The following is a 144179-nucleotide window of genomic DNA, read 5'->3' on the forward strand; positions in this document are numbered from 1 at the left end:
ATGGTGAGACTGTAGACTATTTATAAATGTAGAATAATGCCACCCAGATGATAATATTTCAAATACTCCCTGCATTCTTTTTAATTAATAAACCCCGAAGCCATCTTTTGAAGAAATAACTGCCTTAAGCTTAAAAAAAAATTTCAAATTGAAAGTAGCGAAGTTCAATATTTTAAAATGGGCTGTTTTATTATAAATTCCTGTAGTGACAGGAAACATTGGAAAAGTGACCCATGGAGGCAATTCAAAACATCCTGAAGGGATCATCCCTTCTTAAACTTTTATAAATACTAAAGATTCATATTTTCCCTCCCTGCTCTGTTATTTTACTAAAGGCCTTCGTTATTATTTTGATTATCTAAAATTACCATTAAATTTATTTCTGTGGAGATAAATGAATGCAAACCAAACAAGAAAAGCAAAGTCTATTTAGAACTAGCTATAACAAGGGAGTCGGCCACCATCACTTACATTTCGGCTAAGACTCAAAGGCAGGCCAGGTGTGGGAAAACTTTATAGTAGAAAAAGGGAAGGCATCTAGTATCCCCAAATGTAGGCAGCTGGCATGAGGAAGCTCCCGGAGGCCCAACTACCTGCTGAACATCCTGTTGCATATTTGGCTTTCTCTGATTGGTTTTAAATTGGAAACGGGGACAAAAATTAGGAAAGCTGTTAGTTATTAATCATGTCCTGGCCATTTTAGACCAATCATTACAGAAGTTATTATAACTTTCTCAACTGTTGCCAGAGAGAGCAGTCTGACTTCCTACAAGCCTGACTTACAGCAGTGAGTGAAAGTGTTGTCCCGAGACCAGCAGCATCAGCTTCCTGAGCTGTTTGTTGCATATAAGGATTGGATTTCTGGGTACTATTTTTATATACGGTTGGGCCATTGTCTACTCCAGTGATTTTCAAACGCTGTGCCACGGCACACTGGTGTGGTGTGAGAGGATCTTAGTTGCGCTGTACAAATGTTTAAAGATCATTAATTAAATTATTTTCAAAAGAAGTTCAAAGCACAATAAGTATATTCGTTTTTTACTTTTTTTTCTATCAACATAATTCAAGAATGCCATTGAAGTTTAACTATAGATTCAAGCCATGAGATTAAAAAAAATAAATAAAAAGATTGAAAACCACTGGTCCATTTATATATTTAGCCAATCATTTCCAAATCAATTATAATTTAATGTGCAGCTAAAATATTGATATAATTCAGCTCTAGAATAGAGAGCCTGCCTCTATGGAAATTAGGCCCAACAACAAAAGGAGGCCTCATATAATTCCATATGGACTTATATATGTGGTAACAAGCTGAGAGAACCAGTTAGGAAAGAAATTGGAGCTGATAGCTGCTGGACATACTAGGTCTGAAAATTAAGTTCACAAACTCAACCTAGAAAAAGTGCTATATACCTCATTGCTGAATATCAGTACAGTCACCATAGATGCATTTCCCTTGAGAAGCTATGCACCAATACCAGCTATGCAGCTTTCAAAGCAATTTTGGAACTCTTTTTCTGGAATGGCCATCAGAGCTGTCATCACACAGCACACAAAACCATGCAACAACAATAATGAATGCCACTTAGCAAGACACCACCACACATCAACACAAACACAACAATGAGACACTGATATAGCGATGTTATGAAACCTTACCAAGTTGTTTGTACAGTGCCACCAACATAAAAGCACAGTGACAAGTTCATGAACTTAACTGTCAGACCTCAGACAACTGCAGCTCTGATGACCATTCCAGAAAAACAGTCCCAAAATTGCTTTGAAGGGTAGACTAGGCACTGGTGTCAGTGTATGGCTTCCCAAGGGGAGGACTTCAAGGTGACCATATTGATATTCAGCAATGAGGTATATAGCACCCTTTCTATGGTGAGTTCACAAATTTATTGTCAGACCTCATAGATCAGACCATAAAGAAAGCTTTCAGAACAGCCTGACATAAGCAGATGCTTTTTAGAAACTCAGGGTAACCTAAATGAACAAAGCCAGTCAGCTCGAGGACAAGAGAGGGGAGGGGATACTGGAAATTAGAAAGCCATACTTAGCCTGAAAGCATTCAAACACTGTATTTCAAAATCACTCTGTGCACCAAACAAAATTAATCCTTTGACAATGTGGCCCAGAGGCCTGCCTGTTTGAGCCCCCGCCCAATCTGCTATTCAGGCAATGGGCAATGGTTTGTCCATACTGATTGGTCCATTATTATTATAATCAGGTACCCAAACTAAACTCATCTTTCTATATGTATTTTGAATATTACCCTACACTAAAGTGAAAGAGTAAATGATGTGGGGTATAGTTGTGCAGTTACACCAATATCTGCTTCCTCTTCCTCGCTAAGCACTGAATAACTTTTGTCAAGCTTTATCTGAGCTGGGAAATCAGAACTTGAAGAAGGAATCCAAGAAGTACCCCCAATGAGAACAGGAGACTCTTCCCTTGATAGAGGAGAACCACAAGGGAGGTACAAATCTCAAAATCACACACCCATGTTAGTCACTTCAGCAGAATGGAGGGAGAATCATTGGGGCCTTTAGCCACAAAAGGGATTATGTCAATGTAGGATCGGAGCTACTCAGGGAGCATCAAGTAAAGGGGCTTGCAGTGCAGAAGATGGAGAAGGAAAGAGCATTGATTGGCACAGGGGCTCACATTTGGAATCCCAGCACTGGGCAGGAGGATCACTGGAGGCCAGGACTTGGGAACCAGCATGAGCAACGTGAGACCCTGTCTCTGCAAAAATAATAAATAAATAAATACTTTTTAAATTAGCTGAGCATGATGGAGTGTGCCTATAATCCCAGTGTTTGGGGAGGTCTCTTGAGTTCAAGGTAACAGTGAGTTATGATCACACCACTTTACTCTAGCCCGGGCAACACAGCAAGATGAAAGAAAGACAGAAAGAGAAAATGAGAGAAATGGTACTCTGTTAGAACAGGACAAACTAACCAGGACACTTGGAAAAGACTGATGAGGAAAAGGCAGTCTGAATAACAGTCAAAAGGATCTTGCAAGAGCCCCACCAGGCTCCCTGCATCAGTGAAGACACAAGTGTCTTTTGATCTTCCTGTACCAAGATCCACCAAAAAAATCCACTTTACATTGTGACCCTAGACTAGACACATGTACGTGCAAACTGACTAAAGTTTCATGAAATAATATTTACTCACTATGTGTAATGCACACTGATGTTTTGTATTCAGTTTCATTTCTTTAATGCTGGTCACAATTCATATAAATTGATTCCGGGACCCTAATAGCTTATAGCCAACAGTGTGACAGTTCTCATTAGCGAGAAATGGCCCTGGAGAGGTAGGGGAAGTGTGTGCAGCACACGCATGGAGCATGGTCTTTCTTCCCTCTGAGCTATGCCTCCCACATCCACAGCCCCTTCTTTCCCATCAGACTGTAATCCTAAATTCCCACTTACCTACTTTTCAGGTGAGTTATTCCTCTGGAGTTGGCACCTCTCTACGGTTCTCTTACCCAGCCATTCTCAACGCCTTTCTGGCTCAACTCATCATATATGTGGATTGGACTCCTCAAAGCTATGCCAGTTAATTAAGTACTTTCCACCCTTCTCTACCCAGCATGCACAAATTGTCCCCAGGGCCTTATTAGCAAGCATGTCTGAATAATAACAAGTAACATGTATCTAAATATGAGGCTGTGTCAGTCAGTGCCATCAGCTCTAGCTGTATCTCTCTATCTGGAATCCTTATAATCATCCAACAAATCAGAGCACAGACGCCCCTAAAGGTGAACTGAGGTCACATAGCCAATAAGTGGTAGACTTGAGCTTTGAATACAGGTGTTCCTGGAAAACTTGCAGTTCATCAAGAAGCACAGACACAAAGGAAAAGTTTGATTTTCTAATGGTGGGAACACAGGGTGGTATGAGATACCGAGCATTGGTAGGTCTTCTTCAAAGCCTCTTTAGAATTTTACACCTCAGGTAGAATCATCTCTCCCTAGACCAAAGAGTTCAAATCAGGAGACTTCCTGCTTTCTCACAAAGATGCACATCCATCTATTGAGACCTTGGGATTCTCATGGACCCCAAGGAATGACTGACCTTTGGAAGGCTCTTGTTTCTAGGCATAAAAAGCTGGGAAGAGACTGGGAAGCACTGGGCATTCCTGGCTGGCCTTTTCTGTAGGAGAGAGGGATTAGTTATTAAAGGTTTCAGTCCAAAGGTTTCAGTTACAATTCCTATTTTGTAAGCCAAAGTTTGAATTCACTTCATCCTACAAAACTGAGAGGGAAGATACATATGGTGATAGGGTGTGGATTTGTTAACCCACCTTCTACCATTTTCACTTGTTTAAAGAATTTAAAGACTAGGCTCTGTTGGGATATTGCCAAGGAAAACCTTTCCCAAGGGCAGATATTTATCAAGGGCAGGACTCTCAGAGATCATTTTCTCAGTGGTTCCAGGATCTGATCCTCGGGTTTGCTATTTTTAAGGCACCTGGGGTTGCTGGAGGCCCCCACCAGGGGGCATCATTCACACAGAAATCAGTATCAGTGACCTCCACACGACAACCACACAAAGATGTGGTTTTGAAAAACATATTTGAGACCATCCCATACACCTGACATATCAAATACCTAAGAAAACTAATGAATCTCTCTCTCTCTCTGAGAAAGAGGGAGGGGGTGAGGGTAAGGAAAAGAAAAAAAAGATAAAAGAAAATACTAATTCTTACATAAATAGATTCAATTTTGACTAAAGTACATCACTTAAACATTAATTTTTACTTCAACTTCCTAATATGTTGTTTAGGATACAGGATACTGCATCCTCATTTATAAGTGAATTATTTTTGCAATTTCCCCTTTATAATATATTTTTTCCAATTTTAATATCAGGTGTATCCAGATTAAGTAAAATGATTTTGAAGTATTTCTTCTTTTTCTATTGTCTATAAGATTTGGCATGATCTGTTTTTTGAAATTATCTTTTGTTTTTATTTATAAATATTAGTTGTCTATTCTTTGATACTTTGGGAAAAAATAATAAGAAGTTAATTGGTGATTCCATAATGAACCTCAAAGTCAAAGCATTCTATAATAGACATACTCTTACTTGACAATGTGAATGTTACTTTCTTTGCATTTACTATTATTATTATTATTGCTTAATACTTCATTGCAGCAATCATCTGATTTCTTTTCTGAATGTATTTGTCTTTGTTCATTCTTTGCGAGGTTTTTGTTTCTGGTCCCTATCTTAAACATTGTTGTTAAATTTTGAGCCTTTTTAATTTTGTGAAGGCAAAAAGTGGAAGCCTAATAAACACATGTATATGTGAAAATAAAAAAGAAAAGAAAAGAAAACTAATGAATTAAATAAATCAAGTTAATGCTCATAGGGTTGCTCGGTATCCAGGAAATTAAAAGGAAATGTAGAAACTGACCCTTACGTCATTTCTTCCGTCTTGACAGATCATGTCACCTACATTTTCTGCCCAATTATTTAATGTTTCTATCTGACTGTCCACCTATGATTGGACATGTTCTTTTGATATGTGTCAGTTTTATTATTAGTCAGAACTGATTCTCAATCAATCTGTGTTAGGTGACTCTGCAGGTATCTGATCTCACCCCCATTAATGTAGATTTTCACATCAAATTCAGCTCTCGGATTTCCCCTCAATGCAGCGATGATTCTCACACTGTATTTCCCAGGTGCCAGCATCAGCATGACTTGGGGACTTGTTAGAAATAAAAAGTCTTGGGCCTCGACCCAGACCTACTTGGTCAGAAACTCTAGGTGTGAGACCAGCCATCTGTCCATCTGTGTTTTTTACAAGCCCTACTTGTAAAGTACAGGTGACTCTAATGCATGTTGAAGTTTGAGAACCACCACCACAATGTAGTTTCTCATCCAGCTGATGGTAGAAACAACCATGGAACTTTAAATATATATATGGGTGCCCTGGTTTCTCCCAGAGTCATTGGGATAGTGGCAAAAAGTTAGAATTCCACAGATTTGGGTTTGGATTCTAGTTTTGTCTCTGACCAGCTGTGCCCCTTGTTGAGATTGCACACTCTCACCTGTAAAGTGAAAGTGTTAGGACCTGCCATACAGGAATGTGTTGGAAGGAAGGGGCAACAAATGCTTCATGCAGGATGCGGACACATAGTGAGTCCTCTTCCCTGGCCCCCCTCACAACTGGAACCTCATTCGCCCAACCTGTGACAGTACAGTTCTCACCTTACCCCAGAATCACAAGATGAGAATGAGATGCTAGATAGAACCTGTGCTCTGAAATGTCACAAATAGATGAGCATTTTCTTGGCAGTTGTTGAGGTTTTGCCATGAATCAGTGGGAACCTCACAACCCTGAGATCTGACAGCTATTTCAAACTCCAGACTCAAGAGTAGGGGAGTTCCTAGGAAGCAATGTTTACCAACTAAGAGTATGATCATTGTTAAAATAGCTATTGGGAGCCAGATCAGATCCTTCTGATAAAGGGGAAGAAAAGAATGTAAGCGGTTGCCTAGAAAATTAAAAGCAATATCCAAGTTCCCTGACACCTAAAGGTTTGTTTTTCCTTAATTATCTAGGGAATTGCTTTGGTTCCTTTATGCTTGCCTTTACTAGGGACACCTGGCCAGAAGAATGAAGAATTTATTAAAGTATTTGTAGAGCTGCCTGCTGAGGGAAGCTTCAGGCCACCCACCCCATTCTTCTGGCCCCTCCACTGTTAGTGGGCCATTCCTGCCAATGCCCCCTCCATCAGAAACTAATGAGGCTCTCTGATTAATCTGCTCTTGTAGCACCTGGGGGGATTGTTTATGAAATTAAATTGTCAGCCTAAAGTCAAATTTTTTAATTTAAAATCATAATACTCAGATCAGCCTCCTAATATAAAAATTAGAAGAATAGTTAAGATTAGAGACTTTCAGGTTTTGCCAACCATGGAATTGTTTTCTCAAATGCAATTTTAACAAATACGTACATCAGACCAAAGTTCATCAGACACACTTTCTGGGTACAATGCTCATAGGTAGCTACTACTAGAGTCCCTGAACATTCTGGGGGAAATTAGAGGCAAAAGTTGAGATGGGGGGTTAGTTAAAAAGTTAAAATGTGTGCCATTTACATGGTGGAAAACATATCTGAGAGGAGTACAGATATACTGATTGCCATCAATATAAAAGCCTTAAGCAAGCCCAAGCCCAAGAGTAACCCAAAGGCTCACCGGTCTTCAGATCACACAAAGCTTCTTCCTGCAGGATGGCAATGGGAAATTCAGTCCTCCATGTTCTGCTTCCTTTGTGTCTGTGAAAAATTCCCTTGTATAAATCAGGGTAGGCCAGATTATGCTGCAGTAACAAATAACCCCAATGTTCCCATAGCTTACAACCACTAAAGTTTACTTTTTTCTCACTGTATCAGTCAGGGATTCCCAGAAAAACAGAATCAAGAGGTGGTGGAAGGAGGGAGGGAGAGAGAGAGAGACAGAGAGAGAGAGAGAGATTTATTATAAGGCATTAGCTTACTTGATTACAGAGGCTGAGAAGTCCCATTATCTGCTCTGGGAGAAGCTATTGGTGTCCTGAGAGCAGGAAGAGACTGATGTCCCAGCTCAAACAGGCAGGCAAAGGGGTGAATTCTACTTCCTCCACCTTCCATTCTATTTCAGGCTGTTAATGGATAATAGCCATCCATTCAGGGGAGGACAATTTAATTGATTGAGTCTGCTGATTCAAAGGCAAATCTCACCTGGAAACACCCTCATAGACACACAGAAATAAAACTTAGCCAAATACCTGGACACTCCACTATTCAGTCAACACACAAAATTAACCAACACACCTACAACACATGTCAAATGAGAGTTGGCTATGGCTTGGATGCCCCCTTCCCACCAGCAACCTTCATCCCAGGACCCAGGATGGAAGAGCTTCCAGCTAGAATATTACCATTCTGCAGGTAGGGGAGGTCACGGAGAACAATGCACCAGTTCCCCAAAATGGCACATTTCTCCTGCCCATATTTTATTGGCCATAGCAAGTCAAATGGCCTCTCTTGAGATTAGCAGACTAGGAGAGTAAAATCCTTCCATAGCAAAAGGTGAAAGAAAAATAAAATATTCTGCAAAAAGAATACAGTCTACCATACCAATGGGATTCTTATGTAGTTCACAACACCAATCTAGACCACTGATCCAGAGATTTCTGCTCTGCTCACAACTCCACATTTTCTTAGTACCTTTCCATGCAAGCCAGGCTCTTGCTTTACCCAAAGAGAGTGGCAAGTTTCCCCCTTAGTTCCCAAAATTACAGTAAATATCTGGAGGAGCATTTAAGACAATTTACTGAAGGCTTGAGAATAACAAGGAGAATTATAATGGAGAAAAAATATATAGCCCTGGATATAAACATCACTGCTCCTGGAGTGGAGTACATCAGCCATGCCCCTCCACTGGCTCTCTCTCCACTGGGTCTTCCCTGGTCCACCTGATACCATGAGCCTCCTATCCCTAGGGTATCCTCTTCAATCCTCCTTTTCTTTACTGATTAAAAAAAAAAAAAAAAAAAAAACATTATTCACCACATCGTCTTCCACAGGCATCATCCTCATAATCCTACAGCCTTTGATAATTTTATTCAAAGTTGTTTAGCTTCTGATAATTTTATCCAAAGATATGGTACCAGCTTCTTGATTCTAGAATAGGATTTTGGGTTTGCATTTTCAAAGGGCCCATTGAAGAGTAATTTTACTCTCAGATGAAGAGTGTCTCCTGTCTGAACAAGAGAAAATTACAGGTAGATTTAAATATCATTTTTTTTCTATTGCACACCAAAGAAAAGGTTGCAAAGGTTTGTGTGTGTTGTGAGTGTTTGTGTATGTAAGATGGGTATCTACAGCAAATGAGCATACATACCTAGTTTGGGTATTAGTTTGGGTATTTATGTAAGTACTGTTTTGTTTTCTGTTTTTTCACTTACTATGTCATGAACATATTTCAATGTTTTATGTCATTTTCTTACTTAACATTATTAAAGACTAATATTCTCTCCTGATAAACTGACATCATTTATTAAAGCATTCTCTTCATTGAGAGAGTTCCCTTTATTTAATATTATAAATGAGATTGTCATAAACCATTTCATGCATGTGGTTGTTTCTACTAGATTATTTCATTGAGGTTAATTCCCAAGGATAAAACTATTTTTATATGTTTTCCCCAATTTACACTGATTATAACTTTTACTGAAAATTTGGTAACATTTTTATTTGAAACTTATATGGTCCAGTTTAATTTAATAAAATTATAATCTGTGAAATACAGATGATTTTTCTAATATGAAAAGATTTTTTCCTCAAAATGTAAACTTAAAAATCTTTGCATTAGGAGAGGAAAAACATCTCTTGATGGAAAGGCTCTCCGATCTAAGAAAATAGTATCATATATGTGGATAATAACCCTTTGATTGTAAGTAACAAAAATGTAGTTTATACCAATTTATGGAAGAAAAGCGAGGTTTGGAGAGGTTATGGAGTAGTCTACCTCATAATAAAGAAAGATGACCAAACAAACCTCACAAGTGCAGCCATCTGAACACAGCCAAAGACGCTAGTAGAAATGAAATACGTGTATTATCAGGCTCTCTCCCAACCTCCCTTCCATCTGCTTCTCTGTACCTTGGCTTTGTCTTCCAGTGTAGACAAACGCGTGCATGTGGAACTCATGCCTAACAGCTGCACACCCAAAGAGGAAAGGGGCTGTGGTATATGGGAGGATTGGTCCAATTCTCCACCCTTCCATGTATCCACACCCTTGCAGTGCTTGCCTCATGGTGAACACTCCCTCCTTGGTTTTGGGCTTGTCTAGGTGACTCGTTTTGGCCTATGGCGTGTGAATAGAAGTCACAAAATGACACTTCACAGTCCTGGATTATGTGACCTTGCATGAGCACGTGTTTCCCGACTAGTCTGCAGGAAAGTCAGAGACTGTCTTAGTCCATTTTTGTGATGAAATAAAGGAATACCCGAGGCTGGGTAATTTATAAGGAAAAGAGATTTATTTGGCTCCAAGATCTGCAGGTCCAAGAAACATGGTGCCAGGATCTAATTCTGTGAGAGCCCCAGGCTGCTGCTATTCGTGGCAGAAGGCGAACGGGAGGCAGTGTGTACAGATCATGTAATGAGAGAGTAAAGGGCCTCAAGGGTACCAGGCTCTTTTTAAAAACCAGTTCCCATGGGAACTGTGAATGAGAACTCAGTCCCATAAGAACAGCACCAGGCCATTCATAAAGAATTGATGCCCCCACAGAACAAATACCCCCAACCAGGCCCCATCTGCAACATTGGGGATAAAATTTCAAATGAGATTTAGAAGGGTGAAATATCCAAACAATGGAAGAGACATATGCATAATTATGCAAACATGCAGCTGCAGGTATCCCAGCTGCTAAGTTAATCAACCTGCTGCCACACACATGAGGAAGGCTGCTGAAATCAGCTGAGCCACCCACCTGACCTACAGGTGTAAGAGCTAAATGAATGCTCACTGTTTTAATGACATTGATTCTATGGTTCTTTGTTATGCAGCACTAGCTGACTAATGCAACAGGTTTCTCTCTTTCAGCTCTAGTTTGAAAAGTCTCAGAATGCTCTAGCCGAGCTTCTGTCAAAGCCCTCTATCTCCAGTCAGATACCTTAAGAACAGAAAAAAATTGTACTGGGTATCAGAAAAAAAAAATAGCTTGTTACTCTGCAAAGCCCCTTCCCCCTTTGTAAGACAACTTTAAAATATTCCAGGCATCCATTATTTTTCACTAACATAAAAAGTGAGTTTTGGTAATATAGTTAATAATAAAACAACATGTAATTTAAATCTACAGTAAGAAAGTCAAGAGAAAGGATAGGAAGAAAACTAATGAAAAGCAATATTTGCCCAAGCTCTGAGAAGCAGTAATATTTCTTTAGATTCAAAAAAAAAATTAATCTATTTGCTAATAAACACATTTTAACATCTGTTCAAGTAAGAAATAAATAGAATTTTTGAAAATATCATTTTATGCCAAATGAGAAAAACACCAACTGCTTTCCCAGTGAAGTAAAGAGTATTGTCTTTCAATTCACAGGTACAAATGTTGCCTTTAATATCTTCTTATTGCCATCTGGTTACCATCATCAGCTTCCAGGCAAGGGATTAGAATAAACTACCATTTGGTGCCAAATACAGAGGATTCAGTCAAACTGAGCTAGCAGAAGATATAGAAGGAAACGAGCTAGAAATGTGAGACAAAGGAGAAAAAAACCAAGGGGCTCAGAATAAGGTTCCAAAAACCATGGCCAGAGAAAACACAAACAGGAGAGTGTCACAACTATTCTGAGTGTCTTAGAACAACTGCAGGGGGTCATCTTCAAGGGTGAGAGAGGAATACAATGGAGCAGAAAATCAGGGGCTATCCTGATGGCACGTATGATGTTTGCTCCATAGGAATCTAGCCAAAATCAATGCAGGAAGAATAAGAACAGGATCCACAAGAATGGAGTCTGCAGGGGGGAAGGAGATACCAACTCCTGCCTTGGGAAAAGGCACAACAGCAAAACCCAAGCCCCCAAGAGAAGCAGGCAAAAAGAGACTGGGTAGGTAGCCTGGCTTCTCTGGGGCGGACATTCTGGAGACTATGGCTCTCATTAGGAAGCAGCTGAAATCTATTTCCAAACTTAATTCTTTGGCAAAAAATGGTTCCATTGATACAGTGTCCCAGTAGCCTCTCCTTAGTTCCAGGATGAATTGCAAACAGACTGCAGATGATTCAGTGTTTAGTAGGAACAGCTGGGATGGGGCTAGAGCAACGCAAAGGCTAAAATTTAGGGACCCTTTAGGATTCCACCATTAAAGATTTTACAAATGATGTTACATCTTCATAAACTGTGGGCTTACATTAATTCAACTTTTGATATTTGCAGGAGGAAGTTGGGTTAAATGCTAAAGGTCTCCTCCCTTGCCTTACACCTTTTGAAGTATTTATGACATCCATAAAATTGTTTTTCCTCTTACCATGACTTCACAAGAATAATGAGCAAGTGTTATAAGGCAAGTTCCAATTTATAAATAGGTAGTACACCAAAAGTATATTTTTAGGTATGTTGAACTCAAAAAGCATTTTTTATTTTTTTTATTAAATCATAGCTGTGTACATTGATATAATCATGGGGCATCATTCACTAGCTTCACAGAGCATTTTTTATTTTAAAAATGAAGATAAGCATTGTAAAATGAGCTTTCAGGTTAGATCACAAACATCTAATTAAAAGCCATACAATGGTAGAAATAATTTAGGTTTTTAATACTAGCTGGTATATGTCAGATAATTGCAAATGTACAGTATTTTCACTCTACACTTATGAACCTAAGAACATTTTATAAGTTAGCCAAGATAGCCTACCATCCTTTGACCTATTTTTCATTAGAAAAAGAAATCTGTAGAAAAACTGAGGCAAGAAGATTGCTAGAGCCCAGGAGTTTGAGGTTGCTGTGAGTTGTAATGCCACAGCACTCTACCCAGGGTGAGAGAGTGAGACTCTGTCTCAAAAAATAAATAAAATAAACAGAAAATGAAATCCAAATTTCTATGAAAATTGCTAGAGTGTCTTAAAGAAGTTTGTTTTTGCTTTTGTTTGGCTTTGCATTATAGATGAGAAAAACATTTCTGTTCCCTTTCCTTTGCTCCCATCTCCTATGTAGCAGTTAAAATTCTTCAGGTAGCAAGGGATAGAAAACCCAACTCCAACCATCTCTACAAACCAAATGTAACTGAGTACACAGGTCCTTGAGCCAAGGCTTGATCTAGAGGCTTAAGCATAAACCCTTGCCTGCACAGATAGCTGTTTTCTTTATCCTCAAGCTCCACCTAGCGATTTCTCAAAAGGTGCTGGTACTTCTCTAATAAACACAGCTGTAAACCTCAAATCCTTGTATCACACTCAGAGTGCTCCCTCTCAGTAGGCCCCACAGAGATGGGAGAACATTTTGTCTCTCAGGGACCTTTGAAACTCTCCACGTCTCTAACCCTGAGGAGTTTAAATGCCCATTCTGTACTTGCCCATTCCGACTATGGCCAGAGAGATGGGATCGTCCTTGTGATTTAACTGTGCAGGACCAGAGCTATTATGTACAACTGTACGGGTTGTAAATGCACAACTCCAAGTTCACTATTCACATTCACTACAGTGAGGCTGGTACCCCTTGGAGTTATCTGATATAGTGGCCCTATGGGGGGGCCCATTTCTTGACATGTTTTTGAATGGAGAAGGAGGGTGTTTCTGCCCTAACTGAAGAAGGTATAAAACATGCGGGGAGGTAACAAATAGAAGCCCAGTACCGTCAAATGGCAAGAAAGCAGCAGGGCCCCACCGCCTTTCACGCATTCCCTGCTATGAAGTGGGGACCCCAGGCTATTACAGAAAGAAGAAACCAAAGTAATGTTGAGAAGACTCCGTTCCACATTTGAGTGCAAATAAAAGACACAACAGACTCATTCTCATCTATGCCATGGTTTATGGTTTCCAAAGCACCCTCCTGGTCAGCCCTTGTCCTCCACAACAACAGCTCTAGGCAGACAATCCCACCCGCAAGTCAGCTCCTCCCTGCTCAGACTGAACCCAGCTTCCCTTATCTCAGAGGAAGCTCCCTGCTGGCCTGCACAGCGGAGAGGCAGCGACCTGTGAGGGGGGCGGGAAAGCTGAGTGTCAGAGACTCCAGAGGAGAAAGCACAGGAAAGGGAAACGACAGAATCATGCAACAAAGAGGCTACTGCCGACCAAAGGGTCTAGAGTAGTTTACTAGGGTTGCTATTATTACAAAGGACCACAGGATGGGTGACTTGAACAGCAGAAACCTACTTACTGTCTCACAATTCTGGAGGCTGGCTGTCCAAATGCAGGCGTCAGCAGGCTCAGCTCCCTCGGAGGCTGTGAGAGAAGTCCGTTTCTGCCTCTTCTGCAGTTTCTGGGGGTTCGCTGCCAATCGTTGGCCATCCTTGGTGTTGCAGAGGTTTCATTCCAGCCTCCGCTTTCCCCTCCCCATACCTTCTTCTTGTGTGTGAGTCCATCTTCAGATTTCCCTGTTTTATCAGGACATTGGTCATATCGGGTTAGGGTCCATCTTAAAAATGACCTTGCTGAAGGTCACATTTTAGGGTACTGGAGGTTACAATTTCCACATATGAATATGGAGGGGACACAACTCACCTCACAATAGGTAAGTCCTTAGAGCTGAGAAGGACAGTGTACAGTGGTCATGGCCACATATGGCTATTGAGCAGTTAAAATTGTGGCTAATTTAAATTGAGATGTGAGATCAGTGTAAAATACCCACCCGATTTCCACAAAAATAATGTAAAATATCTCAATAATTTTTATGTGAATTACCTGCTAAAAATATTTTGGATGTATAAGGTTAAATAAAATATACCACAGTATTCATATTAATTACATTTCTTTTTTACTTTTTAAAATGTGGTTTGCAGACAATTTTAAGTTTCATATGCAACTCACATTTGTGGCTTGCCTTATATTTCTATTGGACAACACTTATCTAGAGCCAGAAATTCACCTGGTCACATCATGAGACGAGTTTCTGAACTTTTCATTGTTCTCTAACACTGGTGGCAAAGTAAGCATTCAATTCACCTGAAATGTGCCATTTAGTACAGGGTAAATATGTAACTGTGCACCCTTATCAAACTGTTAAATAAGTTCTCATCTAACCTAACTGACAGATATACTTCATCAATAAGGATCACCCTTCCTTTTTATTACTAAGAACTCAATTTGGAACAAGCTGCCCAATATCATCTTGTAAGAGTGGCTTTTGTTTAAGGTACTCACCTTTTCATTTACCTTATGTGAAAAAAATAAGGCTCCATATAAAAAAGTGACTTTATTAATAATTACACCAGAATGACACTGGTCCTTATTAAAGATGGTGTATCAGTGAGATGTTGGCATATGGTTTGGGCAGATAAATCAAGAGTTCCGCAGTGAAGTTATGTAAATGTAGATGGGTTTTGCCTTACGCAATGCACTGGGATATAAATACTCTGACCTTGTTGATAAAGGAAGCCGGTTTGTTCCCTTAATGAAGACATTAATTTGCCATTCAGCTTGGACTGATTACTTATTAAAGCTGCTCTTTCCTGACCAACAGCTCTGACTTACAAACTCAGACTGTTTATCTGATCTTAGATAGTGGTATGCTGCCATCTAGCTGGAAAAGGAAAAAATCCTGTGCAAGGAAAGTTCTGACAAAGCAGCAACTATTGAAAAGACAGCCAATAAATAGAAAATTTTTGCATAAGGTAGGAAAAAATTACATTTCAAGGTATACAACTATGGCTTCCCCCCACATGCAATTATTGCAAGACATTGATTAATTTACGAGCAAAACAAAACCTAGATAAAACAAGCTGTATACTATCCCCGCTGCAAGGCCTTGACCCAATTATTCTTGCTAGAACAGGTGCAAAAAGACCCACACTACTCATAACTTAAAATGGTACAAGATCTACTATCATCATTTTCCAAGCCAGTAACTGCTTTTATTTCCCCTGAATTCATTTTAGGATTTTTTTTTTTTTCACTCTTTGGTCTTTATACCCCATAGTAGGACTCCACCATCAGGAACATCCAACAAACCTTTTTGGAGACCTTTCTGCATTCCAGGACATTGTCATAGGTACTAGAGATGCAGCAAGGACTGAACAAGTCTTCAGGCTTTGAGACGCTTCTCTTCCAGTGCAGAAAGACAGATAGTGAACACTAGACAAAACGAACGAGCCCATTCCACAGAATGTTGGATGGTGGCAGGTGTCATGGAGAGAGAAAAAACAGGATAGGGGGGTTCAAAGGAGGATGGTGGGAAGGAGGAAGGATGCAGACTTCACTAGAGCAGTTGGGGGACCTCACTGGGAAGGCGACAGATGGGCAAATGTCACCTGGCAGGAGCCAAGGAGTCTCTGCAAAGAGCGTCTTGAAAGGAGAGACCACTCAGCCAAGGCTGCAGGGAATGATGGAACCCGGAGCACTGAGAAGGAAAAGGCCTGGAAGGTGGGGGCCCAAGAGAGGCAGAGGGCTTCCAGAGAGAGGGCAGCTCTTTATGGAGACCTCAGGGGGGTCGATATACTGGCTTTCAGCTGAATGAAAAGTAACTTCTTGCTTTCACATGCCTAGCTGATGGACCCTAAATTTTTCTCATTTTTTTTTTCTTTTTAAAAAACATGCTTGATAGTTTTATCACTGTAGGAATGGTTATTGTCTCAAGACTCATGACTACTTAGGAAAGCAAATTTTAATAAATAACTACTGTTTCCTTTTTATGGACTTTTTTTCTTTTTTTTAATGTCAGATCAATGTGATGGTATAAATGTTTAGGTTACATTGTTTTCGTTTCTAAGGTAAAGTTCAAATTGTAAATAAGCCCTTCATCGGGGGGTGTGCTGAACACCCTCACACTGTGCACATTAGGGGAGATCCCACCAATCACCTTCCCTCCTACCCTCCCCTCACTAGAATATACTCGTGTTTTTCTTTTGTGTGGGCATATAGTTATTTATATATTGGTTTCATATTAGCATTGAGTACATTGGATGCTTTTTTAAAATCAACCTAAGTACCCAGTAAGCCCATCAGCCCATGAATGGATTAACAAACTGTGGTATATGTATACCATGGAGCACTATTCAGCCATAAGAAAAGATGGAGACTTTATATCTTTGACGTTTACCTGGATGGAGCTGAAACACAATCTTCTTAGTAAAGTATCCACAAAATGGACTTCTTTTCAATACTTTCTCATTCACAGAGAGACTTTAACATGCCTGATACATAATCACCCTGGATATGTCAGTCCATGAGCTTTTATTGTAGGCATTTCTCAGGAGTGTTTTTCATGTTATTCCATTTTGCCATAAACATTTTGTTAGCTGAAAAACTTCTAAAGGGGGACAAAAATAGAACCAAACTTTTGAGGTTATGATGAGGATTAAGTGGACAAAATTCCTGAGAAGAGCCAAGGATGGTGTCTGACACTTAATAAGCCATCAGCAAATCTTGGCTTTGAGTAGACAACACAGTGTAGTGATTTGCTTTTTTTGTTTTTTCATTTCTAAAAGTTTATTTTTCAACTTTTACTATGACAAGTGATGCTAGGATGAACATCTAGACACAAAAATAATTTTTTAAGATTGTTTTTCAGCATAGATTCCTAGGAATACAATTATTAGGGTCATGGCTGGTTAAGGGGATATTAATTAAAATAATAAATTGCTTTCCCAAAGCATGAAAACTATTCTAAGTACTACTTTCCCTGTGTGAGACTGCCTATCTGACTACACCTCATTTTTTTTACATTTTTTTACATTTTTTTTCTAATTTTATATATTTTCTAATTGTTTTTCTATTTAATTCTTTATTGCATTTCTAATGAGAAAATAATAATACTCATGTATCACTTAAATCGTGTACATGTCAGGGATAGTCTAGGAACTTCACATTTATAAACTCATTTTTTTACTTACTCATGGAAATTAGGTGCTATCATTATTGCTATTATTATTCCCATTTTATAGATGAAGAAACTGAAATACAAGGAAATTAATTAGCTTGCCCAGAGATATGTATGTAACGAATGGAGGAGCATTTTTAACTCATGCAATCTGCCTCCAAATTCGTTGAGTCTACGCTTGTTTTTCTTTTGTATTCTGTGAGTCTCTGTTATTTCTTCGTCTTTGATAGTTTGCTGTTTTTTCTTCTTCAGTGTTGTCAAATATTTAAATATTAAAGATACTAGGCCTTTAGCTGTTGCTTGGACGACATGGTAAATCTTTTTTTTTTTTTAATTTCAAGTTAATATGAAGGTACATCTGATTAGGTTGCATTGCTTGCATTTGTCTGAGTTGTAGTTGAGTCCTTCGTGCAGGAGGTGTGCCCCTACATTGTATCTGTTAGATCTGTTAGTGGGAACTTATCAAGCCCCTCCCTTCTCTCCTTCCATCTCTCTTGAATTTGTTTTTCTCTCCTATAGGACTGTAGTTGTTGATCTACTAATGTCAGCTTAGTACTGAGTACACGGGATGCTTGCTTTTCTAGTCTCGAGATACTTTACTTAGGAAAATGTTCTGCAAATCCATCCAGGTAAATATAAAAGATGCAAAGTTTCCATCTTTCTATGGATTCATAGTATGCCGTAGTATACATAACTATAGTTTATTAATCCGTGCACGGGTTGATGGAAACTTGGGTTATCTAGTCACATGGAAAAGACTGAAACTGGACCCGTACCTCTTGCCACTTACAAAAATGAACTCAAGTTGGATAAAAGATTTAAATCTGAAATACAAAGGAATAAAAACCTTAGAGGCAAGTATGGGAAAAACTCTTTTAACAATATTGGCCCTGGAGAAGAATGTAAAAAGAAGATCCCATTGGCAATTACAGCAACAACAAAAATAAATAGGACCTGATTGAGTTAAAAAGTTTCTGCACAACTAAGGACATAATCTACAAAGCAAATGGACAACCTTTAGAGTGGGAGAAGATATTCACTTGTTATGAATTGGGCAAAAGGTTAATAACTAGAATCTACAAAGAACTCAAGCAAATCAACAAGAAAAGAGCAAATAACGCCATTAATCACTGGGCAAGAGACATAAACATAATCTTTTCCCAAGAAGACAGATAAATGAATGGCCAACAAACACTGAAAAAATGCTCATCATCCTAATCACCAGAGAAATGCAAATCAAGACTGTTTTAAATCTTGAGGGCAAATTAGTTTTTATTTTTACTCTTAATTGCTAACATCCAAAGCTCCCTTTCTACCTCCACCCACCAAAAAAAGGGCAGAGGAAAAGACTTGGCCCCAGGGGCCCTACTTCTACCCTGTATCCATAATAGATCATCACCCATCTCCCTGGATCAGTCACACCAGCAGAGAAGCATAAGGAAGGAGAAAAAGAAGACTCTGGGCCACAGTGTCTAATTGTAAGGCCTACAGGGGGCTATGGAAGTGAGAGGAGGAGAAGGGGCCAAGAGACTCCATAGGGAACAGGACAATTCTTGGGAAACTAATCTCACACCCTGCTATGGTCTGAATGTTTATGTCTCTCCAGAATTCATATGTTCAAATTCTCAACCCCAAAGTGAAGGTATTTGGGGGTAGGGCCTTTGAGAGTTGATTATGTCATGAAGGTGGAACCCCCATCAACAGGATTAGTATTGTTATAAAAGGTTCCAGAGAGACCCTCTGCCCCTTCTACTATATGGGGTCTGTGCATCATAAAGTAGGTCCCCAGCAGACACTGAATCTGCTGCACCTTGATCTTGGACTTCCCAGCCTCCAGAACTGTGAGAAATAAATTTATGTTGTTTATAAGTCACCTAGTTTATGGTATTTTTTTACAGCAGCTTGAATGAACTAAATTACACCCCACCCCATGTTCTTCTCTCCCTAGCCCAGTGTAACACAATTTCCATGAGACATGGGGATCCTCATGATAGTTTCTAGGAGAAAACACCATATGGGATTAGACTATTTAAAGAACAAATTCCACATCCATGCTCACACACTGCACCCTACTTAACCAAACTCTCTCTCACACTCTCTCAAACACACAGGGCATAGCAGACAGTATTACACATGCAAACACATACACTAAAATACAGAGGCATGCCCTTGAATTTTATCTGTATGTATTTTATGTAATTCAGAAAGAGAAAAAGGAAGCAATTACATAGTATTAAGACAATAGAAAGGGAGCCCTGAATATAAACCAACATGTTTTCCCATATGTTACTATGGCTGTTTGATTATTTTTGATTTCTCTTCTTTAAATATGCAAAATTGTTTTACTTTTATCTACTAAAATATTTCATATAATTTTATTTCCATTATTTGTACATTTAAAAAGTACTGGTATCTTCAAAGGCTTGATAAAGATTTACTTATGCTTTATCTTTTTGTAATTTGACTTTTTACCACTTAATTATAATTTGAAAATTTTTTGATAGTAATGTGAGTGAATGCCCTGTCCGTCACAAAAGTATCGTATTAAAATCTCACACTGATCTTAGTCAAAAGATTGAAAAGTGATCTTTTTTGAATTTTAATTGGAAATTTCTTTTCTCTCTCTCTCTCTCTCTGTTTTAATTAAATCATAGATGTGTACATTAATGCAATCGTGGGGTACAATGTGCTGGTTTTATAAACAATTTGAAATATTTTCATCAAACAGATTAACATAGCCTTCATGCCATTTTCTTTGTTATTGTTTTAATACATTTGTATTCTACATTTAGTAAATTTCACATGTACCCTTGTATGGAAATTTCTTTATTTGGCTAGAGCTGATATCTTCATGGTGTCCCTTTCTTGTGGACTGAATTATGCTCCCTCTAAAACTGATAATGTTAAAGGCTTAAGCCCAATGTGACTATTAGGAGATAGGCATTTCAGGGAGGTAATTAAGGTTAAATGAGGGTCAAAAGCATGGGGTCCTGATCCCATTGCACCGGTGTCTTTATAAGAAGAAAAAAAATACCAGCGAATTCTCCCTCACCTCACAAGTACAAAAGAAAGGCCATATGAGGACATAGCAAGAAGGCAGCCACCTGCAAGCCAGGAAGAGAGCCCTCACCAGATGCTAAATCTGCCAGTGCCCTTGAATTTGGCCTTCTCAGCCCCCAGACTGTGAGAAATAAATGTTATTTATTAGCTGTTCAGTCTATGGTATTTTGTTATAGCCACCTGAACAGAGTAAGATAAGTTGACTTAAACAACAGAAATTTATTTTTCACTGTTCTGGAGGCTGGAAAGTCCAAGATAGGGCATTGACAAATTTAGTGTCTAGTGGAGACTAGACTTCCTCACAGACAGCAAGGTCTCACTGATCTTCATGTGGTGGAAGGGAAGGCAGCTGTCTGAGTTCTCTTTTATAAGAGTGTTAATTCCATTCATAGGGGCTCCACCTTCAAGACCTTATCAACTCCTAATGGCCCCACCTCCAAATACCATCACCTTGGGTGTGAGGATTTCAACATATGAACTGGGGGCGGGGGGAACATAAGCATTAAGACCATAGCACCCCAATCTGTGGTATTTTGTCATGGCTACCAGAGCAGAATAATCCACCCTTCTTTGTGCTCAGGAATATGGTGTTATTCTCTATATTTTATATCTCTCAAAAATAGTTTTTCAATTTATTTTAGTAAGTTCCAGCCATTTTTCTACAGCAGTATTTCCAGAAATGGTAGTTTCATTCTTATCATTATATACGAGAAATCTTTATCAAGATATTTTATAATAAATTGCTGACAAATAGAAAAATTGCTCTTTTTTTTATTTTTAAATCTAGCCACTTGATGGAACTATTACATGTGATGAATTAATGTGAATGCTACAGAGGAACTTGAAAATAAAATAAACCCAGAAATAATTTTAAAGCACATTGGCCTATAATGTCCTATGTAGATAGAAGTGGTCCTCAAATCTTCTCCGTGATTCCAAGCAAAGAAAAAAAAAAAAAGAGAGAGAGACAGAGAGGAAACATAATCAGTTCCAAGTTAACTATGAGTAGTTTAGCTGCTGCAGTATTTGGTCTTCCTACTTCTGAAGTCTTTCTTACTACTGAAACAATTTTTCTCATACAGAAGCATAAAAAGGACACAGATGCTTCACAAAAGACTAGTGTGTTCTTGAATAGCTCATAACGTAAACATGTTGGCCCCTCCAAACAAAGTCTGTTTCCAAAGCTTCCAGGCATCTTGGAACTCCTGGCAAAAAGAGAGAGATTCAGAATCTTAGCCCAAAAGAAAGTCAGGCAAGATACACACATTACATGATTTTTCTTCAAGGCAGCTCTGTAACTTGCACTCACAAATATTGAACTTAGCCTCTAGAGAGGGATGATTCTAGGAATTTCAGCTAATTCCTGTGTCAGAGCAATGTATCCATATTTAATTTGCTTGCTTCTGGGATGATGAAGTTGGTGAACATCCCCCAAATGGAAAGTCCAGCCCAATGCACGTCGTGCCCATCAGCTGGAATCATTCAGCCATCTTCCTCCTTCCTCATTATTTCATTATGAGCAACATTTCCATGGACGTGCGGAGCACAGCACCCTTCCTCCAGAGACTTCTCTAGGTTTGCTTCAGCTGTGGTCCCTAAAAATGGACATAAACCCCTTTCCTGACAGAATGCCCCTCTTCTGTGCTATCTTACTGTTTCGCTTCCTGCAGACCTCAAAGCCTCTAGACCAGGGGTCCTCAAACTATGGCCCGTGGGCCACATCAGGTGGTATGATTGTATTTGTTCCCGTTTTGTTTTTTTACTTCAAAATAAGATATGTGCAGTGTGCATAGGAATTTGTTCATAGTTTTTTCTTTTTAAACTATAGTCCGGCCCTCCAATGGTCTGAGGGACAGTGAACTGGCCCCTGTTTAAAAAATTTGAGAACCTCTGCTCCGGACTCATGAGGTCCACATAATTCCTCTCCACATTCTTTGCTCAGCTTCCTACATTCTGGAGCTGGAAGAAGATCCTCCCTTAGCCTGTTTGCTCAGCTGGTCCCTGGACAACTGCAATGCCCTGGTTGATTGATAAATTTGGGAAGCGTAACTGGCTATTCCTGCCCAGCATGGTCATTCTTTCTCTTGGGATAGAATGAGGAGTTACTGTAAATACAGATGAAGCTTCACTCCCTGGCCCTTGCTCACCTCCTACTGTGGAGCTCAGTTCTTAACAGGCCACAGACTGGTAGGAGCCCATGGCCTGGGGATTCGGGATCAACTGCAGCTAAGCAACTCCTTTATGAGCAACTGAGGTTATATTTTGGTTTTCCATCTACCATTCCTTTGTTTTGTGTCTCGAATTGTTCAAACTCAGGAAATGAATATGAAATGCTCTTTTGGAAACTTAACATTTGGGGAGCATTGTTCAGAGACACTGAAAAATCATAAGGAGAAGAATATAATTTGGACCATAATAATATATACGTATGATTAGGAATCCCAGGAGCCATGGTGTACCATGGAGGCTGGGACATTTTAACGTTATGTGTGGAGGCTTCTACCTGGCCAGGCAGGTTTTCACAATAGTGAAGTTGGTCTAGGCGAGCAGTTATAAAGCAGTCTGTGTGCATTTAAAATGTGGACAGTCACTGTGGCTTATGGTATTTTGCCCCCAGAGTGTGAGTTTCTGTGGAGTTCAAATTGCCATACGAGGCCTTTGAAAAGGTTGAGTGAGCATCTAGAGCAAAAAGCACTAGGACTTCAGCAGAGGCAAAGTCACCTCTCACTGGGACAGTGACACACCAGGAGCTCAGCAGAGTCTCAGGTCAGCTCTCACGGGGACAGTGACACACCAGGACCACAGCAGAGGTGCAGGTCACCTCTCACAGGGACAGTGGCACACCAGGACCTCAGAGAGGTGCAGGTTACCTCTCACAGGATAGTGACACACCAGGACCTCAGCAGAGGCGCAGGTCACCTCTCACAGGATAGTGACACACCAGGACCTCAGCAGAGGTGCAGGTCACCTCTCACAGGGACAGTGACACACCAGGACCTCAGAGAGGCACAGGTCACCTCTCACGGGGACAGTGACACACCAGGACCTCAGCAGAGGTGCAGGTCACCTCTCACGGGGACAGTGACACACCAGAACCTCAGCAGAGGCGCAGGTCACCTCTCACAGTGACAGTGACACACCAGGACCTCAGCAGAGGCGCAGGTCACCTCTCGCAGTGACAGTGACACACCAGGACCTCAGCAGAGGCGCAGGTCACCTCTCGCAGTGACAGTGACACACCAGGACCTCAGCAGAGGCGCAGGTCACCTCTCACGGGGACAGTGACACACCAGGACCTCAGCAGAGGCGCAGGTCACCTCTCGCAGTGAGTGACACACCAGGACCTCAGCAGAGGCGCAGGTCACTTCTCGCAGTGACAGTGACACACCAGGACCTCAGCAGAGGTGCAGGTCACCTCTCACAGGACAGTGACACACCAGGACCTCAGCAGAGGCGCAGGTCACCTCTCACAGGACAGTGACACACCAGGACCTCAGCGGAGGCGCAGGTCACCTCTTGCAGGAACAGTGATGTTCTTTCAGATGCTCAGAAGTTGAACTGGTTCAATGCCAAGTGTCTAATGTGACTCCGCATTAATAACAAGATGCACTTGAGTTTATCGTGGCATCTGTGCCACCTGTTTTGAAAACAAGCCAATCACCAGCCATGAGAGCAGTCATCCCAGGAGAAGTTAAACTCCCAGACTGCAGCACCTGGTGTGCCCTAAGGCCATGGAGGACACTCAGTGGCATCTGGGGCAAGGAAAGTGGTGAATATCCCTGCCTCAGCTTCCCTGATGCCTGCCTGTCAATGCCACTTTCTAGAATCTGTGATCTGCCACACAGCTAGCAGAAATCCCGGCCCTTCGTCCTCTGACACACTCACCCTGGGGACTGTAATAGGATGTGGAAAGTGGCGCAATGTGGCATAAATTAAACTGTGGGCAGCGGGCCCACAGGATTTCTCTCCAACATCAGTAGCACAGACCAGTGGCAACAGACCCGAGGCAGAGGCGGGTGGCCACAACTGCTGTGGTTTCCAGGGGAAAAGGAAACTTCCCAGGCACTTAAGTGTAGCTGGGAAGAATAATATGTGCTGCTTTTCAACTACTTTCAATACAGCTGGTGAGGTCCACCTTTTAAGTGGTAGAGCCAGGCTAGTGTAGCCCATGCCACACCGGCTGCTCCAAGTTCTGTTCTGCATTCAGGCCCAAGGAGTGAACAGTGGAGCAACCAAGTCCTGGACTCACGTGGCTCATCTATAGTTGAGTCTGGATTGCTTACATCTATTAAAAAAAACCCAAAAACATTTTTTATGTGTTTGTTAGCCATTCGTCTGTCATCTTTAGAGAAAGTTCTATTCCTGTCTCTTGCCCATTGATATATGGGATTGTTGGCTTTTTTCATGTGGATTAAAATGTTCATCATCTCTATATATTAGAGAAATGCAAATCAAAACAACCCTGAGATATCATCTAACCCCAGTGAGAATGGCCCACATCACAAAATCTCAAAACTGCAGATGCTGGCGTGGATGTGGAGAGAAGGGAACACTTTTACACTGCTGGTGGGACTGCAAACTAGTACAACCTTTCTGGAAGGAAGTATGGAGAAACCTCAAAGCACTCAAGCTAGACCTCCCATTTGATCCTGCAATCCCATTACTGGGCATCTACCCAGAAGGAAAGAAATCCTTTTATCATAAGGACACTTGTACTAGACTGTTTATTGCAGCTCAATTTACAATCGCCAAAATGTAAAATGAAAACATTTTCATTTTGCCAAATGAAACAGCCTAAATGCCCACCAACCCAGGAATGGATTAACAAGCTGTGGTATATGTATACCATGGAATACTATTCAGCCATTAAAACAAAATGGAGACTTTACATCCTTCGTATTAACCTGGATGGAAGTGGAAGACATTATTCTTAGTAAAGCATCACAAGAATGGAGAAGCATGAATCCTATGTACTCAATTTTGATATGAGGACAATTAATGACAATTAAGGTTATGGGGGGGAAGCAGAAAGAGGGATGGAGGGAGGGGGGTGGGGCCTTAGTGTGTGTCACACTTTCTGGGGGCAAGACATGATTACAAGAGGGACTTTACCTAACAATTGCAATCAGTGTAACTGGCTTATTGTACCCTCAATGAATCCCCAACAATAAAAAAAAAAAAAAAATCCCTAGGAGGTAACATTCATAGGCCTAAACTAAAAGTACCTGTATGCAGGAATATGGGCTCCAGCCCCCAGAGGGAGCCCTCATTCAGTCAGTCTCAGGTGCCAGAAACCAACTGTACAAAGCAGGCAGCACGCAAAGGCTAAATCCCTCCCCCAGAAATGACCAATGCACAAAACCAAATTAAGCGCTCTCTGGGAGTCCTCCCAATAGAGATGAAATCACAGGTTGTGAGCTCAGCATCACCGGGAAGATTTCGGCCTTTTTGGATACCATTGAGTTTGTACTATGGTCTTTGGCAGAACTAGGTATTGAGTGTGGGGGACAAATTTTGTCTGGGAGAACCACTTTAGTCCCTGGGAATTGGCTTATTTTGCAACAAGTGTGGTTGTAGGGTCAAGAGTATGATAATCTTGTGGTCGTTCTTCAGACTCTAAAGGGAGCACATGAGAGACAGCCTTGCACCAGCCTTGACCCAGGCTCCTGCTGGGGCCGCACAGGAACTGCCCCATCAGTACACCCACCAGCTACAACCCCACTGCACCCAGGCATCAACCATACCTCTGGCTAAGTCCAATCCAAAGGAGAAATCTGGCAAGATAGCTTGTGGATTTTATTTTTCATCAAGTTTTCATTCTTTGAACTCAGTTGTGAGATAATTTGATTATTTAAGTCCTTTAGACTTTGATGTCTTTGGATTTTTTAAACCCAAAGGGCTTTAAACTTTGAATTATTTTTCCCCAAGTTGAGTAATAAGCTATCTCTATTCAAATCTGGAATATCATTACATTGCTAGCATTTTATTATTGGACTAATCTCGCATCCATTTTCATATAGGAATCCATGTTGGGATTTGATCTCAACACAGAGCCTCTGATGTTAGTGTATGGGGCAAGAAGGCAGGAATGAATTGGGGATGGGAAATAGAATAGGAAGTTATTTTTTAGTCATTGTTAAAGAGGAGCCTTTGAATTTATTTACTTATTAGTATACTGTTGGATTCATTTCCGAGCCTTCTGAGCCAAGTATCTACCATCCACTAATAAAGTAAAAGCTCTCCTCTGAGAGCAGATCTACCTTCTTGAAATGCTGTCACCTCCTCCAGGCCGTTAGCCACAAAGCCCTGGCTGTGCAGTGGGCCAGTGTGTCATGAGAAATTAGAGCTGGGGAGTGTAAAAGAGGAAGACCCTTCCCTAATCCACATCTCTGGGGAAAGAAAGGACTTCACCTACGCATCCTCCTGGCTTGATTCTAGTAAGTAAATTTGAAGAGTAACTAAGTCCTCTTGGTTCAGCCCATCTCAGTCTTAAATTTTCCCCCCTTTAAAGGTTTGGATTTTCCTGTTCCTCCAGGGGCTCCACCCCTTTGGAGGCAGGCTGCGGTGACCACATGGATGGGTAAATTTACCTAATCCCTGAAATAACTTCTAGCAAATTCACTGAACTAAATAGCCAGGAATCCCTGGCCTCTACCTGTCTCATGGACTTAACCACCACGTTTTTATCAAACAGCTCAAAATTCTGGCCAGGTAGAGGATGCTATTTACTAGTCTCAAACGCCTAACACCTGCCACCTTTACTTCTGCTGTTCTTACAGCCCTCACAGTCTGACCTCAGGCCTTGGTAACACAGCCGACAGGGCTGTACAGGGCAATATGCAAGAGACTGGGACAGAGCAGAGCCTGTCCAAGCTCCTCTCCCTCCCCCCACTGTGAAACCACCTCCTCTGTCCCCTAACACAGCAGACTCATTTGTGCCAGTGGCCTTCTCTCCCCAGAGACCATTCTTCTTCCAATTCAGATTTAAGTATTTCACACCTTGGTAAAATTCCACACGTAGCCACCACATGGCCCCACACACCTGAGACTTTTTTTGTATAGTCATCTTGATGCCATGGCTGGGCTAGTCAGGCCTTCTCGTGACTGCACATTCCACCGGGTAATTCTTTGTTATGGGATCTGCCCTGTGCACTATAAGGAGTTTGGCAGCGGCAGGAATCCCTGGCCTCTGTCCGCTGGATGCCATAGACTATATATTTGTGTCTTTGGAATTGTCAGATGTCACTGAGGTGGCAAAATCTTCCCAGTTGAATGTCACTATTACCAGAAGTCCACACCCTGGACGGCCAACAGCACTGACGCTCGATTACGGCACCTGGTTAGAATATAATACGGTGGAGTGAACTCACCTGACAAGTTTCTAAAATTAAGAAGTGATACCCCTTAACAGCCTCTATATATATCTCTAAAGATTAAAATTAAGCAAATCAGAAGCAAGGCTAAAATTCTGTGCTTCCTAAAAATAATGCTGGGATTTTTTTTTTTTTAAGGCATTATAATCAGCCAAGAAAACATTCCTTCCTGAAAATCAATCATACCAATTATTTACCAAAAGACAAAGTGGTATATCCGAGAGAGGTAGGAAAATGAAAATGGAACGTACAACTCTATTCAATTAGAAACAATCGTAGAGAATTTTATTTAACTGTCAATTTATCACCAACATCTAACATTTGTAGTTTTGCTCCATTTGGGTAGGCACATTAGGAAGAAAATGTACATTAAATACTACGAAAGTATACTTTTAATGAAACGTGGTTTTAATAGGACATGGATATCTAAGTTTAGTGGTTTTATTGCGTTGTTAGAAAATCATTATGAAAGATACAAAAAACAGTATTATTTCTGTTTATTTTACAATCAGTATGCCATTTTTTACTGCTATGGCTTTAAATTTTCATCCTATTCAACAAGTTTCAAAGAATAGTTCGTTACATGCCTTAATAAAACATTTAAAATATTTACAAAGTCAAAATAGATGTTTTATAACTGAAAAAAAGTTCACCTGAGAATTCACTATACCATTGCCATTTCTTTTTTTCCCAAGTTGCCAACGTGGCTGAGCATCTACGTGCAACCTGTATCGTCTACTGCATCAAATATATTGAATTCTTTATTTTAAATTGGTTAAGCGTTAAGCTGCAGTAAATTGCTATAAAACTTACAGACGGAGAACCAAGATTGTATCCACATTTGTTCTGAATGCAACAATTTAAAAAATGATTTGCTGCTGTTACAGAATTCAAATAAAAAAATTAAGGTAATGTTATTTTATTGAATTAGTTATAACAGCTTTTTAAAAATCACCATTGAGAAGACCAGTTCATAAAATAAGGAGCAATGATCATGTAAATATGCAATGTACAAACTGAAAACACCATTTTCAAGACTCTGCATGAAGGAAAAGGCATACACTGTATACACATAATCCTGTCACTTGTCTTCGGCAGCCTCAAAAAAATATATATTGCTTTGAAACAAACTTTCTTGTAAAAAACTTCCTTAGAAGTTAAGGTTAAAATAAGCGTAAATGTATAATGCTATGCAATATGTAGAAAATGTCCCCACCTATGGCCAAAAGACAAAAATAATATTTTATCTGTCCATCTGTATTACGGCTTGAAAATCATGTGGATATGAGGTAGTGTAGTTACTTGTATTACATGCTGGTTGTTAAAGGTAATGCTAAATTTTGAGAAATATTACACTTGACCAATAATCAAATATCATTAAAATAAACGCTTAATGCTAAACTGTTTACAGGTCGAGAGAAATTTTAACCAAGTGCCTTAAAAATTATATTTAAGCTCTAAATACAACTAGGTTTTATTAAAAACTAGTAACATTTCAAAGCAAGTATTTACAGTGGCAATTAAAGCAAAATATTATTTGACATTTGCATATACACAAACTGGTATGACAAACAGTTGAGTGTACACTGAGGTAGGAAACCAAGGATTCCATTGGCCTGTATAAGATACACACTTTGTAAACCAGAAAAGTTTTTATATTATTTTATATTGTGAAGTTGAAATTTAAAATTATAAGTATCAAGGAAATAATTCCGTGGGGAGATACATGTACACACACACACGATTCTTTTGCAGTATGGGACGCATTATTGTAGGATTATCATCCCCCCTGACAAATTGAGTATACTTATGAAAACCACTAGAAAATAAACAAGCTCAATTATTTTTCTCTTACAGCTAAGTCAAGAACCAAGATAACATACGAAGCAGTGGAAATATACTAGTAATATCCTCCCCCTCCACGCTGTGATCAAAAGGGTAACCCATCTGACAAACCTGAGACATGAACACTGTCCCTGACAGACACTCATGGCCAAGGCCAGATCTCTACAGACTCAGCCATACACAGTGGGTGGTCACTGCCCACATTAGCCAGACAAGCCCTTCACTAGGCTTAGGTTGTAGTCCACAGAAATCTCTCTCTCAGGTGTCTGATCTTGGTGAAAAGTACTTTTTATTCCAAACACTATTAACAACTTCTCTGTCCCCCTTAAAGCTAGGTTCTGCAAACGTTTATGTGAATGTGAATATATGTATATTTTTTTATTGCTGAAAGTCCATAGCTTTCATTTGACTTCCAAACAAGCCTAACATTCCAGAATGCTAAAAACCACTCCAAAATGTTATGGAATAGGAACTCAAATTATATATCTGTTTTGTAACAAGATCAACTGAACACAAAGACTGATTTGTAAATGCCAAGTCAAAATGACTTGTGTGCCGTGCCATACAATACCACATTTGGGGAAGAGAGAAAGGATTAAACCTGGTTTCCAAATGCAAACCCACAACAGAACAAGATTGAGTTTTATCCTATTTCACAAACCTGCAGAGTTGTTGTAGATACATTTTTATCTATAATAATGGTTTTTACAAGTAAACCATAGGACTTCAAGAACAGAATGAAAAATGAGCTACTCTCCTGGCACATGGCAAGTTTCCTTCCCTCTGAAGCCTGGCTTTCTCGTACTGCTGACCTACACAGGAGAGTGAAGTGAACAGCCTTGTGTCCTCCCCTGGATTCGAGGGAGCCTAAGACAGGGCTGCCAGTGCATTCACTCACACCACTCTTTCCTAAGTCCTATCTCTTCTTCCAAAAGGACAAGAACATCAGGAAGTAAGTTCATGATGGGCCCGAATATGATAGGACTGAAGAGAGAAAAAGAGAGGGAAAATGACTCTTATCTACCATTCATGCAGCTAGAATTTCTAGACTCCATACTGAGGAGAAGCCCCCATCTTAGGCCAACCACCTGTCCATTTACTCAACCCCCCAATACAGTTCCGGAGTTACCACAGTTACTGGTTTTAGTAGGAGCCAAATGGCAAAGCTCTAGGATTCTGGCAGATGACCTATTTCTCACTTGAAGCTCTACACAAATATTTCCAGTAGCTGACATCCTATTTCTTTGTAGAAAATAACTCTATGAGCAATGCTTGGAAAGTAATTTTCTTTTAAAGAAGTATATTGCAAAAGAGGCTAGATTATTAAACTTCTGCAGGCCAGTTCTTTAGTAAGAACGACCTGCTGACATTTTACACTGATAGACTGCAGTTTTCATTTTCCTATTTTAAATATTGCGAAGTAATTACTATAAGTTCTTTAAAATATGAATTTTAAAACATTTACTACATTTTCACATCTGATTTTTTTGGGGGGAAGGGTATCTAGGAGGCAAGTGATTTCTGTGTCTGTTGTGGAAATCAAGGAGAAATGAGGTTGGCTTAAGAGACATTCCCTTACGGCAAACTATTAGGGCAAAAAAACAAAATTGTTGAATGAAAGATGAAAACGTTAGCTTTCAAGACTATGCCAAAATTTCAGTAGAAAATTAGATGGTCTAAAGGAAGAGTCTGAAAGTTTACTCATCAGTAGTACACTTATCGGTCATCTGCTGACAGAAATCTGAGATGCAGCCACTCTGACGGCACAGTTGCACAAGCCCAGTTTGCTCAGAGGTGGCTGAAGGTGGCTGCTGGGGCTCCTGCCTCTGAACACAGCGGGACTCACCTTCTCCTCTGGCACTCGGGGGCAGCACAGCTGGAGGCCCATTAGACAAAGTAAAAATTGATGGTAAAGCAAGTTCACCACGAGGAGTACTTTTTTCTTTTTCAGAAATTAAAAATGAAAGTGGGCAATCTGAGGCTGAGTACTTGGCGAGTATCTGGATTTGTTCTTGACTTAGAGCCGCTTCTTTACAGACTTGCTGGCAAAGCCCAGTTAGGTTCTGCTTCGTCTCACCCAGAGTCGACAAAATGTGATCTCTTTCCTTCAACAAGCTCTCCTTCTCATTTTGCTGTAAAGGAAGGAAAGAGATCAAGATGAGGTTATAGCTCAATCAGCACTTCTGAAATGATCAAACACTCAGTGTCTACTCTGTCTTCTCATTAAATAAGATCATATGAAATGTATCCCTTCAACTCAGTATAATTCTACCTTAGATACCCCAAGTCCATAACCTCCCTTCCAAAACTCTTGGGGCAGGTATCTTTTGGAATTCAGAATTTCTTCAATTTTGTAAAGATAATATGGGTCCACACCACATAATCCTCTAAGAGGTCTGTGACAGAACCTCACTATGAAATATCTTTGGCATTCTAATAATACATAAAAATAGCAAAGAATGCACAAAGTATAGCTAAGATTCCATGAAACCTAATGTCCATTTGGGTCAGTTATTTTGTTTAAAGAGTTTGGGACAAACTTTCAAGGTCTTCACAGTGTTTTAGATTTGCAGACTACATATGAACAGGAGTGGATTTGGCATTTTGAATGGAAAGAACAAAAAAAGTATAAGTACAATGAACACTGACAGCTTAACTACTGAGACTCAAAACAATGCAAAGAGTTCACTAATGACTAACATCTTTTTAGCAGGTACTCAGGACCAGATATGGTGCTAAATGTTTTCAAATTCACTATCTCCACTATGTAATCCACCCAATGACTCTGTTGATTTAAGTGATGTTAAGTCCATTTAATAGGTAGAAATGAATGTAACATGCTCAAAGTTAGTGGGTTTGTTTCTATAGTGCAAAGAATTACGGGGGCACTTTCATGTTGGTGACTTACTTTTGGTGTTCTTATTTATTTATTTATTTTTTTGCAGTTTTGGCTGGGGCCAGGCTTGAACCCACCACCCCCAGTATATAGGGCTGGCGCCCTGCTCCTTGAGCCACAGGCGCCATCCTGTTGTTATAATTTTAAAATGTGAACCTTACGTAAGAAACCTTGTCATGAAGTTTGTTCAAAGGTTTTCCTGGTCCCTGCCCTCCCCTCCAGGTCCCCTGTTGCTGCTGACAGCACATCTCGTACTGTCATTGTCCCGCCTCATCCTTCCTGTTCTGCTATTTCTGGCTTCTAATCTGTTATGAGCTGGGAAACCAAATAAGGTGTTTACAAGGTAAGGCCAATAAACACTGATAAAAAGTCAAAGGTTTCTCTTGTGACATTTATGACAACACTTAGCAAATCACTTCTGCTTGCTTCCTGCTCCTTGGCCGGTTCTAGAGAGTTGAAGTTACCAGTTAACACTGAGATGGATTATTTCATAGTGCTAATGTACAAGTGCCAACTTTTAAATTCTTTTCTGAGACAAAAATAGCTAAAAAGAACATTGCTTTATATACAGAAGTACTGTTATGGTTTTATATAAGTATTTCTACAAAATTATGTTTGAATACAATTCTTGGTAATTTTAAAATATTCTAAGACCATCTAATATTTTGAGAAGACGTGCGATAAATAGAAAGAACTAAATTTTTATATTGAAAAGTGTTTTCCAATTTGTTCATATTTTTATACATTGTTTTAAATAGATGTATCAAGAATCAGAAAGTGGGAGTGTGTGAGTGTGAGTAAGAGTGTAAGTAGGTAACCAAGATCAAGGTTCAGCAAACACATTTTCTCTTCTGCAAAGTTTGTCAGTTATCTTATTCTGATAGAAGAAGGCTGCAGGTGTCCACAGGGCAAAAACAGTACCTACTCCCAGCCCAGAAAAGGAACACATTCTTTTTATGGGGTCTCGGAAGTCAATAAAATGAGGATGGAAAAAAAGAAAAGTGGGGAATATCTTTCTTCAGTCACAGCACTATTCAGCCATGGATTCCTCTATCAAAGTTGGGATGAAATCTGTACTAAACAGCAATAGATAAAATTCCAACTGCTGGTTGGTTTTTAAATTAAATGTGGTTAAACAAAATAGTAACTATTTGTGCTTCCTTCCAGAAATAAGAACCACCACTTAACCTATAGATACTATGTACTATGAAGATTACAGCAATTTTATATATTCTGCATCTTTATATATTCATATGAGCTTTAAATATTCTCATCCCTCCATCCCATTAATTAAGGATGACATCATTCTTTAAGTACATCCCATAAAAGATGGCTTGCTAAAACCAACAGGTACATCCCTGAAATCTACCATAATTATTTCTATAAATTAAATGGACTCATCTGTTTCTCTGTACTCTAACTCCTATACAGCTAATCTTCTAGGCAATTAGCTAACGTTTCCATTTCACTCTAATTTTAAAACCAATCGACTACAATAGCAGTCAGCTCAGTAACTGATAGTAAAATAAAATTCAACTGTAATCACTTCATAACATCATTATGAAAGGCACCTCCCATATATACTCATCACCAGAGTCCTGCTACCTACTTCTAAAATATACTTTATTTAGTTTTCGTACAAAGGCAAATGTATAAATTGTAGATTTGAAGCACTGTGTCTTTAATCACAGATATATAAAATACAGAATAAAACTGGTATTCTGGTGCCACTCCGTATTTACTCAAACGAAATAACTTTATATCTAAATCAATATTTTCAATAACTAGTATACAATATTTAAACAGAAAATGTTTTTTTCAGAAGATTCTAAATATAATTCACCCAATTAAAGAGAAGAAAAATTAGGCACAAAAAAAGCCAGATAACAGTGACAATTTATTTTAAGGTAAAGAGTATTTACTGCTCGAAAATGTTACTAACAGTTCCTTACTAAATAAAACCTTTGAAGAGACAGTCAGAGAAACCTACAAATGGGTTTCTGAATGAAAAAAATGAAAATTAACGTAAGTGCTCAATTTCACTCAGAAGAGGAATAAAAAAAACTACCAAGAGGTACCAATTCTCACTGTCAGACTGGAAAAACCTCAATGGGAGACAACAACTGTTTTTTGCTAAGATTGAACAGACGCATGTGTACAACCTCTGTGGAAGGCCAAAAGTTACAACCACTGTGGAGGGGAATGCGTTCATATCTAATGGAGTTATGTATGTAACTTTATATCTAATAACTTATGTAAACCTTGATCCAACAACCACTTCTAGGCATCTATCCTAAAGATACATCTCTGTAAACATGAAAAAACAGCACGTGTTAGTCACTGCAGCATCTCAAATATCCATCCATAGGGGCTGGTGTGATCTGTACTACACACAGCCACAAACAAGTACGATGGAGCTCAAAAGAAGGATGAGCTCTCTGAACCAAGAAAAATATTTCTAGAAACTAACTCTTAAGTTGAAAGAGTAAAATACAGAACAGTATATATAAAATATTCCTATTGGCAGAAAGGGTTATAAGAATACATATAAAATATAATATTTTCTAGAAATAACATGTTTCTAGAAAGGAAAAAAGGGGGGAAATCCAGAAACTAATAAAAATGGCTACCTATAGGAAAAAGCTATGAAAAGGGCACGATGAAAATTTTGGACTATATCATTTTTAAACATAGTTTTAACTTTTGAACCCTATAAATGTTTTCCTTATTCAAAATTTAAACAAACAATGTAAAGGGTAAATCCCAGCAATGTAAATAGAAACAAATTAATTATATATCAAATTGGTAATGTAAACAAAGAATTACTTCAAATAATTTTAAACTTCTACACTCTGGAATATATTTAAGGACAAAAAAGGCAAATAAATCTCATTTTTTTACTCAATCTGTTTACTGTTAATAGTAATACTGATTGTAATTTTGCAACTCTTTTATATATAGTGATTCCTCATTCAACATCATCAGTATGTTCTTTAAAACCACACTTTTAAATGAAATGACAAAAACAAAATCATTTTTTCCTCAACTTTATAACTAATGACACTAAACAAAACAATGTTGGCAGAAAACCTGGTATATATCATTTTGCTTAAAGTTGCAGTTTCCAAGAACCCACTAACAATGTTAACTGAGGACTTAACTGCATTTCTTAGGATAAAGCGAATAGTAAATATACTAACATAATGGAAATTATGCCCTGTAAGTGATGAGAGAGAAAACATAAATGTGTAAAAGAAGCAAAGACAAAAGCTCTCTAGTACTAAATTTGAACTGGGAGTATCTACGTAAACTCCTGGTTTCTAAGGTATGTCTCCCATACACCCTGAATGAATCATGATTATACACACACCTTTCCCAGTCTGTCCACTGAGAGGGCCTGGAAGGAGTAACACTCCAGCAGCAGGTATGCCTTCCAAAGTCCACTATCTGCTAAAGAAACCAGGGAGTTTGGAGAAGGGGCTGATTACAAGTCTTGGGACAGGCAAGAGAGGTAAAAGATGAGTCTCCCACAGGTGCTAAATGGCACAGAAGCACGACTCTGGGGCTTTTATCCACAGGACCGTAGTTGGCTTGAAGGGGCTCCACCCAGGCAAATTTGAAAAAACATCTACACCAAAAAGACTAATCACTATTATTGATTCTAACAAATTGAATCTGAAAAGTTAACAGGGCAGTAGGAGGAAGGAAAAAGAAAAAATGTTCCTTTTTTTTTTTTCCCTGGAGACCAAGTTTTGCTCTGTTGCCCTACCTAAAATATTGTGGTGTCATCATAGCTTACTACAAACTCAAACTCCTGGGCTCAAATGATCCTCCTTACTTAGCCTCCCAAGTAGCTACAACTACAGGCATGCCTGGCTAATTTTCTACCTTTAGTAGAGACAGGTCTCTCTCTTGCTCAGACTGGTCTCGAATTTCTGATGTCCAGTGATCCTCCTGCTTTCAGCCTAACAGAATCTAGGATTACAGGCATGAGCACTATACCTGGCTGAAGAATCTTTTTCAAAGAGGGATACGAACTAATAAATGTAAACGGAATGAAAGGATCATAAAAATCACCATGTTGTAATTCCTGATGCAACGACCACTAACATTTACTAAAAGCCAGAGGATGTATATGGGAGTACTGGGGAACAGCTGTGTCACAAAGTGGCTAAGTTACACTTCACAGGGCACTGAGCAAATGCAAGGGTAAAAAAATACAGGTTTGAAAATGAAGAAATCCAGCAATTTGCAGCAACCTACATGGGACCACCCGGACTGTGTGTGCCCCCCCAGATGACACTATATGAAGGACAGCACGAGCACGCATGAAGATTTCATCTTAACCTAAACAACTCAAACCTTTCCAGTTTACGTGTAATAAAGGGATAGAGAAATGAGCTAAATAAAGCATGGGGAAAAATATTAAAAGTGCAACATTTTCTGAAAATCTGGCATGGACTCCTTTCAAAAGTTATTGTCATTAAAAAAATGAAAGGACATACTCTAGATTTAAGAGACTGAAAAGGCTTAGTCAAATATACTATATGATGATTAAAAAAAAAACTTATGAAAAATATTTTGCAAAACATCAGGGAAATTTAAATAAGAGCCAGACATAATATCTAGGATGTACTAATTTTCTCATGCACATTTAAGTACTTGGGATGAAGTTTCATAACGGTGGCTTTCAAATGATTAAGAGAACAAAAGCAGAGCAAGAGAACCAGAGAGAAAAAGATAGCAAAATATCAGGACAGGATGGGACAGTGAGACAAGTGGTAAGAGATGAAGATCCACCTAGTGGGGGTCAAGAAAAGAGCAAAGCCAAGTGATGGAAGCAGAGATGAACCAGCAAGCCCAGAGACAGATGGAGGAAGGGAGACACAGACATGGCCAGACAGGGGCAAGAAAGAGACCAAGACAGTGAAACACAGCAAATGTGGCAAAATGTCAATAATCGCTGAATCTTCACAGAGAAAAGTATATTGATATTTACGCACATTATCATCCAGTCAACTTTTCTGACAGCTTGAAATTTTCAGAATGGGTCAGAGGGATGTAAAACAAAGCACCACACACTTAAACCAGGCTCCCTAGGAGACTGTAATTAAAGACTATATCACAGTTATTTTTGATTTCCTGGTAATGAGCACAGCATTTAACATGTAATGACCAGAGGACACCTATAACAACAACAGAGAATCATTTTTACTTAAAATACAACTGGTATTTATTGAACCCTGAACGTGTGCTAGGCAGTACAAAAAGATTTCTACTCCTGATCTCATTTGATCTTTACATCAGCCCCAAGGTAGGAATTATTCTCATCCCCATATTCTCATTCCCCAGTGGGGGAATGTAGATACTGGATTGTAAGGAATTTCCCCAGGCCACAGAGCTACCCAGTGGCCATGCAGGCTTTCCAGCCATTCATCTCCAAAGCTTCTGTCTGACCTCCTCTGTGCTCTAGAGAACAGTGAGTTCTCAGAATTTAATGTGCATAACATCTACTTTGGAAACTCCAAAGTTTCCAGGGGCTTTGGAGGGGCTCCAAAGGGGCTCCAGGGCCCCTTCCACAAGTCTGGATGGGACTAAGGAACATCCATCTTTAAGGTGCATCCCTGGATAACTGATGCCCTTGGTACACAGACCATGTTTCAGGAGATGCCACAGAGAATGGCAGAGGGCAGGTTCCACAAAGGCCATCAGAGTTTGTGTTGGGAGAGCAGTCAATAAAATGTGACTGGCTGTGAACAGAATATGTTTATTTTTAATAAAATACAATGTTCACCACAAAATGCAAACCACTAAGGACAGATGAGGTCATTTTGCTGCTCTCCCATCGTAATGGACAAAGATGATGAAACAAAATGGTGTTTGGACACCTCAACTTTAAAAGAGCTTTGTGAATATTCTGATCACTTATAAGTTGATATTAATAAAAATATTTAATACTAAGATAAATACATTTTAGTAATTTAATTTTTTTTCTTTAAAAGTAAGGCTCCAATGCAGGGCACAGTGGCTCACACTTGTAATCTTAGCACTATGGGAGGCTGAAGCAGGTGGATTGCTTGAGCTCAGGAGTTCGAGACCAGCCTGAACAAGAAAGAGCAAGATCCCAACTCTAAAAAATAGCCAGGTGTTGTGGCAGGTGCCTATGGTCCCAGCTACTTGGGAAAGCATCACTTGAACCCAAGTGTTTGAGGTTGCTGTGAGCTATGGTGCCATAGCACTCCACCAAGGGTGAAAAAGTGAGACTCTCAAAAAAAAAAAAAAGTAAGTTTCCCTTCATTTCCGGATTACCTTTAAGGCTAAAATGGTTATCAGAGACCCATACATTTTCTAACTTAACAATTAATTTTCCAGAAAAGAATAACTTACACCTTGTAAAAAAGGCTAAATAGACAAGAGCTTCAAAGGCCAAACACATTAACAGAAGTTGAATCATTCTTCAACTATGTTCAAAGACCTTGCATTTATTAGTTTAAAAAGTATTAGGTGGTATATTTTGCATATTTAATCCTTATGGTAAAAGCAATGCTGAACTAATGCCTAACCTCTAACATACTATAAAATTCAAAATAAGTGTCAAAGTCAATAGCACCAAGTAAACATACACCTCTTCTTCAAAGCTTCCATTAGATCCTGACAGAATCTCTTGATGAGAAATACAACTTGTTTACTGAACACAAACTAACATCTAACATCTCCCTATGACTTTGCCAGCACACTGAGACTGTAAGTGTCCTTTACACCTGATTGTAATACTGACTCACCTTGCTAGCACTTTAGAAGGATTACTTCAGTGTAATCACAACTTTTTCCATGTGCTGATCCATCCACGGTCTATTATGATATTACTCTTAGGATTAGGTGCAAAAAGATTTAAGAGTTCTCTCTAGGAAAACAAGTAGCCAACAACCAAAAACTAAGCTTCCTAAAATATGGGCCCTCTGAATGAACATTACCCTACCTAGACAATAAATACTGTAAATTTATACAATATGTTAAATTCAATTAGTCATTCACAATATGCAAATAGATGTTTAATTATGAAATTTTCCTTCTATAAGTTTACTAAGACCACAAAGACCGGCAACACTGCTCATACTATCTACTGTCCACGTTTCTAAAAAGTAACATCTTGATGATATATATGATCACATTTCTGTGTACCTTCAACTTTTTTTTTTTTTAAACAGTTACGATTTAATGAAAAAAAGAATAAAGCGGATCTGTAGCTAATTACAGCAGACAATCTAATGAAGCAAATATTATTCAACTGCCATCATAATAATTTCCAGAATGTTACATGATATAAGATTTTGCTAAAGCACAGAAGTATATTTCTAAATAGGCAGAAAAGCATTGTAACTCTTAACTTTGGCAGTAAAATGTTGAGTAAATCCATTGATTGCATCTTGCGATGGAGTCTGTGATTGGCCAGTAAATCCCTGGTGTCTGTGGAATACTTGAGGGATCCTGGTTAGAGCCATCCTAACACTGAGGAAGATTGGAGATTTCTTTTCTTCTACTGAGTTTAGGCTTAGATTGTTCTTCTTTTTCCAATTCCATAAGATCTCTTGTGAGATTGTTGATGTGCTCTCTTTCTGTTTTTCGAATGTAGGCATCTAAAGCGATGAATTTTCCTCTCAAAACTGCTTTTGCAGTATCCCACAGGTTTTGGTAGCTTGTGTCTTCATCGTTGTTATGCTCAAGGAAGTTAATGATTTCTTGTTTTATTTCTTCCTGCACCCATCTGTTATTCAACAGAAGATTGTTTAATTTCCATGCCTTTGGGTGGGGTCGAGCATTTTTGTTAGAGTTGAGTTCCACCTTTAGTGCCTTATGGTCTGAGAAGATACAAGGTAAAATTTCAATTCTTTTGATTCTGTTGATATTTGTTTTGTGTCCCAGGATATGATCAATTTTGGAGAATGTTCCATGGGGTGATGAGAAGAATGTATACTCTTTATCTTTGAGGTGGAGTGTTCTACATGCGTCTATCAAGCACAGTTGTTCTAGGGTCTCATTTAAATCTCTTATATCTGTGTTTAATTTCTGTTTAGAGGATCTGTCCAGCTCTGTAAGAGGAGTGTTAAGGTCCCCTGTTATTATGGTATTATCAGATATCATATTGCTCAGACTGAGTAAGGTCTGTTTCAAGAATCTGGGAGCATTTAAATTGGGTGCATAAATATTTAGAATTGAAATGTCTTCTTGTTGTATTTTTCCCTTGACCAATATAAAGTGACCATCTTTGTCTTTTTTGACTTTAGTTGCTTTAAATCCACATGTATCTGAAAATAAGATCGCAACTCCTCTTTTCTTCTGAATTCCATTTGCCTAAAAAATTGTCTTCCAACCCTTGACTCGGAGCTTTAATTTGTCTTTTGAAGCCAGGTGTGTTTCTTGCAGACAGCAAATGGATGGCTTGTGTTTTTTAATCCAGTCAACCAATCTATGTCTCTTCAGTGGGGAATTCAAGCCATTAACATTTATGGAGATAATTGGTAAGTGTGGTAGTATTCTATTCATCTTATTTTGTGAGATTCCATTGCTTAGTTTTGTCTTTTGCATCAGTGTGGAAGTTAGGTTCTGTCCTTTAATTTCTGAGTTCTTACTTTGCTGCTGATCCATTGTGGTGGTCAGTGTGCAGAACAGGTTGAAGTATTTCCTGTAGAGCTGGTCTTGTTGTGGCGAATTTCCTCAATGTTTGTATATCCGTAAATGATTTGATTTCTCCATCAATTTTGAAGCTTAGCTTAGCAGGGTACAGAATTCTGGGCTGAAAATTGTTCTGTTTAAGTAGATTAAAGGTAGATGACCATTGTCTTCTTGCTTGGAAAGTTTCATTAGAGAAGTCTGCGGTCACTCTGATGGATTTGCCCCTGTAGGTCAACTGGCGCTTACTCCTGGCAGCTTGCAGAATCTTTTCTTTTGTCTTGACTTTGGACAGGTTCATCACAATGTGTCTTGGAGAAGCTCGGTTACAGTTGAGGCGACCTGGGGTCCGATAGCCCTCTGAAAGCAGTGTGTCAGAATCTTTGGTGATGTTTGGGAAATTTTCTTTTATAATATTCTCTAGTATGGCTTCCATTCCTCTGGGGCATTCTTCTTCCCCTTCTGGAATTCCTATAACTCGTATGTTGGAACACTTCATAAAGTCCCATAATTCTGACAGTGAACGTTCTGCTTTCTCTCTCTTCTTTTCTGCCTCTTTTACTATCTGAGTTATCTCAAAAACTTTGTCTTCTACCTCTGAAATTCTTTCTTCTGCATGGTCTAACCTGTTGCTGATACTTTCCATTGCATCTTTAAGTTCCCTAATTGACTGTTTCAGTTCCTTCAGCTCTGCTATATCCTTTTTATATTCTTCACATCGTTCATCTCTTATTTGATTCTGTTTTTGATTTCCTATTGGTTATTTTCCACTTTATTAGCAGTTTCCTTCATTGTTTCCATCATTTCTTTCATTGTTTGCAACATATGTATTCTAAATTCCCTTTCTGTCATTCCTAACATTTCTGTATAGGTGGAATCCTCTGCAGTAGCTACCTCATGGTCCCTTGGCAGGGTTGTTCTGGACTGGTTCTTCATGTTGCCTGGAGTTTTCTGCTGATTCTTCCTCATGAGTGATTTCTTTTATCTGTTTCCTTGCCCTAATTTTCCTTTCACTTCCTCTTGCTCTTTAAGTTCTCATGCCTGTGGACTAAGGGTTACAGGACCAGAAGGGTGAGAAGGTTGAAGAGCAAAAAAGGGATGAAAGAAAGGAGGACCGAGTGATAAGAAAAAAAAAGAAAAATAGAGAAAGGAGAGGGGGTGGGTAAAAGGAATATTGACAAAAAGAAAAGAGGCACAGAAAGAGGGAGACGGAGAAATATAGGTGTACAGTAGGGTACTTTGATACAACCTTAAAAAAAAAACTGCCTTCTGGGGGTGCCCAGTTGGGTGGTTCCCTTGAGGTCAGCAGCTCTTTGCTAACCTGATCAGACACAGTACCCCACCTCCACCAAGTAGAGAGGAAAGATAAAAATGGTATAAATCAAACCAAAACAAGCAAACAGAAAACTTTACGGGATAAAATTGGGTGGAAAACCAAATAATAGCGGTAGAAACACTAACAAAAATGAAGTTCTAATTATTGAAATAGGCAGCAATGGGAAATTATAATTAAACTAGAAAAATTGAGAAAGAAAAAGGATCTGTATGGAAAAGGTTGAACTTAAAAAACAAAACAACAATCTACAACATCAAAATAAACAAAAAAAACAAACAAACAAACAAAAAAAAAAACCACAACCAAAAACAAAGCAGTATGTATATGTTATTGAATATTGTCTGGGCAACACGTGGTCTTCTGGGGTATGAGATGTTAATCACAGTTCTGATACGACTGGAGGCTGCTAGTTTCTCAAACCCCAGCAGGTAGACACCCTAAATCTCTCTTCAGCCCACTTAAAAGGCTCTTTGAACTTGTTCACTTGCTGAGGAGAAGCTTTCCCAGGGAAGTGCTTGTTGCTGGAATCACTGCTGAAGTGGCTATCCACTTACCCTGTGTGCCAAAACTGGTCTCCCTCTGCCCCCGAGGGTTAGGGCTGCAAGGCGGCTCAGACCCCGCCCTTAGGCTACTTGGTCGCTGGGTTACCAGCTCCCACCCAATTCTAGCTCTGCGACCCTGAGGGCGGAGCTTGCCGGGGCAGATCGCTCACAATGGCTGCCTGTGACCCAGAGCCAAACACTATTAGCTCCTTCTGGCTCAGCGGCTCAGACTGGGGCCCTAGACAACGGCCAAAGTTCTCCGCACTCCCGCTCAGGCTCTCCCCAGGGCAGTTCAGCTGAGTGCCAAGTCCAAAGACACCAAAACAGTTCACAGGTAAGGCCTTTCTGGTTTGCAGTCTCGCTGCTACTGAACTTACAGTTGCGGGCGGGTTTAGACGGATTGAACACACGCGACCACTTGCCGGTTTTCCACTGTTTTAGTCCTCCTCTTGGGGTCCAGAAGTCTCTCGCTGACTCCCTGTATCCTCTCAGGGGTGATGATAGGCAGATCCCAGCAGCCAGAGATGCCTGGAGTCCTATCTCCCCAGACTCACGGTGCCCAGATGCAAGGAAGCTGTTACTCGGCTGCCATCTTGCTCCGCCCCCATGGTGACACTATCCTCAACTTTCTATGATACTAAATACAAACATGTGACTATAAGTGCTCTTAGTTTTCTTTTACAAAGGACAAGATCCATAACATCACCCAATAAATAGAGTCTAAGTATACTTAACATAATAAATACCTTAAACATCAAATTCTTTTACTTCTAGGAAAAGGGTCAGCTTTCTTATTAGCTAATAAGTAGCACATTTCCTACTTATTTTCCCTGAGAAAGACATTTGTGGCGGAACATAGATCTACAATGTGCCCCTCACACTCTGCGTCTGGAGTCTGCCTGTATAAACCACTGGAACTCAGTGTAAGCAGTGTGAAGGACAAAGTCAGGAGTTCAAGGAGGCTGAAACACAGAGCAAATCACTCGGACACAAAAACTCCACCCTGACTTCTTTGAGGTTGTTTTGGAAGAAGTCAGAGAGTGGACGAAGCTCAGACTGGCCCCCATCTGGGTGCAGCAGACCTCTGTCAGCTGTCTGCTCTGCCTGCTCAGACAAGAGGACTCAGCTCTTCCACTATTTTGTCCCTGCTTTCTAGTCACAGAAGATGACACCCAACTCTAATCAGGCAAATAAGATGCTCTCCCTCCTTGCAAATTCAGAACTGACTAAAATCACCGTCTCTATCTAGACTAGTCCCTGAAGGAGAGTGAGACTATTCAGGAGTTTGCAGCAGCCCTTTTCCCATGTGCACTTGGTAGCACACAAAGCCATTCTGTGGGGGAGCGTAGGACAGGAGCAGAGATGAGCTACAAGTTCCTAGCAGTCTTGCACTTCTTTGCCCCCTGTTATTTATGGAGTCTGGCTCCATTCTTCAGCTTCTAAATGAAACACATCTATCTTCTTACAATAAATTCATTCATTCAAGGGTCTATTTCTTGGGGCCAGAGTCCAAATTAATTCAATAGTAAACAGGGTACTAACCACTCTGATTTTTTGGTTTCATTAAAAAATGCTGAAAAACCAAAAATTACTTTGTATTGAAAATTAACCAGTACTTATTCCACTGACCAAATGAAAGAAATCTTACTACATTATAAAAGTAAAATCCAAACCCAGACTTTATAGTTCGGGTGGAAGCATTAGGAAGGAAGCCAATTGAGAAAGAGAAAACTGGAAACTGATAATAATCATCTAGAAATAATAATAAACATACAATATTTATTGAGTACTGACCTGTCCCAGGCACTAAGTTCCTAGGTATACTGACTCACTTAATCCTCAAAATGAACACCTACTCCATAAAGTAGGAACTAGTATTATCCCATTTTTCAGATAAGAAACCTAAGTCACAAAGAAATTAAATAGCCTGCTTGTAGTTACCAAGTGTCTGGTGCAGAAGCCCAGAGTTTTACACTGTTTCTCCCACTCGTCTCTTATAATGCAAAGGCAGAGGGGTCAGAGAGCCTCCAAAAAGTTTTGTTTCATTTCTATTTTCGTTTATTTTTAGCACAGTAAGAAAATTGGATAAACTCTGACAGCTACAACTAGTTGAGAGGAAGGACTGAGAACTATCAGAAACAGAACTAAGAACTTGAGTAGTACAATTTCCTGTAGATTTCAAAGAGCTTCACATAACAACCCCACAGTAGAAAAAGCATCTCTGTACAGAACAATAAAGCTCAAAATGCGATACTCTGTCTAAAGGTAGCTGTTTACTTCAAAATTGGATAATAATAAAGACCACCGGTGCCTAAAGGTATGACTGATACTCCAAGAGAAATGAGTAAATACTATGGAATTCCTAACTTTTCCTTGTTGGTTCTAACAGATTTAATTATTCACCAATATTACATAGGTTCTTTTTTTTTTCTTTTAATAGCTCTCATGCCAGATGTTGAGGCAAAATGGCAGACCAGAAGGAACATTCAGTTGAGCTCTCCTAGAATGACTGAAGGAAAAGAGAAAAACCAGCCATACCTGGCGTGGGGACCTTACCCACAGTCATAGCTCAGGGAGGAAGTGCTGAGCTGGATATAGTGTATGATCTGGAGTGGTGGAAATCTGATTAATTAGGCAAGTGATGGCAACCAGCTGGGATCAGCTGTCCCCCAACAGAGATCTTGGACTGGAGGAAGTCTTTCTGGAGTTTTCAGTTGTTGGGGGAAGCTGCACCTTGAATGGAAAGCTTGGAAGAGTGGGTGGACTCAAACAGTACACAGCAACCAGACTTGACTGCACACTGGACTGAACTTGCCATAGATTTGGTGGCTGGCAAGGCAGCCATACTGAGAAGATCTCAGCAGCCAGGGGGCTGCCATTGTGGCAAGGTCGTGAGAAGGTCCTAGCAGGGACCTAAAGCACAGCCTTCTTAATTCCACCTGCTGGGATCAGAATTCCACTCGTGGGACAGACTGAGGGACTCCTGCATCCCTTGGGAAATGGAGTCAGGGGGCACTGTGAGACCTGCCCCCTCAGGATTCTTGTGAGGTTTAAGATCCTAACCCAGCAGGGTTTGAATGCTGAGGAAACAATCAGGTGATCACCAAAGGCAACTAAGTTTGGAGTAAGGATCATAGAGGTTGCTGGCTGTGTTCTCTGTCTCCTATAAAAACACAGCGCCGCCTGGTGTCCCAGCAACTGCAAAATATTGTCATCAAGAGCAAGGACTTCTGTTTTAAACAAAGGAGGTAGTGAAAAGTAAAAAGGAGGACAAGGAAGTGAACAAGAGGAAAGAACATGTGAGGAGGAACCAACAGAAAAATTCAAGCAACATGAAAAATCAAAACAGAACTACTCTTCCAAGGGGCCACGAGGCAGCTATTGCAGAAGACTCCACCTATAAAGAATGGATTTAACAAAACAATTCAAAATATAGATGATAAAGACAATAAAAGGAATGGATGAGAAAATAGAACCAAAAGTCAGATGACAGATACACAGAATATACAAAGGATATAGCAGAGCTTAAAAGAAATGAAGGGGACAATCAGGGAATGTAAAGATGCAGTAGAAAGTATCAAATATAGGGTCAGACCATGGAGAAGAAAGAACCTAAGAGCTAGAGGATAAAGTTTTCTAGTTAATCCAGGTAGTTAAAGAGGCAGAAAAGAAGAGAGAGAAAGCAGAACAAACACTTAGACAACTACAAGACACTACAAAATATTCAAACATATGAATAATAGGGGTTCCTGAAGGGGAAGAAGATTGTCGCAAAGGAATGGAAGCCCTACTGGAGACTATGCATAAATGAAAACTTCCCAAGTTTTACTAAAGACCCCGACACACTCCTTTCACATCGATATTGAACCCCAGGTCATCTCAACTCAAACAGAACCTCTCCAACACACATTGTAATGAACTGTCCAAAGTCAAGATGAAAGAAAAAATTCCACAAGCAGCCAGGAGTAAGCACCAAATGACCTACAGAGGCAGAGCCATTAGGATGAAAGCAGATTTTTCAACTTAAACCTTCCAAGCCAGAAGAACATGGTCATCCAACCTTAACAAAAAACAATTTTTAGCCCAGAATTCTATATCCTGCTAAATTAAGCTTCAAAACTGATGGAGAAATCAAATCTTTTGTGGATACACAAGCACTGAGGAAATTCACCGAAACAAGACCACTTCTAAGGAAATACTTAAACCTCTTCTCAACACTGACCACCACAATCGACCAACAGCAAATTAATACCCAGAGCTAAACTTAGATTCCACAGTGACGAAAAGGATGAAACTATACAATGGATTTTCACAAAATAAGATGAATAGAACTCCACTACACGTATCAATTCTTTCAGTAAATATCAATGGATTGAATTCACCACTGAAGAGGCACAGGCTGGCTGACTGGATAAAAAAAGCACAAGCCATCCATATGCTGTCTACAGAAGACACACCTAGTCTTGAAGGACAAATCAAGACTGAGGGTTAACAGATGAAAAACAGTATTTAAAGCAAATGGAAATCAGAAGAAAGAAGGGGTTGCAATGTTATTTTCAGATACAAGTAGATTCAAAGAAACTAAAGTTAAGAAAGACAAAGATGGACACTACATACTGGTCACAGAAACAATATAACGAGAAGACATTTCAATTTTAAATATTTATGTACCCAACTTAAATGCGCCCAGATTTATGAAACAGATCTTGATGGGTCTGAGCAATATGATATCCCATACCATCATAATAGTCAGGGACTTTAACACCCCTCTGACAGAACCAGACAGATCCTCTAAACAGAAACTAAACAAAGATACAAAGGACTTAAATGTGAACCTAGAACAAATGGGATTAATAGACATATACAGAACACACTATTATAAAGCTAAGGAATATACATTCTTTCTCGTCAGCCCATTGTACATATGCCAAAATGGACAACATCCTAGGACACAAATCAAACCTCAGAAAAAGTAAAAGAATAGAAATTATACCTTGTATCTTCTAGGACCACAAGGCAATAAAGATGGAACTCAACTCAAGCAAAAACATTCATCCCCACACAAAGACTTGGAAATTAAACAACCTTATCCTGAATGATAGTTGAGTTCAGGAAGAGATAAAAGAGGAAATCAAATTCCTCAAACATAACAACAATAAAGACACAAGTTACCAAAACCTATGGGATACAGCAAAAGCAGTCTCAAGAGGGGAAGTGATGGCATTCAATGCCTACATTCATAAAAACTTTCAAAGAGACTGCATCAACAAACTCATGAATCATCTTATGAAATTGGAAAAAGAACAATTCCAAAACCAGCAGAAGAACAGAAATAACCAAAATTAAATCAGAGATTAATGAAACTGAAAACAAAGGAATCATTCAGAAAATTAACAAAACAAAAAGCTGGTTTTTCAAAAAAATAAATAAATAAAAACAATAAACCTTTGGCCAGATTAATTAGAAACAGAAAAGTAAAATCTCTATTAACCTCAATCAGAAAACATAAAAGGGAAATATCAACAGATGTCACAGAGATACAACAGATCATCTCTGAGTACTACAAGAAACTCTAGGCCCAGAAATGTGATAATGCGGAGGAAATGGATCAATACATGGAATCAAACCCTCTCCCTAGACTTAATTAAGAAGAAATAGGTCTCTTGAACAGACCAATTTCAAGGGCTGAAATCGAAGAAACAAAATCTCCCAACAAAAAAGTGCCCTGCTCCAGATGGCTTCATGACAGAATTCTATCAAACTTTCAAAGAAGAGCTTATACCCATATTGCAGAAAGTTTTTCAAAAAATTGAGAAGGAAAAAATCTTCCCCAACATGTTCTATGAAGCAAACATCACCTTAATACAAAAACCGGGAAAAGACCCAACTAAAAAGGAGAATTTCAGACCAATTTCACTAATTAATAGAAGATGCAAAAATTCTCAATAAAACCCTAGCCAACAGATCACTGCTACACATTTAAAAAAAAAAAAAAAAAACATTCATTACAATCAAGTAGGTTTCATCTCAGGGATGCAAGGCTGGTTTAATACACGCAAGTCCATAAATGTAATTCACCATATCAACAGAAGCAAAAACAAAGACCATATAATCCTCTCAATAGATGCAGAAAAAGCATTCCAAAAAATTAAGCATCCTTTTCTACTTTTTCTCTTAATTTTTTTATTAAATCATAACTGTGTACATGAATGCATTTATGGGGTACAATGTACTGATTTTATATACAATTTGGAATGCTTACATCAAACTGTTTAACAAAGCCTCCACCTTACTTGTTAAGACATTTGCACTCTGCTCTTATTAGGTTTGACATGTACCCTTGCAATATGCACCATACATGAGGTCCCACCGATTACCCTCACACCACCTGGCCTCCCATCTCCCCTCACCTCATCCTCCTCTTCCCTCTTTCATCCTGGGCTATAGTTGTGTTTTATCTTTCGTATGAAAGTATAGGTGATTACATATTGTTTTCATAATAGTACTGAGTACATTGGATACTTTTTCTTCTATTCTTGAAATGCTTTACTAAGAAGAATGTGTTCCAGCTCCATCCTCTTTTATATAAAAGAGGTAAAGTCTCTTGTCTTTTTTAAGGCTGCATAATACTCCATGGTATACATACCCCATAGTTTATTAACCCATTCATGGGTCAAAGGGTACTTGGACTTCTTCCATGACTTGGAAATGATGAATTGGGCTGCAATAAACATTCTGGTGCAATTATCTTTGTTGTACACTTAGGGAACTAAAAGTAGACCTGCCGTTCGATCCTGCAATTCCTCTACTATGTATATATCCAGAAGACCAAAAATCATTTTACAACAAAGATCAGCATCCTTTTCTAATTAGAACACTTAAGAATATAGGCATAGGTGGCCCATTTCTGAATCTGATCGAAGCCATTTACAACAAACCCACAGCTAATATTATACCGAATGGGGTAAAACTGAAAGCTTTTCCACTTAGAACTGGAACCAGACAACATTGTCCCCTATTGTCACTAGTATTCTGCATAGTGCTGGATGTTCTAGTCAATACAATCAGGCAAGAAAAGGAAATAAAGGGCATCTAAATGGGTGCAGAGGAGGTCAAACTCTCCCTCTTTGCCGACGATAAGACCTTATACTTAGAGAACCCCAAAGACTCAATCACAAGAATCCTGGAAGTAGTCAGAAAACACAGCAATGTCTCAGGATATAAAATCAATGTCCACAAAGCAGTAGCCTTTGTATAAGCCAATAACAGCTAAGATGAGAAGCTAGTCAAGGACACAAATTCCTTCAAAAAAATGAAGCTTCAAAAAAAAAAAAAGAAAGAAATACCTAGGAATATACATAACAAAAGAGATAAAGGACCTCTATACAGAAAATTATGAAACCCTAAGAAAAGAAATAGCAGAAGATACTAACAAATGGAAGAACATACTATGCTCATGGCTAGGAAGAATCAACATTGTTAAACTGTCTCTACTACCCAAAGCAATCTACAGATTCAACACAATCCCCATTAAAATACCATCATCATACTTTCAAGATTTGGAAAAAAGAACTTCATTTTGTATGGAATGAAAAGAAACCATGCATAGCCAAGGCAATTCTTAGTAATAAAAGCAAAGCCAGGGGTATCACCCTACCAAACTTTTGGCTACACTACAAGACCGTAGCGATCAAAACAGCATGATATTGGTACAAAAATAGAGACATTGATATTTGGAACTGAATAGAAAGTGAGATAAAACAAACCTCTTTCAGCTACCTGATCTATAAACCAACCAAAAACACACACTGGGGAAAAGAATCCCTATTCAGTAAATGGTGCTGGGAGAACTGGATAACCACATGTAAAAGACTGAAACTGGACCCATACCTCTCCCCACTTACAAAAGTTTTGATTCAAGATGGATAAAAGATTTAAATCTAAGATATAAAACAATAAAAATCCTTGAAGAAAGTGTGGGAAAAACACTTGAAAGATACTGGCCTGGGGAAAGATTTTATGAAGAGGACATCCATGGCAATTGCAACAACAACAAAAATAAATAAATGGGAATTAAACTGAAAAGCTCTGTACAACTAGAAAAAGAACAACCAAAGCAAACAGATAACCTTCAGAATGGGAAAAGATACTGCTATACTATCAATCGGACAAAAGCTTGATAACTAGGATCTATAGAGAACTCATTTTAATTAACAAAAAAAAAAAAGACCCAACAATCCCATATCTCACTGGGCAACATTAATAGAATCTTTCCTAGAGAAGATAGAGGAATGGCTAACAAACATATGAAAAAATGCTCACTGTCCCTAATCATCAGAGAAATTCAAATCAAAAATACCCTGGGCTATCACCTAACCCCAGTGAAATTGGCCCACATCACGAAGTCTCAAAACTGCAGATGCTGGTATGGATGTGGAGAGAAGAGAACACTTTTACACTGCTGGTGGGACTGCAAACAAATACAACCTTTTTGGAGGAAAGTATGGAGACTCCTCAAAGAACTCCTCAAAGAACTAGACCTCCCATTTGATCTTGAAATCCCATTACTAAGCATCTACCCAGAAGAAATAAAATTCTTTTGTCATAAGGACATTTGCACTAGATTGTTTATCACAGCTCAATTTAGAATCGCCAAAATGTGGAAATAGCCTAAATGCCCACCAACCCAGGAATGGATTAACAAGCTGTTGTGTACATTTACCATGGAATACTATTCAGTCACTAAAAAAGACAGAGATTTTACATCTTTTGTATTAACCTGGGTGGGGGTGGAACACATTCTTCTTAGTAAAGCATCACAAGAATGGAGAAGCAACAATCCAATGTACTGTATTCTAATATGAAGGCAGTAGGTGAGCTAATGCAAGGGGGCGGCAAGTATAGGGGAATGAACAAGTGGGGAGAGGGGAGGAAAGAAGGGGATGGGAGTCACAGTGTATGACACAACTCTTGGGGGCAGTACACAATTATAAGAGGGACTTTATCTAACAAATTCAATCAGTGCAACCTAATTCTTTGTACCCTCAATGAATCCCAAACAATAAAAAAATAATAAATAACTCTCATGCCTCCATTTGTAAACCACTTGGTTTCTCCTTTATATTGTTATACAGTTATGCTCTTTTTATAGCTACACTTTATCTTTTTACATAAAGTATATGCCCATTATATAAATAATATAATTTTTATTTTTTAACCTTTTTTGAAAGCTTGTTTGGAGGTTCTAGCAGGGGAGCGCAGCTACTCGTATACCCTTGACTGAAGAATAGTCCTCCTCTATTGGGGAAGGTCATCCTCTTCAACTGAGTGGGAGGGACGCACATGGAGCAATGAGGAAGGGGACACCCGCCTAGCCAGCCAAATCAGCTGAGTCAACCCTGACAATCAATGGGGTGACAGATGTCACAGCCAGATTGCCCTCACATCCTGATTTTTTAACCTTTCTTGAAGGCATAAAAAGGCAAAAGTTCTTAATAGTTGCTGTTTGCCATTCATAGCTAGAGTGTTCATGCTTGAAAACTTGCTACAATCACAACTTTAATCTCTCATCGATAATTAACAAAGACATAAAACTGAATATTCAAGGAACACTATTACCACTTACTAGGTAGCCACTCTGCTGTCTTTAAGCACATTCTACCTTCAGGATCCATACCTGGTCTGCACTATCACAGCTGTCCTCTTTCATCAATGCCTCCTTCTACTAACCAGCAGGAAAAAGAGAAACACAGGCACAAGTTAATCCATTTTTCACTTAATTTGTATTTGTTTGCTGGGATTAGAAAATAAGATTCAATAAGCAAGCATAATTCTCACTTAGGATCTCAGTAGATATTAAAATTCTCAGGTTTTATCACCCTATCTTGTCAGAATTCTTTTCCTGTAGATGACAGCTCCTCATTGACCTGCCTGTTCTTTGATCTGTCTGTTCCGGTATCAGCCAAAAGAAGTTACTCAAGTCTTTACTGCATTTAAACTAACATCTGGAATATTAGCAAGTATAGACATCAAAAATATCACACAGAAATTAAAGTGATTTATAATTTCTTTAATCTTTACTCAATCACTAGGGATTCGGTAGACAGTAAAAATATGCTTAATTTGAAAATGACTTTTGAAAAGTACCTAGAAATAGTGCTTATATATCTATCATAGTATGTCGTGCTAAAAAACATAGAATATTTATGTAAATAAAATATATCTATGAAAGTCCTACTTTTTTATTCCCAATCTTTCTGAAAATGTGATATAATTTTCCTAAAATGATCACTAATACAGATTAAAATTAATATGTAACGGAGCATTATATCTGACCCAAGAATTTAAGTAGTTATTTCTTCTACAAAACAAAAAAGTAGTAAGTAATAAGAAAGTCTACTTACCAGCTTTTCAATTTCTGATTCAAGGTTTTGTATGCAGTCAAGTTTTCTCTTGCGACAGCGCTGCGCAGCAATTCTGTTTTTACTTCTCCTTCGAATATCATGGATACAATCCAGTTGTTCTGGAGTCAGCTTGTGCATTTTTAACAAGGACTGAAAATCATTTCGAGAGAGTGATATTATCCGTTGTGCATTGAACGGCAGTTTTACCTAGAAGGTAAAATAAACCTTAGTAATTATTGGGGTATTTCGTAATTATACTTAAATCTAAGAAGGTGAAGACGTACATCAAGGGTGGCTTCTCAGAGAACTTCAGATTTGAAAAAAATATAAGACTCTATTCCCAATCTCTATGCAATCCACTATAATGAATATTAATACCATTGATATTTCTAGTCTACTTCAGAGGAAAATTAAGAAGCAGATATTTTTAGCAGATCAAACATATTTCACAGATTTTAACATATTTAAAAGGAAGGACAGAATGTAAGTTACTTTACTATTACATGTTAATACCCCACAGATTTTTACTCAACATAAAAATGAAATCTATTTGTTATTTGAATGGCATTACTATGCAGCACTAACTTAACAGTGGTGTAATTATGCTAGTAATTTCTAAAGCATTTACAAAAATTTTTCTGTAAATGAAAATGGCAGCCATATATAACTCATTCCGAAAGCCACACATTTCACTTGCCAATGCAGAAAGGGTTTAGAAAAGTCTTATGAATATTTTAATGTCATTTTGAACATATTTAAATTTTGAAAAAGATAAATGTCTAAAAAATAATAAAATTGTGGAAGTTTAAATGTACTAATTGTCAAAAATGCAAAGGAAACATAGGTCAGTTATTCTGGCAACCTATTAGCTTGCTTTCAAGCTTACAGGAATTAGTGACATGTTTTAAATGTTTAAAATGTTTTATTTTTAGCATTCTTTTCATAGTAATTCCAAATGGTACATTTATAAATGTCATAAAAATCTATAGATACAAACATATACACATATTAGTTCTTAAATTAAATTCAATACACCCTCTTCCAAAGCTGAGGGTGGAAAAGGCCTCTTCCAAACCTGTCATCTAACAGCTACAAAACCAAAGAAAATGCTAAAGAACAGGATGTGTAGAAAATGGATCCCTGGTATAATGGCTCTGGGAAAATAGTACAGCTGCAATGGAAAATAGTATGGAGGTTCCTCAAAAAAATCAAAAATGCGACCACCATATCCACCATATCAGCAATCTCACTCCTGAGTATAACTAAAATCAGGATCTCGAAGGGATGTCTGTACTCCTCTATTCACTGCTACACTGCTCACAAAAGCCGAGATGTGGAAACAACCTAATGTCCACAGGATGAATGGCCAGATAAAGAAAACTTGGCAGACAGACGAACAAATACTACTCAGTCTTATAAACAGGAAGTCCTGACATTTGCTACAATACAATAGAGATGAACTTGAAGGGCATTATGCTAAGTGAAATAAACCACACACAGGACAGCTAATCCTACATGATCCCACTTAGACGAAGCATCTAAAATAGTCATACACAGAGAAACAGACAGCGGAACGGGAGTTGCCAGAGGCCGGGCAGAGGGGAAAAGGCACAATTGCTGTTCAGTGGGTAAAGTTTCAATGACTCGAGATGAGTAAGTTCCAGAGCTCTGCTGCACAACACTGTGCCCATAGTTAACAACACTGTATTGTGCATTTAAAAGTCTATTAGGAGGCTAGATGTCTTAGTAAGTATTCTTATACAATAAAAAATAAATAAATCCTAAAAGGCAAAAATGCAATGTGTAAAACAGACAAGTAATTTATTTAAAAGTACAAACTGCAACTCTAAAAAGAAAATTGAACTTTGAAATAAAATCATATTAAGAAAAGAATTGTTAGTAGTATTTTTTAAAAGAACAGAACCCTATTATTATGGGATTTATAGTAATATTTTATAAACAGTGACTATCAAATTAAACTTTTATACAAAGAGTACACAGATCAAACCTGGTATGACTAATATTATGCCAGCTACATGTAACTCATGCTAAATTATTAAGCCAATCCTTAAACTAATGACTGAAATGGCTAAGGGGGGCAGGGAGGGAATCAATGGTCAAGAAAATACTAAGTCCAAAAAATTTCATGAGAAGCCACGTTCCTATAACTAGTCACTGCTAAACCACTGCTCAGTGACTAGCTCCAAGTCCGGAGATCCTTGTGGCAATGAATAAGACTGAATGAATAAATGCTGTATTTTTCATGGCACTGTCATGTAATAACCACAGAATCATTCTTTTTTCTCTTGGGATATGGCATTTGATTTAAACAGTTACATGGCCCAGGGGTGAACCTACTCTATAGTTAATATAAATATGCTTACTTGAAATGCATGAAGAGATAAGTCCCTCAAATTTCATCTCTTTTAGGATTTATCAGTCTTGTAGTTAACTGCCTATGAGTTCCCTCCTCCCTCCCTGGGCCTGCCCATAGCCCTAGTGACACGATGGGAGCTGACCCAGAGCAAATCTCAATTAATGTCTGATAAACAATGAAGAAAGAACATCTCACCTCACATTCTTGTTCTCTGGCTGAACAGGACTCACTGTCCCCTTCTGTGTCCGTCTCAGAGTCATCTCCCAAGCTAATTACACAAGCATACGGACAAGGTTCCTGCTGGGGTTCTGAAACGTAATCATCGTTTCCAATTTCCAAATTGCTTGAACAGCCTTCAGTACTCAGAGTACTTATAAAAGGGCAGTTGACAGAACTCAGCGTTGTGAAAGTCCTCTGACCTGGTTCTGGGCTCTCGCTGATCCTGATCCCTAACCAGGGACACTCCGACCGCTTCTGGGAGTAGCTCTGTTCTGAGCCATCCTTGGCCACAGCAGGTGATAACTGAGCTTGGCAGGGAGACTCCGTGCTACAAAGGTCACTCCAGAAGCCCTTCGCTAGGTGTTCTGCCACTTCTCGCTCCACACTGCTCCGGTCGCCAGAGGCAAGGCTACTATCTTCCCTAGGACCTGAGTCAGATTTCAGGTGTAAATCTTGACTTTCACCAAACGTTTTCTCTTCTTGAATGTCTGTACCTGACAAAGGCTTTTCTGTTATCGCAGCTGTGTTCTGCATACCGGCAAAATTCAAGTCACCATAGTGGTCATATGTGTGTAAAAGAGACAGAGAATAGAGCCCGTGAGGGTCTGTGGAAGAACCGTAGGGGAAAGGAGTCTCTTCTGTTTTTTCAGTTGGGCATTGAGAAACAAGATCTTCCTTCTTTGTTTCTTCAGGGTCCATTGCCAATTTATTTTCTCCACATTTTAAAACCACCTGCAAATCCACACACTCAGGGGCCCCTCCTGGGCACTCACTTTCGGGTGTCTCATTTGGCTGCAGAGAAGCACGAGCGTCTTTGACACTGGATTCCACAGTGCGGACTCTGTCAGTTCCAAATGCTTTTTGGAATTTTCTGTATTTGGGGCATAAAGATGGCAAAGTTAGAGCAGAGTCCTTTTCGAAGCACATGGACTCGCAGGTTTGACTGGCACTGTCTTGTAGAGGAGGTGATACTTTTGTGTTTCCTGGAGAAATGCAGAGTTTATATCGAGGGGTCTGAACATTTTTATTTTCCAGAAATTCCTTCACTTCATCAATTTCTAGATCCCTCTTCTCCAAAAGTGAAAATTTATAGTCTGTCTTTGGACAATGTGATGGAAAGCACTTTTTTCTCGACCATTCTGGCTGGTTTGCAGTGGACTCCAAAAACTTAAATTTGAGAAACTGAAAGCAGGATTCCTCAATATCATGTACACTTAAAAACTCCACACACTTGCACACTTCATCCACATTGTCTTTACTCAAAATCAGTTTAGCAGTGTATGCAAACTGAATTAAAGGTTCAAATCCTTTAACGGTCACCTGTTAATATAAAAAATAAAAACAAATACATCATTTAAAAGCTGTCTAGTAGGTAAAAAGAAGAGAAGTAGAAAAGAAAGATGTAAAACTTATTTGTGATAATTACAAAATAGGAATTTTAATTTGATAAGAAAATATTCTTCCAGACATTGTAAAGCAAAGGGAGACTGGATAGCTTGCTTATCACACCCTGTTCAATGAAACCTTCCACTCATCAATTCCACTTTTAATACCACATGGATTATGGTTTGCTCACATGAAGTAAAGACATGAGACATTTCCACAATCTTCCCATGTCAGCAGAAATTAATCATCTATGGAATAGAGCAGGACGGTCACCACTTGCCACATACACAGTGAGCACCAGGAGTCTGTTACCAGCCCAGCTCAACAACACCGACTGCTACAAAGTACAGGAGTACACTTTTTAAGTATTAAAAGACAACACACATAAAGAACTTACAAAGAAGTCGTGACCCATGGTGAACGCGTAGCAAATGGCAACTATCACAACTTTTGCTTATGCCAAAGATTTCTAAAAAGAAAATATTAAACTACAGGTTTTAAAAAGTGATCTAAGTGAAGCTTCAAAAATCATGCCTCGCCAGCAGTCTCTGTAACGCGGTGACCTGCAGGTACTGGGAGACCTGTAGGGAGGACACCGGGACATCTCTGAAGCTGGGAAATATCAAGAAACTGATGTTCAGGCCCGGACCTCCTTAAGAGCTGTGCAGGATCAGCTACCAGTGCCCAGACCTCCATAAGAGCTGCGCACGATCAGCTATTGGTGCCCGGACCTCCGTAAGAGCTGTGCCGCTATCAGCCATCTGCCCCCGTCTAGACCCTGGTCAGAGCTGCGCCCGCTGGGCCTCTGCACGCCCTGGCCAGGAACTCCAGGAGCCGCGCAACCCCAAATCCTCCCTCCTGTACCCTCCCTGCCTCCACACTGGCCTGCTCACTGGCCATGAACTCTGGTAGCCGCATGCCCTCTGGCGCCCTCCTGCCTCTGTGCAGAGCCCTTCTCCTGGCCAGATTGCTGGAGCCTTGGGCTCTCTGAGCCAAAGTCACTAGACACCAGGCACTCCTAGAACCGTGTGCATCCCCTCCCCCACCCTGTAGCTGGATCCGGGTGAGTCACACTCCGGAGCTGCTCCCACAACCAGAACTCTCTGGTTGGGGCAGCCCCAGAGGAGCTACACAGGGTCACTCCCTACAAAGATCCAGCAACAAAAGAGTGACCCCGCTGGGGTCTAATCTTGGAGAAGCACCTCCCCAACTGAGGACAGCTAGAGGCAACGGTGAAAAAACAATCATGAGGCAAAATCAACGGACAAACTCTGGCAATATGAATAATCAGAGTAGATCAACTCCCCCAAGGATCAATGGGGAAGACACAGCACATGATCCCATGCACAAACAAATAGCTGAGATGTCAGAAATTGAATTCAGAATCTGGATAGCAAATAAGATCGAACTAGAATTCCAAGCAGTAACCCAAAAGATATCTCAAGAATTCAACAAATTCAAAGACCAAATGACCAAAGATTTTGACACATTGAGACAAGAAGTTGCAGCCCTCAAAGATCAGAGAAACACAGTAGAATACCTCAGTAACAGAATGGAGCAAGTACAAAAAAGGATTTCAGACACTGGAGACGAAGCTTTCGAACGCTCCCAAACTGTCAAAGAGGAAGAGAAATGGAGGGCAAAAACAGATCACTGTCTCGGAGAGCTCTGGGATAATTCGAAGAAAATCAATATTCGTCTTATAGGGATCCCTGAAAACAACGAAGTGGCTTCACAAGGCACAGAGTCTCTTCTCCATGAGATTATGAAGGAGAACTTTCCAGACATGCCAAGAGATTCTGAAATTCAGAAAGAAAACAGTTTGAGAACTCCAGCACAGCTCAACCCCTTATTGACACACCATAATCAATAAAACATCCCCCAGACACACCATAATCAATTTCACTAAAGTTAATATGAAGTAGAAAATTCTGAAAGCAGCCAGATGAAAGAAAACTATCACCTACAAGGGCAATAATATTAGAATAACTGCAGATCTCTCTGCTGAAACCTTTCAAGCTACAAGAGGATGGTCATCAACTTTGAATCTCCTAAAACAAAATAACTTTCAACCCAGGATCCTGCATCCAGCTAAACTGAGTTTCATTTATGCTGGCAAAATTAAATACTTTAACAACATTCACATGTTGAAGAAATCTGCCATAACTAAACCAGCTCTCCAGGATATTCTCAGACTTATCCTCCATAAAGACCAGTGTAATCTTCCACCACAAAAGTAAACCCACCCAGAAAATTTTGATCAAATTCCAACTTCCACAGTCGCAAAAGGATTAAAAATGTACACCGGACTCTGGAAAGGCTTATCAATATTCTCAATTAATGTGAATGGTTTAAATTGTCCCCTAAAGAGGCACAGGTTGGCTGACTGGATACAAAAACTGAAGCACAATATCTTTTGCATACAAGAATCACATCTTACATTAAAAGACAAATATAGACTCAAGGTGAAGGGATGGTCATCTATACTCCAGGCAAATGGAAAGCAGGAAAAAGCAGGCGTTGCAATCCTATTCGCAGACACAATAGGCTTTAAAACAACCGAAATAAGGAAGGATAGGGATGGACACTTCATATTTGTTAAAGGTAATACTCAATATGATGAGATTTCAATTATTAATATTTATGCACCCAACCAGAATGCACCTCAATTTATAAGAGAAACTCTAACAGACATGAGCAACTTGATTTCCTCCAGTTCCATAGTAGTTTGAGATTTTGATACCCCTTTAGCAGTGCCGGATAGATCCTCTAAAAAGAAGCTAACCAAAGACATTTTAGATTTAAACTTAACCATCCAACATCTGGACTTAACAGACATCTACAGAACATTTCATCCCAACAAAACTGAATTCACATTCTTCTCATCAGCCCACGGAACATACTCCATAATCGACCACAAACTAGCCATAAATCTAACCTCAGCAAATTAAAAAAAATAGAAATTATTCCTTGCATCTTCTCAGACCATCATGGAATAAAAGTTAAACTCAATAACAACAGAAACCTGCATACCATACAAAAACATGGAAGTTAAACAACCTTATGCTGAAGGATTGATGGTTATAGAAGAGATTAAGAAGGAAATCACCAAGTTTTTGGAACAAAACAACAATCAACACACATGAATTACCAGAATCTCTGGGATACTGCAAAGGCAGTCCTAAGAGGGAAATTTATAGCACTGCAAGCCTTCCTCAAGAAAGCGGAAAGAGAGGAAGTTAATAACTTAATGGGAAATCTCAAGCAAGTGAAGAAGGAAGAACACTCCAACCCCAAACCCAGCACAATTAATTAAATAAATAACCAAATAATAACCAAATAAATAACCTTCAGAGCAGAATTGAATGAAATTGAAAACAAAAGAATTATACAACAGATCAATAAATCCAAAAGTTGGTTTTTTGAAAAGATCAATAAAATAGATAAACCTTTGGCCAACCTAACCAGTAAAAAAAAAGAGTAAAATCTCTAATTTCATCAATCAGAAATGGTAATGATGAAATAAAAACAGACCCCTCAGAAATTCAAAAACTGTTAACAAATACTACAAGAAACTCTACTCTCAGAAATATGAAAATCTGAAAGAAATCGATCAATACCTGGAAGTACATCACCTACCAAGACTTAGCCAGAATGAAGTGGAAATGTTGAACAGGCCTATATCAAGTTCCGAAATAGCATCGACTATACAAAATCTCCCTAAAAAAAAAAAATCCCAGGACCAGAATTACGTCAGAATTCTACCAAACCTTTAAAGAAGAACTAGTACCTATATTACTAAACCTCTTCCAAAATACAGAAAAAGAAGGAATACTACCCAACACATTCTACGAAGCTAACATCACCTTGATCCCAAAACCAGGGAAAGACCCAACAAGAAAAGAAAATTATAGACCAATATCATTAATGAATATTGATGCAAAAATACTCAATAAGATCCTAACAAACAGAATCCAACAACATATCAAAAAAATTATACACCACAACCAAGTGGGATTTATCCCAGGGTCTCAAGGCTGGTTCAACATATGTAAATCTATAAATGTAATTCAATACATAAACAAACTAAAAAATAAAGACCATATGATTCTCTCAATTGATGCAGAAAAAGCTTTTGATAATATCCAGCATCCCTTCATGATCAGAACACTTAAGAAAATTGGTGTAGAAAGGACATTTCTCAAACTAATAGAGGCCATCTACACCAACCCAGAGCCAATATCGTATTGAACAGAGTTAAATTGAAATCATTTCCACTAGATCAGAAACCATGCAAGGTTGCCCATTGTCTCCATTGCTCTTTAACATTGTAATGGAAGTTTTAGCCATTGCAATTAGGGAAGAAAAGGCGATCAAGGGTATCCACATAGGGTCAGAAGAGATTAAACTTTCACTCTTCACAGATAATATGATCATATATCAGGAAAACACTAGGGATTCTACTACAAAACTTTTAGAAGTGATCAAGGAATACAGCAATGTCTCAGGCTACAAAATCAACACCCATAAATCTGTAGCCTTTATATATACCAACAATAACCAAGCTGAAAAAACAGTCAACGACTCTATTTCTTTCACAGTAGTGCCAAAGATGATGAAATATTTGGGAGTATACCTAACAAAGGATGTGAAAGATCTCTATAAAGAGAACTATGAAACTTTAAGAAAAGAAATAGCTAAAAATGTTAACAAATGGAAAAACATACCATGCTCAGGGCTGGGAAGAATCAACATTGCTAAAATGTCTATACTACCCAAAGCAATATATAATTTTAATGCAATTCCTATTTAAAGCTCCATTGTCATATTTTAATTTCCTTAAAAAAATACTTCCTTTAAATGGAATCAGAAAAAAACCTCAAATAGCCAAAACATTACTCAGCAATAAAAACAAAGCAGGAGGACTCACGCTACCAGACCTGAGACTGTATTATAAATCGATAATGATCAAAACAGCATGGTACTGGCACAAAAACAGAGTAGATGTCTGGAACAGAATAGAGAACCAGGAGATGAATCCAGCCACTTAACATTATTTGATCTTTGACAAGCCAATTAAAAACATTCAGTGGGGAAAAGTTTCTTTATTTAACAAATGGTGCTGGGTGAACAGGCTGGCGATCTGTAAAAGACTGAAACTGGACCCACACCTTTCACCATTAACTAAGATAGACTGTCACTGGATAAAAGATTTAAACTAAAGACATGAAACTATAAAAGTACTTGAAGAAAGTGCAGGGAAAACTCTGAAGGAATCGGCCTGGGTGAATATTTTATGAGGAGGCCTCCCCAGGCAATGGAAGCAGCATAAAAAATACACTACTGGGATCTGATCAAACTAAAAAGCTTCTGCACAGCCAAGAACATAGTAAGTAAAGCAAGCAGACAGCCCTCAGAATGGGAGAAAATATTTGCAGGTTATACCTCCAATAAAGGTTTGATAACTAGAATCCACAAAGAACTCAAACATATTAGCAAGAAAAGAACAAGTGATCCCATCTCAGGGTGGGCAAAGGACTTGAAGAGAAACTTCTCTAAAGAAGACAGATGCACGATCTACAAACACATGAAAAAAAGCTCATCATCCTTAATCATAAGAGAAATGCAAATCAAAACTACTTTGCGATATCACCTAACCCCAGTAAGAGTACCCACATAACAAAATCCCAAAACCAGAGATGTTGGCGTGGATGTGGAGAAAAGGACACGCTTCTACACTGTTGGTGGGAATGCACACTAATACGTTCCTTTTGGAAGGATGTTCGGAGAATACTTAGAGATCTAAAAATAGACCTGCCATTCGATCCTATAATTCCTCCTCTAGGTATATACCCAGAAGACCAAAAATCACAATATAACAAAGACATCTGTACCAGAATGTTTATTGCAGCCCAATTCATAATCGCTAAGTCATGGAAGAAGCCCAAGTGCCCATCGACCCATGAATGGACATGCAAATTGTGGTACATATATACCATGGAATATTATGCAGCCTTAAAGAAAGATGGAGACTTTACCTCCTTAATGTTTACATGGATGGAGCTGGAACATATTCTTCTTAGCAAAGTATCTCAGGAATGGAAGAAAAAGTATCCAATATACTCAGCCCTACTATGAAGCTAAATTATAGATTTCACATGAAGGCTATCACCCAACTATAGCACAAGAATATGGGGAAAGGGTCAAGGGAGGGGAAGGGAGCAAGGAGGTTAGGGTAGCGGGAAGGTAGTAGGTTGGACCACACGTATGGTGCATCTTAGAATGGGTACAGGCGAAACTTACTAAATGCAGAATACAAATGTCTACATAAAATTACTAAGAAAATGCCATGAAGGCTACATTGAATAGTTTGATGACATTATTGCAGATTGTATATGAAACCAGCACATTGTACCCCTTGATTGCACTAATTTACCTAGCTATGATTTAACAATAAAAAAAAAATAAAAGAAAAAAGAAACTGATGTTCCTATCACTAGAGCCACTCCTCTGCTCTCCCTGAAATTCAGGGCCTCTGTTTTCTTCTCCTATATCTCTCTTAAAAATGGAAGGTAAAATTTAAGTCCCTGTGCTCCCTGAAAAAAAAAAAAAAAAAAAAAAAATCATGCCTTGGTACTGTTTCAGCAAATATTCATGGACTCTAGGTAACAAAACCTTTAAGCAGAAATTTGCACGTTTACACTAAACCTCCTTCTGTAGGCTGAGGGACAGATGGAGCCGTCAGAAGCCTCAGAGAGGGTTAAATCACAAAACCCGTTTAGTGAATTCCCATATGACTGATCAAGATATTAGCATAATGACCTTAAAAACATGCTCAGCTGTGAGTATTTAACTTAAATGGCTGAAATGAAAAAATAGTGACACCACCAACTACTGGTGAGTACACAGATTAGCTGATCACTCCCATGTTGGCAGTGAGAACACAGACTAGCACGGCCAGATTGAAAAACAGTTTGGTCGTTTCTTATAAAACTAAGCAGACAGGCTACATTTGACTCAGCAATTGCTCTCTTGGTCCTTAGTACAAGAAAAACAAAACACAGGGTGGCGCCTATGGCTCAGTGGGTAGTGCACCGACCCCATATACCGAGGTTGGCGGGTTCGAACCTGGCCTGGGCCAAACTGCAACAACAAAAAAGTAACCAGGCGTTGTGGCAGGCGCCTGTAGTCCCAGCTACTCAGGAGGCTGAGGCAAGAGAATCGCCTAAGCCCAAGAGCTGTGAGCTGTGATGCCACAGCCCTCACTACCAAGAGCAACAACATGAGAAAAAAAAGAAAGAAAAACAAAAACAAAACACTTACATTTACACAAAAACCTGCAGACAAATGTGCACAGCAACTGTATTTGTAATAGCCCAAAATGAAACTTAGCCTGATTTTCTTCAATAGGTGAAAAGTTCTTTTTAAAAACCAACTGATACTCTGAAATATACTCAGAAATAAGTAGAAACAAACTATTAATACAACTTGGATAATCTCATCAAAGTAGAAAAAAGTCAATCCCAGAAGGTCACATACTATATGATTCCACTTATATAATATTTTTTGAAATGACAAAACTTTACGGAGGAGGACAGATTAAGGGCTGCCAGAGGTTAGAGAGAAGCGTGAGGGGCTGAGGGGCTGAAGAGTGGGAGGGATGGTTGTAACAGGTAAGAGTGGGTGTCGGAACTATTCAGTAGCTTCACTGCTGACAGATACACAGACCTTCACAGGAAACGGGATGCAATTTATACATACTGAGATTAGTACAGGAATTTTCAACCGCTGTGCAGCCATACTCGTGTGCTTATGAGAGGTTCTTAGGAAAGCCATGAAAATTTTTAAAGATCATTAATTAAATTATTTTTGAAAGAAGTTCAAAGCACAATAAGTAATTTTTTTTTTATTTACTCTTTTCTTTGATCAACATAATTTAAATGTGCTGCGGAAGGTTCTAGTGTGCCTTGAGATAAAACAGGTTGAAAACACTAGATTAGTACAAGTAAAACTGGAGCAACTGAATACAATGAGTGGATCCTATCAACGTCAATACCCTGGTTGTAATATTATGCTATGATTTTGCAAAATGTTACTCCTATTGACACTGGGCAAAGTACAAAAGGGAACTTTCCACATTATTTCTTATAGCTGTATATGAATTTACAATTATCTCAAATTCTGCTTTACTTAGAAAGTCTTGTGAAATAATTTGAAAATATGCACGATAAATGTATTTCCATTATGATGCACGTTTTTCCTTCTTTAAAACAATGCTATGGTATAGGTTGGTCTTTTTGTCCTAGTTTCTTACTAATGCACCCTTCACTCTGACTTCTGCCACAGAAATGACAATCTATCTGTTCTCAAAACCACAGCTATAATTTCATAGTAATTTGCATAGCCAGCAACAAGCTAAACTACAAACAGTTTACCTGTATCCAACAGAGAACATCCTATACAGACCAATCATCACACACAGAGAAGTTCTAGATACTCCACATTCCTCTTACCAACTTCTGTGTCCCAGCACCAAACGCTGGACACTCTGCTACCACTGACTAAAGGCAACAAGCCGTCTTACTGAGAGTCAGGTGACCACCAGGCCTCCACCCTAGGGAGAAGTCTCTTTGAGGCAGGACGTTAACAAAGACAAACGTTTATGAGCTTGACTCTACAACATGCTGGGGAAAAGTACATAAAACTAAGTCTCTATAAGTAAGATACAAACCATTTCTTTTTTTCTACCAATACATAAAGACAATCTCAAGAAAAAAGAAAGGGGAAAGACAGAATACTTAGGGAGCATCTTCTTTTCATGGGAACCATCTTGGGGAACTGGACGTTTTATAGAGCCCTGGATATAGTTGGTGAATACAGGAAAAGGTCCACAGGGAGAGAATGTGACACTGCATGGCCTCTCCAAGCTGTGACTCGTCCACATGTCTGTAATTCACTGTGTGTGCCCTGATTTGACCATTTTATGAAAACTAACGTAAGTGGGTTAAGTTATTCAATTGTTCAATAAACACTGTTAACTAACATCTCAAGTTAATGATTTTACATGAAAAAAAAAGCTAAAGAAATGGGTTGCTGCAGAACCTGAAAAATTTCTTGACCTCTTGACAAGGACATGGTACTTTATTTTTAACTTTATAATCCATAAGAAATTTAAGAAAATTAAATTAAAATCACCAGGAGCACGCTCTCTCACCTCTTCTGGCAGGGTGATGTTGAGCTCCGCATCAGCCTGGCCCACGATTCTCGAGTGGAAGTAGCTGCTGCATGCTGCCAGCACTGAACGGTGTGCGCGGAACCGCTGACCCTCCACGAAGACGGTCACGTCGCACAGCACGTCCTTCTTCCTCTGATCGTTGAGGCTGAGCAAGACATTGGTGCTGTGCATGGAAGACTCGTAGGCAAAAACCGAGTTCTCACTCACAGACATTCTGTGTAAGAAATGGTGTCCAGGGAAGTTCAGCGGAAAGCATGCTTCTAGTTGTCATCAACCTGCAAACACACAAACAATACGTCACTTAAATGAAAACATGTTCTGAAATGTTTTTAAAAATGCCAGATTGTGAAACATAAATTAAAATACATACTCACTGCTGAAACAGAAATGAAAATTAAAACCTCCAGAAAACAACCTAGAAATGTTTATTCACTTTACCATACCTAATAGGCTCCGGACAGCCGTATTTCTAATTTTAGGGAAAGTTTCTTGGAGTGAGGGAGGGAAGAACTTTCTGACCCCAGGATTTCATGGCTCTGTGAAAGTGAGACATCGCACAGTGAGAGAACACCTACTGTGAGCAAACTGACATCTGGGAGCATCTAAACCCTGCTGCTTTGAGACAGTGTAGGGGGAGCGGGGCGCAGAGTGGTAGGAGGGGAGGGCCCCAGAGGTCACGTGAGGATGAGACTGAACAGCAGGACAGGCATGTGGAGTCCACATTCTCTCAGTCCATCCCTCAGCGTCTGACAATGGGTGAGTTTAGTGCTTTATAACAAAGGGCACCATCTACAAAAGGTCAAGTTCCTCCAAAGAAGAAAACGACTCAAATTTGTCAGGCCAGATCTTGACAATTAGTCTTTTTATTTTATACATTATCTTACTTTACTACAAACACAGGCAATAAGTAAACTACCTCCTCCCTAGAAACTTCTGGTTTTCCCAATATGTTAAAGTATAAGAGACAGTTGTTAAAAGTTCACATTTTTAAAAACAAATACTAATATGTCCCCAAACCTTGTTTGACCACATACGCACTATTGGCAACAAAAGAAAAATAAAATAGGGTGGTGCCTGTGGCTCAAAGGAGTAGGGCTCCAGCCCCATATACCGGAGCCAAAAACTGCAAAAATAAAATAAAATAAAATAAAATGGTACACCAAAATATGTACACTATCCACATTCTTCAGGTATGTATAACTATTCTGATGTGTTATGTTCTGAAACACAGAGAAGTAGATGTAGTAAGTTAAAAAAGAAGTTCTATTGCTAATAGTTTCTTGCAGCCCTAGGGGTGTGGATTGGCTGCGAGGACCACACTGAAGGAGGAGGATGAGCTCCTGGGGCATCATCTCTGCACATTCGCTTCTGGTCTTCTGACACCTTACTTGCTGCACGAACCATGGGAGGCCTTCAAACTTCAGCAAGAGAATAAGCATTATTATTTTCAGATTCACTACCCCTCAGACAAAAATGAAAAGAGAAACAGGGACTACTGAAGCTCAGGTGAATTCCAACTCCAAGACAGGCTTCGTTTCAAATCCATGAAATGCATCCAAAAATTCTCTGCTATTTAGTGTTTATTATTAAAGTCCTCAACATAACTAAAATACTAAGAAATAGTCAACGAAGATAAAATCTCTCATCATGTGGTTAAAATTTAACTGAGGTTAAGTACACAATTAATCATTTACTGATTCAGCATACCAAATGAAATCACTGGTGACTTCAAAATTAAAACTATAACTAATTCAACTTGTGGGCTATGCCCATACAAGAGTAATTTAACAATTGTATGAGTATTTTAGTTACCAAAACAAAGAATTCATGTTAGGGATATTAGGGAAAGCCGTCATTCAAAGAAATATGTATCTTCTAAAGATGTTACCATGCAAACTGCCCTCTTCTTGTCCAGAGCACACTGGACTCCCTGGCCAAGCCAGACTCCACAGCTGACCATCTGCCCTCCTATGTATCTGTACCTAAGACTCCAGCCTTCCTATTCTTTCCTGGTATCTGGCTTGTAAACCCCTGAAACTATCCCATTCTTATTTATATCTCATCATTTTGCAGAACACAGCACACCAAGCAAAACAAAAAACTGAAAAGGTGTGCAGACTAGCATCACTATCAACTTACAGTGCCAATCTCAGGATCTCAGCACTGTTTATTGATTCTTTTGTACATCCCTGCCTCCTGCTCTCTGTAAGTTTTCCAACTTGCCACCTTTCTCCTCAATCAGCATCTCTCCCAACAGACCACCATAATTGTGGACCAACCTCAAAAAAAAAAAAAAAACCGTCCTCCTGCCTCCACCAGGTTCTCTCTCTGTCAGAACAATCCACAATGTCTTCTCTTGATCCCCCACCATCCTCGCTTCTCGCTTTCTCTCATATATACTCAGCTTCTCCCTCCAGACCGGCTCCTTCCCATAGTTTCTGTTCATAAATAGGTTTAATTCTCTCCACAGTCTGTCTTAAAAAAAAAAAAAAATCAACCACATCACTTCTCGGCCTTTTTGCTAAGCTTAAGTGTCTAAAAAAAAAAAAAATCAACCACTAACAGTAAATAATTATTAAGCTCTAATTCTGCCCAGGTACTGAGCTAACTGCTAGATAAAGTTTATCTCACTTACTCCTCACAAAACCCTATGATGTTCTATCCACCCAATTGAACAGATGAGGAAATCAAGGCTCAATGAGAAGTATCTTGGCCAACAACAAAAGACCAATAAGACCAAGAAGGGGAATTCTTATTGAGTATTTGTAACTACTTCACTGTCTGTCTCCAGTTAGCACTAGCTGAATGCACCATATAAGACCCACAGCAGTAATGGAGAAGCCAGCTATTACTAAAAGGTTATGCTTAAGAATGAGAAAATGAACCTCACAGAAAGTCAGAAACAAAAGATTTGGCCTGAGCTTCACAAAGATTAGTACTCTGGGCCTTGGACACTGGGGCTTAAAGGTTCTGTGGATCCTCAAAGTGAGTCTGGCATAAACAACTTTCACACCTTCACTCCAGAGCTGCTGGTAGCCCACCTCTGTGTATCTGTGGCCTGCTGCTTCTCATCCTGCCACGGGTTGACCCATTACTCACCTCAAAGTGCAGAGAGAGCCTTTTTTTTTTTGCTGAATATCCATTTAGGCAGTTTTCAGTAACATCACCTCATGGGTGATGGCCAGCTTACAGAGTTGCTGCCTTTGGGCAAGATGCCAACCCCAGTCTTATCAGCTGCAGCTGGCAGAAGCTAGAGAATCAGGTGGTAAAACAGAGAAGAGCCAGTCCAAAGTGGACCAAGTGTATAAATTATGCTCTCTGGGGGTCACTCCTGACACCTTGATCGGCGAGCTCCCACTTTCTCTCAGAATCCGGCTGCCTCTGTCTCTCAATGGTGAGGTCCTCTCCTCTTTGTGTGCCTGGCATAATTCAAATCCAAGCCGTCATCAGCTCCTGCCTGGGCAAACGCTGTTTAACCTTTTGCAATGGTTCACAAGGTCACTAAAGTACAAATACAGGGTGGCCATAAAGTTCATGTGCAATTTAAAACACTGTGCAATTTAAAATTGCACACAGACTTTATGGCCACCCTATATAGTTACATAAAATTAAAAGTAAAATCAAGTTTTGAATAGTTTATCCAAGTATTTTGCATGTAATACGGATATTTACACTCTAAAAAAAGAATGCCAGTTGAAACTGGTCGGGATGAGTGGCGGAGGAACAAAGACCCCTGTGGGTTGTGAGACAACCCTGGGTGGCGGCAACAAGAAGAGGGACTCTCTGGGGACCACGGGCTCTGGGGACTGCAGGCTCAGCCCACCTCATTATCAAGGACCTTGGAGAAATTCATTCAAGGCTCTTGGATCACAGACCAGTTATTCAAGGTGAAACTCGTTATTCTGTAAAAGAATTTGAAGAAAAACGTGGTCTTTGAGAAATGCGAGTTCTTGAAATTTTGAAGAATATGGTCCATGAAACAAACGAACATACTCTTCCCAAATGCAGAGAAACAATGCAGGACAACTTAAGCCAAGTTCTTCAGAGATTGCAAGCAGCTAATGATTCAGTTTGTAGGCTCCAACAGAGGGAGCAGGAACGAAAAAAGATTCATAATGACCATTTAATAGCTAGTGAGAAACAGCACTTACTCCAATGGGAAGACTTCATGAAGGAACAACCCAGCAAAAGGGCTGAAGTGGATGAAGAACACAAAAAGCCATGGAGAAGCTCAAAGAACAATACACTGAGATGGAGAAAGACCTAGCAAAATTTTCAGTCTTTTAAGGACTTAAACCACAACAGTGACAAACTAACGAGAAAACATTTGCCTCCTCCCTAAGAAATATTCCCACCAAACCATTAGCCTCTACTTCCAGCTTAGCAATATATTCAGTGGCACTCATATCAGAAGAGAGGTACTTCTGCTGGAGTTCTGATTAAATGTTTAATAGAAAAAGATTCTGCATTTGTCTGCTTTTAAGTGCCTATATGTGATTATTTGAATGGGGAGGAAGAGGAAAAATGGGATAATCAGAACTGATCTTTTCCATTCATTAGGTCAGAGAACTGTAAGCATAGATTTTTTTTTTAGAGAGAAAGATAATTCACTCTTCTACAGGGTTAGTAATTAGTTTATTGTGGCCGTAGGCGGTATAAAAGCTGCCCGTCACAGCCTCCTTGGCTATTGGAGGAATGTATAAAGTGTTATTGCGTGAGTAATATAGAAAAAAAAACACAGTTGTCCTTGAGCAGAGATCATATTTAAGAGAGGCGAAAGCAGAAGCATTGCTTCCACCCTGGCAAAATGGCTATGTGGATCTCCGAACTGCCCCTTGGGAGAGGTTGCAGATTTTGCAGTACCACATAATGCTGTGTGCATCACTGGGTGACAAGACACATGTTAAGTTTTGTGGCCTTCTAGCACTTAGTATTTTCAGCTTTTATTAATAAAAGATGTATAGGGTGGGGCCTTGGTGTGTGTCACACTTTCTGGGGGCAAGACATGATTGCAAGAGGGACTTTACCCAACAATTGCAATCAGTGTAACCTGGCTTATTGTACCCTCAATGAATCCCCAACAATAAAAAAAAAAAAAAGAAAACAAAAAAAAAATAATAAAAAAATAAAAGATGTATAGAAATAAAAGCTTACCAAAAATATATTTTTGCTTTTGGTTTTTCCAAGAACTATAACCTTGCCCATAGCATTTACCTCATTTTTATGTCTGTTTTGCTGTGGGTAAGCTATCCGATAAATAATGTCTATACATGTTTCAACTGTTCAATGAGTAGTCAACAAAATCTGCCAGAAAGTCCCTCTAGAACCGTGTAAGATTCTGGCTCTGAATGATCCAGAAGTGTTTGCCCTCGTGGCAAACGATCCATGTTAAATGTAAACCCTTTTTAGTGTTAATGTCTGATCTGACAAGCAGGTATGTTATGATGAAGCGTGTACCAAGTCTGTAATCACTGTGATCCTTTAAAATCTGCATTTAATAATCTAATTGAAGAACTAAGTTGATTTTTTATTTGCTATAAACCAAGCAAGAAGTAAATGCAATAATTTCAGGAGATTTATGGTAAATGAATTTGAGGTATGGATAAATCTTTCACATATTATTTATTGCTCTTTAGTAAAGAAAGGCACAAGAAAGAAAACATCCAACTCTCTTGTGTTATCTCAGTGTTGCAACTGCAGAAAACTGACAATGCCTGCCTGTGTAAGTTCATGGCTTACTATCAAAGCTTCATTCTTGGCCGTGTTTTGAAAATGTGATTGAAGTTAATAGAGGAGATGAGAAAAAAAAAAAAAAAAAAGAATGCCAGTTGTAATCCACTTAATTTCAAGACCCACTAATGGCCCATCACTTCAGACACTGAAAACGATAGATAGGAACCGGAGGCTAAGAGCTCAGGATTTATAATCTGATACCTCTGGGTTCCAGTCTCAGCTCTGCCACTTCCTAGCTGTATGACCTTGGCCAAGTTGCTTAACCTTGCTGCATCCAGTTCCCTCACCTATAAAACATAGATAACAGCATCACACTGGGACGTTGTGGGGTTTATATGAGATGATCAGAGGGAAGGGGGTAGCACAGTATACAGCCTACAGCAAGCAAATAATGAACACTAACTATTAATGACGATAATAATACTGACAAAATCCTCATACCCCTCAAGCCCCTCTTGATTCCTTCTAATTTATTCTCTCATATCAAAGTGATCCTTCTCTTGCTGAAAACCTGTGATGTCTTCCAAATTACTTATGATCACTTCAAAGTCTTTAACATGTCCTCAAGACCTGTGAGATCAGGTTCTGTATCTACTACTCTAGGCTGACCTCCAGCCACTCTCTCCCTCTCTCACCATTCTTCAGCCTCCTCATCCCTCCTTTCCTGCTCATGAGGCCCCAAGCTCCTACCTCAGGGCCCCTGTGTACACTGTGCCCACTACGTGGACTTCCACTTTTCAGCTGGCTGACACTTCGTTCTTGGCTTACGTGTCACAACCTTACCTCTGCCACAGGCCAAGCATATAATAAAGTCCAACAGAAGTACTTGCTGCTGAATGAACTTGGCATTTTTAACACAAACCCAAACCCAGATCGAGACCTTCTTCCGTAACAGCCCACTGAGCTGCCCCAATATATAGGAAACGCCACTGAGACAGTGTTCAGAGGAAAGTTCTTGAATGGCTTTTCCAGAGCTAAGAGGGGCAGAAGGGAGCCCCAACTCATCACTCTGGGCTCTAGAAGAACACCTGCAGGACAGCTGCCCAAAGAAAAGTTACAGTTAGCAGCTGAAATGCAAGCAATACAATGAACTGTGGGAAGGAAGGCACTTGATTCTGGCTCTCATTAGCAGGCGGCTGTAGATCTCTATTCTGAAAACAAGTTTCCTAATTCTGAAAACAGTGTAAGTGGTCAGAATCCATTTTTACCCAGTAAATTGACTATGTAAGAACAATACCAGGTAAGAATGGCACATACTCTTCTGACATCCACCAGGCATCTTCTAACATTTCTCAAACCAAAAGAGTAAAATATAACACTCCAGCCTTCCAGATCTAAAATTTGATTAATTTATTAACACCAAATTTAAATTTCTATGTTATACCTGAACTTTTCCATATTCTTCAAAATACACAGAATATACTAATGTTATAATTCAAAATAAAGGTTTGCTGACCTTAGCAAATTGCCTATTCATTCACTAATGCTGATAAAGGATGAACAGGCATTTTAAAGTTTCCTGTACCTCAATTTGGAAATAGCTTCTGCTCTCTGCTCAATGCACACAATTTAAGTTTTAATACAGTTACCACTTTTTTTTTTTTGCCTTCAAAATGATACAGAAATAAGATGCTATGCTTTTGTCACATTTTAATAACTTTAAAGATAGCTTACTTTTAAAAAAAATTAAAAACCTAAGGTGAACATCTGATCATAAAGGCAGGTGTATGATAGTTCATACACACGTAACAGAAATTCATAAGAACTCTGTATGAGGATAAAGTTCCATGTGTTCAAAAGAACTGAAATTTTACTTACCTCAAGTCTCAAAGCACTATGTTGTTTTCAGTTCTTGAAGTAGAAGGGCACATATAATAAATAATCTAATACATGTGATTCACTTAACTGAAGTTTTTATTTCACTGAACAATGACAATGGTTCTTCCCACCAGGGTTTACCTGTGCCACAAGATGCACAGGTACCATGAAAATACAAATAAAAGACTATCCCAACATTCAAGAAGAACATAACTTAGATATGTTCAAATGAAAATGATGCCTCAGGGCAGGTCATTATAATCAATTTACACAGAAATGTGGACATTCCCAAATGGTAAGTCTGCAAACAAAAACTACTTTTGGCCACTTTTCACTTAACCGTAACATTCAATTAATGAGAACAGCTACTTCCACAATTGTTCTGTTAGTCCAGGGTTTGTGTACGTGGCTGGCTGCACGTAGTGACCTGCAGACCATCAGAAATAGACCAACATGGCCAACTGTCACGGCCTTTAAGTAAAAGCTGTGACCTGGATCTGCAGCCTGGTCTACTCCCAGAGCCACCTTGCCCTTCTTTCTAGTGGCCAGCGAGGATTGCCACCTTGTCCTTCTTACTGTTTCTGTCTGCCACCTACCACACTGCCAATTACTTCTGCCTCACTCAATTCCACAGCAGAGTCTTTAATGGCTTCAAAGACAGACAGGTAAATTCCTCTTACCATGACATCTTTCTTAGCTCCAGCCCAAGCTTGCAAATCCCCTAAAACAGTTCCTGTTAGAACACACCCAAGACATCCAGTGTTTGAATGTTCTTCTGAAATCAGGTGAACATTGTCTTTAGTTTTTCAAGTGGATGGCAAAGACCCAACAGTATCATGGTTGTACACCTTTCGGTTTCCTTTAAGAGCCTTATTTTAAAAATTGTTTACAATTTAAGGTGCCAATGCCCATAAGAAAGAATCTTTTTTAAGCCCCAGCTTTTCTTTTTATCACTCTCAATTTTGAAAGAAATTCAACATCAAAAAGTCTGTGGGAGTTTAAATCAGGACAGTAATTTAACAGCATTCTTCCTAAGGTCCTAAGACTTGAACCTAGAAAGTCAGAAAGAATAGCTCGGTGACCAAGATTTGCTATTTTCTTTAACCTTTTGCAGGTTTAAATATCACAACTGTTTAAATATCTGTGCCTGACAATCACATTTTCTAAAGTCATTTCTCTCAGTCTTATTAAAAACTGTAAGTATGATGGATAAGGCATACAAATATATTTTTAAAAGGCTGAATGAGAATAAAAAACAAAAAGTTTGAAATAAGATAAACAGCAGAGGTGTTTACAGTAACACTAAAAATGGCGACCACCAAATACCCTGATAATTTATTTAAAATTATATATAACGAAAGACACCATACCTTTTTTAAAATAGAAAAAAAAAGAATCCCTCCAATTTTTGTCACTCATGATTATTTCACTATTTGAGGTCCCATACAGGCAAACTAGGTGTTTTTTTTTTTCTTTTTTGTGTGGTTTTTGGCCGGGGCTGGGTTTGAACCTGCCACCTCCAGCATATGGGGCCGGCGCCCTACCCCTTTGAGCCACAGGCGCTGCCCCGTGGTTTTTTTTTTTTTTTTAATTTACTTTTGTTATCATTAAATATTATATATTAAGTCATGGACTTTTGTTATTTCTACTAGATCTAAAACCATATTCTAAATTATGAAACTGAGGTTGAGCATAGAGGAGTCTGAACCGTTACAGAAGTTTAAAGAAGTTGTTTACAGACTCACCTGCTCAGAGTCAGAAACAAAGGTTTTTTTACATTCCAAATCAACAAATCTGACTTCAATAATTCTGGGTCAGAAGTTTAGAATAGCTTAAAAGAGAATAAAGGAACAAAGACAAGAAGGAACATGGGAAATCTAACTCCAGAAAAAAAAAAACAAGACAAATGGATTCCACTGTCATACCTCCTCACTACAAAGAACTTAATAGACAATGAAGTCTTTATTGCTTAATATATTTGGCAGTTACTAGATTTTTAATAGGATCTTTAAATCTTTATGTTACAAAAATGGAAGCTAGCAACTATGGCTGGTGCAAACTAAGCTTATTTAATTTTCTATCTAGCCTTTGTCACTTTTAATCAACTTTGAGTTGTGATTTATATAGAAGGACCTTCATCTACTTAAAAGCACACAATTTTATATGTACATAAAACCACCACCACCACCACGAATCAAGATACAGAAATTTCTATCACTCCTCAAAATCCCACATGTCCCTTCACAGTCCCTCTTCTCCTGGTACTCCGGCTCCAGGTAACCAGCGATCTGCTTTACATCACCATAGATTACTGTGCATCTTCCTTTTATGTACGGAATCAAACATCATGTACTCATTTCAGGTTTCTTTCAACCAACTTAATGATCTTGAGATTCACTCCAGTCATTGTGTATATGATATGTTTGTTCCTTTTTATTACTAGGTAATATTCCATTGTATGGACATGCTACGCTTTGTTTATCCATTTGACTATAATGGAGTAGTGACATAAAGACTGCATTGTTCTCAGTTTGAAATTATGATAAAGTTTCAATAAACATTTGCACAGACATATTTCCATACCTTACTGTTTTAATTTGCGTTTCCTAGTAAGTAATGATGTTGAACATATTCGTATGTGCTTTAGAAGCCATTTATATATGTTCTTTTGTGAAATGTCTGTTTAATTCATCTGGGCTTTATTCCTATTATTGAATTACAAGAGATAACAGAATTTTAGTTAAGATGGCAATGAAACTATGTATCAATTTGGGGAGAACCAACATCTAAAAAACTGAGTCCTCCAGTACATGAACAAGCATCTCTTCCATTTACTAGAGTCGTCTTTAATTTCTCTCAGGATCATTATGATCTTTTTAGTAAAGAGGGCTTGCACAATTTTTGCATATTTATTTCTTAGTATTTTGTGAGGTTTTTTTATTTTCTAGTAACTAGAGTTGGTTCTTAAAAGTCATTCTGGTTTTTTGCTTCTATTATGTAAACACAAATTTCTTTTTAAACATTAACCATGAATTCTGCAGCCTTACTTGATTTGCTTACGAGTTCTGACATCTGCTTTGTAGATTCCTTAGGATTTTCTATGTACACAATCATGTGGTCTGCATAGAGACACTTTTACTTCTTTCCCATCTTTATGCTTCCTAGTTCTTTTCCTTCCCTTACTGCAAATGAGAGAGGTGACACTGGCTGTCCTCATCTTATTCTCTCACAAGTCAAGTGTTCAGTATTCCACCATTAAAGATGAGGTCAACTGTAGGTTTTCTGAGATGAGCAACTAATGGACAGAGAGGGAGGTGCAACAGTGACTTTCTCAGTTAACTTAAGTCTCCTGTAAGAAACTCAAATGGGAAGAAAAAAAGCAAAAAACGAAAATTCTCAAAAATTCCCTAGAAGAACAAAACTGCCCAACTCACTCAGCCTCCTCCAAGGTATGGCTACACCTTTTTCTAAAAGTTTACACCTCAGGTATCCTCATAATATCTCATAGTCAGGGTCTAGAGATGACAAAGACTGGGGGCTGCTATCAGAGAGCACACAAAACAACGTGAAGACTCCATCAGAGCCTCACTAATATAACAGCCAGCTGCTCTATGAGCAACTAAAAATGGACAATACAAAATAGCAGTTTACAACTTGGTAACTCCCCTGCCAGTGGAGAAAGTCTGTTACATGTCTGTGACAATTTTTTTTTTCCTGGCAAACTAGGAACAAGAATAGTATTTTTTATTGTAAAGTTCAAATGAAATAATATATATAATCTTCTTAGGGCAATGTCTGGCACACGATGATGCTCAATAGTCATTACCTAATATTTGAATTTGATGCCAGAAATGTTTTCTGAGTAGCAAAGGATGATACTAAAACTGTAAGCAAAGAAGTGAGCACATGTTACTTAGCACAGAGATGACAATAACCACTGCTAACTGATTTTCAACTTTCAGAATAGACAAATGACAGAAGACTTAATTATGGTTACAGAACAGAATTTAAATATTAACTCTGACAAAATAAAAGTGACAGACTGGGAGATGAAATCAGAAAATGGAAGTTTTATTTTTGTACAAGGTATAATGTACAGACTCAAAAGATAACCACATCAGATTAATGAGACTAAGAAAAAAAAAAAAAACATAAAAACACGTTAGAAGTTTCAAGTGACCAAGAGCAGAAGTGGAATAATATACCTGGGGGGGATGGTGGAAGTAAACAAAATCATCATCCAGGGTAACAGGAAATCTACAGATAATGCCTCAGGCTGATAAGCTGAAATATAAACATCTTAGACAGAAGTGGCCACCAAAAAAATTAAACAGCAGAAACAAGAAAGATCATACACATCCATGAATGTGTATTCCTCATGAACCAGAATGTGTATTCCTCATGAACCAGAATGAGGAATAAGGTGAGGTACAACAGATAAGCGTCTCTGCATGTTTTTTAAAAGCCAAGAACATGTATTACTTTGATCAAAAGCACAAACTTAAAATATGTTTATCTAGATAGTAAAAAAAAGTAACGAAATTTAATTAAATCTAAATTGTTAACTTGGATTTGAGTCCTAATGCAACTTTTTAAGGATTCTTCAAATAAAAAGGCAAAAATCAATTCTGAGTTAAAATGTTAGATTTTGATAAAACAGAGAGAGACGGTCGATATACAGTAGAATATCTTGTTTGGAAACAGTGTGATGCGCATTATTTTATATTTGATATTGACAGATGCCAATTTAAGCAGGTTCTTCAAACCTCTAAGGGTATCCTCTAGAGCAATGTTTTTCACTGCACACTTGAACCTATAGTTAAACTGTTATGGCACACTTAAATTACGCTGATCAAAAAAAAAGAGAATAAAAACAAAAAAGAATATACTTTACTGTACTTTGAACTTCTTTCAAAATAATTTAATTAATGATCTTTAAAAATTTTCAAGACACACCTAAGATCCTCTCCTACCAGCTGAAAATCACTGTTGTAGAAAAATGGGCTTTCAAACTGCCAAATCACTACAGCATTGATTCTGTCTTACAGAATCTGACAAAATCTATGAAATTTCTATGAAGAAAATCATTCACAATAAAATTTTGTGTAGAACTGATGAATAAAAGAGCTGATTTTTTTTTTTTTTTGTAGAGACAGAGTCTCACTGTACCGCCCTCGGGTAGAGTGCCGTGGCGTCACACGGCTCACAGCAACCTCTTAACTCTTGGGCTTACGCGATTCTCTTGCCTCAGCCTCCCGAGTAGCTGGGACTACAGGCGCCCGCCACAACGCCCGGCTATTTTTTGGTTGCAGTTTGGCCGGGGCTGGGTTTGAACCCGCCACCCTCGGCATATGGGACTGGCACCCTACTCACTGAGCCACAGGTGCCGCCCAAAAGAGCTGATTTTTAAAAAAAGAAAACAAAAACATTGACATTCTACAAAGTCTCACCAAGAAAAAAATGAATACACAAGAGTCCTAAAATACAAAACATACCATAATGAATCGTCTCTTAAAATAAAATGTCTGGACTCTCCCTATACCCCTCTATCTATACATAATTCTCTGCTTTTCTTCAGAGCAGAACTCCCAAAAGAACCATTTATACTCACACTGTCACCACTTCCCTTTACTCCCAATTTCATTTGAGCCCACTGAAATTGGGCCTTTCCCCCTCTATTCCATGGAAACCATTTCATGAAGCCCAGTGTCCTCCAATCTGCCAAACAGCAAATTTCCAGTCTTCTTAAACACGGCATCTCAGCAACGTTCAGCAGGTTGCTCATTCCCTCCCTAAACTTTGTCTTCACTTGGCTTCCAGGATGTCACAATCCTCTGCTTTCCCACCTACCTCCCTGGAAGCCACTTACTAATTTTCTTTGATAAACCCTCCTCCAAACCTCTAAATCCTGGAGCGCGGGGCTGAGTCCTCAGACTGTTGCACACACCCCTTGAGCCCACAGCTGGGACACAATCACAAGGACTTGCTGGATGCTCTCACGTTTGTATTTCACCTAATCTCCACTTGTCTCTCGAAGTTCCTACTCATGTATCCAACTGCATATTCAAATCACTGCCTGACAGGCAGCTTATATTTGAAATGACCAGAAAGCTTGGTGGCCACCACAGCTTGTTAGGATGAATATCAATGCTGAGATCTAGGTAATTTTTTATTTTGTTGTTGTTGTTTCTGCATTCTAATTCTTTTTTTTTTTTTTTTTTTTTTATTGTTGGGGATTCATTGAGGGTACAATAAACCAGGTTACACTGATTGCAATTGTTAGCTAAAGTCCCTCTTGCAATCATGTCTTGCCCCCATAAAGTGTGACACACACCAAGGCCCCACCCCCCTCCCTCCGTCCCTCGTTCTGCTTAACCATGAATACATATTACTTTATAATCATAAAACTATTAGAATAAATAACTATGACCAAAAAAAAGTGTCCCACTTAAAAAAGTAGCTCACATTTATTTCTATTGTCTTGAGGCCTCCCACAGAATGCCAATTATTCTTCCCCTTTTATAATAGATAGTATTTCCCCCAGTCATCGGCAGATACTGATTTGTTATTATATGGTAAATTCATGGGAAATTCTAAAACCCAACCGTCTCTTCACAGTAATTACTAAAGAATAAATTAAATCTTATAGAAACTCAAAAATATGATGATGTTAGAAAAAAGAATCCTACTATCAGGTAAAGAAGGGGAAAAGATCCATCGAGTTAGGCTTAGCCATGTCAATAAAGATGAATGCACCTCTATGAGACTGGAGTTCAAAGCTTAACCAGGCTCCCGCCCTACTTGTCTCAAAGCCCTTTGAAAAGTATAAATTGCTAAAGAAACACATTATGAAAGACAAAAGGAAATCAAGTTTTAATTTAGGTTACTGTAATAGTACCAGCAGCACTGGAATATAATTAAGACTCTGACACCATCATCTATGTGATCTTCTAAGTTACCTGACTGAACACTGCCTGTAACAATAAAATTCAATAAGCTTAATAAGGATTTTAACAAGGTAAAAAGAAAATATTAAAACTGCACAAGTTTAGGCAGGGTGCAGTGGCTCATGCCTGTAATCCTAGCACTGTAGGAGACTGAGGCAGGTGGACTGCTTGAGCTCAGGAGTTCAAGACCAGCCTAAGCAAAGCAAGACCCATCTCTACTAAAAAATAGAAAAACTAGCTGGGTATTGTGGCAGGTGCCTGCAGGCCCAGCTATGGGGAGGCTTAGAGAAGAGGATCTCTTGAGCCCAAGAGACTGAGGTTGCTGTGGGCTATGATGCCATGGCACTGTACCCTAGGGTGACAGAGACTGTCTCAAAATAAAATAATAACAATAATAAAATAAAACTGCACAAGTTTGCCCAAGATAACTGCTAATTTCACAGAGCTAAGAATTTCTAATTAAAAGAGCACATTAATTTAGGATGACCCACTTCTGTTACAGATAGGGGAACTGAAGCTCTGAGAGGGCCCGTAACAAAGATTAGAAAGGTCTCTGCTTCCAGGTCCAGATACTGTATTTCAATGCATGTTACATGACCTACGTCATGCGTGGGAGAGGGTTGGGTACAAGTGACAAAGGGTGGGAGAGCAAGAACAGGGAAAGGCCTCAAGTATCCGTGTGTCATGAGAATGAACACTTCAGACAGACTAAGCGGGCATTTAGGAACAGCAAAATTACCCTTCATTTTTCTACATTTGGTAAATTAATGTCTAATTAACACTTTTTGGATTGCATAACCAATCTCAAATATTTAAAAGGAACCTGACAATAAACTACATGGAAAGGTCAATGAAAGTTGCTTAAACACAGAGTATTAAGTGTCCATGTCCCAGGTCTCTAATAAAACATTAAAGATCCCTCATGTGCCAATTTGTTTTCAAATTGTAAAAATTATTTCCAGCTGCCTAGAGGAGATGAAAGCCCTAAAACTCATTGAAGGTCAAAAACTGTCTGTAGGTTTAAGAGTTGACACATAGTATGCAAAGAAACTGAAAAAACAATTAAAAAAAATAAGTACCCTTCAAATTCCCAACCATACACCAACTCATAATAAACTTGTGTCAAAAAGAGACAGGAAGAGTGAAAAGAATGTTAAGTAACAATTTTAATTAAACAAAGCAGAAGTTATAGTACAGCAATTAGTATATCCCACAAATTACAGACTTGACACTCTTTAATTCAAGCAGAGGTACCAAATTAAAATGCTTTATTTAAGAATAACCCAGTCCACTAAGCCCGACAGCCAACATAAAATACAGTATCTCAATGTATGTGGCTGCAACTAAAAATTAAGACCATTTTTTAGTATTTATCTTGAGAGTCAAAATAATCATTTCTAAAATGGAGATTTCCAAGCTACAGCTACATTCCGAAGTTATCAATAATAATTTTTATTATGTAACAATCATAAGATTCACTTAAATAATAATTTGGGGCTCAAAATAATCATTCCTAAAATGGAGATTTCCAAGCTACAGCTACATTCCAAAGTTATCAATAATAATTTTTATTATGTAACAATCATAAGATTCACTTAAATAATAATTTGGGGCTCATAAATAAATCTAAAACTCTGTTCAAATCGTATTTGAGAAGGTAAATACTACTGCATTTTATCAAAAACAAAAGTTATTTTGGCAGTATTACAAGTCTTTGCAAATACCATCCAAAAAACTATACCATTTCAGAAGCCTACACTGGCCATTTAGCATAGTCTATTAGTTACTCTCAAATGAAACAACGGTTAGGAATTCTATCTTGTAATACTCTAGTGTTTTTGTATTTCATTATTTGTTTGCCTTTCATATAAGAAACTGAACACAAACACCTGGGATTGAGAAGGATAAAGAATGAAACATAAAAGCTCCTTGCCCAGTGGCCAAAGTTAATAATGTATACGGTAGCCACACTTATCCCTGGGGATACATTCCAAAACCCCCGATGGATTCCTCAAAGTGCAGATTGTAATGAACTCTACGTATACTGTATTTTCCTCTACATACATACCTATGATAAAGCTTAATTTATAAATTAGGCACAGTAAGAGAGTAATAATAATTAACAATAAAATAGAACAATTATAACAATGTACTGGAATTAAAGTAATGTGAATGCTCAAAATATCCAGTATATATAATATTTTCAGACTCTGAACATAGATAGGTAACTGAAACTGCAGAAAGTGAAACCGTGGGTAAAAGAATGGCTACTGTATTTCACAATTGCTAAGAGAGTACATTTAAAGGTTCTCACCACAAAAAAAAAAAAAAAAAACATAAATAAGTGAGGTGACAGATATGTTCATTGGCTTGGTTTAATCGTTCTATAATGTATACATACAACAAAACATCACACTGTATCCCATAAATATATACAATTATTATTTGTCAACTAAATAAATAAAATTTTAAATGCTTTGAAAGGTTCAGAAGTGCTACAAGAATACTTCATAAATTTAAGGTGGCATTATTCTTGAATTCGTAAAAGAACAGCAAATAAGGTAATCCCAATACAGCTATCCCTTCTAGAAGGAGAATGAATTTGTAGAGAGAGAGAGGAATATTCCAGTTTGTGTCCTGATTCAAGAATTCGAGTCCTGGGCCATCTAGCCACTGAGCCTACCATTCTACTGGAGCCAGGCCAGCATCATCACTCAGCGTGAGCCACAGGCATGACAGATGGGGGGTGTGCCCTGCAGAGTGAGAGAGAGAACAGACATCTATGTACAAATAGAAACTACAAGACATAATTATATCTTCTCCTCTCCCTGAAAGCATTTAAAAGAATGACAAAGAACTTTTGAAATGTTTAGAGTACTAAATATACTCCTTGTCTATATAAAATTTTTGGCATTAATATGTAATTTCAATTTTTAACTAAAGCATTTATTTGATCTGATTGTAAACGTACTACTTGGTCATAATAGAAATGATAATGACAAAGTAGAAGGAAAAAAAATTCACCTAAAATTCCAAATCCATTTTCCAAATTCTAAGCATGTTTTCTTTTTCTCCTCAGAAGTATGGGCCGGTGTGTATGGGCAGGAAGGAGTACTTGACCCCCCAGCACCATTCACCCCGCACTGCCTAGCCAAACCCTGACTGTGTTCACATATCCACTCTGCACCTGAGGCCGTGAATTTCTGGTGAAGCAAACCCCAGTCCCAACCCAAGATGAATCACGATCCATTTTGGTCAATCACAGTGGTGCCACTTCCCTTGACATTAACTGATTTAGGCATAAGTTTGTCAGCAATGTTGACCCACAAACAGAGAAGAAAGGGATAGGGTAGCATCTACTGTGAGGCTTCTGGGAAAAGCTTTTCTGATAGAGACATCCCAGAAAATTAAAAAAAAAAAAAAAAAAAAAGTATCTCTTCTTCCAGGAAACTTAGTCATATTTTCTTATGACATTTGCACTTGTAGCAGCCACCTTGCAACCATAAGAGGAACCAGCCAAGGACAAAACAAGGATGTTGCTTGCATTCATCAACCTTTTCCCACTAACCAAAGTTTTAAATACACACACACACAACCTTCCTGACTCAACGTTCCCCTACTGAAATCTATTTCTCTCTACTTAGTCTTCTGCACAGCTAAGCTTCTCAAAACTGAGTTCTCAGTACAAGGTGTTTCCTCCACTAAATTATGTATTCATTAACATTCCTAAGCCTTTCTGAATTTCCCAAAACTTAGGCTCCTAATAGTCGATGGCTTTTACATGTTGCTACTACAACGATTAACACACGCTACGGTAATAGTTTAGTAGACTATAAACTTCTGTACTGTCAGTACCTAGAAAAGTTCTAGCATATAAAGGCATAAACATTGGTTCATGAGTTAATTGTAAACCCAACACCTACCAGATAGGAATCCCACAAACACTGAAAAGAATTTAGCTGAACTACTATCTATACACACCAGTTCAGTATTTGTGTGTGAGTTTGCATTGAAAGATAAGAGAACAAAGTGTCTTGAAACTAAAAAACACAGTTATTCCTTACTCTTCAGAGATTAGAGAGCTGTTCCAAGTTATCTCGCCAAAAGAAAGTAGGGTGTTTCCCCACTGGCATCTGAGAAGAAACGGCAAGACAGACACTGGGACCTAAACTCTTCTGCTGTTGGTGACCACGCTGACAACCTGGTTTGCAGAAGAAAGGGTAACCTGGCTCTCCTGGGATCTGGAACACAAGAACTGGGCTAATGACTAAAGTCAAGCCCTCAGAAGCAAAACATACCTTTCAAAAACCCAAAGAAACATACCTTGAGCTTGAACAGCACTTGTGACAGTCCTTTACAACAAAGAGACAATTAAACAGGTGAGGTTAGCAGCAGCTACAGACTCATCCCCAGCTAACATTTCCTTCAATTTCTCTGTGGCAGGTTAAACTGAAGGCACATCAGCAAAGAGCCCTCAGCAGGCAGAGCGCTTTTCTACTTTGAAAGTCTTTTGCTAATGTGAAAAAAATAAATAAAAGCTAGTAACTTTTTTCTTATTTCTTTTAAACAACAAATCCTACCTTGGGGAGAATTCTGAGCCATTCTGGTAACACTCCTCAGAAAAAGAGTAGACACACATCAGGATACTTAGGAAACTGAAGAGCTGTGAGCCATGATCTTATAAGCACCACACTTTTTAAAAAATAACATTTAAATATAAAATAAAATATACGTTAATGAAATTATTAACCTTACCAAAAACCACTACAAAATTATGACGTAATTATAGCCTCATAATTTTTTAAAATATTAAATCTTTTATAGCTGCACACTTCTGATGGATGTGTAACTGCACTGACTTCGAGGCCTGATGCTGGCATGCTTTAGAGAAGGGATAAGGCATTAAGTAGTTGGGTGAGCAGGTCTCTCCATTTTTTCAACAGAACCCTCCTTAGGCCAAAAACATCACCCCTGGCCAGAATGCCAATAAAAAGAAGAGATTGATAGGGGGGGAAGATGTGTAAGAGGAGAGAGGGATATTTCCCTTACTAGGTTATAACCTTGGAGGTGAGCTGTTATTAATGTCCAGGTTACAAAGGAACTGAAAATAGTTCTCAGTATTAATTCCTGTTTAATGAGGGATGAGGAAGTGGTATCTAACTGTCCATTATGATTGTGATCCAATTTGAAACCTGACAAATACTTTTAAAAAGTGAAAATAACATTACCAGATAAAACTGGGAATAATTATTTTAATACAATATATTCCTTTGAACAATGAGCATCCTGCACCATTAAGAAAAGAATTTAAATTTTAAAAGAGCATGATTTGCAGTTTCAGCTACATTAAGGTAACATTTTCTAAATTATGCCAGTACCAAGAAAGGAAAGCAGCCAGCCAACTTCAACTTCACTGCATGTTCATTGTGCTGAGACAACAGTTATTAACAAGCAAGATTCTGGTAACCACTATTCTTATTCTTTATGTTTGCTTTGAGGAAATTTACCATCCTGTTAATATTTTTTAAACTGTCCCTGATCCTAAATGAAAGAAAGGTTCCGTTCTTAAGGAGTAATGATATTGTAAGTATTAGATGTATAAGATGACCCAAACTATGCTTTGCTCTATTCAAATCTAAGCTAACTATGGGTAAAAATAAGTTACAAGTTTCCTATCTTAGGCGATGAACCAGAAGAATGATTTAATTCCAGCTGCTTCCTCAAAATCACCCACTGATGAAAACAGAAAGTAGAAATCTAAATAATCAAGACTTTCAACTCAGTATACACTTAAAGAGGTGCAACACATGATATTCTCTCCTTCAATCTGTTAAAAATTCTCATGTTTCAAAACCATAGACATAGAATGAACTCATATTATACCACCCAGTGTAGCAACCAAGAGTTTACTGAACAAGGACAAGGCACACTCAGTGTGCCAAAGGAAATTAAACAGAAAGACAGACTTTCACCACCTGGAAACTCAATGCTCTCATTGAAAGGATGGTCAAAATGTTTAACAGAACCTTTCTGAATTACTAACAGATACAAGAAGCTGTATGATAAGCATGTCCACTGTATTCATATGCATTTCATGGGTAATTTTTCTATATTAGTATAGACATGTCATAAACAAAACACAATACTTAGAAGAAACAATCGCAGGTAAGTTTACATTCCAAATGTTTCCAACAAACTGAATGGCACCCAGGAGAGAAACGAGCTCTGCCCTGGTGTTAACAAGCAGGGAGTGGACAGGACACTAAACCTGCTGGGCCACAATGTCCTCAACTAAAATGTGAACACACTAGACCAGGAATGGCAAGTGTATTTTCTTTCTCCGAAATCCAATTTCAATTTACTGGTAGTAACTGCCTCTAGAGCGTTCTGCTGAAACTTTAGTCTTTTAAATAAAAAGCTGTGTCCTGTGCTCCAACCCGCAGAAGCTGGGTGTTTGAAAAGGACCTACTGATTCATCATCACAGTGTTCACAGGAAAAGTATTTCTCCAGTCCCAGTGACCTGCTACATTCCTCAGTCTCGCTTATGATCAATGACTACAATTCAACTCTTAGAAGCTACAAAATGTGGCTGTGTAACTAAGTACATCCTGATTCTGAACAACAGATAGTAACACCTAACATTTACTGATATTTAAAATTGAGCTGGCAATGTTCTAACCACTAAACCTGTGTCAATGCATTCAATCCTCACAACCATCTCATGATACAGATTCTATTATCAGTCTTACAGAGGAGACCATGAGGCATGAAGTAGAATAGCTGGCTCAAGGCTTTAGAGGGGGTGACACAGCCAGAACTTGATTCCAGTCTCACTCCAGACCACCTACTTTTAACCATTTGCTTACCACTTCTCTGTCAATTATACAGAGACAGTTAAGGCTATGCACTGAGAAAGCCAGCTGCCCAGACTTCGTGCTGATACAAGTCAGTGTATCTGTAGTGCTGAAATGTTTATTCTCTCCAAGAGGCCTGCATTCTGGCCAACAGCACTAAAGTTACCCATACCTGACAGATTACCTTGCTTGGTACATTTTTTAATCAAAATAATCTCATAAATTATTCGTATTTTCACATAAAATAAACTCTCCATCTAGGAGACTCCTCAGGAAATAAGGATTTTAGAGTTAAAGCAATTCTCCCATGAGCAGAACATTAGAAAACTAGGAGAGAAGAGGTGATGCCTAAACATAACATCCTGGAGACAACAGCACAGTGGAGAGAATCTGACAACTGGGGGTTTACAGGGCTTTGCAATTGTTAGTATAGGCATCATAGGGGTGTAGAAGGCATGAGAGTTACCTACATGAAAAATATCAGTCACACCCAGCACTCATAAGAGGTTGATTTTCTGAATAAATCCCACTTTCCAAGAGATTTGCTAAATAAGGGTTTTTGGGGGGTTTTTTTGCAGATTTTGGCTGGGGCTGGATTTGAACCCACCACCTCTGGTATATGGAGCTGGTGCCCTACTCCTTTGAGCCACAGGTGCCGCCCAAGGGGTCTTATTAATCCTCATTGAGGGCTGTTAAATTTGGTTTAAAAAAAAGGCAGACTTCAAACACTATATACACATTACACTCCATATTACACTTACAGATTTATCCTGATGCGCTCCCATTACACCTTTTTAACACATTATTACACTTCAGATCACATACATTAAACAACCCAATTGCTGGGCTTCTCTCCAAATTCAAAATAGTGTATTTTCAAATGTAACTCTGCATTTTTTTGTATTTCCATCTTCAACATCAACAATGTAATAAGCAATTTACACTCAAGCTTCTAATCTTTAAAGTACAATATAAAAAGAACTGCATATAAAAACTAAATAGAATATTAACATTTGGAGAGAACTAGAGCTCTTAAGAAGAAATCATAAGTTTTTTTAAAACGATTCTATTATTGAAATGTTATTGTCACCTAACACTCTTCATGTTTCCCAACAGAAAAGGAGATAGGGGCAGGCACCCAAATCTATAATATGTGAGCTCTACTTTTAGTCTGTATCATTAAGCTTAAGGTATTTTTTTTACACAAAAGTATATTTTTAAAAGCCAGGTTTTAAAATTTTCTTCCCAAATAAATCCTTTTGCACCTTATCTTAGATGCCCTAATAACTAAAAAGTTCATGATTTCTAACCTCTAGCCCCAAAGCAACAAAATTAATCATTTTCCCTAACTCAAACAGTTTTAAATGATCTACCATTAATAAAAATTAATCATTCTTTTGACCCTAGGTTAGGGCCAAAACCTCCCTCCACATTTCCCGCTCCTGAACTCTGTAATGAAGACTCATATGCTTGGGCTGTGTCCTCATTTCTTAAGCAAGAAGCAACGACACAAACTGTAAAGACAGGAGCACCATCCAGCAAGAGGATGAGACAGAAACATAATGGTTTGCCTTTCATTAAACAGCTCTTTCTAGAACCACTGAAACCTGTTAATTCCACTCCTATTCTCTTTGGCCTCCTCGTTGACACCAAAAACTACTTGCGTATGCATGAAAAGCCAAGGTCCATGCCAAACAGAACAAGACCCTTTCTGCGTTTTCACAAAGAAATTTTTATGAAGAATTAAGTTCACTTTTTGAAATTTGGAGACCATATAACAAAACCACAAAAAAGGCAACAAAAAGCTACGTGCAGAAAGAGTAGTAAATATTTTTATTACAATACTGCTTATTGGGTTACTCCTAGCTGCAAATTTCTTCCCCAGTTTTAGGTCTCTCTGGCACAAATTTATTCTCAGGCCGTAGGTTACTGGACTGTTCTGTGTTTAAACACCACCTCAGTGCTACTTAGCCACTAACAGTGCTATTGCACTTCACCCACTGATTACCTGTTTCAAAACAGACAGCCCCAGCTGGGTCTCCTTCAGCCTCATGAAGCAACCCCTTTAGAGTGCTCCTCAGCCTTTTATAGTGGAGGCATGTGATGAGTGTACCAGCTGTTCCTAAGTACCTCTCAGGCTGGGGTGAATGACTCAGCAACCCAACTTTTTTAGAGTCACCCTACCTTGCTACCCAACAAACACGTTGAAGAATGGTAAACCACTTGACAGAACCATGGGTTAAACAAGTAGTACCCTATGCGATCACTACATCAAGGCCATGTTACTCCGACTCACCAGAAGCCTTTTTACCCTAAGCTTATTTAAAAGGTCCAAAGGCAGAAGTGTCAAGTGCCTTCAAGAAGCCCAGCCCAGCCTAGCCCTTGCACCACTATCCCCAAGACCGGGAATAAACAAGCTGACCTCTGCCACTAACAGGTCTGGGATTTCCACCCTTTATCTAACTGCCTTCAACGCAAACCCTCTGGGATGCAAAGGACTGTTCAGACATATGAACAAAGACCTAGTGGTGGCAGCTACTGCAGGGAACAGTCCTAACACTCAAATAATTCTCCAAAAAGATTAGCATCCTACAAAACAATCTTCGTTCCTCCAAGCACGACGCTGTAGCTTGTATTCTCCAGGCTTGTTCGTTCACAATTACTACCGCACTTTACCTTGACTCAGCCCAAGTTTAACGCAGAAGGATTCCTGCATAAAAGCATTCCGCACAATTCTACTCAATGACATGAAACTGCAGTGGAAGAATGAAAAAGCAATGGCACTCGTGTTACAATGCAGGAGCACAAAGCTGGCGTGTCTATCATCAACACCCACTCTCACCATAATGTGAGAGTCTTTAACTACAACGCGTGGGCAAAACTCCAACAAAGGGAGCCCTGGGATCCCCAGTTCCCCGAACCAAATCTTGGCGCATTCCAGCTCAGCAAGGTGGGATTGTCGCTGCAGCCACAAACTCGGCCTTTCTTACGCGATTACACGCGCGACACACACCCAGGCCGGGAAGCCGGGAGGCTCCAGCTCTCCGGCCCGCGGAGGGTGGCGGCAGGAGCCGGAGGGCGGTGCTGATGTGTCACAGCCCGGCTGGCGCGAGTGGGGGCCCGGGACCCCGGACCCGCCACGCCCCCGGCCCCCGCCCGGGTGCAGCGCGGCGCGGCGGGTAAACAACAGCCCCGGCCGCGCAAGGGGCACAGCTCGCCCTTCCGGCGGACGCCGCCACTTCCAGGAACAGGGGCCGCGCACGCCCCCGTAGGCCCAGCCGCGCGCCCCCAGCCCCGAAGGCGGCCGCCTATCCCGGACCTGCCCGTGGGCGGCCCCTCCGGCCGACGCCCGCGACCCCGCGCACCGCCGCGCGGACCCTCTCGGGGAAGGGCGGCAGGACGGTCGAGGAGTCACTCACCAGAGCCGAGGCGCGGCGCGGCCCGACTGACGGCAGCGAGCGAGCCCGCGGGCGGCGGGCAGCGGTCAGGTGACTCACTCTCTCCGCGCGGCCGGCCGCCCCCGACCCTCCCCCCGCCCTCCCCGGGCTCGGCCCCGCCTCTCGGCGCTGAAACCCCGCCCCCTGCCCGAAGACCCGCCCCCTCCGCCCGGGAGGCCCGAGTCGCCAGAGTGCGCGGGCAGGGGTCGCGGCGGCCGGAAGCCGCGCGGGCCGGCGGGTGCGGAGGCGGCGCCGGAGGGCCGTTCTTCCGCCTGGAGTCCGTGTGTACCCACCCAGCCCTCCTCCTGAACGTGCAGGACACCGAGGACCACCGCCCCCTCTGCCCGCTGAGGGCGGGAAGCGCAGGCCTCCTCGCCCCGGGGTCCTGAGAGGCCCTCACCGAGCCGCCGCGTGCCCAGGGTCCCCGCGGACAGCAGAAGGGAGAACAGGCGCGGGCCCCTGGCTCTTCTCCAGAGCCCCGCAGGGTTCGCTCCCAGCCCCCTCGGCTGAGTTCCTCGTCTGCCAATCCTGGGGGTGGACCGGCACCCGAGTTGGCAAGGCATTTGAGCTTGCGGATAGGGACGAGCAAGTGCATCGGGTTTTGTGGACAGCATCTGGGCGCACTGCTGGTGTCTGACGGCGCAACAAGGGCGCCGGTAACAGGTGTTCCTTAACACGGTAGCTGCCGGGAACTTCCAGCCAGGTTCAGCGCACGGCAGTGTCAGCCGGCTAATCTTCAGCCCTGGTTGCGCTTTCGTCCTCTGGTGTTTCTCGAATTTTCACTTTTAAAATTATGTCCCCAAGCCGTTTAGCGCCTACTGGAGTTTAAAGTACCGTCTCTCTGTGGAGAGAGATGGACACGTGACCCTGTCGGAGCTCCAGAGCAGGTAGCACCGACTCTGAAGCCTGTGGCCTTCTAATGATCTGTGCGAAAGGATTTTACTGTTGGCTTTGGAGTTCAAGTGAAGAGAGAGAGAGAAAGAAAATTTGGTGGCTGACCAGCAGCAGCCCCGGGGAGTATGGACTCGTTCTTCAACAAAAGAAGATAGCCCTAGAGCTCCCGGAACAAAAAAAAAAAAAGCGACCAAGATAATAACTTTGGGTATTATCACTAACATGGCTGCATGGACTCAGGGACATTGGAATTGCACCCAAAATACATGAGAAAACGACAGAAGTGAAATTACATGAGAGGGCAAGATGTTACACTATGACCTAGAGTCAGAGGTTTCCTGGAGGAGATAACGTTTTGTATTGAGTCTTAGTAGTGAAGAATGGGGCCCAGCAGTCCAGGGAGGGTCCGGAGGTGAGAGAGAGATGGCATCATGGGCTGCCTGAGTTCACAGTGGGAGTACAGATGTTTAATGAAAAAAGAGGGAAGGACACTGGGAATAGACCATGAAAGAAGGATTGGGGTTCTTATAGAACTCTGAGAGTCTGCGGGGCTTCACTCTTCTTCAACCCTGAGCCCTGCAAATTATATTCTTTTTCTCGACGCCTGTGCAATTTCTTCTGGAGGAGAACAGACATCCCCTTCTTTGAGAGGAACTCCTACTTCGTTATTCTAGATAATGCTGATGACATTTTCTAACCTGAAAATTATGGCATATACCCTGACTTAATTACTTAAGAAGTTCTTACAAAGATTTATTGAGACTATCAAGGTAATTAGGAATGACTCTCAAACTTCAGTGTGGGAATATCTGGGGGGGTGCTCTTTAAAATGCAGGTTCTTGGGCCCTGCCCTATAGACTGTGATATTGTAAATTGAGTGGAACCTAAAGATTTCCATTTTTGATACTGATGAAGATGGTTTTTAGCTCACACTTGAAAGGTACTGAGTTAGAGCTTATGGTGTGTAGTATGAATAGGATGGAAATGAAATTAGACAATGAAATAGAACCAAATCAGAACAGGCAGGACCACATGTACTCTGCCTAGAGCTTGGACTTTATCCCAAAGCCTGAAGGGAGTAAGTAGAGGTCTTCAAGTCCTGTGATTGTTTTCAAAAACTAATTCTGGTATGAAGAAGGAACTGGGGGGTGAGGGGAAACATTTCAGGTTGAATTAATGAGTGAATTAATGATAACATAGTAAAATATTCAGTAAATGATGTGGTACTTTTTGTTTTCAGTATTCTCTTGCTTTGAACAAAACCCATTTAGAATATCATTCTGTTAAAGCCTGAATAGCAGTGTAAATATTCACAAGTAACTTTATGTTCTAACCTATGCCTTCTGAACTTCCAGAGTTGTTATTAACATTATTGGTCACCAGTGCCAGGCCAACAAAACCTTGAGTAACCCTGCTATACACAGAATCGAGAAAAGAGTCTACTTTTAAGAATATCAGCCTCAAGATATTTAACTCACACATTTATTGAAAGACCTTAATAAAACATATTTTTTAAATTATCTTGTTATAATGATAGCTAGTGCCTCTGTAAATTCCTACTGAGAAAAAGTAACTTTAAGATTCTAGGAGAAGGGCAGCGCCTGTGGCTCAAGGAATTGGGCACCGGTCCCATATGCCGGAGGTGGAGGGTTCAAAACCCAGCTCCGGCCAAAAAAAAACAACAAAAAAAAAGATTCTAGGAGAAAAAATTATGATTGCTTTCAGTTGGTGTTGGTAATAGTTTGAATTTGGAAAATAAGCCTAATGGTGCAACATGAAGATTCTGTGCTACTATTTCATAGTGCCTTGCATTAGTGCTTCTTTGTCCTGTGGTTTGATTTTTGGTGCATTATATTTAGGAGGATTTATCCGTAAAGTGTGGACATCACAGCTTATTGATATGTCCTTGAGTTACACTTCTCTTTGACATGGGAGTAATGACAAATTTGTCAGCTGGGAGCAGTGTTTTCAGTATGCTATGCTGTTCCCAAGATGTTACATATGTACATTGTCACATTTCTTTCAAAAGTGATATTCCCTTTTCAAAATTTTTCCAAACATATTCTTCCTAGCCATTATACTGATTGTATCTCCAAAATAAAGTCTTGGAAAATTAACTCTGAAAACAATTTAATTCCAGGTCACACGTCAGGGAATGATTTTTCATAAAAGCTAGAAATATGCATAATCATTTTCTTCTCCAGCAACAATCAGGTTGCTTTGCCTGGCTCTCAAAATCAAGAGAGCTGAGTTATATAGGTAGATGACATGGCTATAAGGAACAATATGGCATAACATTTGGGCAATAAGATGTAATACATACCCTGGGAAAACCTTGATGTGTAGTCACCGTAAACCTTAGCCCTTCACTATTCCCTTTCCTAACCTGAGGAAAGATCACACATTCAAATTTATTCCCTACACACTCTTAGTTTTGTATCCTCCTTCCCATAGAAGCAACATGGCTTTGATAACTCATCTTTATACCTCTGGACTGCAGCCCACTTGAACCTATAGTTAAATTTCCTCCGTACATGTGAATTATGTTGATCAAAAAAAGAGTTAAAAAAAAAAAAGAATATACTTACTGAGCTTTGAACTTCTTTTGAAAATAATATTTACAAATTTTTGTGGCACACAGGTTGAAAATCATTGCTCTAGAGCCTCCACAGAACTTCAGTCACACCATCTCCATCACTGTATTTCCTTTTGTCTTTAAATATTCAGTCACTAATTCAATCAACAAAATTGGGGTGGGGTTCAGCAAAAACTGTGGGGAAATTAGCAAAATAAAATAAGCATACACGTTCCCAACTTGAAAAACTATCATTTGACACCTCTTCCCTCAAAATGATTATGGAGCGAAGTTAGGTTGGAATGACTTTGTGGAAAATGAACATGCCTGTATTTTATTAGAAAAGAATGAGGATTTCCTGGACAGGAGGTGTTTACCTATAACTGATAACTGAAACAAAAGATAAGGTGAAGGCAATTTGGCCTCTGGTTGGAAATGTCGCAAAGTCTAAGATCAAGGTAAAAGGCAGGGGGTAAAAAGAAAATAGATAATGTTGGAACAGAAGAACACAGTGGGATGGGCCGAATCAGTGAAAGAAGTATTCCTCAAATGTCATATTTAATGACACCGAAAGTGGCCATAAATTTTTTTTGTCATTATTCTTGTCAAGAATGGGAATTTGTTTTCCATCATCTTTAATCTGGCCTTATGACTGCATAGCCAAGCAAACACTCAAGAAATAATGCTATGCCAGTTCTGGAGCTCATCTTTTGGAAGACTGGTAACTTTCACTTCCTTGATTCCTCCCAGAATCAAGCCACCAGACCCAGAATGAGACGTGTATACTCATGGCCTTTCCACTCAGGAGCTCCCACAGTGCAAGAAACCCATAGTTAGCATCAAATGCCAGTCACGTGAGTGAGTTATCTTGGATGTTACCTGGTCTAGTCTACACAAAGAACCTACACAAAAGAACCTTCCAGCAGAGCCCAACCAACTTATGGAATTAGGAAATAATAAAATAGTTAATGCTTTAAACCAATGTTTGGGGGAATCTTTTAACAACCACTGTAGAGGTTAAAGAAAATAATGATGAAATGGAGTACGAAAATAGAATTAAATTTAAAAAATAACCATGACCTCAATGATCAAGACTTAAAGGAAAGCTCAGGTAATTACAACAGAAAATCCGTGGAAAAGACTGTTCCCAAGTCAAGCTTCTAGACCTGAAATGACACTTGACATTTTCTTCAATTACAAATTCATTGTGCTCCAGATTTTCTCTCTCTCTGTTGCATTTATTTATATGATGGAGTAGAAAAATTGCACTATGGATAAGCCAATTCTGCAAATCATTGGAAATTTGATTTCTATATATAACAATTATATAGCCGGGCGTTGTGGCGGGCGCCTGTAGTCCCAGCTGCTCGGGAAGCTGAGGCAAGAGAATCGCGTAAGCCCAAGAGTTAAGAGGTTGCTGTGAGCCGTGTGACGCCACGGCACTCTACCCGAGGGCGGTACAGTGAGACTCTGTCTCTACAAAAAAAAAAAACAATTATATATATGCATCTATATATGTGTGTGTGTGCACGCACGCACACTCTTGTGGGTAGAAAATGAGACCCTTGGGATCTTGCCTGACTGCTCTGTACCCACTTGGGGTGGTGAAAGAGAAGAAGATGGTAAGGTTTGAGCCAGAAAGGGGAGAGAAGACTGCACGAAACTTAATATAACCAATCCCTCAAGCCTGCAGAGAAGTTACTGAATGTTGGTGCCAGTCCCTGTGGAGCCAGTGGTGTTTGTGCTTGGTACTAAGTCAGAGACAGCACATAACGAGCCTTTAGCCATAGACACACATTTGCAAAGGACAGAAAAATCTAACCTGATGGCCTTGTTACTTGTATTTCTTGATGGTACACCCACAATTGAATCCTGCACCTCTTGCTCTTTCATTTTTAAAATTCATCCAAGTATCAATGTCTACTCTATATCTGTTTTTATAAAAGTGTTCTAGAATAATTTTTTTTTTTAAATATGCACAACCAATAGAGGCACCATATTTTAACTCACATTTTCCCTAACCCCTGGCATATATCACTTTAGTCATCTAGACTATAGAGCAGTGGGTCTCAACCTTCCTAATGCTGTGACCCTTTAATACAGTTCCTCATGTTGTGGTGACCCCCCCAACCATAAAATTATTTTCGTTGCTACTTCATTACTGTAATTTTGCTACTGTTATGAATCAAAATGTAAATATCTGGTATACAGGATGTATTTTCATTGTTACAAAGGGGTCAAGACCCACAGGTTGAGAACTGCTGCTCTAGAGTCTAGAGCAGTGATTCTGAATAGAAGCCAGTTCTGTTGCCCCAGAGATTTTGTTATTGGACAAAGCAGAAGCCAGAGATGCTGTGACACAGCCTACAATGCACGGGACAGTACCCATGGATAGAGTATCTGTGCATAAGGACACCCGGACACCTTATCCTCCATTCACAACAAAGAATTATCTGGTGCCAACATGGAGAAACCCTGACCTAGAAATACTCATGCCCTAATATGATAAATGTGTATATAAGTTAAAAGAAGGAGTAAAAGGAGAAAGGAGCTAAGTGGAAAGAAAATGGAGCCAGGAAAGAAGCTAAAAATACACAAATCACAAAACACGTGTTTTTGATAAACATGAAGTACAAATTTATCTGTAGTTTCCTGGCAGCTAGGTAAAAAGGTAAAACTTACTAAATCCATAATGCACTAACGGGAGGGACTGGAGTGCCCACCAAGAGAGGAAGAATCACTCAACGGTGCAGTGGCCACAGCTGTGCCCCCATCACAACAGCCCATTCCTATGTGGAAAGCACTTGGGAAAGGGAGGAAAACAATTGACCTCTGAGATATAAAAGGTATAAAATAAGAACTGTTGGGTCAAAGGAAGGCTGCACATACAGCGTGAAGGATAGAAGAGCCGACTGATTGGGGTCACTGGGTTTTCTCCCTTGGCCACTCTGTTGCTTCTCCAGCCTCCTCTACACTGCTCTGCACCCTGGGAGGTAGGTCTCTTGGGACGGTACACATATCACTGGGTTCCTCTGCTCCATCACTTCCAGTTGTAACATGTATCTGGGCAATGGCAGGTGCTAGCAGGAGCTCAGCTGTCTCCCTAGATGGTTTGGCTGTAGCTATATTCCTGTGAAGGCCCAAGCTCCTGCCAAGGAAAGCTTGCCTGGGGCTATAACCAAAGCTACTTCATTCAAGACATGATGATGCCTCCTCACTTTTGCTAGATCCAAAGCATGTCACCCCCTTGAAAAATTTCTCACCCTCATCCTTGTACGTGGTCCCATCTGTTTCCTGCCAGTTCCCTAACTGATTCATCAGGTCAATGCTTGGGAGTAACTGGAGCGAATATACTGACACATCTATGGGAAAAAATGTGACTATTGTAAAGAAGAGGGAGAGCCATAGATACAAACAGGGGCAATATATCCCTTGCCCTGCCAAGGGGTAAGGGTGCAGGGCCAAGGTCTGTATTTTACTCCTGGCCTTGTGACCTGCAAGGCATGTGTGAGTACCTGCAGCACAGAATACCATGTCTTGGGTCTACTAGATTAGCCAGCAAGGTCTTCTCATTCACGACCCTCTTTGATTTCTTTCTACTAATTATTTAGCTTCACAGACATACTTGCCTATAGAAAGAGATAGCTGGTTAGTAAGCAACAATGTTTGACATACATGTTAGCTATTTATGTAAATTGGTGAATTATCATTTCAGCGTTCTTCCTGCCTCTGCAGCTTCAGTTGAGTGTGCATCTGAAAGCAAGATGACAGTTGATGTGTGTACTGTTGGGATTTCTGCATCTAGTTCAGAATCACGGTAAGCATGATAAGTTAAAGCCTGCACTTGACTGGTCCAGGTGAGCTCTACTTCATAGAAACTCCCTTGGTGTTCATCATCAGTGACTTCGGGACTAACCTTTACCGCTCAGATGCTTTATTCCCCATTTGCTTACCTTTTCCTAAAACCTTTTACCTTTTCCTAAAACCTTTTGTGGTGTACACTGCTAGTTGCTTACTCAATATCCATTTCTTTTTCTTTCCCTTCTGACACAGTCCTTATTAAATGTGCAATGTACCTATTTAAAAACACCTTCTCAAGGTCCCTTAGCCATCTGACCTAGTTCTGCTCAACCAGACATAAGCAAATATGCACTCAGTGGCATTTCCAGGAAAGCTCTTACTTTTCTGATAACAAGAAACTGAGTCAGCTGAGGTGGCATGTACCTTTGACTCCTGCCCTCCTTCCCTTCAATGACTCATGGATGAGCTCTTTTCTTTCAACCATAAGAATGAAAATCACAGGCTAAGGGTAGCAGAGTGTGAAGCACAGGTCCTTGATGACTTCTTTGAGCAGCTGAGCAGCCCTGGTTGCTGGTTTACTCTCCTCACCATACTACAGAAAGGGAACCCTATTTCATTAAGCTTTAAGAGTTGAGTTTCTATGATATGAAGCCAAATGCAATCTTAACTGCTACCCCTTCTCAGTTTCAAGTCCCTATAACACTCTGTATAAGTACATGTGCTAAGAACCCTGAAGTCATGGCATCCCAGGTTAGGTAGGGGTAAGTGAATTGTTATGAAAATATTCAGTGCAATAGATTGAATGTTTGTGCCCACCAAAATTTTCATCTTGAAATCCTAACCCCCATTCTGATGGTATTAGGAGGTGGGCCTTTGGAAGATGATCACATCATGAGGTGCAGCTCTTGTGAATGGGATTACTGCCCTCATAAGAAGGACCACAGAAAGCTCTTTCCCCTTTTCTGCCATCTGAGAACACAGCAGGAAGGTGGCCCAAGAAGAGGGTCCTCGCCAGACCCTGACTGTTCTGGACCCATACCTTGAACTCAGAACTGTAAGTAATAAATGTTGGTTGGTTGTTTAAATGGTACCAGGGCTGTGGACTGCTACCATTCTATGGCCTATTTGGAACTGGGCTGTACCACAGGAGGACAGCAGGTGAACAAGTGCAGCTTCATTTGTATTTACAGCTCCTCCCTTTTGCTCACATCACTGCCTGAGCTCCATCTCCTATTAGATCAGCAATGCCGTTAGAGTCTCAAAACAGCACAAACCCTACTGTGACCTGCATGTGTGAGGGATCTAAGTTGCAAGCTCTTTATGAGAATCTAGTATCTGATGATCTGAGGTGGGGCTGAGGCAGTGATGCTACGTTTGACTGCACAGAAAGAGCATAATAAATCAATTGTTTGCAGGCTCACATCAAACCCCCTTCTCCCAGTTCATGAGAAAAATTGTCTTCCATGAAACCAGCCGCTGGTGCCAAAAAGGTTGGGGACCACTAGTTTAAGCCACTGTGATATTCTATTATAAGCAGCACAAATTGACAAAGATTCTCAGCCTATCCACCTGACCCTGTAAGCTAGCAAATGATAGCAGTGAATAACAGTATAATAGCATGGAAAGTAATAAAAGTACAAAAGATCAATCTTATTATAAAATTATGAAGAATATTATCACTGACTTCAGTATTGCTATCCCCCACCTCTTGTGTATAATAAGAAAACAGAAATGCAGATAAGTCAGTAAAAGACTCGGATAAAGTTCCAGGAAATGGCTCTTTGAAACATGGGACAGCTGCCAAAAAAGAAAAAAAAAAAAGAAATTAAAATTTCTCAAAACCATTTCATGGATTTAAGGTCTACAAAAACATGAGAAGAGAAATCATATGGAATAATTCTGATATTCCAAACAGTTTTATTGTAAATTTTATGGCAGAATAACTAACAAAAGATCTGCATCATAATTAATAGATTACATAAATTGAAAAAGGCAGAACCACTTAAAGTGGCCAAAATACAGAAACTAAATGTATATTAAGTACATGTCTATGGAATGAAGCTATAGGAATGAGGCGATGTTGGATACCATTTACAAATGGAGGTAACTTTTCATACTAACAATTTGAGAATTTTACCTAAGTAAAGGATATAGAATTAATATTAGTCTTAGAGTTCTAAAAGCATTTAAAATGATTAGAACACTGGAAAATTGCCCACTGGCTAAATGAGCTTTCTAGAAAAAATACTATTGAAAATGGTTTTTCTATCCCTTGGGATAAACAGAGGAAAGTAACAGAGGGCATAGCTCTAATTAACTACATGTGCCCCTTGGGTTTCCAAAGACAAGCTGTAATGTAATTTGATTCTTTATGCTTAGAAATGAGAAGTCAAGCATAAAACCATTTGCAAACACCACATGATGTGACATAGGGGAAAAAAGTACTCATAGACTGTCACTTTTTAATAGACAAAAAAAATCCATGTTTCTATTAGCAGATACAAACAGATCAGGCTTTGCCTTTATAACTTCTCTACATGGTACCTGAAATCCCTTGGAGATAGATTATTTGGGGAGAAGGTTTTGCTTATTCCAAAGTTCTCTATTAAAATACAGATTCTTTCAGAGGGCAAACACATGAAGCCATGTTTAAAGGCAATCACAATCACTCTAGTGAGAAGGAGTTTATAAAAGTACTCAGGGTGAATGGGACTTAAATGCTTCCTGACAGGAAAGCGGAAGGAAGTACCTAGAATAGGAGTCCATGCCACCCTGAGGGCCTGAGAGAGGTTTGGCAGGGCTGGAGAGAGCCCCCAGTGCTAGACAGCGGGAGGATCAGAAACTAATTCAGAACTGCGAAATTAGTATGGTGTGGGGAAATGTATTACCCATTCAGTGAGATTTTTATAAAAAATCCACTGTTAGCCTGGGTGAGGTGGCTCATGCTTGTAATTCTAGCACTGAGGAGGCCAAGGTGGGAGAATTGCTTGAGCTCAGGAGTTCAAGACCAACCTGAGAAAGAGTGAGACCCCGTCTCTACTAAAGATATAAAAATCAGCCGGGTGTCATGGTCCTATGCAAGCGGGTGAGACGGGAGCATTGCTTTAGCCCAGGAGTTTAAAGTTGCTGTGAACTGTGATGACACCTCTGCACTCTACCGGAGGGGACTGTCTCAAAATAATAATAATAATAATAATCACCTTCAAGTGTGATATTGAAAATAAGGTCCTGAGAATGTGTAAATTTGTCATGATTAATAGAAAAATAAAGAATGCGTATGCCACGAAAGTGCAAAAAGCAGAAAAGATTCCAATATGTCATTTAATATTCTAAAGGCATTTTTGCTTATCTAATACTAATTAACATATAAACAACTTTCATAGATTTGTTTCATTTGATGTCTCACCCTCTCAAGTAGACAAAACAGGAATTATCCCAAATGAGGAAGTTGAGTTTTCAGGCCAAAGGCTAGCAAAGGCTGCAGGCTGTCTAGGCTTATAGGCCAAGAGCCCTTTCTTTCACTTGAAACATTCCCTGACTATCTCATAAATAAATACCTACACAGGTAAGTATGACTCCATGGGTTTCAATATTGTCCTCTTACATAGATGTATATGCATATTTAAAAGCATCATATATTGTACAATGTGCAGTTATACGCTTTATTTTTTATTAAATATAATTTGTGATCATTTCTACAAAAAGTCTATCAATTCTCTATTACAATATGATTGGGGATTTTTTTGTTTTTTCTTTTTTTTTTTTGTATTATTTGGGATTCATTGAGGATACAAAGAATTAGGTTACACTGATTGCATTTGTTAGGTAAAGTCCCTCTTATAATTGTGTCCTGCCGATTGGGGATATTTCGATCAATTTTATTTTTTATGGTCAAAAATGGCAAAATCCTGGTCCTTGTGGAGTCCTGCTGGAAGAGAGTATGAACAGAGGGAGTGGGAGGAAGCTCTGTTGGGCTTCCAGCTACCTGAATTACCAGCTTCAGGGATAAGTATTCACTAGTCTTGAGAATTTATTAGTCTAATTCAGGTTGACAGGGAGTCAGGTGATGAGAAAGTGGATGGAATAAGAATCAATGTAGACTGCTTTGGGAGGGACATAGGTCCTTATGGAGAGGCATTTCAGTGGTTTCTAGCTTAGATTTTAGAACCAAACTGCTTCCCAGATCTCCTACTTATCCATTTGAACTTGTGGGGATTATGCTGGTACTCATTACAACAACAGAGTTGTCGCAAATATTAAATAAGTCAATGTGCAAAGAGAATTTAGAACAGCACATCAGAAGAATTATGTATGTATTAGAATTATGAGGTCTAACAATTACGTTTGCTGACTTATCCTAGAAAAAAATGCTACATACCTCATTGTTGAATATCACTACAGTTACCTTCAAAGTACTGTCATCAGGAAGCTATGCATTGATACAAGAGCCTGGTCCACTTTTCAAAGAAATTTTGGAACTCTTTTTCTAGAATGATCATCAGAGCTGTCATATTACCCTTAAAGTCTGGAATGTCATCAAAATTTCTTTCTTTCAATATTTCCTTTATCTTTGAGTAAAGAAAAAAAGTCATTGGGGCCTAGATTGGGTAAATAGGGAGGGTGCTCCAATGTAGTTATTTGTTTACTGGCTTAAAACTCACACAGAGAACCATGTCATGATGCAAGAGACATGAGCTATTGGCTAAGATTTTCAGTTAAGATTTTCCTGTTTCAGGACGGGCGCTGTGGCTCACACCTGTAATCCTAGCACTCTGGGAGGCTGAGGGGGTTGGGTTGCTTGAGCTCAGGAATTCTAGAACAGCCTGAGCAAGAGTTAGACTCCATCTCTAAAAATAGCTGGGTGTTGTGGTGGACACCTGTAGTCCCAACTACTCAAGAGACTGAGACAAGAGAACCACTGGAGCCCAAGAGTTTGATGTTGCTGTGAGCTATGATATCAGGTAATTCTACCAAAAGTGACAAATGAGAAATGAGACTCTGTCTCAAAAAAAATTCCTATTTATTGATATTTACTTAGTCTGCTATTCTTCTCATAGTCAACTGATGATTTTGATACACACTTTGAAAAATTTTTGTGATGTTTTCATCAGTTCTGCTCTTCTTAGGCTGCCCTGCCCTCTCTTCTTAAGTGATGCTTTCTCTCTCCTCAGAAAAATGCTTCATGCCTTTGTACACTGCTATTTTCTTCATGGCATCATCCCCATAAACTTGGACTACCATGGCCCTGATTTCACTCCACTCTCACCAAGTTTAACAAGAAATTTAATGTTTATTTGCTGCTCTGATTTAAACCGCAACATTCTAACAGTGGCAAACAAAAACATGTAACAATGATAATGAGCTCCACTCAGCAAGACACCACCACACATCAACATGAACATAACTTTTGAGACACTGATATACCAGGGTTAGGAAGCCTTACCAAGTGGTTTATACAGTGCTGCCAATGTAAGTGCCCAACGGCAAGTTCTCAAACTTAATTGTCAGAACTTGTGTTGTTTTGGAAGACTATTTTAGATAAAAGCAAGGACAAAGTAGAGATCAGGTCCTACCTAAGACAGCATGAAGAAGTAAGAAGGTGACAGCATGGAGGATTTTTTAGTTTTAAAGTTATGTAACAGGAATACTGATCATTCATTAATGTAAAAGTATCTGGTAGATTTTACCCTAATTTAAATTCTAGTTATAAACCAGTTTCACAACAACTAGAAGGAGCATGAATGCCGTCCATATATCATGATGAAGAATTTAAGGATCATAGCTGTTAAGTAATTTATCGAAGATTGCACTGAGTGATACTAAGTGAGTATCTAAATGTAGGGAAACTTATAGAGAATTTAAAATTAAAAGAAGGAATCACAAAAAAAGACTAAAATTCTATTGCATGCAACTTACTGCTAAAAGAAAATCTGCATGCAAGTTTGCAAAGTGGACTGCACTAAAAAATTTAGAAAGTACAAGACATGACAACTGACATGAATCAGATCTCACTGAACATCATACTGAAAAATGGCAATTCAAGGTTTCAAGAAGGAGAAAAGAGAGAAAATAAGGAAGAAGCTACTAACTGTAGCTGGCAGGAAAGAAAATTTAAGCAAGGTAGGGATGGGGACTGTCAATGTTAAAGTATGGTGGGATAACAAATGAAAAAAGTCAAAAGAAAGAACTGAAAGAATAGGGAGAGACTTGTAAGAAAAGCAATGGTGAGTGTCAGTTTCCAAAGACTGAGGCCAGGAGAAATCTCTCTGCAAGTTCTCATCAGCATGATTACCAAGGTAAACTGAATGAGAACTAAAGGGTATTAGTCCAGGTCCTCCAAAAAGCCAACACTAAGACAGGATTAAACATGCAAGGATTTGATTAGAAAGAATGCCTATGTAAAGAAACAGAGAAGGAGCCAAAACAGGCTGGTAGAGCCAGAAAACTCCACTGCAAGTCTAACCTAAAGCAAAGAAGAGAGGAGAGAAAATTGGAAGCATGGAAGTATCTGAGAACTGAAGGTTAGGCAAAGCCATCAGAAAGTCCTCACCCCTAATTTGATGCTGGTAGGAGTCCCATAGCTCCATAAATGGCTCTGCCTTACTATCCCCACTGCACTCCAACACTTGCAGGGAGCAGGCCTTGGGAGGTATGGCCTCAAACAAAGGTATCAATGCATTTCAGAGCTTAGCAGCCAGTGCCCTTGGTCAATTACAGTTATGCCCTATAGTAGAAGGTATGGGAGGTACATTCTCATGGCCCCTTATTGAGTTCCTAAAAAGTCTGTTTGAAATTTACAAAGCGATATCCCTTTTATTATCAGCAATTCACACAAAAATAATGCAGCTAATCACCTTTTATTGAGCAGCAATCACCTTCCTAAGCACTTTATATATATATATTTTTTTCCTTTCTAGTCCTCACAGCACAGTGAGGGAGATATTATGCCCACTTCACAGGTGAAGAATCCAAGTCTTGAGGAAGTTAAAGGATTTCCTCGAAATGAAAAAGTTAGTAAGGAGTAATGCCAAGATTTCACTGAGGTATGCTAACTTCTGTTGCAGAACTCCATCTTGTAACACATAATAATAATACCAACTATGCCATTAGGTAGAGCTGTTGTGAAAAATAATAAAATAGTTCATGTAAAAGGCCGTATCACTTTTCCTGGCCAGGTATTAAGGGCTCAAGGAATGTTACTGTTATTCAGTAGTTGAGCCAAGATACAGATCAGGCGTTAATCAATTCCAATGTGTTTTCCTGGCCACTGATGCTGAACAGTCTTTGGTGTAAAATTGGCATGTCAATCAGATAATATTGAACGGGCATTACAAAAGAAGGAGGTCTGGAACTAAACCTATTTTCAAGAAATAGTTTCAGTCACACAGATTGAATTCAATGATAGGAGATACTAGAAATGTAAGGCATGACTTCCTTTGGTTCCCCAGGGAAGAAAGTCACACAGGTGTGGCCTGTTTACTACTTATTCATAAATAGAAATATGTATATTTATCAGACTAACTGCCAATGGGAAAAGGACGAAAGGTTACTCGCTGCACTCCTTTAAAAGAAAGCAGAAAGAGAAGAAAGAAAGGTGTTAACAGAAGAAGACATCTTGACTTCCAGCTTATGACCAAGACAGAGTAACAGGAAAGAAGCTTCCCCTCCCACCAGAAACAACTGACGAAATCAGGGAGAAGAAGAAACAATGGTTTTTAGATATTGGATCCTGACAACATAGGACACCATTTTCTGAAAGTGAGGAAACCAATAAAATGAGAACTACAAGTATCCCAGGTTACTACTTAAAGCAGGCGTTCTCAAACTTTTTAAACAGGGGGCCAATTCACTGTCCCTCAGACCGTTGGAGGGCCGGACTATAGTTTAAAAAAAAAAAAACTATGAACAAATTCTTATACACACTGCACATATCTTATTTTGAAGTAAAAAAACAAAACGGGAACAAATACAATCACATCGCCTCATGTGGCCCATAGGCTGCAGTTTGAGGACTCCTGACCTAAAGAGTGGTAGGGATTAGATGGAGCCTGGTGGTCAATTTGAGTTGAGGAGCTGGATCTGGAGGTGAAGCTGGTAATCTGGAAAAACCAAGGCAACTGGAACTCACAGAGTAAAATGCTGAAAAAAGGGAGCTACACAGAGACAGTCTGCAAAAAGTCCCCCTAATGTCTTCAGCTTAGTACAGTTCAGTGCTGATGGGTGGGGAAAGAATCACCTGAAAAGAGCAGAGGATACAAATCCTGGAGCTCATGGGAGTCTGGGAATAGTTCAAGTGTCTCCCAGCCAAAGTGGAAGACCTCGTTTAAGGGGCACTGTGCAGAGAACTCAGAAAAATATTGCTTCAGTAATACAGATAAAAATAAGCCCTAAACTAAAGGCTACTCTGGTCCTAAAGAAAATGTAGAAGTTTGAAAGGATCAAACTGCTTTTATAACTGCATGTGAACAAAACTCAAAAATATTTATGGGAATACAAAAATATCCAGAACCCCCCAAACTTAAAATTTACAGTGAATGGCAGCCAACCAAATTTTATCAGGTATACAAAGAAACAGAAAAATATGATAACTCATAATGAAAAGTTAATCAATAAGAAAATGGACCCAGAAATGATGCATCTACAAATGCTAGAATCAGTAGACAAGGACATTAAAACTATTATTGTAATATGTTCCATATTGTCAAGAAAATAATGTCAAGAAAATAATATTGTCAAGAAAATAATGTCAAGAAAATAATGAAAAGCTTAAGGTGTTTTGTAGAGATTTTGGATACATAAAAATGACCCAAATTCAAATTCTAGAAATAAAAAATACAATGTTTAAATGAAAATTCTATCCATTTGATGGCATCAACAGCACAGTAGACACTGTAAAAGTAAGGATTAGTTAATTTGAAGATAGCAATAGAAACTCTTCTAAATGAAATTGAAAAAAACAATTAAGAAAATGAACAGAATAACCTCAAGCAGTCTAGTGTAGATATAATTGGCATAACCTCAAGCAGTCTAGTGTAGATATAATTGGAGTTACCAAAGCATGAGAGGGGACAGAAAAAAATCTTTTAAAAAATAATGGCTGGGTAGGGCACTGGCCCCATACATGGAGGGTCACAGATTTGAACCCAGCCCCGGCCAAACTACAACAAAAAAATAGCCAGGTGTTGTGGTGGGTGCCTGTGGTCCCAGCTACTCAGAAGGCTGAGGCAAGAGAATCATCTAAGCCCAAGAGCTGGAGGTTGCTGTGAGCTGTGCCACTACAGCACTCTACCGAGGGTGACAAAGTGAGACTCTGTCTCTAAAAAAAATAAATAAATAAATAAAAAATAATGGCTAAAAAAAAATTTACAAATTGGGTGAAAACCATATCTAAGAAACTCAACAAACACCAAAGACATAAAGGCATCTTACTGCACAAAACAAACATTAGAATGGAATGATTACACGACCATAAAAGTTGCTAAGATAAGAAGAAAAGCCCCAAATGGTATTTAAAACAAATAATTAAGAGCTCTGATGCAGGATGTCAGGTGAAGTGGGAAATCTCCATCCAATCTGTTTTAAAACATATGAAGTTATGTAAAAGGAGGGAGCAATTGAAAGAGTCAAAGAGATAAAAAGTTTACGTACCAGACCTAAGTGTAGAATAAAGCCAAGACGAAGTCCACCAAAAAGCATGCCCTGAATACCTCACATGATGGTGATGGTGAAACTACCTCATAAGGAAATGGCGGCAATTTGGTAGGTATCTCTATCCCTAACCTATCTCTAAATTACAGATTGTTACTTCCACCAGCTCTCAGGCATATTCCTACTCCCAAAGTTTCTTAACTCTATGCAGAGTTAAGAATTATTATTTTTCTACTTCCTCTATCACCCCACCTCACTCCTCATCTCAAAGTCCTTCATTGCTTAATTTTGTCAACCTCCATCAATGCTGTCACCACCTTTCACCAGCCCACCTTGTTCTCATCTCTAACTCCCTGGCTTCCTCAATACCAGTCAATCCTCAAATCCCAGAGAATTTACCTCTGAAAATATTCTAGCAGTTTTCTCTTGGTAGCCATCTCTCTATTTCAACTTCTTCAGGCCTTCATTATTTTTTTTATTTTAACTTAAGCTTTTTATTGAAATAATCATACATATAAAAGTGCACGAATTTTAAGTATAACAAAAATTTTTATAAAATGAATGTACCTAGATGATAAATACCATCTATATAAATATATAGATTTTGTCCAATATCCCAGAGAACCTCTGGTGTCATCTTCCAGTAATTCCCTGTGCCTCTAGAAGACAAACATTGTTCTGAAACCAAACCCCAGAGGTGAGTTTTGCTTGACTAAACCCTATAGATTGTCTTTGGAACTTTAAGTAGAATTACACAATACGCAGTCTTGTGTTTGCCTTCCTCAGCCCTACGTTATTTTTTTGCAAAATCAATTCCTGTTATTAGGAGTAGAAATAATGTACACATTTCATTGCCATGAGTGACGTATGTAATGTATGTGTCCATTTTACTACTGCTAGACATATTTGGAGACATTCTCAGTGAAGTTACTGTGAATATACTTGCAATGTTTTCTGGTGAATGTATGTTCATATTGTACTGGACATAAACTAGGAATGGGATTACTAGACGTAAGGGTATGCACAGTTGATACTGCCCATGGAGGTCTACAGTTTCAGTTGATCGTCTAGAGAGGTATCAGTCATTAGTAACATTAAGGGTGTCTTGATTGGGGTTAGGTAGGAGAATGTAGATTCCCAGGAGCAAATGGTTAAAAAGCAAGAAAGCATTTTTCAGGCATGTTGTCCAATGTATGGGTATTCTACAGTTCTCCATATTTCAATTGGATCTTTCTTAGCATCAGATAACGACTTTAAAATATCATCTACTGAGAGTTCACTCAATTCCATCTACAGTTCTTCAGGTGCCTTAGTGACATCAATAAGTTGAGGCTGAGATGCTAATTTTATTTATTTCCTAGAAATTGAATAAACAGCTATTTTCTGTTCATGAGTGGAATTTTTTACATTTCATTTTTATAGATGGAGAAGGTATAAATGTTTTTTTTGTTGTTGTTGCATTGATATATTGTCTAGTGAAGATGTCCAGGTTTTTAGTGTACCCATTGCATCCGTTGTATTCACTGTGCTCAATAGGTAATTTTTCATCTCACACGCCTCCTGCCCTCCCACTTCTGTGTCCCCAGTGTCCATTACGTCACCTGGTAGCACCATGCATACTAATTGCTTAGGTCCTGCTTATAACTGGGAACAGGTGATGTTTTGTTTTTTGTTCCTGGGTTACTTCACTTAAGATAATGGCCTCCAGTTCCATCCAAGCTGCTTGCAAAATACATTCTTTCATTCTTTTTCATAGATGAGTAACATTCCATGGTGTTCATATACCACATTCTCTTTTTCCACTCATCAGTTGATGGGCACTTGGGTTGGTTTCATGTCTTTATATGTTTGAATTGTGCAATGATAAACTATTTTATTTTGGTTTATTCAAGAGACAGGGTCTCTCTCTCTAACCCACACTGGAGTGCAGTGGTCTGATCATAGCTCACTGTAAACTCAAATTCCTGGGCTCAAGCAATCTTCCCACCTTACCCTCAAGAGTACCTGGGAGTACAGGTGCACACACCCATACCTGGCTAATTTTTTATTGATTGCTTGTATTTTATAACTGACTTTGAAGAGTTCTTCATGTATTCAGCACACCAGATGCATGCACATACACACACAGAGGGAAAGACCACAGCAAGAGCAGAAGAGACAATATTTTATTCTTGTCTGATCTCTTTCATTTTGTTAGTGATTTATTGTTCATCAGTTATCAATTTTTCTTTTCATACTTAATATTTTTATGTTTTACTGTCTAGAAATCTATGCCAATATCAAGATCTCAAAGATAACCTCATAGGCTTTTTCCTTAAGTTTTTAATCATTTTAGCTTTTATACTGAGGTCTATTTTCCATTTCTAGATAGGAGGCAAATCAATTTTTCTGGGATAGAGATAAAGTTTAAATTTTTCCCCCATGTTGATATATAGATGTTCCATGTGTTGAAATTGTTCTTTTTTTCCCACTGATTTATACTTTACCAAATGTTAATTACCATGTAAATATAGAACAACTTCTGGACTCTCTTCTTTTCCTGGGACCTAATTGTCTATAACTACCCTGATGCCATATTATCTCAATTATGGTAACTTTAAAAGTATGTCTTCAAACCAGGTATGTAAAATCTCCAATATTTTTCTTCCTTTTAAGATTTTTGGCTATTCTAGGTTCTTTACTTTCCAAAACATTTCAGAATTAGCTCTAAAAAAATTTTTTAAAAGCATGTTGAAATTTTATTTGCAATTCTGTTGGCTATATTTGGATGAGAATTGATATCTTAACAGTCTTGAATCTTCCTATGTATAAACGTGGTATCTTTCATCGTTTATTTAGATGTACTTCATTTTTCTCTGTAACATTTTGTAGTTTGCACTGTACTGATGGTTAGTAGTTCAGTAAAGCAAAAGTACATTTTAAAAAAGAATAAAAAAAGGGCAGAAGACTGTACATTAACAGTTGATAATCTTTTATGTAGAAAAATCATAAAATATTTAAAAACTCATGGGAATTAATAAGTGAATTTAATGAGGTCATAGAATACAAGGCTAATATGCAAAAATCAATTGCCCAGCATACATCTGCCAAATTTGTTCTTTTTTTTTTTTTTTTGTGGTTTTTGGCTGGGGCCAGGTTTGAACCCACCACCTCTGGTATGTGGGGCCGGCACCCCACTCCTTGAGCCAGAGGCACCACTGCCAAATTTATTCTTAACATGTCAGTTGTAAATAGTGTTGTTTTTAAGTTTTATTTTTTAGCTGTCTGTTGTTAATGTAGAGGAAGTCAGTACTGTACTTTTCCACTTACTGTCTTCTCACTCTGAATGACATTGTACCCAAAGCCTCTTCTTTACTGATTACTTGCTTTCAAGACCCAATTCAAAATTAATTCATCTCCTGATTAAAACCTTCACCAACGTCTCCAGGAAACCCTAATGGCCCGGTGCTACATACTTCTGAAAATATCCAACATTTAAAACAAACATGGTACAGTCATTAGAGCTCACTTAACATAAACTTATAATTAAGTCACATTTGAAATTTTTTATTTATCATTACTTTAAATTCAATAAAGAAAAACTGAAGAAAATAATGAGAATTTAACACCTCTCAAAAGGAAGGTGACAAAAAGATAAGGGAGAGCTGGAACTGCTTTTTACATTTAAATTTTCACTGTCCTGATTTTTGTTAAAGTCATGTTAACAGACTCAATCTTTAGAAATTATATCATGACTGTCAGCAAATTATAACATTCAATAGAGTTACACATTTTGTTTTAAATGGAAGCATTCAATTTAGGAAAATACAAATTATTAAGAGCAATAAAACATAGTAATTTAAATTTCAGGGGATAGAGTCATCTTTTATAATTCTTATTACCATAATAAAGTCATTCATTCACTGGCTTAGCATTTATTACCAAGCTTTAGATATACTATCTACTATCCTAAAAGCTTAAGCTTTTACTACATATTAAAAATTATTAACATTCTAAAGCCATTTCCAAATTCCTTATTATGAAGATGAAATACATTTTAAATTAAATGTACTAAAATGAAAAAATGTTGAGTGTTTCAATTAAAAGTGAAATATAAAGCAAAAAGAAATATGTTTTTTGCGGGGGAGGTTTGATAGAGCGAAGGTCAATGGTGGGACCACACCTATGGAGCATGTTGCAAGGGTACAAGTCAAATCTGTCAAATGTAGAACATAAATGTCTTAACACAATAATCAAGTAAAGGAGATGAAAGCTATGTTGATTGGTTTGATGTAACCACATCAGATTGTATAAAGAAAAAAATCAACAATTGTACCCCACATATGCATAAATGTATTAATGATCTATGTGTATATGACTTAAAAAAAAGTATGCAGAGAGCCAGAGGGGCAGAGATTCCCTCTCCCTGCTTCCTGGTGCCCCAGAAGCCAGTGCCTGTGATGCCCATGCAGTCATCCTCATTGAGGCTTTCAATCCTCGGAGATGTAAAGGGATGCAAAGCTGTGCGGGCCAAAGAGTAGCCCCAGCAGCTCAGAGAGATCATCCAGTGGGGGTAACACCAGCAGGGCCACTCTTACCAAACCATTTCTGTTACACAACTCAGGCAGTATTTTTTGGCTTCCTGACCCTTTTAATGCCTGTTTATTTTCCAAGCTCAGATCCCCTAACCTGTCTGTTGCTTCCATGGAGTACCTACTGGTTTTCCAATAAATTTCCTCTCTGTAGTCAAAAAAAAAAAAGAAAAGAAAAGAAAGAAAGATATTTTAATAAAGCACTATGAATGCTTTTCAAAGAACCATCAAAAATAAGGAAAACATGTCTTTCTACACTTGTCCAAACCCATAGAATGTATAACACCAAGGGTGAACCCAGATGTAAACTGTAGACTTGAGTGATAATGATGTGTCAAGGTGGGATCATCAATTATGAGAAATGTACCACTCAGGGGTGTGTTGATAATGGGGGAGGCGGTGCATATGTGGGGTGGGTGGCATGTGGGAACTCTCTGTACGTATCACCCAATTTTGCTCCAAAACTAAAACTGCTCTAAAAAAAAATGAAGTCAGCTGTGGCCCATTGCCCACTGCCCATGGCCCAGTACCAATGTGATCCTGCCCAGGGAGTCATCATGCCTTGTGCTCCCAGGACGACGATGGTCTGTGCTCCTGGCTCTTGGCGCTAGGCATGGCCATGGATCAAGTGAACGCGCTGTGTGAGCAGCTGTTGAAAGCGATGGTGACGGTCATGATGGACCCCAGCTCCACCCAGTGCTACTGGCTGGAAGCCCTCAAATTTTGTGAAGAGTTTAAAGAAAAGTGCCCTGTGTCCCTTGTGGCTTGAAGTTGGCTGAAAAAACACAAATTGCCATCGTCAGACATTTCAACCTTGATATCCTGGAACCCGTTGTCAAGTTTTGATGGAACAGCATGTCTTGATTGGAGAAGGTCTTTCTGAAGAACAGTGTCCATTGATGTGTCTGTATATGACACATGAATAATAGTTTCTATTACTCAGTTTTAGGAAAATTAAATAAAATCAGAATTGCTAATATTTTCTTTATTTACCTCATTTTTGAAGCTCTGTGACCCAGAGGATAATGAAAGGTAATATCCATTTTTCTCCTTTGCTTTTCTTTTCTCTCAAAGAGGCTATGCCCCAGTATTAGAAAGTAAAGAAGGTAGCTATGGTAATTTCTATTTTTCTTTGCCAAATATATGTTGTATCCATTTGATTATTGAATTAACATTTTCTACTCTTTCATTTTGTTAAATTTTAACTACTTGGCGGGGGTTGGGGTTGCTGAACATAACGATAGCAAAATAAGGTATAATATTGTGTTCGCAATTCTGTGAGAGTTATGTTGAAACTCATTTTTTAAAAGTTAATCTTTAGTGACCTAGAGTGGCAGTTCCCAGCCTTTTTGGCACCAGAGGCAGATTTCATGGAAGATAATGTTTCCATAGACAGGGCATGGGGGTGGGGGGGAGAATGAATTTGATATGAGCCTTCAAGCAATTGATTTATTATGGTTGGTCTCTGTTCAGTCAAAGCTCTCTGCTAATGATAATCTGGATATTTAACTGAGATTTCCTTTTTCTTCTTCTTCTTTTTTTTTTTTTGCTAATGATAACCTGTATTTGCAGTCACTCCCCAGCACTATCATCACCACCTCAGCCCCCCCCTTAGGTCATCAGGGATTCGATTCTTTTTATTTATTTATTTTTTATTAAATCATAGCTGTGTACATTAGTATGATCATGGGGCACCATACCCTTGGTTCATAGACTGTTTGACACATTTTCATCACACTAGTTAACATAGCTTTCATGGCATTTTCTTAGTTATTTTGCTAAGACCTTTACATTCCACATTTACTAGGATTCACATATACCCTTGTAAGAGGCACCGCAGGTGTAATCCCATTAATTCCCCTCCCTCCACCTACCTCCCCCCTCCCTCCCTCCCTTTCCCCTTCCCCCTATTCTTAGGTCATAACTGGGTTATAGCTTTCATGTGAAGGTCCTACATTAGTTTCATAATAAGGGTGAGTACATTGGGTACATTTTCTTCCATTCTTGAGACACTTTACTAAGAAGAGGGGATTCGATTCTTATGCAGAGCAGCAACCGAGATCCCTCACATGCCCAGTTCAGAGTAGGGGTCCTGATCCTGTGAGAATCTAATGTGGCCACTGATGTGACAGGAGCTGGAGCCCAGGTGGTGATGTGAGCAATGGCGGACAGCTGTAAATAGGGATGAAGGTTTGCTAGCTTGCCTTCTACTCCCTCCTCAGTATACTGGTTCCTAACAGGTTATGGACAGATACCAGTCAGGGGCCCGGGGTCTCCAGACCTAGAACGACCAACCATTCAGTTTTCCAGGAACTGAAAATTGGGATTTTCAGTGCTAAGCAGGGAAAGTCCTTGGCAAAGCAGGATGATTGGTCACCCCATGTGACGAGTGTTCTGCTGGCTCTCAAAGGGCTTGGGTACTTTGCCACTTCCTTTTTCTGCCCAGTGGCTTTTGTTTGACCTTTTCTATACAAGAGTTCTGAGGAAACTGAAGGCTGGGCCATGCAAAGTAGACAAGTGTTGTGTAGTTTCTAGTTTTCTAAGTGTCTTTAGCAAGAAAAGTGCCACAAACCTTTAGTGAAATAACACCCTACTACTCTAAGTAGCAGTATCTTAAAATTCTAAAGTAATTCCAGTTGTTCTGAATGTTACTTGGTAGAGGGAACTATCCTCAGCCAAAAGGGTTATATGAACTTACAGAAAATTAGGTGATTTTTATAATGTGGCCTGGACAATTGTGATTTTTGTTCTTCAAAATTCAAATGTGGTAATTTAATTAAATGTTTAAACAATGCTTACAATTGGCATACTAATTTAGAACAAATTTACATTGAAGTCATATCTACATACATATTTGGTAGTAAATTTAAGTTCTTTATGTACTTTACAGTATATTTTTATTCATTTTATTGGATAGAACGGAAACATTACATTTTATATTTTAAAAGGATATATAGAAATTTTATTTATAGCTTTACTTTTATGATGTTTTTAGTCAGAGCTATGAATCACTTTATGTTGAATCACCCAATTATGTCATTAGGCATATGACAAAATACTATTTGAAATGATGATGTTTTTGAGAATGTACTGCAAATAAAATTAGGAATGTTTTTATGTTACAATATGGTATTTTTAAATGCGAAGTCCACATTTTCCACTTATCGTATACTCAAGAAAGAGGGTCTGTGTGTAAATGGGAGGCAGAAAGAAAGAATGAATCTTGGCCGCAAGCCACAGAAACTGGCCCTGTGCTGTTCAGTGCTTCTCAGACCTTAATATATGTGTGAATCAACTGGGGAGCTTGTTAAAATGCAGATTTTGATTCTGAGGTAGGTTTTAGATGGTTCTCCACATTTTTTTATGTTGTTTTTGTGTGTGTACATTTGACATAGGCGTAGAGCAGAGTCCAATGGTGTCATCATAGCTCACAGCAACCTCAAATTCCTGGGCTCAAGTAATTCTCCTGCCTCAGCCTCCCAGGAGGCTGGAACTACAGGAGCACGCCGTAACACCTGGCTAATTTTTCTATTTTTTATAAGGACAGAGGGTCTCACTCTTGCTCAGGCTGTTCTTAAATTACTGACCCCAAGGTGATCCTCCTGCTTTGGTCTCCCAGAGTGCTAAAATAACAGGCGTGAGCCACCACACCCCACCCAACATTCTTTGTTTCTAACAGAGCTCTCAAGCAACACTGATCTTTGCAGGATGCTGAGTACCCTTTGAACACCAAGGTTCTCACAAGCCCCCTCCCCCACCCTAGTAATTCCTCTGGCTTCATTGTGTTGTGCATTCTTTTTTTTTGAATTACTTTTTATTTCAGGTTATTGTGAGGGTACAAACAACCAGGTCACAATATTTGAATTTGTTAGGTAGAGTCCCTCTTGTAGTTACGTCTTGCACCCAAAAGGTGTACGATGCCTCCTACCCGTGTCCCTTAAGTGGGAGCACACCAATCCTCCCTTTCTCCTCTTTATTCCCCCTCCCCCCAAACTTCAACAGAATTAAGTTTATCTCCTATGTGGGCATGTATTAGATCATCTCCTGGCTTAATAATAAACTTGGATACTTGCTTTTCCATTCTTGTGATACTTTACTAAGAAGAATGTGTTTCAGCATTGTCCAGGGTAATACAAAAGATGTCAAGTCACCATCTTTTCTTACAGCTGAATAGCACTCCATGGTACCTAGATACCACAACTGTTAATCCATTCCTGAGTTGATGGGCATTTAGGTCCGTTGTGATGTTAATTGCATCCTTCCCTGTGTGCACCACCTTAATTCTTTGCTTGTTTATAGGTATAGTGTCTGTCTCCCCACCATGGTGTTCACTTCTATACCTCTGGTATCTGCAATGTGATGAGCCATTACAACCAAAGATCTATTGGTTACATAATGTATGTGCACAGAGGCGTGCGTGGTGTATGTGTGGTGCAGGTTACCGATACATACCACGTGTACATCAGGCAGGGTATCACTGGCTGAGAACATCAGCTCAGCTGTGTGACTGGCAAGTGACATCAAGCCTCCTGCTTCAGTGTCTTCATCCATAAAACGGAGGTCGTAATACCTGCACTCACAATACTGTTTTGTGAAGACTGAACCAGTCACTATGTGTGTCATGGAAATGTGCCCGAGACATAATAAACACAGTGTAAATGGGAGCTCATGAGCTATAATATTTTAAACACTGGTAGGTATTTTATTTATGAAACCTAGAAGCTTCACACGGCATCAGGCATATGCTTTGCTCTATCTGGAAGAGATCAAGACCAGATGGGTAGTTTCCAAACTGTGCTTCTCAGAGATACCAGGGGGTCTGTGCAAATCTCTAAGGGCTATCTCTGAGGGGAAGGTGGGAAAGTGGACGGAACCCAGCAATCAGGGTTCTGACCCCACCACCACCACGCAAAGCAGCCCACCCTCTCTGTCATTACCTGCTGACTTTTCAAGTGAGCATCCCAAATAGAGGGATGTGTTGCTTCAAATATAGTTCATTTGAGAACCACAGGATGAGGTAATCTCCAAACCTTTAATCAGCCCTGTAATCTTATCGGTTCCTAATGAGGATGACCTTAAGTAGCCCCTCTCAAGACCCATAGCCGTCTCTGGGTAGCTCTTCAATCTACATTAATATTATAGATTAATTATAAATTACATGTGGAGATTGATTAGGTGAATTACCGATTGAGGCTGGATGAGATCTGCTTCAGGAGGATGCAGAGCGTGACCCCTGGTTTGGGATAGGTAGAGGAAATAGAAACGTCAAGTAGCCTGTACTCTTTAGAGACAAGTATCCCTGAAGGAAGAAGAGAGCATCCGAGGGAGCTTCAAGATAAAAGGAAGATTGTTTAATGGATGCTAGACAGGCACACACATTGATTTTTTATTTTTTTGATCCCTGTGTACTTAATGCATTTCAGAAAGTATTTATCGTTCTGTCTGTGTGCACGGTGTATATCAGGAGATGGAAAGAAGAAAGGAATTACGTAATTATAAAGTAGGCTCAGGTTTGTTTCAGACTTCTTAGCATAGCAGAGTCAGGAGTCCACCTTACTGCCTAATGTAAAACTGTGTAAATAGTACATGGAGTGTAACAACACACAATTTCAAAACTAAGCTCCACATCTACACAGCCAGGTACACTGCGAGCCCTTGTAGTATATGAAAATATCTGTCACAAATTGTGATGTTTATAAAATGGAGTTATGTTTTCTTCCTTGATAGGCTTGGCTTTGTAAAGATAGCGCATGTAAGGGAAGGTGGAGGCACCCTTTAAATTACAGGCATGCCTTCCTTTCTTACACTTTGCTTTCTTGCACTTCACAGATATTTTTTTTTTTTTACCAATTGAAAGTTGTGGTAACCCCGCATCGAGCAAGTCTTTTGGCACCATTTTTCTAACAGCATGTGCTCATTCTGTGTGTCCATACAACAGCTTGGTAATTCTCACAATCTTCCAAACTTTCTCCTTTTTACTGTACCTGTTACAGTGATACATGAATGGTGGTCTTTGATATTATTGTTGTATGTAGTGACTGTGCGTGGGGGCCACAAACCACGTCCATGTAAGATGATGGGCTTAATCAATCTGTGTGTTCTTATTGCTGCACTGACAAAAAATCTCTGTCTCCTCTGGCCTTTCTAGTCCCTGAGACACACATTATTGAAATTGTGCCAGTTAATAACCCTACAGTGCCCTCTAAGTGTTGGAGTGAAAGGAAGAGTCACAAATCTCTCACTTTAAAACAAAAGCTAGACATGATTCTTAAGCTTAGTAAGGAAAGCACGCTGAAAGCTGAGATGACTGAAAGCTAAGCTGCTTGACCAAATAATCAGCCAAGTTGTGAATGCAAAGGAAAAGTTCTTGAAGGAAATTAAAAGTGCTACTCCAGTGAACAGAGAAATGAAAAGAAAGTAAAACTACATCATTGATGATAGGGAGAACGTTTGAGCAGTCTGGATAGACCAAAACAGCCACACCATTTCCTTAAGCCAAAGCCTAACTCAGAGCAAGGCCTTACCTCTCTTCAATTCTATAAAGACTGAAAGAGATGTGGAAGCTGCAAAAAAAAATTGAAGAGGTTGATTCACGAGATTATGGAAAGAAGCCATCTTTATAATGTGAAAGTGCCAGACAAAGCCACAAGTTCTAATAGAGAAGCTGTAGCAAGTTATCCAAAAGATCCAGCTAGGATCACTGATGAAAGCGACTACGCTGAACAACAGATTTCCAAGGTAGATGAAACAGTCTTCTGTCGGAAGTTGTCATCCAGGATGTTCATAGCTAGAGAGTGGTCAATGCCCAGCTTTAAGCTGCAAAGGACAGATAGGCTGACTCTCTTGCTGGGAGAGAATTTAAGTAGTGAATTTAAGTAGAAGCCAATGCTCATTTGCCATTTGGAAAATCCTATAGCCCTTAAGAATTATGCTGAATCAACTTGGCCTGTGTTCTATAAATAGAACAAAAAAACCTGCTGATAGCCCATCTATTTCCAGGGATGTCCAACCTGCAGCCCATGGACCACACGCTGATTTTATGAGGACTTTTTTCCTTAGCTGTGGTGTCAGACACCACAAAAAGTATGCACAGACCTTTTTGTTGCTAATCAGCTTTCATTAGTATCTGTGTATTTAATGTGTGGCTCTTATTCTATCACTGTTTAGCAGGGAAAAAAAAAAAGGTCAGGCACCCTTGGTTTATACCATGGTTTCCTGAATATTTTAAGCCCATAGCCTACTGTTGAGATGTAAGGCTCAGAAAAGTTTCCTTTCAAAATATCACTGCACATTGACAATGTACCTGGTCACCCCAGACCTCTGACGGATATGTGAAAGAGGTTAAGTTGTTTTCATGCCTACGAACACGACTTTCATTGTGCCACTTATGAATCTAGGAGTACTTTGAACTTCTCAAATTTTATTATTGAGAAATACAGATCATAAGGCTATAGCACCATAGATAGTGATTTCTCTGATGGATCTGGGCAAAGTCAATTAAAAACCTTCTGGAAAGAATTCAAGATTTTAGATACTGTTAAGAAAATTTGTGATTTACAGCAGGAGGTCAAAATATCAGCTTTAACAGAAAATTGTTAGAAGTTGAACCCTCATGGATGACTTTGAAGGGTTTAAGACTTTGGGGGAGGAAGTAACTGCGAATTAGAAGTAGTTTGATATGACTAAAGATGTGACTGAATTGCTGCAATCTCATGATAAAACCTGAATGGATGACGAGTTGCTTCTTATGGATGAGTAAAGAAAGTGGTTTGGTTTCTTAAGATAGAGTCCACTCCTGGTGAAGAAGCTGTAAACATTGTTGAAATCACGACTAAGGACTTAAAAAACATTACATCAGCCTCAGTGCCTGTAGCTCCACGGCTTGGGCACCAGCCACGTACACTGGAGCTGGCAGGTTCAAACTCAGGCAGGGCCTGCCAAACAACAATGTCAACTACAACCAAAAAGTAGCCGGGCATTATGGCGGGTGCCTGTAGTCCCAGCTACGTGGGAGGCTGAGGCAAGAGAATCGCTTAAGCCCGAGTGAGGGTTTGAGGTTGCTGTGAGCTGTGACAACACAGCACTCTACCGAGGGCGACATAATGAGATTCTGTCTCAAAAAAAAAAAAAAAAAATTAAATCAATGTAGTTGGTAAAGCAGCTGGAGGGTTTGAGAGGATTGACTCCGATTTTGAGAGAAGTTCTACCGTGGGTGAAATGCTACACAACAGCTCTGCAAGCTACCGAGAAACCTTTCGTGAAAGGAAGAGTCAAGGCAGCAAGTTTCCCTGTTGTCTTAGTTTACAAAATGAACACAGCCTCACCTTCAGCAACCACCACCCTGATCTGCCAGCACATGCCAACTCTGAAGCAAGACCCTCCGCCTGCAAAAAAGGTTCTGACTGGCTGGAGGCTCAGGCGATTATTAACATTTTTCAGCAATAAAGTGCTTTTAAATTATGGTATGTATACTATTTACACATAATTCTATTGCACACTTCAGAGACTGTGGTATAGTATAAATGTAACTATTACATGCACTGAGAAATGAAAACATTTATGTGATTTGCTTCATTACAATATTCGCTTTACTGTAGTGGTCTGGACCCAAACCAGCGATATCTGCAAAGGCTGCCTGTGCTGACTTGCAGGAGGTTCCAGGCCCAGGCCTCTGACTCAAGCTGCACTGCCTGAAGTCATGGGCAGAAACTCTTACTTGTTAACTCCTGTAGCCAGTACGACACTGAACACTGCCTCTTTGTCCAAAAGGTCATTTCCTAAAGGCAGAAAATATAACATAGTATGGTTTTCATTTAGTTATTGTTATTTTTCTAAAATAATAAAAATGTAAATTTGAAAGATTACACTCAAATTTTCAGGATCATGTATGTTAGTGACTGTGTATGATTATCTCAGTTCCTAACCTCTAAGATTTCTGAATCACTGTTAAATCTGATCCAGACTCTCCCCTTCCCCACCATTTAACTGACTCTAATTCATGCTGAATCTCTTCGTTTGGAGAATATACTTCCCAGAGTTTATCTGGCTTCTCAGCATCTTTGTGTCCAAAGACCATGTAAGTACTTTCATTCAAACTTTGATTTCTTTAAAAATCATGATATATAGCTATCCCCTGCAATTTATGATGGAAAATATTCCTTCCAAATATCTATCTCTCTCTCCCCTTCCCCCATTTCTACACCCAGATAAAAAATATATATGTTAATCACACCATCACTGTTGGCTCAAGTCAAACATGATCTTTCTTTAATTTCTGAGCTTTCTTATAGCTATCTTCTAAGTCTTGAATCAGTGTTTTCTATTTTAAAAATTCTATAGCTTCCTTTCCCACTCTCTTAAATATATTTTAGACAACAAACTTCATCATGGATTCCCTTCTGTCATCAAGACTGTGTTACTGAAAATTCAGGCTATTAGGGATCATAATTCCTTGAAACATACCTAACCAGTACATGTTACAATTTTCAAGCAAAGATGTATCTTCTCCATATGTGAAATATTAAATTATAACTAGAATGTCTCTCTTATATGTTACTGCTAAACTCATTTACAGCATTGTTGTGGAAATCCTGTGTTTTAAAAGTCAATTCTTGTGAATTTCTTATAGAGCAAAGAGTAGACAATTCCTAGTAGGCCTTGCCAAATGCTGTGCCTCTACTTTGTCTATGAAGTTTATAGATGAATATTTAGGTGCTAATAATAATAGCCGACACTTAATGAGACTGTAACATATGTAGGGGCGATTCTATTGGTTTATATCTATTAACATTTAATCAATATAATAATCTGATGAGATGTTACTACTATTATTTCCTTGTTACAGATTAAGAAACTGAGATGAAGGAACTTGCCAGAAGTCACACACCAGTTAGACACAAAGCTAGGATCCAGACCTGAGCCATCTCGGTCCAGCTTCCTTAACCATTGGACAACGTGGCCTCAAGACATCTTCATCCATCGCTCACTCACTTTACAAATATTTATCGAGTGCCTCCCTTCTCAGGCAGGGCCCCTGTCCTGATAGGACAGTCAAATAATTTGAAGAGTATGGTATCCGGATAGCACATTGACTAGGAGTAATACAGGACACAAAACCAGTCTAGGGACGTTGGAGAAGGCTCCCAGGAAGAAGTCAAGCCAAAGTTGGACCCTGCTAGGATTTGAATATTGGTCTTGTCTAAAATTCATTCAATTAAATGATTCAATTGCTATTTAAATGCCATCATAATAGTATTAAGAGGCGAGACTGTTAAAAGGTGATTAGGCTGTGAAGACTTCCCCCTCATGAGTGGATTAATGAATGCGGGTTTTGCACCAGTGTGTTCATGATAGAAGGGTCAGTTCAGCCTCTTCTGCCCCCTTTCTCTCTTTTTCTTTCCCTCTCTCTGTCTCTGTCTTGTTCTTCCGCCTTCAACTAGGTGAGGATGCAGGAAAAGGCCTTCACCAGATGCTGACAGTTGACCTTGGAATTTCCTAGCCTCCAGCTATGTGAGAAACCAGTTTCTGTTTGTTATGAATTACCCTGTCTGTAGTATTCTATTACGCAGCACATAACAAAAACAGGTCCTAAAGGAGACTGGGAATTAAAGAGTTCTAAAGAAGCCATGGGGTTTGGATGAGCTTCCTGAGGCAGAGACGATAACAAGTGCAGAGGGCAGGAGGGGAGGGAGAGAAGCAGCTCGCTCTCCAGGTAACTGTGACGTGGGCCGTGTGGCTGGGGCGCAGAGTAGGGTGGGAACACCTGACAGGGTCCGGAGGGACGGGTAAAGGCCACATCGTTCTCCGCCCAGTCCGATGATGCTCTTAAAATATACACTTAATATAAGTGTATATTATCATATTTTCTCTTCAGAAAAATATTTCTCCAGCTTTCACATGTGGAAGTCTGGAAGGTGAGCAAGTCCAGGGCTAGAATGACCAGACAAGAGGCTAATCTGATGACCGAGAAATTAAACTGAGCTGACCATCCCCTGAGCAGTGGGGATAGCCAGAAGCATCAGGGTTTTATCTTATGACATAAAGCTGTGATACACAAAAATAATGAAACACAAATACCATATGTATTGTGAAACACATACAAGTGTATTTTATATGTATCATGTCATATGTATGGAGATGTCTTCTAGAATAAAGCACTTGGAAATGATTTTAGAAAGAAGACATAAAAGCTGCCGCTACTTTTTTAGTCAAGAGAAAAACAAAGTAATGTTTTAAAAATTGAAAAACAAAAGAAATACATTTAAAAATTGAAAAAAAATAGAAGACAATTAAGGACAAAATCCTCAAGAATTCATTAGATTGGTAAATAATTGTGTACAGAGGAAATCTCAAGGGATGTGTTTTTTTCTGCCAGAGATAAATGGTAGGAAATCTTTACAAAAACAAACAAGAAAGGATTGCACAGTTTGCTCTAAGTTAAAAAAGAGATATAACTGATGTGTGGTATGCAACACGCAAAGTCATGTAGGCACAGCCTCCAGAAATTGGAAGCAAAGTGAGAACACATGCCAGGAAGCTGCACCCAAATTCCAACTCCTTTCATTACACAGTATTTTCCCACTGTTCTGTGGCTGATTCCAGCAGAAATCAGAATTCCTGCATTTGGTCCTGAGTGAGTCCTGCATTTGTCCCATTCTCTATCATCTGTTTCTTCAGGTACCTTCCTTCCTGAATTTTGGGGGTTGTATGTTAAATATCCACTGAGTCATGCTGATCTGAAGGATCTGTGTGTGTGTCATTACACAGCATCACTTTATGTAGAAAGGTCAAATCATCTCAAAACAGGACTAGCTCCTCTCATCTTTCCTATCTTTCCATACTCAGTCTCACTTGAAGATCTTGCTGTTTGAAATAATCATGGCTATAACAGGAAAAGGAGGGGAGAAGGACCGACAATCTTTGAGTATCTCCTACAAAGTAGGCGCCGACACCTACGCCCATCATATGTTATTGTTTTAATTATCACATTTCACTAAGTAGGTGATAAATATCTCCATTTTACACATAAGGGCACTGTCTAGACACTTCTCTTAAAGTACTCAGAGCTTTAGCCTTAAAGTCAGGAATAGAGCGTCGGACTGACTCCAAAGTTTACACTTTTTCTACTATGTCACATTCTTTTTTTTTTTTTTTGACTTTTTTTTTTTTTATTAAATCATAGCTGTGTACATTAATGCAATCATGGGGAACCATACACTGGTTCTATAGACCATTTGACATATTTTCATCACACTGGTTAGTTAACATGGCCTTCCTGGCGTTTCTTAGTTATTGTGTTAAGACATTTACATTCTAGGGTGGCGCCTGTGGCTCAGTGAGTAGGGTGCCGGCCCCATATGCCGAGGGTGGCGGGTTCAAACCCAGCCCCGGCCAAACTGCAACAAAAAAAATAGCCGGGCGTTGTGGCGGGCGCCTGTAGTCCCAGCTGCTCCGGAGGCTGAGGCAAGAGAATCGCCTAAGCCCAAGAGTTAGAGGTTGCTGTGAGCCATGTGACGCCACGGCACTCTACAGAGGGTGGTACAGTGAGACTCTGTCTCTACAAAAAAAAAAAAAAAAGACATTTACATTCTACATTTACTAAGTTTCACATATACCTTGTAAGATGCACCGCAGGCGTAATCCCATCAATCACCCTCCCTCCGCCCACCTCCCCCCTCCCTCTGCTCCCTTTCCCCCTTCCCCCTATTCTTAGGTTATAACTGGGTTATAGCTTTCATGTGAAAGCCATAAATTAGTTTCATAGTAGGGCTGAGTACATTGGATACTTTTTTACTATGTCACATTCTAAAGTCCTTTAGTCTAAAGTCTTTTGGAAAAGAGAATGTTGTTTTCTTCCTTTATACTTCATAAGGACATTGTGAGGACTAAAGAGATATTTAAAAGAAATTGACCCCGAGAAAAATATCAAAGTAGGAAACATTCAATGAAGATTACTTCCTTTGAAAATTCAATGAACTCTGTTCTGTGTCCACTTTAGTAACAAAGCATTTTTAAAAAACACTTCCATTGCCCATTTCAGAGCAACATTCTTAAGCAAAGAGGCAGATGGTGTAGAGAAATGACAATGGATTCCATGATTCGACGGAAATCCTGCAATCCTGACTTTGCCACTTGGATAAGTTATACAACCTAGACCAGTGGTTCTCAACCTTCCTAATGCCGCAGCTTTTAATACAGTTGCTACAACCCACAAGTTAAGAACTGCTGTCCTGGATCATCAGTGTCCTTGTCTCAAAGATATAGGTAAAATAATTTGCTTTATATGCTTGTTATTAAGACTAGTCAAGGTATGGGTGGCGCCTGTGGCTCAAGGAGTAGGGCGCCGGTCCCATATGCCGGAGGTGGCGGGTTCAAACCCGGCCCCGGCCAAAAACCCAAAAAAAAAAAAAAAAAGATTAGTCAAGGTAAAGAGCCTAGAATATTGCCTCCGCTCCCATCAAGATGTGAAACATTTCCATCACACCAAAAAGTGTCTTCTAGCCTCTGTGCAATCAATTCCCTATTCTGCATGGCTTAGGCAACAGCTAAACATGATTGCTTTTCACTATAGATTTGTTTTCTTGGACATTCACATAAATAAACTTGCATAATATGTATTTTTTCACATCTAGCTTCTTTTGCTTAGCATAAAGTTTTTCAGATTCATCCATGTTTTTCCTTATATCAATAGTGTATCCCTTTTCATTGGTAAGCAGCATCCTACAGCAGATATTTACCACAGTTTGTTTATTCATTCATCTATTCATGGACATTTGGGTAACTATTAAGACTACAGCTGCTGTGAACCCTTGTTCCACATCTTTTGTGAACACAGAAGTCTTTCAGGCTGTGGGTGTTGTGTCCCAGGAGCGATGACTTCTCTCGTTCCTCCTCCCTCCCAGCCTGGCCTCCACCACATTGTGTACACACACCCCACTGGGTGTAGTTGCAATCACCTGTTTGATCCCTCACTGGAGCCTGATGTTCAGGGGAGAGTCAGGTCCCCTTCACACGGGTTGTGGTTCTTCCCACACACTTGACTGAAATTGTTGTGGCCTATCATCTCTTCTAGTAGGGCAAGGTGCAGAGAAATTAGAGTGGATAATGCCGTGTCCTAGGACTAGAAAGGCTACGAAAGGAATCGACATCAAAGCAGGAGCAGGATCCTGAGAGAGAAAGGAAGCTTACCGGAGGAAGCTAGCCTCCCAGGAGCAGCCAGGAAGAGAGCCTGGGGAATGAATGAGACAACCTCTCCTTACTTCCTCTTTCTGATTTCCTGCAGCTGCTTCCATTGGTTGAACCCAGTGGAAAGCTGGACTAGTGGGGGAAAGACCCCAAGACATCTCTGTGGTCCACATGAAGACCAGCTTCCTAAGGAGCAGACAGAGGTGGAGAAAGGTGGGCCTAGGGGGGCCATGGCTGACATCCTTCTCAGAAGAGTTTCATTTTTTCATCCACAGGAAGGCATCACAGAGTTGGCAGTTACCTTGGTATCCACATTTTATAATTGCAAGAAAACAGAAATAATTTAAATGCTCATCAGTAGAGGACTACACACTCCCTATACTGAATTAATATATGTGATATCAGGACAATAGAACACAACTGAGCTACTGAAACAAATGAGAATTATTTATATAGACTGACATGAAAAAGAAACCACTGAGACATTTTATTAAGGAAAGATACATGATTTTTTCAAAGTATGTGTGTACACAAAGATCAGTTACACAGTGTGTGGAAATATTCAGTTATCTATGAACATACTTTTATATGCTGGAAACTTCTGGGAAGTAATAAGTAGGAAACTTAATATTTTCATTTTATATTACTCATAATAACAAAACCAAAGTAATGTAAAAGACATTACTTTGGCAAAAAATGTTTTTAACCTTGTTTACCAAAGGTGATATGTTGTGGAAAATATGTGTAATATTAAGGCATGACAAGATTGTATGAGCAATATAATTATCAAAATGTTTTTAAAAACATGTATGGAAAGAAAACTTCAAAAAAGGAAAATAATTACTGGATTGCCACAGTGGTGCACGTAGTTAAGATTATTGGCGTATTTCAAACTCTTTGCAAGGTTCTAAATATTTTAGATAAGAATATGGAACTTTTATGGTGGAAAAAGGAAGTTTTCTAAGTGATGGTTTCAAACTTTTAAAGAAGTGGAAATGATTTTCAAATGAATTCTTATATTGAACCCAATAATAAAGAAGACAGGTAAGTATATTTTGAATGGAATGGATTTTGAATGTTTAAAGTTAAAAATATTTGGGGCTGGGTGCAGTAGCTCACATCTGTAATCCTAGTACTTTAGGAAGCCAACACAGGATTGCTCGAGGCCAAGAATTTGATACTAGCCTGAGCAACATAGCAAGACTCCATCTCTACAAAAAAAATAGAAAAATCATCTGGGTGTGGTGGTGCATACCTGTAGTCTCAGCTACTGAGGGGGCTGAAGCAGGAGGATCATTTGAGCACAGGAGCTTGAGGTTACAGTGAGCTATGATGATGCCACTGCACTCTAGCCTGGAAAAAAGAGCAAGAACCTCTCTCAAATAATAATCATAATAATAATAATTTAGAAACACCAATTATAGGAAGCACCAATTATAGGAATAATAATAATTTAGAAACACCAATTATAGGAAGCATTGAAACTTCTTCAATCTCACGATAAGAAAACTACAGCAAAACATATATTGTTACCAGCCACCCCTGACTGTCTCTTTAAAAGTACATACGAATACTTACTTAAAAAAAAGTTCTGATTTGCTAGTTTTATTCTTCACCTGACAATGAATCAGATTATAGAAACAATTTGAAAGCTGACTTTAAACATGAAAATAAAAATTTACTCCTAGAGCAAGCTAAACTGGGAAACAGATTCTATAAATCTCTGCCTGTCACCTTATCAGGAGAGGAGAGATGTATGTAAATTACATGACTTCCAGAGTTTGGATAGAACCCCAGATTTCCAGAATCTGGGACAGAAGATAGACAAAGAAGTATTTGTCTTTTTTTTTTTTTTTAAGCATTTCTGACTCCCACCCACACAGCTCTCCATGCAGAATGAAAGCTGTGTTGTAATCAATTCTTTCTCATTTGTGACTCAAGGAGACATCAGAACACTTGCTGTACGGTAAAACTTTTAAAGGAAGATTAGCCAATGTTCTTCTTGGAAGAAGAAATGAAATCATCCAAAAAAAGCACTTTGGGAACTATAATGAAAATGCGGAAATAAGCCCTTCCTCTTGTGAGTAAAGATTCACTGTCTCTGTATCTAATAGTGAATAAACTGAAAATAGGAAACGTTTAATAGAGAGCTTAATGTTTCTTAATGAAAGAAAAATAAATAAGCTTATTAAAGATAAATAAATTGAAAAGAGATACATTAAATAATTAAATATTCTGAATGTCCAGATTGGAAATTCATATGACTTCATTACATATTGTATGCATGTATCGAAATATCACGTGTACAATTATTACATATCAATTAAAAAAGGAAGTTTGTGTGACCTAAAACAAAATTCTATTAGAAAAAAAATTATTTAACATTATGTATTCCACATTTTCTTAACTATTTTCTAGATGTGAACAAGAATGTATAGTTATGAAATGGCAATTGGGTACTGTATGAAATAACATTAAAGAATTATCTTCGATTAACTCAAGAAATGTAGAGATGTAGGGCATAAACCAGGTATCCCAGTTTGAGAAATGATGAAACACACTTTCTTACCAGAGTTCAAATCAAAGTTCATTGCCTATGTTTCTTACCTTGTTTATTATAAGAATTGTGAAGTACAAGAAATTTTCATGTAGACACTCTTAAGACAGATGAAATGTTTTCCATTTTTCACCTTGTACAATCATTTTAAAATCAGAATTTTAAATGTAAAATGTGTAAATGTGACTGCAATTGCCTGTGTAATTTCCTGATGGAAAAAAATTTGCAGAATTTGCATTCAAGTGCATTCATTCTTTTTTTTTTTTTTTAAATCGTAGCTGTGTACATTAATGCAATCATAGGGCACCATACACTGGTTTTATATACCATATTTTCATCACACTGGTTAACAGCCTTCCTGGCATTTTCTTAGTTATTGTGTTAAGACATTTATATTCTACATTTACTAAGTTTCACATGTATCCTTGTAAGATGTACCATAGATGTAATCCCACCAATCACCCTCCATCCGCCCATCCTCCCCTCTCCCTCCCCTCCCTCTCCCCTTTCCCCATATTCTTAGGTTATAACTGGGTTATAGCTTTCATATGAAAGCCATAAATTAGTTTCATAGTAGGGCTGAGTACATTGGATACTTTTTCTTCCATTCTTGAGATACTTTACTAGGAAGAATATGTTCTAGCTCCATCCATGTCAAGTCCTCTTGTGTGGAAGCATACCCCTAAGAGTAGCTATGCTTTAAAGCCAACTTCAAATTAATTCCCCTGCACATACTTTGCAAAGCTTCCAGGTGGAAGAATTATTTTCTTTAGAGGAATCTAGGTTTTGCTGGAAGCAGCAAAAATGCTCTTGCTATCAGAATATTTGAGTTTCAGACTCAGTTCTCCCTTCCATTTGAGCAAGACATCACTTCTTTTTGCTTCAGTAGCTCCGTTTTTTTAAATCAACAGGTTCCAAATAGCTGTGACATCCTATGATTCCCACTGGAATAATTATGTAATCACTTACTCTGATAAATGCAGGTTCTAGGGAAGATGCTCTACAACTTGGCTATTTATTGTCAATGTTTTTCCTCTCGACATCATTTATTTAAACATTTTAGCTTGCTCAAGATAATGGCCTTTGATAAACACATAAAGTGATTATTTCTCTCATAATCAAGCATGCTAATGAGCAGGTATCCTTTAGCTAGCAAAGTAGCCTACATACAGTTCAGTTCTTAATAATAAGCATTTGCCAAATGGATTTAAGACTGTAGTCTTTACATTCTTCTCATGTCATTTGTCTTCAGAATCATTTAAAAGCATCAAATGAAGACATGTGGTGTATTTTCTCTTCCTTAAACTATTTCTCATAAACACAAAATTTTAACTAGGTAGATATCATGAATTTTAGGCATATTCATGGCCCATTTCTCAGAATCACTAACAAGCCATATCTTATCTTTATAGCATACAGTCAAATAGTATGTTTAAGAGTAGTGGCATTCTCATTATAAAATTTCAGTAAATTAACATCAACAAGATAACTCAAAATTCTAGGATGAAAATAAAACATATGAGGAAATAAATTTTTGTGCTGGCTTTTGACATTTGACTGATAATACAATGAAAGAGCAAAACATTGATGGGCCAGTTCTACCACCGTCAAGTTGTAACTTTGCAGTGGATTTGAACCTTGGCTTACTCATCTATAAAATGGGTGAGATGCCCTCCTATCCACCACACAGTGTGTGGAGAGTGGAAAGAATCCATATAGCACCCACTTGAGGATTCAGATGTTAGTGCTGATGGCACAAGAAGCTTGGTTCTTTTGTTCCAGCTAGCTTGATGGCTCTGAGAAACAGCCTGGGGATGACATCGAACCACTGAAATTTGTTCTGTTGTTTTGGTTGTAAGGTGGTTGTGGGTTCAGTAGTTGAGTTTGCAGAGAGTGTCAAGAGAGCTGAAAGTGCATGGAAATGTGTCTGACCAAGAGCTCCCAGAGACAAGAGTGTGGAGCTTCTCTGTGCGCTTGCGAAAGCAAGATAAATTGCAAAGACATAGTTGAGTCAGGTCTGCGCTTACCGTGGTGGATACTTCGGTTGTTTACAGAAACATATGCCGAAAATGAGTTCTCCCTCTTCAGCCGCCAGGACTAATGGCCCCGTGGAGCAGGTCTGAGCTGGTTTTTAGGGGCCTGACATGGCCAAGCTGTTGAGAAATGTGGCCTGGTGTGCACAGGATTCCCAGCACGGGTAATTAGGGCTGATGGTCCAGTTTCCAGAACTATCCAAAATTACAGAGGAGGCTCCTGTGGGGTCTGGGCATGCCCAGCTTTGCCACCCTTGTTTCCTGTCTCTCTAGTAAAGGTCCTGGGGAGACTCTTGCCAAGACAAGCACGTGGACAGACCAACTTGTCTTAGTAGATGGCAGTTCAGAAACAGATAACTTCATCGCCTGAATTTAAATACAGTGTATTTCTCAACCACACTTGGGAAACCATCGCTATTTTATTTTTATTTTTTTTTTTATTAAATCATAGCTGTGTACATCAATATGATCATGGGGCACCATACACTTGCTTCATAGAATATTTGACACATTTTCATCTCATTAGTTGACATAGCCCTCCTGGCATTTTCCTAGCTACTTTGCCAAGACATTTACATTCCGCATTCCATCGCTATTTTAACCATTGGCTATGAAATATCCCAGCTCTCTAGCTGGACAGAGGACACATCACAACAGTGCTCTTTGTCACATGCTCTGCTTTGTGAGCAATCTGTGACCACAGACTCATTTGGGGGCTTCTCATTTGGCTTCTTTTGATTGCAAACACTCACATGAAAGTTCCTGAGCAACTATGTATTGAAATGCGTGAATTATTCCAGGCCTTATCTTCCTAATCTTAATACGCATCTTTCACAAAACTGATTGGTAGTTTTCACCTATGAAAGTATAGGAATTCAATGCTGTGTGTTCTGGAAACCATCCTTCTTATAAGTGCTTACATTTTTACCTATTTTATTTTATTTTTTGAGTAGTTCAAAAACAAGTGCTTGCCTCCAAATCTTGAATAATCAGCACTGGGATACTCCCCTGTGCTCCAGGCTTTCTTGCTTCTTCATCCATGAACCATCCTTCACGGTTAAGGGAAGAATCACTTAACTTTATAATATTTTATTAACAAAGCATAAGAGAATTTCTGACCTTAATGATAAATCCAACCTCCCCCCCACCAAAAAAGGTAGAAATACAGGCAGATACATAAAAACATGAGGGAGAAATGGCACTCCTTCACATTCCCAAGTTCAAAGGGATGCATATGGAGTGAACCACATAAGGTCAAAGGATGAGGGACTTCACGAAACATTTGTCCCCAATTCCTTGTTTTATACTTAAGGAGGCAGCTTGGCCCATGTCAGAAGGCGTTTTGTGGCTGGTATAGAACCAAAATATAGATTTCCCATCTCTCCCCATTAAACGATACCTCCATTGCTTAGCTCCATTGTGCTTAAGTCAGTGGTGCTCTAAAAGACAATCTGCATTCGGGCAGCGCCTGTGGCTCAGTGGTTAGGGCACCAGCCGCATATACGGAGGGTGGCAGGTTTAAACCCAGCCCTGGCCAAACTGCAACAAAAAATAGCCAGGTGTCCCAGGTACTCGGGAGGCTGAGGCAAGAGAATCACCTAAGCCCAGGAGCTGGAGGTTGCTGTGAGCTGGGATGCCACAGCACTCTACTGAGGGTGACCAAATGAGACTCTGTCTCTACAAAAAAAAAAAAAATCTGTGTTCTCGTCCAGCTTTTTGTTGATAGCATTCCATCATGGCCTCTGCGTCACAAGGTAGAAAGAACAAAGGGGAGATAAAACAAGGGAGACAGCTGAGCTATCAGGAAGTGGCTACTTTTTCATTGCAGTAAGGCCTATAAAAATACAGTGTGTCCCATAAAATCAGGAAACACAGGATAAACTCATTTTTCAACAGTATGTCAATTACATTTTTGCACAACATCCTCCATCTCTATTTCTTCAACTTCTAGACCCCTTAAAAAGTTTAATGGATATACTAAGTTCCCTGTGCTTCCAGGATTTTCAGATAGTCAGTAAGGTTTTATAAGCATTGTGCCTAAGTAATAACATGGAAAAAGAAAGCCTACAATGCTAAAAAAAAAAAAATTATCAAAATCAATTTTTGGAACGTGTTGTTTTGATTACTAACACCGAGATGTAAACTCCCCAAGGGCAGGGCACATGTCCAATTTGTTCACTGGTAATTTCCCACACTTGGAAATGTATCTGGCATATAGAAAGTATAAGTATTATGCTAATACATATATTAAGAATTTACTTAATTCACTAAGTAAATTTTTTATTTGTCCAAATTCCTGGGGCACGTGTGGAATTTTGTTACATACATAGATTGCACAGTTCTTGAATCAGGGATTTTAGGGCATCCATCACCCAAATAATGTCCATTATACCCAGTAAGCAATCTCTAATTGTCTAGCTTCTCCACTCTCAATAAATAGTTTTAAATAAATGCTGCCATACAAGAAAGAGGGTTAACTTGACTCAGCTCCCTAATCAGCTAATCATTTGAACAAAGTTCTCAGTGCTTCTTGCTCAAGGCTGGGTTTCGTAATGAGACTCTCTGTCCGACCATGTAAATTACTTGGGACTTATGTCACATGTGTCAGCTCAACAGAGACACCTCAGTGAGTTATCTTGGGAATCCATCATCTTCTGTACGTCTAAGGAAAGACAGTACATTTTGACAGAGAGCCACAATTCATGATTTCATGACATAATTGACATAATTACATCACTTAACATAGGCTTCTTGCTTCTGGATAGACCTTGCCATGTCCATTGGTAAGGTTTTTAACAAGAGGACATAACCAGTGAAGAACCAGTGATGAACAAGGGCATCATAGTTCCCAGCATAGTTCATTTTAGAGAAAAGCATCCTCATTATGAGTAGTTATTGTCCACATGTGTTTCTATTGTAAAATCTTAATTCTAAGAGACAACTCTTTTCCTTGATAGGGTGGAAGTAAGGCACTGAGGAATCTAAGTGATTCATAGAGAAACTAATAAAGTGGAAAGTATCAGGAATTAAGATGAGGGAGACCAGCCAAGCTTTGGGTTTCTGTGGACCCCAAACCACTGTTCTGCAGTTAAGGGGGAAACTCCAGATACCTGACATACTTTTTGGAAGAGCCTAGGCTGGAGGGGGTAAGTGGCAAGCAGTGTGAACATCAGGAAAAAAAAAAAAAAAAAACCCTTATAAAGAAGAGCTGTGTTCATTTTGAAACAAAGCTGTGTATGGACACTAAGGGCCAGGGCAGAAAACTCAGCCAACTTTACTGCCAAAGGTCCACCCAACAATGGCTGCAAAGCAGCTCACTAGGTGTTAAATAAAGGGAATTTTGTGCTAAATTAATTTATTTGGTGCCCAAACTAGAATTATATTACTTAGCAATATCTGCTTTTTCAAAGTATGGGCTATGTGATTAAATAGCCATTGTTCTCATACCAAGCCTCACCACTGACCATCCAGGGGTCGAAGGACAAGGGATAACTTTCTCCAGACCTTGCATCTGTCTCTAGATTCCACATCTCCAAAGTGAAAAAAATGTCTATGTCTGCAGAAACCTTTGCATGGGAACTGGCATACAGGAAAATGTCAGTAAGTGGTAACTGCTACTTATAATTTCTTACATGGAGAAAGTGGAGGGCGGCGCCTGTGGCTCAGTCGGTAAGGCGCTGGCCCCATATACCGAGGGTGGCGGGTTCAAACCCCGCCCCGGCTGAACTGCAACCAAAAAATAGCCAGGCATTGTGGCAGGTGCCTGTAGTCCCAGCTACTCGGGAGGCTGAGGCAAGAGAATCGCTTAAGCCCAGGAGTTGGAGGTTGCTGAGCTGTGTGATGCCACGGCACTCTACCAAGGGCCGTAAAGTGAAACTCTGTCTCTACAAAAAAAAAAAAAAAAGAAAGTGGAGTTGTTTTTAATTTCTTTTTACATTTTCTCTTGGTATTTTAGTCAAGTTCTTTGGGTTCCAACCAGGAGTGCTAACATGGGGTAAGAAAGCATGGTATTGTCTGTGCATGGATTTGGAAGAGAGCCCCCCGAGCCAGGAGTCCTAGTAGAGCTACCACTACAGGTGAGATAGCTCTGCTCAGACTGCAGAAAGGTCCAGGAAAGCAGCTTGGGAGTCTGGGCCAGTCCTTCCCCCCTCTATTGATTGCCTGGTCTTCATTAGATGTTCTTTTCTTTTCTGGAGCAAGATCATGTATTTTAGTCAGTTGTTTGCTCAGTTATTCATTCCATTCAACACAACTGCCAGGCATTGTGAAAAACGTGGGCAAAGGAGACAGAAAATGCCTGGGAATGTCAACTTTTCTCAAACCCTAAGTTCCTAGAGGATTGGACAAAGAGACTGACAAATGCGATCCTGGATGGTGAAGGGGGAAGGCTTAAGGAAATGTTCTCATGCAATTTTATTTCTGATAACAACTTTGGTTTTGGTGCCAATAAGCATGTGAAGATGGTAGGGTATTTTAATGACATTATGTACCACAATATTTATTTATTCTTTTACAAACAACCCAATTAAAAAAAATAATTACAGGAGGGTTTATTTTACTTCCTTATCAAAGATGTTTTACGTACACTGAAAGTCATTTGAATTTCTGGGAAAAGAAGGAATTTCCTGATTATTCTACACCAAAATTAGATTTTTTTCCTATTTCATATTAGTGTAAAAATTCAGTGTCGTCACAGATCAGAAACATCCATTCTTTTAAACTTTTGAGACAATCTAAAAGTCAAGAAAAGTAGTTTCACCATCTAAGCTCATGTTCCATGAAAAATGCTCATTACTAAAATGGCAAGATCATCCAAGAAAGAAAAAACATGCCTGTAGAAAGTGAGCAAAAAATGTTAAGTTTCATAGTCCCTTTAAAATTAGGGAAATAGATATATGTATTCTTATGTCTAGCTCCTCTTTTGCCATCTTCTACTTCCTGAATCTGTCCTGGAACCAGCAAGCCTAGATCTCTGCCTCTGCTGAGTCTATGTCTTTTGGCCTTGCTCCAAACCACAGTGATTTTGCATCTGCAAAGGCATCATTACAGAGTCAGCTGAGAGAAGAGCAAAGTAGACATTTGTAAGCACCAAAGCCATCACAGTCAATCAAAAGATTAAGCCAAACAAATTGAAGCTACTCGCAGGAAGGAGGTATAGTAGAGCCCTTGGTCCCTGCCTTCTTTATATGACAGCCTTGAGTGACAGGAAAGATAGATCTATGAGTCAGGGGCTTCTGTGCAGGGAGGGCCTTGACTTTGTCATGAAAGTCGTTCTCATTACCTGTCTAGCATGCCAGCCTGACCCGATGGAGGGTGCTGTCACTCCCCGTATTGCCTTTCTTCCATGCAAGGTGATTGATTATACAGCGCAGCCTATTTCTGAGTGACTTGCAGTGCCTCTCTGTGGGGGAGGATACTTCTCTGCCACATGGTCAGAGCTGGCCATCTGATTTGTCTGGGCCAATGAAATATAAGTAGAGGTATCCATGTGCCACTTCTAAGCAAGCACTTTTAAACATGGCATATTCCAACCAATTCTCTGTTTTTGTCTTGGCCACAAAAATAACGTGTTGCATAACTTAATATATGCTGTGGCATTTTTGGCTCCAGGAAGAGAAGACCCTTGGAGCACAATGACAGCACCACGGCATAACCACCGTTACACAGCATGAGTGGGAAATGAAAATCTATTCGTGTGAGCCCCAGAGATGTGAGGACTGTGTATTATTGCAGCTAAGCTGATGAATACATCTGATGCCAGAAAGCAGTAACACATTAGAACAAGCATCTCATCACTGAGAACATCCCATTTCATAGGGGCTTGGATTTTATTCTAAAGATGAACTAAAAGAGATTAGATGGCTCAAGCTCTATATTATCTGTCATCAGAAGGTACCAGGGTTAAAAATTCCATCCTAGAAGATCTGGATTGCTATAAGACAAGCTGTAGTTATCCCAGCGGTCACTGGCTCCGCAATTCTGAAAGTGGCCATGACACAGATCTGCCTTGAAGGACAGGGTCACAGAACAGGTTTATACTGGCCCCAGTACAACCCATTCCTTAGAGTGCATAGCAATTTAATTTGTCCTCCAGTCCAGGAATCCAGGGAATAAATACCCACAGTGAGGGCGACCAGAGAGTCACAAAAACAGAAAGTGCTTCCTTTGGCTCAAAGGAACTGTCTCTGTGGCCTCATCTCTTTCTTTTAATTTATTTATGGCTCTTTGACAACTCTACTTCTAAGCCAGTGGCCTTGGGGTATAAATACAAATATTTAAAACTCAAAGTTAGCATGTTTTTCAAATGAATTAAAATCATTTAAAAATAGGTGGAGAAGCCAAGAGCAAACAAAATCCTAATCGTCTGGTCAGGGTCACAGGGACTCCGCAGGGCTGGGCAAACTCAACCTTGCCAGAACCAGCACGGAGGGGACAAGAGCTACAAGATTCAGAAAATGAGTTGGAAGGCAGAGAAGCATGGCTAAGCAGAAGAGATTTGTTCCTAGAATGCTGCTGCCTAATCCAGGCAGGGCAGACAGGGCTGGGAAGCAGACATCAAGCACACACGTGGAGGCAACGCCCCGTTCCTCAGCAAGCTGTCTTGATGGTGGGGCCTGGGGCTCCTTGGGATAGCCAGTGACACGCTGACTGGCACAACTGGAGATGGTTTCTGATGTGTGTTGTGTTTTCTTGAGAAGATGACTCATTCTTTGGCTAGATTTACCCTGTGGAATCCAGGAAAGGATGAGATGGAACTCACTGGCAATCCCGGTTCAGTGGGAGCAAAACAAGGATTGTCCAGTAAAGAGGTGCTCTGAGGGAGCAGCCTGGGCTGGGAAGGATGCTCGAGCTCCCGACACAGCAGTCCTCTTCTTTCAAGGATGAGAAAACTGAGCCTAGAGCAGAGGCAAAGTGACCATCTAAGGCCGCGCTGTCAGGGAGGGCATGGCAGAGGCAGGGCTTGGGACCGAATTCCCTGACTGATGGTGAAAACCCTTCCGTGGGCTCTACACCAGCCTACTCTGAAATAAACACAAGGAGGCCTGTAAAGTCCAGTGTGGGTCAGCAGAGAGGTGTGCCTGCAACAGGAAGGGCTTCTGAATCCAAAACACTGCTGTGCCTGACAACAGATCTGCCTGAGACATCCGCCAAAAGTTTTCATAAAGAATAGGGCTATGAGATACTGTTGTATAAACATTATTTACTTGTTGGGATAACAAACATGTCATGTCCAAACCACTGAAACTTCCTACTTGAGAATTCCACCAGTCAACCATCTCTGTCAGTGGCAAGAATCCTCCTTAATGGCAAATTCATAATCTATAAGTAAAAGGCATCACAGCCCATTTGGGGGCTGGGGTAGGGAAGGCAAAAGAATGGAGCAGAAGGAGCCCAGAGAGGAAGGAAAACGAGGGATGTGCTTTACAGACACACTTGCTGACAAGTAATGAAAACAAAAACTTGCCTATGGTGGGTGCAGCTAAATTAAGTTTTCGTGTGAGAAACAGGGTAAAGGACTCATCGACAACACTTGCAGACAGACCCAAAGTTATTTTAAAACTCTGCATTGACCTAAAGATCTTAGAAGGATAGAGAAAATGCCAATGTCTGTAGATCTTCCTCATCCTTGCCTGTGTCTTGCTTTCATTTCCTCCCAAGTCCAAGTACCCAACTAGCCATCAGAAAAACAGAATACGTGAGGTCATAAACAGACATCTCAGCCACCAGAATAGCACCTTTGTTTCACTCTACACATATCGCCAGGCCCCGCTTGGAGGGCTCCTTCCTCTCTCTACACCATGTTTGCATTTGGGTTTCACAACATGATGAATTTCCCAGGAGAAAATTCTTCTCCAACACTTTGCTGGGTTCATTTCATCACTTTGCCCTTCATCAGATCCATTATTGCTAATCGGGGCAAACTATAACAAGTTTCTCTTGGCTAAAACTACACTAATCATGACCTTTACATGGTGCACCCCTGTAATCCTAGCGCTCTTAGGAGGGCAAAGAGAGAGGATTGCTTGAGGCTAGGAGGTTGAGACCAGCCAGAGCAAGAGTAAAACCCTGTCTCTACTAAAAATAGAAAAATTAGGCAGTTGTGATGGTGCACATCTGTAGCCCTAACTATTCAGGAGGCTGAGGCAGGAGGGTCGCTTAAGCCAGGAGTTGAAGGCTGCAGTGAGCTATGATGATGCCACTGCACTCTAAAGCAGGTAATAGAGCAATTCTCAGTCTCAAAATAAATAAATAACCAACTATGACCTCAGAATAGCTTTCAGAGCTAACTAACCTCTGACAACACTCAACTGTGTGAGCGAAAGGGTTTCAAAAATCCTGAAGCACCTGGACACTTCTGAAAATGATTCTGTCAGCTGGCTGCCTGACAGGGACAAAAACAAGCTTGAAAATTAAGAGCAAACAAGGAACTAGGTAAGCAACGTGATTCCATGTCACTTGGGCTCTCCTGCGGAGTAAAGGCAAAGCAGTCCCAAGTGCTTGAGCTCATACTCATTTTGAAGGAAAACTCCTAGTGACTCCCCCCTACCTCCCCCCCCCCAATCTCAGACCCTAAACTTGATTCCTGAAATAATTAAAATCCCCTTCTAGGAAGAGGAATTACAAAGTGGGTTGACTTTTAAACTTCACACAACATTGCATCATATATCAGGGCAACATCAGTGTTAGGATTGATATTAGGATAGGAATTTGGTCTTGGCCAGAATAGTGACTTTATAACCAACTCTGTGACACACAGCATGGTAGGAGTCAGAAAGAGAACATAGCTCACACATAATTGAAAATTCTTTTCTAGGTTCTAGTTTCAAAATCACCCTCCCCAAGAAGGGAGAGCAAAGCTCTTGTCAGAGAAACCAAGCTGGCCCATTGGAGTTTCATTTCCCTCCCCTGAGAAACAATGATGAAACACCAGGCGCTTTGAAAACCACCTGGATTCCCCAGGTTCTTTTAGATTACCTCATGGAAATAACAGAGAAGACAAGTTTAAGGCAACTCTAGTTTGGCTTTTTGTTTGTTTATTTGTTGCCAGTTAACACCTTAGGTACATAGAAGCTATGGGCTAAATTGTTCCTACATCTCCCCCAAATTTGTATGTTGAAATCAGAACTTCTACTGTGTAATATTCTGGAATTAAAAAAAAAAATTTTTTTAAATGAATTCCAAACCTCCAGTACTTCAGAATGCTGCTGTGTCTGAACACAGCCTCATGCAGAGAGAAGGCAAGTGAGAACTTACCAGGGATGGGTAGCCATTTATGAGCCAAGGACAGAAGCCTCAGAGGTCAACCTTGCTGACTCCTTCACCTTAGACTTGTAGCCTCTGGAATTGGGAGAAAATAAATTTTTGTCATCTGAGTCACCTGGTCTTTGGCAGCTGGTTCTGCAGCCCTAGCAAACTAAGACAGTATATTAACTTCTCCACCGTTTAAGTGCATATTAAAAATTCATCACTAGGGAGTCACGTAAAACCAGTATAATCTGTCTCTCACTTTAATGCTTTGTTAATGCCCACATTTCATCAGAGCCATGTCAGGATAACTGAAGTGATGGCACAGCCGGCCTGCCAGCAGGTTTGGACTGTCAGATTTGTAACACTTGATCCAGCTCTACAGACATCAACGTTTATATTTTGTTACTGTCATCGCCAATTTATAGCTGTGAAAAATGAGGCTTTAAAAGGCTAAACAACTTGTTCAAGTTGCACAACTGGAGAAGGGAAGGGCTGGGATTAGAACCTGATGGCTTGAGTCAGAAGTTGGACTCTTAATATTTATGGGGTGCTGTGCCTCCCCAGGCAGGGAGGAGAGTGGCCGTGATACATCCTGAGTTTTCATGACTAATAGAAAAGTTGAATCACTGGCAGAAACAGAGAAGATCTCGAAGACTTGTTTTGAGGAGAAAGATAATGAGTTGGATGTTAGACCTGTTAACTCCGATGCAGGGCCCTAACGCAGAGCTGGGAGAGCCAGGGCAGGGCAGGGTGGAGACTGGGACTTCTCCCCGCCAGGCCTAGAAGTAGACAAGACCTCTAAGTGGAAAACATAAAGTGAGAAAAGAATTGTAAAGACTTCACTGGATGGGAAGGGGCACAATTTAGATGAGAACAAGGCGGAAGAGGCTGCTGTGAGAAGCCTGAGGCAGAGAGGATAACCCTGAAAACACAGGCGCCTGAGTTCAAGGGCAAAATAATGTTAGGGGATGTGGTGGTAAATGCCCAGAATAGCAAACTGCTGACTTGTGCTGTTAGCAAATTGAAATAAATGTTACATTGAGGGCAGCAAATTGGTTTGACTCAAACTTACTCAGTTTTTCATTATCGAGATATTTTGGGTGCTGTATAATAAAAACTAGCACTTTCAAAAACAAAAACCCTTTTAATTCTCTGCGTTCATTTAAATATGAAAGAGACTGTAAAATACCAGAAACAGAAACATATTATTGGCATTCCAAAGCATCATAATTATCTGAATGTGAAAGAATGCCATAAAATCACTTCTTAAATTCAGAAAAATATTTAAAGGTTTAAAAAAACAACAGAAGCCACCTGTAGTCTCAGCTACACGTTTGCTGAGGTAGAAGAATCACTTAAGCCCAGGAGTCTAAGGCTGGAGAGCACCATAGTTACACCTGTGAATAGCCAATGCACTCCAGCCTGGGCAACAGAGTGAGAACACCACCCCCCTACCATCTCTCAACAAAAATAATTAAAAGAAAGCAAACAGAGAGATAGCTTCATTTTGAAAAAATAATGGACATACAGAAAATACAAATACCTACTGTTCCCTAACTTGGGACGAATTGTAAAAGAAAAATAAAATAAAATTTTACTCTAATTAAAAAAAGAAGTAGAAACTCTCCTGTTTGGCTTACTCAGTGAAAAGATAAGGTGTTAGGGCTTTTAATGAAATGTTGTCATTGGTGAAAAAGTGCTCATATCCCACACATTAATTATTTTTTACATTAGACTCTAGCTACTTAATATAGAATCTTAGAGTTGGAAAGGACATCCAAGTATACTGGCATGTAAATCACCATACAAAATATATGGGCAGGAATTCTCTCCACAACATGCCTAACAAATGGTTGTCCAATAGTCCACATTGTTCTATTAATTATAGAAAGTTCTTAATATAGGTTTAAAGCTTCCTTTGTATACCATCAGTCACAATTCTTTCCTGATAAAGGATAAAACCAGTCCTGACCCCCCACTCCTGCCCGCCAAAATAGCTTGCCTCTCATTCATCCTCTCTTCTGCCCACTCCTAATTCTTCCATTGGACTTCGAGTACATGGTTTGCATACCCTCCTTGTTCAGCCATCATTATTTGTGTACACTCCAAGTTAACAACTGACGTTCACAATGTGACAGACATATTTTAGTGCAATACTCCAGCTATCCTGAGCATCTTAGTTGTAATTCAACAAATAATAACTAAGAATCTACAGAGGGGGGTGGAGCAAGATGGGTGAACAGAAAATTCCAAGAGTTGTCCCTCTGCACAGACCCAAAATTCAACAATTATCCACATAGGAAAGCACCCTCAGAACCAAAAATCAAGTGGGCAATCACAGTCCCTGGATTAAACCTTTTATCAAGGTAAGTCCCCTGAAGGGACTGAGGAAAGTGGAAAAGACAGTGTTGCCCTGCCTATGCCCTCTTTCCCTGTCACCTGGCAGTGCTGTGCCAGTGTGCTGGGTGAGGGGAGAATCTGTATGCCTGGGGGACAGAGAGAAACGATTATGGGACTTTGCATTGGAACACAGGACTGCCTTGTCACCGGGAAACACAGCACAGGTAAAATTCTACCAGCACCCATGGAGGGAGCATTTAGATCAGCCCAGCCAAAAAGAAATCCTTTGCCCCAGTATAGAAACCTGAGTTACAGTTAACCTCACCACTGGCTGACAAAAGTGGCTCAGGGCCCACAATGAATTCATAAGGCAGTCAAAGCACAAACACTGCAGTCCCAGGGCAAGTCCTGTGGCTGTGCTGGCTCAGATCCAGTGAACTTGGGGTACACATGACTCAGTGAGATACCAGTGGTGGCAGCCAAGCCAGTGCCTGTGTCACACCTCCCCCAATTCCAGGCAGTGCAGTTCAGGGAGAGTCTTCTGCTTGGGGAAAGGATGTCTTGCAACTTGGGTCCTAGCCCAGCCACAGTAAAAATAAAGTACCAAACAGCCTCCTGAAACCCCTAATTCCAGGC

The 144179-nt window shown here is 39.5% G+C and overlaps 1 protein-coding gene and 1 pseudogene across 4 annotated transcripts; one reads left to right on the forward strand and one right to left on the reverse strand.

Annotated features, from left to right (window-relative positions):
- Window positions 1–21493: 21493 nt before the first annotated feature.
- On the reverse strand, window positions 21494–91734 carry BACH1 (BTB domain and CNC homolog 1). 4 transcript variants are annotated; one of them, XM_053565086.1, is made up of 6 exons: window positions 70001–70455; window positions 66881–67176; window positions 56257–57600; window positions 53685–53891; window positions 31684–31969; window positions 21494–21824 (listed from the first exon to the last, which is right to left on the reverse strand). In XM_053565086.1, exons 2-6 carry the CDS (start codon window positions 67112–67114, stop codon window positions 21736–21738), a joined length of 2160 nt encoding a protein of 719 aa, XP_053421061.1. In that variant the 5' UTR covers window positions 67115–67176; window positions 70001–70455; the 3' UTR covers window positions 21494–21735. The 4 variants fall into 4 exon arrangements, with proteins under 4 accessions (XP_053421061.1, XP_053421060.1, XP_053421059.1 ...); XM_053565085.1 differs by lacking the exon at window positions 21494–21824 and adding an exon at window positions 27308–27955 and having other exon boundaries at window positions 70001–70456; XM_053565084.1 differs by lacking the exons at window positions 21494–21824; window positions 70001–70455 and adding an exon at window positions 91674–91734 and having other exon boundaries at window positions 28251–31969.
- Window positions 70610–71471, forward strand: LOC128567671 (biogenesis of lysosome-related organelles complex 1 subunit 5-like; annotated as a pseudogene).
- Window positions 91735–144179: the final 52445 nt, after the last annotated feature.

Source organism: Nycticebus coucang, chromosome 16, assembly GCF_027406575.1.
Source record: "Nycticebus coucang isolate mNycCou1 chromosome 16, mNycCou1.pri, whole genome shotgun sequence".
In the NCBI taxonomy this organism is placed as follows: Eukaryota; Metazoa; Chordata; class Mammalia; order Primates; family Lorisidae; genus Nycticebus; species Nycticebus coucang.

What these genes read in the sequence shown, in the direction of transcription:
- BACH1 (XM_053565084.1), bottom strand. Translation starts at nt 67,114, where the DNA reads ATGTCTGTGAGTGAGAACTCGGTTTTTGCCTACGAGTCTTCCATGCAC. An exon ending in CCAGAGAACAAGAATGTGAG is followed by an intron (nt 53,892 to 56,256) that starts GTGAGATGTTCT and finishes TTTACCTTCTAG; the next exon opens with GTAAAACTGCCGTTCAATGC. An exon ending in AATCAGAAATTGAAAAGCTG is followed by an intron (nt 31,970 to 53,684) that starts GTAAGTAGACTT and finishes CTTCCTTTACAG; the next exon opens with CAAAATGAGAAGGAGAGCTT.